The sequence below is a fragment of the Bufo gargarizans genome, unplaced genomic scaffold, assembly GCF_014858855.1.
Source record: "Bufo gargarizans isolate SCDJY-AF-19 unplaced genomic scaffold, ASM1485885v1 original_scaffold_1528_pilon, whole genome shotgun sequence".
NCBI lineage: Eukaryota > Metazoa > Chordata > Amphibia > Anura > Bufonidae > Bufo > Bufo gargarizans.
In genome coordinates, this window is record NW_025334399.1 from 1 (window position 1) to 142,836 (window position 142,836).

The 142,836-nt window shown below is 45.7% G+C and overlaps 2 protein-coding genes and 1 non-coding gene across 6 annotated transcripts; 1 reads left to right on the forward strand and 2 right to left on the reverse strand.

Annotated features, from left to right (window-relative positions):
- Positions 1-10,524: 10,524 nt before the first annotated feature.
- On the reverse strand, positions 10,525-72,882 carry SYNE3 (spectrin repeat containing nuclear envelope family member 3). Of its 4 annotated transcripts, none has more exons than XM_044274171.1 (28): positions 72,795-72,882; positions 56,616-56,772; positions 49,893-50,065; positions 49,415-49,724; positions 47,460-47,618; positions 38,087-38,431; positions 37,103-37,239; positions 34,395-34,572; positions 32,501-32,683; positions 31,603-31,746; positions 31,325-31,459; positions 31,080-31,229; positions 26,392-26,564; positions 26,060-26,140; positions 25,387-25,461; positions 24,905-25,009; positions 24,567-24,680; positions 22,392-22,487; positions 22,222-22,290; positions 21,805-21,909; positions 21,564-21,638; positions 21,332-21,415; positions 17,062-17,142; positions 16,707-16,851; positions 16,412-16,546; positions 13,315-13,470; positions 12,979-13,017; positions 10,525-10,995 (listed from the first exon to the last, which is right to left on the reverse strand). In XM_044274171.1, exons 2-28 carry the CDS (start codon positions 56,757-56,759, stop codon positions 10,801-10,803), a joined length of 3,786 nt encoding a protein of 1,261 aa, XP_044130106.1. In that variant the 5' UTR covers positions 56,760-56,772; positions 72,795-72,882; the 3' UTR covers positions 10,525-10,800. The 4 variants fall into 4 exon arrangements, with proteins under 4 accessions (XP_044130106.1, XP_044130105.1, XP_044130109.1 ...); XM_044274170.1 differs by having other exon boundaries at positions 26,380-26,564; XM_044274174.1 differs by lacking the exon at positions 25,387-25,461.
- A 17,783-nt stretch (positions 72,883-90,665) lies between these two features.
- On the reverse strand, positions 90,666-90,930 carry LOC122923376. Its single transcript, XR_006387278.1, has one exon.
- A 373-nt stretch (positions 90,931-91,303) lies between these two features.
- LOC122923374 (glutaredoxin-related protein 5, mitochondrial-like) lies at positions 91,304-98,886 on the forward strand. The gene is made up of 2 exons (XM_044274169.1): positions 91,304-91,621; positions 96,433-98,886. Exons 1-2 carry the CDS (start codon positions 91,369-91,371, stop codon positions 96,609-96,611), a joined length of 432 nt encoding a protein of 143 aa, XP_044130104.1. The 5' UTR covers positions 91,304-91,368; the 3' UTR covers positions 96,612-98,886.
- The last annotated feature ends 43,950 nt before the right edge of the window (positions 98,887-142,836 follow it).

The window sequence follows — 142,836 nt, forward strand, 5'->3', positions numbered from 1 at the left end:
CTTAAAGGGGTCGTCCCACTTTAGCAAATGGCATTTATCACGTAGAGAAAGTTAATACAAGACACTTACTAATGTATTGTGATTCTCCATGTTGCCTCATTTGCTGGCTGGATTCATTTTTCCATCACGTTATACATTGCTTGTTTCCATGGGTACGACCACCCTGCAATCCAGCACTGGTGGTCGTGTTTTCACACTATAGGAAAAAGTGCAACCATGACCATCGCTGCTGGTCTGCAGGGTGGTCGTAAGTCCTGGATATGAGCAGTCTATAATGTGACCAGCGCGGTCTCGTAGCATGACACAACTCGGCAGAGCTTCTTTATGGCAGCCATATTGGTTGTCACCCAGCTTTTCCAGACACAGAGTAGAGTTTTATCCCTGCCAATGATTATTATCTGCTGGTGAGAATATACTTCGAGAATTTATTAACCGCGTGGACGTCGCCTCGAAATCAGGTGTCTCCCCTCCCCCACTGCACCTGCTAAGGCAATCACTGGGGGCATCAATCTCCCCCCAAGTTACCTAATAGACAATATGGAAAAGTAGTTGTATGTAATGACCGGGGTGATATATACGTACCTAGACGAGGCCGCGCTTCGTTCACACTAGTGACCGGCCAAATTTACAAGGCTCTGGTACCGAAAATGTAAGTTTGTGCCCCCCTGGGGGGGTGAGGTGTGTTTCTAATTTACCATTTACCTGCAGTGCGATATTTTGGGGCAGCACGAGACCTGATTTAAGGAAACGTCATGCCTAATGTCCTTCGCCGCGGGGTCGCTGCGCTCTCAGCCCGCATGATCTACGACTTAGTCATTACACGCAATGTAATAGTGCAGGGCGCGGCGGGCGGGGGTGATTTATCGGTTCAGCGTATGGCGCTGCCTCCTATTCCCTTTACCTTCATGGATTGAAGAAAACAAACCATAAAGAAAAAAAATATCAAGTTTAACGGCGAAGATTTATAATTCGTGGCGCTGTTCAGGGCGACTGCGCTCCGGCTGCAGCGGTCGTCTCCGCGCCAATTAGGAGCAGGAATGAAGGTCATCGCTCTGCTTCCTGTTCTGTGTAACAGCATTGTATGTATAATGAAAAGTTTTCCTACTTCCCAATACCGTTTGCATTTCAACCTTTTACTATTTTTCAAGATCTCTGCTTGCTGTCAGTGAACAGGAGCATCCAGGTCTACATTCAAAGGCTGAAAACCTGTACATGGCCTAAAGCTTGAAGTCTGGACAATCTCATCAGCAGCTCAAATGTGACAGTTGTCTACAATGTATCAGCGCAGGTAACAATATATCCGTCTTCAGTCCGAGCTGATTATCTAGACTGGAGACAACTGTAACAAACCCTCAGGTGTGAGAAGTGTTAGGTCCATGCACTGTTCCAGTTCACTGACAGCAACCAGATGGACTGTCCGGCTTCTGAGAAGAGGATGAAAGGGGCTATTTTATTGTAAATCTTGAGTTTGGACTCTTCTGGCAAGATAAGCGGCTGACAACTAGTGTGACAATCACCACGGCTCTCACTGGGGTTGTCAGCCGGGGTCCGAGAGTCCGGAAATGTGTCTCGTTATTGAGCAAAGATATAAGAAAAGTATAACTGCATTATTAGGATGATCAACAGTATCTATCTCATATCTCTATTATCCATCTATCTATCTATCTATCTATCTCTATCTATCTGTCTGTCTATCTATCTATCTATCTATCTATCTATCTGTCTGTCTGTCTGTCTATCTATCTATCTATCTATCTATCTATCTATCTGTCTATCATCTATCTATCTATCTATCTATATCTATCTCATATCTATCTATCTATCTATCTATCTATCTATCTATCTAATATTTATCTATCTATCTATCTATCTATCTCATATCTATTATATATCTATCTATCTATCTATCTATCTATCTATCTATCTATCTATCTATCTATCATCTCATATCTATCTATCTATCTAATATTTATCTATCTATCTATCTCATATCTATCTATCATCTATCTATCTATCTATCTATCTATCTCATCTCTATCTATCTATCTATCTATCTATCTGGGGGCCATATAGGTTGTCCTCCGGTTTCCTATAGAACTGAGTCATGTAAGAACATTTCGGATTTCACTCTGCAGGGATCACACACCAGGAGACACAGGTTTTCGGTATATTTATTTATACCTTTATCTATTTAGAAAGTCAGTTTACAATAAAAATAGTTGAAGTGATACACAGAGAAGTGCATGGACCAGGAGCTTACTCTCTACATCACAGACATGTGCGTGTATGGAGGGCGGTATATTATAGGGTGTATATGACGCGGCTTACGATAATGGCTGGCAGGTAACGCTGCAGCAAAATGACATCTCCTCATCGTTAACCCATTCTCCTCTCTTGATCTATGGGGAGGGCTCTTTCCAAGGGTCGCATCAACCATATACAGGTCTGACCTTTGCTACTCCCCCTGTCCCTATAGATGCCATACAAGCAATAGGAAGGGATTCTCATTATTCTACATTAAGGATTTGGGTCTGACATTCAATCCAATTACATTTTAAATACCAAAGTTTGGTTAAAATAGAGATGGGGGCGCTGTTACATTGGTGTCTATGTAAAATGATTGCCAAAGACAGTGGTGAAACTGTGGTACTGCAAGTTTAACTCAATCCAATTCTCGACTGTCTCCAATCATCACCCTTCCCAGACAGTGAGCTGTCTCTCTCTGAGGTCCTGAACTCTCTCCAATCTGAACGTCCTTTATCAGCCTTGAATCTCCCAAGCTGTCACCTAATTCCCTCAATCAGATCCAGTGCTGTCTGAATTTCAAGAAGTTCCTGTAATGTCCAAACTGTCTCACGTGTCAGAACCTAACTGTCTCTTGGATGTTCTGTACTATTTTTTCTATCTGTCCCCTCTCCTGACATGTCTATAGTGGTAACTATTTCCATCCTCCATGTAATTACAATTCTGGAGCATTTAATCTGATCATTCCTCTATTATTCCTGCTAGAAGTTATGGATAAATTAGTAGCAGTTTGCAGTGACGATCCAGATGGGTTTTACCAGTTGGGAGTGTGTCCCTGCACAGTCTGACCCTGGCAGCATTGATTGTATAATATCAGACTGTGTAGGGACACACCCCAACCAGTAACAGCCATCTGGACCTTCACTGCAAACTGCTACTAATATACGGTCTCCATAACTTCCAGCAGGAATAATAAAGGAATGGCACAACAAAAAGTCATAAGAACAGATGCTCCAGAATTATTACACGGGGGATGCAAGTCGTTACTAAAACAGCAATGTGAGGAAGGGGACGGGTCCTGCTTAAACTGTCTCTACCATCAGTTCTCTCTCTGTCCTCACTCAGACCGCCTTCTAGCAAGATCATGTCCCATCTCAGACCCCTCAGAACTTCTGCAGTCTCCACCACATCCTGAACTCTCTCAAACATGAGGGCCCCATGGCAGTTTTTTGTGTGGCACATCAAGGGGAAGGGGGGCGGTATTAACTAATTAGCGCTTCCATTGCTAAATTGCTCATTAATACAGTACAGGAGGAACAGGGGGCGGTGACTATGGCACAGTTAGCTCAGGGAGCATTGATTATGGCACGGTTAGCTCAGGGAGCATTGATTATGGCACGGTTAGCTCAAGGAGCATTGATTATGGCACGGTTAGCTCAGGGAGCGGTGAGTATGGCACGGTTAGATCAGGGAGCGGTGAGTATGGCACGGTTAGCTCAGGGAGCGGTGAGTATGGCACGGTTAGATCAGGGAGCGGTGAGTATGGCACGGTTAGCTCAGGGAGCGGTGAGTATGGCACGGTTAGCTCAGGGAGCGGTGAGTATGGCACGGTTAGCTCAGGGAGTGGTGAGTATGGCACGGTTAGCTCAGGGAGCATTGAGTATGGCACGGTTAGCTCAGGGAGCGGTGAGTATGGCACGGTTAGCTCAGGGAGCGGTGAGTATGGCAGTTAGCTCAGGGAGCGGTGAGTATGGCACGGTTAGCTCAGGGTGCGGTGAGTATTGCACGGTTAGCTCAGGGAGTGGTGAGTATGGCATGGTTACCTCAGGGAGCGGTGAGTATGGCACGGTTACCTCAGGGAGCGGTGAGTATAGCACGGTTAGCTCAGGGTGCGGTGAGTATGGCACGGCTAGCTCAGGGAGCGGAGAGTATGGCACAGTTAGCTCAGGGAGCGGTGAGTATGGCACGGTTAGCTCAGGGAGCGGTGAGTATGGCACGGTTAGCTCAGGGAGCGGTGAGTATGGCATGGCTAGCTCTGGGAGCGGTGAGTATGGCAAGTTAGCTCAGGGAGCGGTGAGTATGGCACGGTTAGCTCAGGGAGCGGTGAGTATGGCACGGTTAGCTCAGGGAGTGGTGACTATGGCATGGTTAGCTCAGGGAGCGGTGAGTATGGCACGGTTAGCTTAGGGAGCGGTGAGTATGGCACGGTTAGCTCAGGGAGCGGTGAGTATGGCACGGTTAGCTCAGGGAGCGGTGAGTATGGCACGGTTAGCTCAGGGAGCGGTGAGTATGGCACGGTTAGCTCAGGGAGCGGTGAGTATGGCACAGTTAGTTTAGGGTGCGGTGAGTATGGCACAGTTAGCTCAGGGAGCAGTGAGTATGGCACAGTTAGTTTAGGGTGCGGTGAGTATGGCACAGTTAGCTCAGGGAGCGGTGAGTATGGCACGGTTAGCTCAGGGAGCGGTGAGTATGGCACGGATAGCTCAGGGAGCGGTGAGTATGGCACAGTTAGCTCAGGGAGCAGTGAGTATGGCACGATTAGCTCAGGGAGCGGTGAGTATGGCACAGTTAGTTTAGGGTGCGGTGAGTATGGCACGGTTAGCTCAGGGAGCGGTTAGTATGGCACGGTTAGTTCAGGGAGCGGTGAGTATGGCATGGTTAGCTCAGGGAGCAGTGAGTATGGCAAGGTTAGCTCTGCGCTGACATTACTAACCACTCCCTGATCCTCTTCACCTGGCCCTGCCCTATGTCCTGACTGCCTACAGCTTTCAGGATGTACGTGCAGGGCACACCGTGGCCTGACATTGTGTGACAGGGGTTTGTAGGGGCAGCAGCGGTCTGATTTGGGGTCTGTATACTTTTTGGATCTTATCTGGGGTCTGTAAGAATTTGGGTTCTATAAATTTAGGGTCTGTATACATTTAGAATCTAATCTGTGGTCTGTATGAATCTGGGGTCTGATCTGGGTGTCTATTCAAATTTGGGGTCTGTATGAATTTGAGGGTCTAGTCTGAGAGTCTGTATTCATTTTGCAGTCTTATCTGGGGTCTGCATTAAGGAGAAGTTGTCCAGCGTCATTCCCAGGGGTGGCCGGGTGCGGTGAGTGTGACCCATGTGTGTCGTATCGTATATGCCCGAAAACTGGAAAATCTTTCTGTGTGGCCCATATATCTGGGCAGGTTTGAGACCCCTGCCCTAACCTGTCTCTATTATGTCTTGAATTGTCTCCATCAGCTTCCATGCGGTCTCCAAACTACAATGTCTCTACTCAGACCCATAACTTTCTCTACCAGGTCCAGAACTCTCTCCTCCTTAGCTCTCTCTATCATCTCTTGAACTGTCTCTAACTCCACCAAAATCTTCATCTGTTTCAGATTGTGAATCATCTCCACCTAAGATCCCAAGATGTCACCAAACTACAATGTCCACTCTCCAAAGTACCTTCTTAGTTAGACTGTCTCCTGGAAATCTTGTACTGTTTCTCCAGAACTGTCTCTACCACCAAGTTGTCCTCGCTCAGACTACCAAATCCAAGACTGTTCCAAGTACATTCTGAACTTTCTCCATCAGGTCCCAAACAGTCTCTCTCTCCCTTGGATCTGAACTTAATCTCATCAGATCCCAAGCTGTCTCCACATGAGGCTGTATTCCCTCTGTCTATCAGATATTCATCAGATCATGAACTTTCTCTTACCTTGTGTCTCTATCAGATCTTCAACTGTCTCTCAGGTTCTGAGCTATCTCCAATGATTCTGAACAGTCTCTTACGTTCTAAACAGTCTCCACAAAAGCTCCTGAGCTGTCTCTATCTTCTTCACATCCCTAGCTGTCTGAAAACGACATCCTAACTCACTCCTAACCTGGACTGTCTCTAACGTGATCGGTCTCTGATATTAACCTCTTACATTCCAGTCCTAGTGGAACCGCTCAGAACAGCGTCTGCATCGGGGCAGATTTATTAAAGTAATTTCCTGAATTTCTCATGAATTCCATCCCCCGACCACATGGATCAGTCACGGGAAACGCTAAATTCATCAAGGACACCTCCAAATTCTCTGCCGTAAATCACAGCAGCACCTATCTGCTACCATTTAAAGGGGTTACACCGTCTGATATGTGCTGCTGGATGTAGGTAGATCTCTTATTACTGATTAGGAAGAGGTGTCTGATATTTCTGGGTGACTGTTCAGTCCAAAGATAATGCATTCCAAAGATAGGGATATTGTAGAGAGAGATAGTGGTGGGGGCGCTGTTGCATTGCTGCTTATGGGAAGCTGAAGTGGTGAAACATGGTACTGCACAGTGAAAAGATGGGGTTTTAAGGCAGGTTGATGTCACTCTTCTGTTGCAGGTCATTTTAGGGGAATACGCAGCACTCAGGGAATAAGCCACCAGCTCAAATTAAATTTCCAGAACGCGTCGTGAAAGCAGACTGTCCCCCACCTCGGTAGATACTCGTGTTACCTAAAATAATTAAAGTCAAACTATTTGCCAGGACCGTCCAGCAGTTACTTGTCTTACACAAAGAGCAAACTTTTATCTCGCGTCTCCCCCCAAAACTGCCCTGTAATTATTTATATCGCCGGCGATTAAATACGCTAACGCCGCAATAACCGGCGCATTAAGCTGCAGCTTTGCTTCAGCCAGAGGATTAGGAGGCCTAAAAGCTTCATAAAGAGGTGAAGCAAACGGTAAGAAGAAGCCTTCCCTTCTTTCTGGGTCCTAGAAATTCTAAAATGTGTATCTGAACCTGGGAAAGCTGGGTGACAACCAATATGGCTGCCAATATGGGTTATCCTCCCCCATCCAGAATGGCAGATATATAGCCCAATACAACTGCATGACCAGGATGATCTGCAATTCAGGGGTTTGGGAAAGCTGGGTGACGAGCCCTGTTCTGGTTGCTACTCAGGTTTCTCGGAGACAGATAGACTACAAAATGAATAGAATTGCTGGCAAATTGATGGAGGGTGGGGGGCTGATATTTATTCCTAAAGAGGAGCCGTCCCCTCTCCTGACAGGTCTGTTTTAGTAACTAGTTGCATTTCCCATGGAATAACAATTCCAGAGCATCTCTTCTTAAGTGCCGTTCCTCTATTATTCCTACTGGAAGTATATAAATAAATTGCCAGCAGTCTGCAATAAAAGATCCAGCTGGGTGTGACAAGTTGGGGGTCAGACTGTGCAGGGATACACCGCCAACTAGTCACACCCAGAAGGTCCTTTATTGCAGAGCGCTAGCAATAAATTCAAATAATTGTAATAGGAATAATAGAGGAACATCACAACATAGAGTCATAAGATTAGATGCTCCAGCATTAGTATTACATGGGGAAGGGAATGCAAGTAGTTACTGAAAATCACTTGTCCGGGGAGGTGATAGCATCGGGAAAAGCTGAAATGACGCACAATGTTGCAAAGCTTCATGGTCCAGAATGTCAGGATTATAAAAATGCGGCGGGGTGCCCCGAGTGGCCCCCCCATGCAGAATGGATCCAAGTGCCCATGCATTATGGGTAGAGTAGCAGCAAGCAGAAGTAACTAGGGTTGGGCGAACCCGAACTGCAAAGTTCGGGTTGGTACCGAACTTTGCGAGTTCGGGTACCTGGACCCAAACCTGGACTTCTTCACTGAAGTTGTTCGGGTGATTTTAGTATTTTCCGTTATAACCATAAAATAATAGCATTCTTAAGACAGAATGCTAAATGAAATGGCCATTGAGGGGTTAAAAAAAACAAAAAAAACTCACCTCATCCACTTGATCGCGCAGCCGGTATCCTCTTCTATCTCCATTCAGCAGGACCTGCGGTGCCGTCATCGCAGGTCCTTTTGCAGGTCCTGAAGAAAAGAAGAGGATACCGGCTGCGCGGACAATGGACGAGGTGAGGTTTTTTAAAATTATTTTTAACCCCTCAATGGCCAGTTTATTTAGCATTCAGTCTTAAGAATGCTGATATTTTATGGTTATAACGGAAAATAATAAAGTGAAGCTCGGGTCCCATTGACTGTAATGGGGTCCGGGGTCAAGTTCGAATCCCGAACTTTGACCTGAAGTTCCACGGGTTCGCTCATCCCTAGAAGTAACCCTACAAGCGGATGGGGGTGCACCGTGCTGGAATTTGTAGTGCATGTGAAAAAATATGAATCTAAACGACGGGAGGAGCCAAAGCCCCAGAATCCGTTAAGATTACAGTCCCCACCATTTCTATCACCTGAACGACCAGCAGGTGGCGATCTAAGGGCTCATGCACACAAACTTTATTTTAGTCCGTGTCCGCTTTTTTGTGGCCCTTAGGGCTCATGCAGACGACTGTATGTATTTTGGGTCCGCAAAACACGGATCCACAAAAAAAGCGGATGACGGAACAGCTGGTCCCTAATAGAACAGTCCTATCCTTGTCCGTTATGTGGACAACTATAGGACATGTTCTGTTTATTTGGGGGAAAGGACATGCGGAAACGGAATGCACACTAACTTCTGTTTTTTTTTTTGCAGTCCCATTGAAATAAATAGTGTCGCATACGGTCCGCAAAAAAAATGGAAAGGACACGGAAAGGAAATACGTACATGTGCATGAGTCCTTAAGCGGAACCATTCATTTCAATGGGGCTTAAAAAAACAAAACAAAAAAAAAAAAAACGGAAATGACTCCATGAGCATTCCGTATCCGTATGTTCGCAAGTCCATTCCACAAAAAAATTTAACATATTATATTCTTGTCTGTTGTGGCAATGGAGCCACATAAAATACAGATGTCACACGGATGTCATCCGTATATTTTTTTTTGGGGGAACTGCGTTTTGCAGACCGCAAAATACATACGGTCATGTGCATGAGCCCTAAGGGTGCAGTGAACTATGACAATGGCATAGTTGGCAGTCGATGCTCCCAGGTAATAGGTTCCTGAATACAAAATTACAAATCTTTGCTAGAAAAGGCAACAATGTATTCCCCCCCCTCCTCCTGCCGGCCTATCGGCATAGTCCTGCCAGCGGCATTATTTCCTGCGTCTCTACTATAGAGCGCAAACTGGCTGCAAAAATATCTGCTTCCTAAAAAAAACATACCATATAAAAAAAATATATCCCTTTTTGATCATTTGCATAAGAAGGTGGAGCTATAGTGTTTAACAGACTATCAAGTACTAAGCAGGGGCGGGCCTTAAAATGGCTTAAAGGGAAACACCACCTAAAATATAAACTATACAATTTTTATTATTTTTTATTATTGGCAGTGTGAAAAGACAAGAGAAGATTTAAAGGGGTTGTCCCAAGAAAAATATTCTACAAATTTCAACCCAGCACCTGGATCTGGATACTTTTATAATTGCATGTGTTTAAAAATGTATTATAACTACTGAGTTATTTAGTGAAATCTACCTGTATAGCGCCACCTGCTGTTTGCTCTCTTTCTAAGTTCTCTGTCCTGCTCACTGTCACGGAAGCACATTCTCAGTTCCGTCCTTTAGCTGTCACCAGCTGCAGCAGAAAGGACACGCCCTCTGAACAAGGACACGCCCCTTAAGATGCCAGCTTAAAATAAATCTAGCAGAACAATCGGAGGAATGAATGGGGAGATCTTTGGACCCATATGAGGTACAGGGCTGGTTCTAGTTGTAATAGAAAGAGACTGTCTTGCACTATAGGATGTCTGATTTTTATTTTTTACATTAAAGGGGATGTCTAATCTCAGACAAAGGGGGCCTATCGCTAGGGGGTATGCCTCCATTGTCTGATAGGTGCGAGAACGGAGCTCTGCAAAGTGGTGGCTGGAGGACTCCGGTCCGCCCACCACCACCAAGTGCTCCTATCAGACAATGGGGGCATATCCTAGCAATATGCTCCAATTGTCTCAGATGAGACAACCCCTTTAATCATGGGATAACTCCTTTAATGCAAATCCGCAATGTAGAGTCCATATAAAAAAAATCCCTAATTTCACTTCTACGTTCCGGGTTTTGCTGTGAGAGGTAGGTGGGATTCCCCTTTAAGCTTGTGGTTTGCACTGTCCAGCATATGCACTTCTATGTGAACCTTTAAAGGGGTTGTTCGACATTAGAAAAACATGGCTGCCTTCTGTCAGAAACAGCGCCGCACCTGCCCCCAGGTGGTGTCCGGTATTGCAGCTCCATTAAAGTGAATGGGGCTGGGCTGCAATACCATACATGTCCTGAGGACAGGAGTGGCGCTGTTGTTTGGAAGCAGGCAGCCATGGACAACCTCCTTGTGTCAGCCTTCCCACAGTCATGTGTGATTGTCCATAGCAAAACATAAAAATAATAATAATCAAATATATACATTTACATAAAAAAGAGCGTTTACAGGTCCTAAAAGCCATAAATAGTGCGACAATGTATAAAATATAGAACGCGCTACGCTGTCATTTTATATATATATATCACAGTTATATACAGGGAGTGGTTAACCCTTTCATTGCTGGCAGTGCTAGGGTTTACCGGCCGGTCAGTATTTTTCAGTATGACTATATACAAGATGAAGGTACAGCTGCCATATTAGAGTGATTACAGTATATCCAGGATTCTCGGGGCCGGGGCCTTAGGTGGGAGGGGGCCCGTCGTACTTAAGCATCAGGTTAAAGGAACGTGCAAAGTTGTTGGACAGGGCGCAGTTCTTGGAGTCATAAAGAAGAGGAAGAAGAAACGCCAAGAGGAGGAGGAGGAGCAGCAACAACTGCAGAGGCAGCGCAGCGCAACACACCCGGTGCAGGAAGGAGCAGATCCCTCCCGATCCCTGCAAGAAACCAGGACACGCATTAGTTATACAGAGCAATAATACACAGAACATGGATAGGCTGCATTCTCAGTGATGTCACCGCTGATCTCTAGTGAATGGATAGGCTGTATTCTCAGTGATGTCACCGCTGATCTCTAGTGAATGGATAGGCTGCGTTCTCAGTGATGTCACCGCTGATCTCTAGTGAATGGATAGGCCATTCTCAGTGATGTCACCGCTGATCTCTAGTGAATGGATAGGCTGCATTCTCAGTGATGTCACCGCTGATCTCTAGTGAATGGATAGGCTGCATTCTCAGTGATGTCACCGCTGATCTCTAGTGAATGGATAGACTGCATTCTCAGTGATGTCACCGCTGATCTCTAGTGAATGGATAGGCTGCATTCTCAGTGATGTCACCGCTGATCTCTAGTGAATGGATAGGCTGCATTCTCAGTGATGTCACCGCTGATCTCTAGTGAATGGATAGGCTGCATTCTCAGTGATGTCACCGCTGCTCTAGTGAATGGATAGGCTGCATTCTCAGTGATGCCCCTGATCTCAGAGAATGGATAGGCTGCATTCTCAGTGATGTCACCGCTGCTCTCTAGTGAATGGATAGGCTGCATTCTCAGTGATGTCACCGCTGATCTCTAGTGAATGGATAGGCTGCGTTCTCAGTGATGTCACCGCTGATCTCTAGTGAATGGATAGGCTGCGTTCTCAGTGATGTCACCGCTGATCTCTAGTGAATGGATAGGCTGCGTTCTCAGTGATGTCACCGCTGATCTCTAGTGAACGGATAGGGTGCATTCTCAGTGATATCACCGCTGATCTCTAGTGAACGGATAGGGTGCATTCTCAGTGATGTCACCGCTGATCTCCAGTGAATGGATAGGCTGTATTCTCAGTGATGTCACCGCTGATCTCTAGTGAATGGATAGGCTGCATTCTCAGTGATGTCACCGCTAATGTCTAGTGAATGGATAGGCTGTATTCTCAGTGATGTCACCGCTGATCTCCAGTGAATGGATAGGCTGTATTCTCAGTGATGTCACCGCTGATCTCTAGTGAATGGATAGGCTGCATTCTCAGTGATGTCACCGCTGATCTCTAGTGAATGGATAGGCTGCATTCTCAGTGATGTCACCGCTGATCTCTAGTGAATGGATAGGCTGCATTCTCAGTGATGTCACCGCTGATCTCTAGTGAATGGATAGGCTGCATTCTCAGTGATGTCACCGCTGATCTCTAGTGAATGGATAGGCTGCATTCTCAGTGATGTCACCGCTGATCTCTAGAATGGATAGGCTGCATTCTCAGTGATGTCACCGCTGATCTCTAGTGAATGGATAGGCTGCATTCTCAGTGATGTCACCGCTGATCTCTAGTGAATGGATAGGCTGCATTCTCAGTGATGTCACCGCTGATGTCTAGAAATGGATAGGCTGCATTCTCAGTGATGTCACCGCTGATCTCTAGTGAATGGATAGGCTGCATTCTCAGTGATGTCACCGCTGAGGTCGAGAATGGATAGGGTGCATTCTCAGTGATGTCACCGCTGATCTCTAGTGAATGGATAGGCTGCATTCTCAGTGATGTCACCGCTGATCTCTAGTGAATGGATAGGCTGCATTCTCAGTGATGTCACCGCTGATCTCTAGAATGGATAGGCTGCATTCTCAGTGATGTCACCGCTGATCTCTAGTGAATGGATAGGCTGCATTCTCAGTGATGTCACCGCTGATCTCTAGGAATGGATAGGCTGCATTCTCAGTGATGTCACCGCTGATCTCTAGTGAATGGATAGGCTGCATTCTCAGTGATGTCACCGCTGATCTCTAGTGAATGGATAGGCTGCATTCTCAGTGATGTCACCGCTGCTCTCTAGTGAATGGATAGGCTTCATTCTCAGTGATGTCACCGCTGATCTCTCAATATACCTGGTCTCTAGTTATCTATCTTCCTCCACTGCTTATCTGTTAGATATTAGGCTCTTACCTTGATTACTCCTCTTGGCTCTTCTGATATCTTCAGATTCTGTAAAGAAAATACATTTAATATGAACATCAGCAGAAAGAACATCTGCATGTCCTAATAATGGTCTTCCCCTTGAAGGTATCCATGACAACATTCCATTAAGAATCCAGTACAAACCAGTCCATTCTTCTTTCACTGCAGCTCCACCCATTCACACCTCATTCCTGCCCTTTAGTGGCCAATCGATGCCTAATTTATTGTAGCGTCCCAAAATTGGACACTACAGATCCCAGAATGTCCTCATGAGACACTGACCCCTCGCCTGACCTATCAGCAGAGGACAGTGACAACTCTTACCGTATGTTTCCCAGAATCACGGAGCTTGGATTTGTAGAGCATCCAGAGGTAGCGGAGCTCTTCCAGTTTCAGGTCCTCAGTCACCATCATGGACGATCTGCTGCGCAGGAGGGACTCAAAGAGTTTTTGTCCGTGAGGGACCCGTGACTGCAACTTCTTCAGGAAGAGAAAGTATAATGAATCAGAATGACTTCCACACAGCGTGTCTTTGTACTGTACCCCAAGAATCAGCGTGTCCTTGTACTGTACCCCAAGAATCAGCGTGTCCTTGTACTGTACCCCAAGAATCAGCGTGTCCTTGTACTGTACCCCAAGAGTCAGCATGTCCTTGTACTGTACCCCAAGAATCAGCGTGTCCTTGTACTGTACCCCAAGAATCAGCGTGTCCTTGTACTGTACCCCAAGAATCAGCGTGTCCTTGTACTGTACCCCAAGAATCAGTGTGTCCTTGTACTGTACCCCAAGAATCAGCATGTCCTTGTACTGTACCCCAAGAATCAGCGTGTCCTTGTACTGTAACCCAAGAATCAGCGTGTCCTTGTACTGTACCCCAAGAATCAGCGTGTCCTTGTACTGTACCCCAAGAATCAGCGTGTCCTTGTACTGCACCCCAAGAATCAGCGTGTCCTTGTACTGTACCCCAAGAATCAGCGTGTCCTTGTACTGTACCCCAAGAATCAGCGTGTCCTTGTACTGTAACCCAAGAATCAGCGTGTCCTTGTACTGTACCCCAAGAATCAGCGTGTCCTTGTACTGTAACCCAAGAATCAGCATGTGCTTATACTGTACCCCAAGAATCAGCGTGTCCTTGAACTGTACCCCAAGAGTCAGCATGTCCTTGTACTGCACCCCAAGAATCAGAGTGCGCTTATACTGTACCCCAAGAATCAGCGTGCCCTTATACTGTACCCCAAGAATCAGCGTGTCCTTATACTGTACCCCAAGAATCAGCGTGTCCTTGTACTGTATCCCAAGAATCAGCGTGTCCTTGTACTGTACCCCAAGAATCAGCGTGTCCTTGTACTGTACCCCAAGAATCAGCGTGTCCTTGTACTGTATCCCAAGAATCAGCGTGTCCTTGTACTGTATCCCAAGAATCAGCGTGTCCTTGTACTGTATCCCAAGAAGGAGGGTGTCCTTGTACTGTACCCCAAGAATCAGCGTGTCCTTGTACTGTACCCCAAGAATAAGCGTGTCCTTGTACTGTACCCCAAGAATCAGCGTGTCCTTGTACTGTACCCCAAGAATCAGCGTGTCCTTGTACTGTATCCCAAGAATCAGCGTGTCCTTGTACTGTATCCCAAGAATCAGCGTGTCCTTGTACTATACCCCAAGAATCAGCGTGTCCTTGTACTGTACCCCAAGAATTAGCGTGTCCTTGTACTGTATCCCAAGAATCAGTGTCCTTATACTGTACCCCACAACAGAATTGTGAGTGCAGCTCTGGAGTATTAATAAAGTGGCTGGCGTCCTCAACTCTGCCCATACCCCTGAAGAAGCCAGGTTACTGGCAAAACATGTCGGGGGGCAGATACAGTTTTTAATGTCTGTTTGCTCACCCCATTGGTGTCTGTTAGTTAGCCAGACAGCGTACATTTAATAATAGACAGTGCAATTGAACAATCGCCACAGTATTAGTCAGGCAGCCAAGTGCAGGTAAGAATCAGTCAGCTAGCATAGCGAGTAGCTGTGCATGAGGGTGTTCGCAGTGTGATTGACTCTGAGCGACCGTTAACCTGACAACTACTGACAAAGTGTCAGACAGTATCGGTTACGACTCAGTTCTATATGGTTATCAGTGAATAAACTGTCTCACAAGACAATACTGTAAAGATCACTGCAGTGTGGGAGGAGAGGGTGCACATCTCCACCACTCCTAAGGCAGTCACCTCAACCCTACACTGGAGAGGCAAACTGTGGTTTTTAAACGTGTGTTTAGGCTCAAAGCCGTTTTAATATCAATAAGTGACATTTTAAATTCACTTCAAACCTGGGTCAAGTTAGGTTATCAGCCCTTGAGGCTTTAATAAATAATGCAGCTCTGGAGTATAATACAGGATGTAACTCAGGATCAGTATAGGATAAGTAATGTATGTACACAGTGACTGCACCAGCAGAATAGTGAGTGCAGCTCTGGAGTATAATATAGGATGTAACTCAGGATCAGTATAGGATAAGTAATGTATGTACACAGTGACTGCACCAGCAGAATAGTGAGTGCAGCTCTGGAGTATAATACAGGATGTAACTCAGGATCAGTATAGGATAAGTAATGTATGTACACAGTGACTGCACCAGCAGAATAGTGAGTGCAGCTCTGGAGTATAATACAGGATGTAACTCAGGATCAGTACAGGATAAGTAATGTATGTACACAGTGACTGCACCAGCAGAATAGTGAGTGCAGCTCTGGAGTATAATACAGGATGTAACTCGGGATCAGTACAAGATAATAATGTATGTACACAGTGACTGCACCAGCAGAATAGTGAGTGCAGCTCTGGAGTATAATACAGGATGTAACTGAGGATCAGTACAGAATATGTAATGTATGTACACAGTGACTGCACCAGCAGAATAGTGAGTGCTGCTCTAGAGTATAATACAGGATGTAACTGAGGATCAGTACAGGATAAGTAATGTATGTACACAGTGACTGCACCAGCAGAATAGTGAGTGCAGCTCTGGAGTATAATACAGGATGTAACTCAGGATCAGTACAGGATAAGTAATGTATTGTAGACAGTGACTGCACCAGCAGAATAGTGAGTGCAGCTCTGGAGTATAATACAGGATGTAACTCAGGATCAGTACAGGATAAGTAATGTATGTACACAGTGACTGCACCAGCAGAATAGTGAGTGCAGCTCTGAGTATAATACAGGATGTAACTCAGGATCAGTAAAGGATAAGTAATGTATGTACACAGTGACTGCAGCTCTGGAGTATAATACAGGATGTAACTCAGGATCAGTAAAGGATAAGTAATGTATGTACACAGTGACTGCACCAGCAGAACAGTGAGTGCAGCTCTGGAGTATAATACAGGATGTAACTCAGGATCAGTACAGGATATTAGACATTAGGTACATTATACCTGTAGATGACTCTGCCGTGTTTTTATTTCGCTGTTGCTGGAGATATGGGACGCACACATCCGGTTCAGTTTTGAGCTTTCTGCCTGAAGCCACTGCTCAAACTCCAACAGCAGCTTCATGTGATCGTCATTTGCCTGGAGACAAGAAGACAAAGGTAATCCATGATATGTAAAATATAGGAACCCAGAATTCCAAGTATCAGTGTGTCCTTATACTGTCCCCCAAGCTCAGTGTCATTATCTTATACCCCAAGTGTCAGTGTGGGTCCATTATACATGTTATACGAGTACTTACCTCATTCCCTCCAGGTCTCTGTGCACCAGGAGCATCCACCATGTCCACAGACTCGGCCAGGGTCACAAGCTTCTGGTTCCTCCTGGATGCGCCCGGATTATTGGGGGATTTTCCTGTCCAGTTCATATTCTCTTCTGCAACAAAACTTTCCAGCAGAGAAGAGCATTAATCCTCGACGTATGAGTGATGTAAGGTTGTGTTCACACACGGCAGATTTGTACATTTCTACAACTGTAAATCTGCTCCATACTTGTGGGATTTCTGCAAGCTCAATTTATATTAGTCAGTCGGTCGCATAAATTTCTGCTTCACGTGGATTTACCTCCGCAGGATACAGCGCTGATTCTTTACTTACCCTAAGGTGATCTGTAGGTTTCCCGGAGAAATCCGATATCCAGCTCTGCGGTGAAGATCGCCATCTTGCAGGAGGCTGGTCCTGTGCAAAATATCGGATCAGGACTGCATGCTACTATAGAGGAAGCACTGAATGTGTGCCAGCATGCTATATAGACCATGGATGTCATGTAGACCATTACAGACCAGTATACTATATAGACCATTACAGACCAGTATGCTATATAGACCATGGATGTTATGTAGACCATTACAGACCAGTATACTATATAGACCATTACAGACCAGTATGCTATATAGACCATGGATGTTATGTAGACCATTACAGACCAGTATGCTATATAGACCATTGATGTTATGTAGACCATTACAGACCAGTATACTATATAGACCATTACAGACCAGTATGCTATATAGACCATGGATGTTATGTAGACCATTACAGACCAGTATACTATATAGACCATTACAGACCAGTATGCTATATAGACCATGGATGTTATGTAGACCATTACAGACCAGTATACTATAGACCATTACAGACCAGTATGCTATAGACCATGGTTATGTAGACCATTACAGACCAGTATACTATATAGACCATTACAGACCAGTATGCTATATAGACCATGGATGTTATGTAGACCATTACAGACCAGTATACTATATAGACCATTACAGACCAGTATGCTATATAGACCATGGATGTTATGTAGACCATTACAGACCAGTATACTATATAGACCATTACAGACCAGTATACTGTATGGACCGTGGATGTTATGTAGACCATTACAGACCAGTATACTATATAGACCATTACAGACCAGTATACTGTATAGACCATGGATGTCATGTAGACCATTACAGACCAGTATACTATATAGACCATTACAGGCCAGTATACTGTATAGACCATGGATGTTATGTAGACCATTACAGACCAGTATACTATATAGACCATGGATGTTATGTAGACCATTACAGACCAGTATACTATATAGACCATTACAGACCAGTATACTGTATAGACCATGGATGTCATGCAGACCATTACAGACCAGTATACTATGTAGACCATTACAGACCAGTATACTATATAGACCATGGATGTTATGTAGACCATTACAGACCAGTATACTATATAGACCATTACAGACCAGTATGCTATATAGACCATGGATGTTATGTAGACCATTACAGACCAGTATACTATATAGACCATTACAGATATATAATATGCAGACCAGCATAGGTCAATATACTATGTTGATCAGTATAAACCAGTATACTACCTAGACCATTTGTTACCAGTATACAATACAGACAAGTATAGACCAATATACTCTATAGACCAGTATATTATGTAAACCAGTATAAACCAGTATACTATATACACACACATGGATCAGTTTACTGTATAGACCAGTGTACTTTGTAGACCAGTATACTATGTAGATCAGTTTACTATATGGACCAATAGAAGCAAGTACTATGCAGACCAGTACAATATATAGACCACTATACCATGTAGACCAGTATACTTTGTAGACCAGTATACTATGCAGACCAGTACAATATATAGACCAGTATACCATGTAGACCGGGGTACTGTGTGGACCAGTAGAAGCCAGTATACTATGTAGACCAGTACAATATATAGACCAGTATACCATGTAGACCGGGGTACTGTGTGGACCAGTAGAAGCCAGTATACTATGTAGACCAGTATACTATATATATCAGTCAAGTATAAGTGCAAACGGCAGCGCTCACCTGCGCCTCTGCCGGAGGAGCCCGGATGCCGCACCTCGGAGCGGTGATCTCATGACAAAGAAAGAGGAAAATCCAGCTCCATGTCACAGCAGGAAAAAATTAATTATTCACAGGTAAAATCTTCATGTTCAGGACAATTTGTCAATGCGTTTCAGACCATATAACAATTGCGGTCCTTCCTCATGACATGCAAAACCTTCAAATGACTGCAACGTATAGGTTCCCCACTCAGCAGGCCGTGCAATCAGTCGCACGCACCGCCCGGAAAAACATACAAGGTGCAACCAGTAACAACTGTCACCATCTGAAAAGTTACAAATCGTGCAAGACTAACTGTCACAAAACAGTGGGAAAAAAACCCTAATAATGAGAAAAACATACATAAAGTCTCAATAAAATGCACATAAAAATAGCAAGTCATGAATCCCCTTAGTATTGTGTGTATAAAGCTTCCCTGCTTTCTGGATTTTTCAGTTGGACTCACGTCAACCCATTGGCTTAAACAAAAGGCGCGATCTAATACTACAATACTAAGGGGATTTATGACTTGCTATTTTTATGTGCATTTTATTGAGACTTTATGTATGTTTTTCTCATTATTAGGGTTTTTTCCCCACTGTTTTGTGATAGTTAGTCTTGCACGATTTGTAACTTTTCAGATGGTGACAGTTGTTACTGGTTGCACCTTGTATGTTTTTCCGGGCGGTGCGTGCGACTGATTGCACGGCCTGCTGAGTGGGGAACCTATACGTTGCAGTCATTTGAAGGTTTTGCATGTCATGAGGAAGGACCGCAATTGTTATATGGTCTGAAACGCGTTGACAAATTGTCCTGCACATGAAGATTTTACCCGTGAATAAAGAATTTTTTTCCTGCTGTGACATGGAGCTGGATTTTCCTCTTTCTTTGTTATGATATACAGTGCTGCCCATAATTATTCATACCCCTGGCAAATTTTGACTTAAAGTTACTTTTATTCAACCAGCAAGTCATTTTTTGACGGGAAATGACATCGGTGTCTCCCGAAAGATAATAAGACGATGTACAAGAGACATTATTGTGGGGGAAAAAACATTTCTCAGCTTTTATTTACATTTCAGCAAAAAGTGTCCAGTCCAAAATTATTCAGACCCTTCTCAATAATCAATAGAAAAGCCTTTATTGGCAATCAAACGCTTCCTATAATTGCAGAGCAGCTTTTTCCAGGTCTCCACAGGTATTTTTGCCCATTCATCTTCAGCAATGAGCTCCAGATCTTTCAGGTTGGAGGGTCTTCTTGCCATCACCCTGATCTTTAGCTCCCTCCACAGATTCTCAATTGGATTCCAGTCTGGACTCTGGCTGGGCCACTCCAAAACGTTAATGTTGTTGTCTGCTAACCATTTCTTCACCACTTTTGCTGTGTGTTTTGGGTCATTGTCACGCTGAAATGTCCACTGGTGCCCAAGGCCAAGTTTCTCTGCAGACGCCTGATGTTGTCGGTGAGAATCCTCATGTATTGCTCTTTTTTCATGGTGCCGTTTACTGTGATTAGGTTCTCTGGTCCATTGGCTGAAAAATACCCCCAAAGCATTAGGTTCCCACCACCATGTTTGACAGTGGGGATGGTGTTCTTTGGGTTGAAGGCTTCTCCTTTTTTACGCCAAATGAAGGAAACATCATTGTGACCAAACAATACAATTTTTGTTTCATCTGACCATAACACAGAAGACCAGAAGTCTTCTTCTCTGTCCAGATGAGCTTTTGCAAAGGCCAAGCGAGCTTTTGTGTGCCTTATCTGGAGAAGTGGCGTCCTCCTTGATCTGCATTGTGCAGTATCCGTTGGATTGTCCGCCTTGAGACATTGCCACCAGCAGAGCCCAGGTTCTCCAGGATGGCCTTGGTGGTGATCCTTGGATTCTTTCTCACCTCTCCAACTATCCCTCTGGCCAGCACAGGGGTCACTTTTGGCTTCCGACCACGTCCTCTGAGATTTTCCACAGTGCGGAACATCTTGTATTTTTTGCTCAAATGTAAATAAAAGCTGAGAAATGTTTTTTTTTCCACAATAATGCCTCTTGTACATCGTCTTATTATCTTTTGGGAGACACCTATGTCATTTCCCGTCAAAAAATTACTTGCTGGTTGAATAAAAGTAACTTGAAGTCAAAATTTGCCAGGGGTATGAATAATTATGGGCAGCACTGTATATATCAGTGTACTATGTGGACCAGTACAGACCACTATACCATGTAGACCAGGGTAATGTTTGGACGAGTAGAAGCCAGTATACTAAGTAGACCAGTATACAGAAGTGTACTATGTAGACCAGTATACTATGTAGACCAGTATACTATGTAGACTATTATGTAGACCAGTATACTATGTAGACTATTATTTAGACCAGTATACTATGTAGACCAATGTACTATGTAGATCAGTATACAGAAGTGTACTATGTGGACCAGTATACTATGTGGACCAGTAGAGGCCAGTATGTAGACCAGTGTACTAAACTGGCCGTCAGCCCTCCTCTGGCCACTGCTGGGCTCTTTGTCGGTGGATGAGAAGGACTCGTTCTACGGTCCAGACTGGAAAACCTAAATAAGAGCAGAATGTGAGGGGACGTGTTCCAGTCTAACCATATACATAAAAGAGAAGTCAGTCCAAAAGTTCTCTGAGCCCCATGACCCCAGATCAGATCCCCGGTCACTGGAGACGGGAGTCACAGCGACTGATGCAGCGTACCTCACAGAGACAAAGTTCAGTCCATGTCCTTGAGCGTCGTCTTCCCCAGAATCACCATTCGCTTCTCGGCCACCACTGACATAAAAGATGGATATGAATCAGAACATATAACGTAGGAGCTTTACAGCCACAGCCCGACATTGAGCTCACCGGCCATATCTCTTAAAGGGGAAATCCACCTTATATTCTGAAACTCTATTTTAAAAACTCTTTGCTTTATATAAGAAATGTTAACACTTACGTTCCACGTTTCTCAATCTGTCCAAACTCATGGTCGATGGAAATATTTTTCTTGCCGTTGTCAGTGTTTCCTGTGCTACTGATTGAATGCCCATCAGTGTCATCACTGGAAGACATAGACAACCATATAGACTGACTCATTACTTACCCAAAACACCTCAAACTCACGAATGTGCTGGCTTTATTGGCAGCTGCCTGACACAAGGGCTCTTTGCTTTGATATGTGATATTTCCTGCTCATGGGCCACATGTTAGAGGACATTTTAGGACACTCTTGGCACCAGGGTTGGGCACAATGGAAACTTCTGCACCTCCTATTGTTAGACCTCTACATTTCTACTGATGTGAATGTCTCTGGAGGATCTGAGCTCTGGAGATGGCTGATGTGCAGCAGTGAAAAGCATTTTCTGTGTATTACCTGCCCGGGCTCTCAGATTTTTCATCTTCTTGGTCGATCACTCTGAATTCATAGCTGCTGCGGTCAATGCTGAAGGACACAAGGAAGTTCAAGGTGAAAATGGATATTTGCAGATGTTCTATAGGGTTATTATACCTATATGACTGGTGACTATTACACCCGTCACTGACCTGCACGTCCCATCTTTCCTCTTCTCTGCTGCACTCTTGTTTCTTGAATTCTTAGATCTACCCGGAGAACTGCTTCCATTACCAGAGCCGGAGATCCTGCCAAACACAAAGCATACAAGATTATAGCATATTACATTACAGTATATTGTATTATGTTACAATATATTATATTACTTTACTTATCATTACACAGTATATCCTATTACATTAAATTACCACATTTCCTGTACCATAAGACGCACATAGGTTTTAGAGGAGGGAAATAAGAAAAAAATGTTTTTATCAGATCACAGATTAGACCCCCAATCATTATTAGACCTCAAATCAGATCTACAATCCTCATCAGACCTCAGATCAGAGTCCCTAATCTTCATCAGACCTTAGATAAGACCCCCTGATCTTCATCAGACCTCAGATTAGACCCCCAATCTTCATCAGAGCTCAGATCAGACCCTCAATCTTCATCAGACCTCAGATCAAACCTCCAATCTTTATCAGACCTGCAATCTTCATCAGACCTCAGATCAGACCCGCAATCTTCATTAGACCTCAGATCAGACTCCCAGTCTTCATCAGACCCCCAATCTTCATCAGACCTCAGATCAGACCCCCAATCTTCATCAGACCTCAGATCAGACCTCAGCTCAGACCCCCAGTCTTCATCAGACCTCAGATCAAACCCCAGTCTTCATCAGACCTCAGATCAAACCTCCAATCTTCATCAGACCTCAGATCAGACCTGCAATCTTTATCAGACCTCAGATCAGACTCCCAGTCTTCATCAGACCTCAGATCAAACCTCCAATCTTCATCAGACCTCAGATCAAACCCCCAATCTTCATCAGACCTCAGAAGATCAAACCTCCAATCTTCATCAGACCTCAGATCAGACCCACAATCTTCATCAGACCTCAGATCAGACTCCCAGTCTTCATCAGACCTCAGATCAAACCCCCAATCTTCATCAGACCTCAGATCAAACCTCCAATCTTCATCAGACCTCAGATCAAACCCCCAATCTTCATCAGACCTCAGATCAAACCTCCAATCTTCATCAGCCCTCAGATCAGACCCCCAATCTTCATCAGACCTCAGAACAGACCCGCAATCTTCATTAGACCTCAGATCAGACTCCCAGTCTTCATCAGACCTCAGATCAGACCCCCAATCTTCATCAGACCTCAGATCAGACCTCCAATCTTCATCAGACCTCAGCTCAGACCCCCAGTCTTCATCAGATCCCAGATCAAACCCCCAATCTTCATCAGACCTCAGATCAAACCTCCAATCTTCATCAGACCTCAGATCAGACTCCCAGTCTTCATCAGACCTCAGATCAAACCCGCAATCTTCATCAGACCTCAGATCAAACCTCCAATCTTCATCAGACCTCAGATCAGACCTGCAATCTTCATCAGACCTCAGATCAGACTCCCAGTCTTCATCAGACCTCAGATCAAACCTGCAATCTTCATCAGACCTCAGATCAAACCCCCAATCTTCATCAGACCTCAGATCAAACCTCCAATCTTCATCAGACCTCAGATCAGACCTGCAATCTTCATCAGACCTCAGATCAGACTCCCAGTCTTCATCAGACCTCAGATCAAACCTGCAATCTTCATCAGACCTCAGATCAAACCCCCAATCTTCATCAGACCTCAAATAAATAAATAAACTTGCCTCTCCTGCTCTGGACACATACTTATATTACATGTACAGTATATTACATATTTACCTAACTGAGCTACTTTTGTCCTGAATTCCTAGGGTTGACTCTCTCTTGGAGTCCTCATTAGCACTGATGTTACGAGTATCATAATAAATGCTGTAAATTATATCATTTAGGGTTAGTTAATCCAGTTCTCCAAGATCTATAATAACCTATTACTATAGTGCAGTAGTCTCCACCTGTGGCTGCTGAGAAACTACAATTCCCATCAGAGCATGCCGGCAGTTATACCTTTCCGATAGCGGGTTGCAGACCACAGGTACATGAAAGCTGGGTGACAACCCTATGGCCAATAATACAGCTCCAGTGCAGGTTATTATATGGAGGATAAATTACCCAGCTTTCCCAGGGCCTGATACACGTAAATAAAGGGGAGAATAAACTGGTTCCCTGGGCTTTTTTTCCTCTATAATAGAAGCAGATTTTGGTTAGTGTGGAATTACCTGCGGGAGTTTTCCTTCTGTCCCGACACTTCAGGCGGTTTATTATATTTATTATAACCAGGGTCACCGTCCGCCACTTCTGTAATACTGTTAGTCCTGGCATTAAAGCTGGTCCTAAAAAGAAAAATGTATCATCTTCCGCAAGGCTCCTTTAAATGCCCCCCCCCATGCCCCATATTTATATATCCCCCCCCCACATGATCCTTGAGCAGGTGGTAGCCCCCCATCGTGCTGCCCCTTTTTCCAATTCAGTATTAATAACCATCTCCTTCCAAGAAGATTTTCTTTGGTTACATCTCAGGTTAATCATTAAATACGTAAAAAAAAAAAATTCTTACCCGGACGAGCCCCCAAATTGCTGAAATCCCATGTTCCTCGGGGAGCCATTGACCCGGACGTCATCGAGAGAATTAATGTTAATGACTTGCCCTTCGTGGCTGATACTGTTCAATAAAGTAAAACAAAAGACACTGTATATCAATACATCTGTGCAGGTAAATAGTATATCATGGGGTGGGGAAGACACATAAGACTATTTAAAGGGGTATTCCAGACACTGTAATTCCATAGAGTCCAAATGGAGTGACCACAGCTACAGTCAAGCTCCTTAGAACTATGGCCGCACGGTTTAGGGGGGACATTCTAGATACCCCTGTGGGTCTGCTAGGATTGAGCTATTGTATCACCTATTCAGCTGTATGTGGCTAGAAGACCCCTTTAAGATTTTGACTGATTTAGGAGTCACCCGTCTTTTGTGGTGAAATGACTGCAATTTCTTTTGAGTAAAAACCTTGCAAAAATCAAAATGAAGGTCACGGACCTTGTGCCTGTCCTCTTGGAGGTCGGGGTCTTGTCCCTCTGCAGGAAGTCGTCTGTACCCATATGTGAGACGGGGCTAAGAGAAGACAAAATCTGTTACAGAGGGGGTGGCAAATGGCGTGACTACTGCCAGGCTGCCACTGCTGGTCTCTGTTGTCAGCCCAATCCAACTTCTGTCACCTCTGACTACCCCCATCATGTCACTATCACCCCCAACATTCCCCGGAAATACCCAAATCCGCTGGGGTTGTTAAAGGAGTATTCCCATCTTGGACATCGCAATGTCTGATAGGTGCTAAACTTAAAACGGAGCACGAAAACTGCCGGAGCGCGCACCGCGCATGCGCGGCTGCCCTCCATTAATTTCTATGAGAGCGTTGAAAATAGCCGAGCACTGGTTTGGCTATTTCCGTAAGCCCCATGGAAGTAAATGGAGGGCGGCCGCGCTTGGGCTGTGCGCTCCCCATTAATTTTTGAAAATAGGCAAACATGCCGTTCAGCTATTTTCGGCGCTCCCATAGGAATGAATGGAGCGCAGCTGCGCATGCTCCGTACTGAGTATAGGTGTGGGTCCCAGAGGTGAGACCCGCACCTATCAGACATTGGGAGCACAATGTCCAAGGTGGGGCAACCCCTTTAAGGAAGAAGCTACAGAGAGAGAAAACAGAGTTTACCTGGATGTCCGATTTTTGGTGACGTCCGCCGGGTTCTGCACAGATTTGGGACTAGATTTTCGTGGTTTCTCTTTCACGCCCCTGTGAATTGTGACAAGCACATACTGGTTACCACCAGGATACAGTCTAAGTCAGGACGCTGCAACCTGCGTCTCTCCAGCTGCGGTGAACAATGTACGGTGGGAGTTGTAGTTTCCGGACAGCTGAATAGTCACAGGTTACAGAAGACAGAGCTGAGCAATTATAGACTAAGCTAAGGTTGCGTCGTTTTTCAACCAAGAAAGGGTTTGTGGATGCGGCCACCACGTATGGCCACATACCGGACTCCGCACCTGGAGATCTGCTCACACAGCTGCTGTAAAGATTTCCAGGATTCAATCAGCTGCTTGAGTTCTGCCTGGATGAGTGCGGCGCCTTCTGGCGAGGAGGTGTCCATCACCTTCTGTCCCTGAGCTTCCACCAGGTGGCGCTGTATTTCCTTTTCTGACAATTCAGCCACCAGCGCCTGAGTACAGAAAGCAGAGGAGAAACCTTACACAAGGCAAGACCAGAAAGAATAAGGAAAGCTTATATGCAGCAATTACCAAATGGCAAACCAAGCATTAAGTACTCCAGGGCTGCACTCAGAATTCTGCTGACTGGCATTGGAAATAGTCAAAAAGGTTGTCAACAACACCCCCTAAACTTAACTGACTGTGCACACAGTGCCAGGTGAAAGGACAACCAGAACAGACTCTGTGCAGACAATGATCAAGGAGGGGATGCTGGGAGATATCTGCTCTGAAGCCTACAGAATACAGCTTTGGAGCATAATAGGATAGCTAATTTAATGTACACAAAAACTCTACCAGCAGAATAGTGAGTGCAGCTCTGAATTCTAATACAGGATGTAACTCAGGATCAGTACAGGATAAGTAATGTAATGTATGTACACAGTGACTGCACCAGCAGAATAGTGAGTGCAGCTCTGGAGTATAATGCAGGAGGTAACTCAGGATCAGTACAGGATAAGTAATGTATGTACACAGTGACTGCACCAGCAGAATAGTGAGTACAGCTCTGGAGTATAATGCAGGATGTAACTCAGGATCAGTACAGGATAAGTAATGTATGTACACAGTGACTGCACCAGCAGTATAGTGAGTGCAGCTCTGGAGTATAATACAGGATGTAACTCAGGATCAGTACAGGATAAGTAATGTATGTACACAGTGACTGCACCAGCAGAATAGTGAGTGCAGCTCTGGAGTATAATGCAGGATGTAACTCAGGATCAGTACAGGATAAGTAATGTATGTACACAGTGACTGCACCAGCAGAATAGTGAGTGCAGCTCTGGAGTATAATACAGGATGTAACTCAGGATCAGTACAGGATAAGTAATGTATGTACACAGTGACTCCACCAGCAGAATAGTGAGTGCAGCTCTGGAGTATAATACAGGATGTAACTCAGGATCAGTACAGGATAAGTAATGTATGTACACAGTGACTGCACCAGCAGAATAGTGAGTGCAGCTCTGGAGTATAATGCAGGATGTAACTCAGGATCAGTACAGGATAAGTAATGTATGTACACAGTGACTCCACCAGCAGAATAGTGAGTGCAGTTCTAGAGTATAATACAGGATGTAACTCAGGATCAGTACAGGATAAGTAATGTATGTACACAGTGACTGCACCAGCAGAATAGTGAGTGCAGCTCTGGAGTATAATACAGGATGTAACTCAGGATCAGTACAGGATAAGTAATGTATGTACACAGTGACTGCACCAGCAGTATAGTGAGTGCAGCTCTGGAGTATAATACAGGATGTAACTCAGGATCAGTATAGGATAAGTAATGTGATGTATGTACACAGTGACTGCACCAGCAGAATAGTGAGTGCAGCTCTGGAGTATAATGCAGGATGTAACTCAGGATCAGTACAGGATAAGTAATGTATGTACACTGTGACTCCACCAGCAGAATAGTGAGTGCAGCTCTGGAGTATAATACAGGATGTAACTCAGGATCAGTACAGGATAAGTAATGTATGTACACAGTGACTCCACCAGCAGAATAGTGAGTGCAGCTCTGGAGTATAATACAGGATGTAACTCAAGATAAGTACAGGATAAGTAATGTAATATATATACACAGTGACTCCACCAGCAGAATAGTGAGTGCAGCTCTGGAGGATAATACAGGATGTAACTTAGGAACAGTACAGGATAAGTAATGTATGTACACAGTGACTGCACCAGCAGAATAGTGAGTGCAGCTCTGGAGTATAATACAGGCTGTAACTCAGGATCAGTACAGGATAAGTAATGTATGTACACAGTGACTGCACCAGCAGAATAGTGAGTGCAGCTCTGGAGTATAATGCAGGATGTAACTCAGGAGAAGTACAGGATAAGTAATGTATGTACACAGTGACTGCACCAGCAGAATAGTGAGTGCAGTTCTAGAGTATAATACAGGATGTAACTCAGGATCAGTACAGGATAAGTAATGTAATGTATGTGCACATTGACTCCACCAGCAGAATAGTGAGTGCAGCTCTGGAGTATAATACAGGATGTAACTCAAGATAAGTACAGTATAAGTAATGTAATGTATGTACACAGTGACTGCACCAGCAGAATAGTGAGTGCAGCTCTGGAGTATAATGCAGGATGTAACTCAGGATCAGTACAGGATAAGTAATGTATGTACACAGTGACTGCACCAGCAGTATAGTGAGTGCAGCTCTGGAGTATAATACAGGATGTAACTCAGGATCAGTACAGGATAAGTAATGTATGTACACAGTGACTGCACCAGCAGAATAGTGAGTGCAGCTCTGGAGTATAATACAGGCTGTAACTCAGGATCAGTACAGGATAAGTAATGTATGTACACAGTGACTGCACCAGCAGAATAGTGAGTGCAGCTCTGGAGTATAATGCAGGATGTAACTCAGGAGAAGTACAGGATAAGTAATGTATGTACACAGTGACTGCACCAGCAGAATAGTGAGTGCAGTTCTAGAGTATAATACAGGATGTAACTCAGGATCAGTACAGGATAAGTAATGTAATGTATGTGCACATTGACTCCACCAGCAGAATAGTGAGTGCAGCTCTGGAGTATAATATAAGATGTAACTCAGGATCAGTACAGGATAAGTAATGTAATGTATGTACACAGTGACTGCACCAGCAGAATAGCGAGTGCAGCTCTGGAGTATAATACAGGATGTAACTCAGGATCAGTACAGGATACATAATGTATGTACACAGTGACTGCACCAGCAGAATAGTGAGTGCCGCTCTGGAGTATAATACAGGATGTAACTCAGGATCAGTACAGGATAAGTAATGTATGTACACAGTGACTGCACCAGCAGAATAGCGAGTGCAGCTCTGGGGTATAATACAGGATGTAACTCAGGATCAGTACAGGATAAGTAATGTAATGTATGTGCACAGTGACTCCACCAGCAGAATAGTGAGTACAGCTCTGGAGTATAATACAGGATGTAACTCAGGATCAGTACAGGATAAGTAATGTATGTACACAGTGACTGCACCAGCAGAATAGTGAGTGCCGCTCTGGAGTATAATACAGGGTGTAACTCAGGATCAGTACAGGATAAATAATGTATGTACACAGTGACTGCACCAGCAGAATAGTGAGTGCCGCTCTGGAGTATAATACAGGGTGTAACTCAGGATCAGTACAGGATAAGTAATGTATGTACACGGTGACTGCACCAGCAGAATAGTGAGTGCAGCTCTGGAGTATAATACAGGATGTAACTCAGGATCAGTACAGGATAAGTAATGTATGTACACAGTGGCTGCACCAGCAGAATAGTGAGTGCAGCTCTGGAGTATAATACAGGATGTAACTCAGGATCAGTACAGGATAAGTAATGTATGTACACAGTGACTGCACCAGCAGAATAGCGAGTGCAGCTCTGGGGTATAATACAGGATGTAACTCAGGATCAGTACAGGATAAGTAATGTAATGTATGTGCACAGTGACTCCACCAGCAGAATAGTGAGTACAGCTCTGGAGTATAATACAGGATGTAACTCAGGATCAGTACAGGATAAGTAATGTATGTACACAGTGACTGCACCAGCAGAATAGTGAGTGCCGCTCTGGAGTATAATACAGGGTGTAACTCAGGATCAGTACAGGATAAATAATGTATGTACACAGTGACTGCACCAGCAGAATAGTGAGTGCCGCTCTGGAGTATAATACAGGGTGTAACTCAGGATCAGTACAGGATAAGTAATGTATGTGCACAGTGACTGCACCAGCAGAATAGTGAGTGCAGCTCTGGAGTATAATACAGGATGTAACTCAGGATCAGTACAGGATAAGTAATGTATGTACACAGTGGCTGCACCAGCAGAATAGTGAGTGCAGCTCTGGAGTATAATACAGGATGTAACTCAGGATCAGTACAGGATAAGTAATGTATGTACACAGTGACTGCACCAGCAGAATAGTGAGTGCAGCTCAGAACTGCATGTCAGCTCTCTTAGCTGAGTGGAGCAGGCACAAGCAGGGGCCCGCTCCGCTCAGCTCAGCTAATCCTGGCATAGTACATGGGTACAGGGTACCATTGTGCCATGCCACAAGTTAGTAATCATCCAGGGAGTAGGGGCAGCAATGTGCGCTCCTGCCCGTATTCACAGCGCTGCTGCGGCCCCATGGATAGAATGTACTCCGTACACCGCCGAGCTGTCAGTGCTGCACAGAGAACAGAGTTTCAAGGTCGGAAAAAGTGTCGTAAAAATAGAAAATTCATTAATAAAGTATATTCTAGTTAGTTTTATTAGGGAATTAGGGAGAACATATTAAAAGTTTATATAAAGTTTAGTTACTCTTTAATCATTTAGATTCTATATGTAAAATAAAATCTGACGGTGGACTTGTCATTTACCATAACAGAAGCTACAATAAGATAAGTGATCCCCTCCATCAACCGCCCAAGACCAAAAATCTACCCTACATTATACTGGCACCAGCTGTACCTCAACATCCCTCTCGCCCCAATTCTTGCCACCATTTTGGTAGGATTCCAGCTTCTGGCGGGTGATCATGATCCAGTGCTGGAGATCTCGCAGATTATGGCTGAACAGCCGGTGGTTATTAATATTCTCTTTGCTTTTCCGTATCTTGGTCTAGAAGATGAGTAGCGTTAATAACATCACTTACATAGCTTTATTTATACAGACATATGAACGGAGCAAAAAGATGGGATTAGCGGGACAGGTACCTCCAAAGACCTCTGCAGTGTTAGGTAATCTGAGTGGATCTGCTCGGCTCTGTGTGCGTGGGTCGAGTGTGATCTGGTTGCGGAAATTAACTCTTGGATGGGGGAACTGAGGATCATTAACTCTTCCAGCAGTGTCTGCAAAACACAAGATTACATTATTTCCAGTGACTTTTGCTATGTATGCACAAAATGTATTCCAAAATCACTGCAATATATTGGTCGTACAGCAGGGGGCAACGCTGCACCACGGTTTCTTCTTAGGAGACAATAGAACTGACCTGCAGTCTTTGAATTTGCGCCTCCTTCCCAATAATATCCGGTTGCAGTTCATTTTCTTTCATGCTTTTTACTCGGATGGCAGATATCTTCTGGTGCAAGGCTTTAAATGCAGAATCAAACTCCTTTCTCTGCTCAGCCAAACTCTGATAGAGAAGAAAAAAACACAATTATGTGATAAAAATAAATAAAAGGAAATAGTAATAGAATAGTAATAAAAATAGTAACATTCAATAAAGAAAAAAAAAAAAATTTGATACAAATGTTTGATCTAAAAATATGTTGCTAATATGTTCTTTTGGTCATTCTCCCTTCTCACCACCAGATGGCGCTGTTGCACTGTTCAGACACAATACACACAGCACAGACCCTGCACAAGATGAGTGAATTAATCAAAAGTTCGAATTTTACAAGAAAATAAGCGCATTTCTTTGTAAGTAGTGGGTGCAATGACAGAAAGCGCCAATTGCGCCGCTCCCCGTCATTGTACCCCTCAGATGCCGCGTTCATACACGAATGCGGCATCTGATATAAATAACATTAGTGTAAAACTTTAGCAAAAACAAAACAAAAAATAATCATACTTACTTCACCCATTTGCTCGCGACGGGCTGGCCTCCGCCATCTTGTTTGAAGACCTGTCGCAAAATCTTGCGCGGCCCGTGATGACGTCATAAGTCACCGCACATGGGATTTTGGCCAAGATCTTCAAGCAAGATGGCGGCGGCCGGCCCGTCGCGAGCAAATGGATCAGTCAAGTATTATTATTTTTTGTTTTTTATACTATTTTAGGTTAAATCAATTTTGGCTTTGTGGCGAATCGAATTTATCCAGAAATTTCGGATTGAAGTGCACTTCGTGGAGTTTGATTCGCTCAATGCTAGTCTTGACGTTTGCTACCTGTAAACTGTTCTTCCTTTGCAGGAGATCTTGGTGAAGGGCTTCTCTCTCTTTTTCGGCGGTAGCAATATCTTGCAGGTGCGTCCTGGTTTTCTCCTCGCCGAGGACGAGTAGTATGCGCTCCTTCTTCTTCTCCAGGGCGGCCAGCTTGTCTTTAATTGTGCCGCTTTCCTCAAGTAACTTCTGCATAAAAGAACACGACGTGTGCGGGTTATAGTCACCGTCAAGCAGAAGAGCACAGCAAGCATCTCCGACCTGTAGTCAAACTACAACTCCCAGCATGCCATCAGAGACTACGACATTGAGACACAGGTTGGAGAGCACTGATAGATATATACATACAGTTGCAAGAAAAAGTATGTGAACCCTTTGGAATGATCTGGATTTCTGCACAAATTGGTTATAAAATGTGATCTGATCTTCATCTAAGTCACAACAATAGACAATCACAGTCTGCTTAAACTAATAACACAAAGAATTACATGTCACCATGTTTTTATTGAACACACCATGTAAACATTCACAGTGCAGGTGGAAAAAGTATGTGAACCCTTGGATTTAATAACTGGTTGAACCTCCTTTGGCAGCAATAACTTCACCCAAACGTTTCCTGTAGTTGCAGATCAGACGTGCACAACGGTCAGGAGTAATTCTTGACCATTCCTCTTTACAGAACTGTTTCGGTTCAGCAATATTCTTGGGATGTCTGGTGTGAATCGCTTTCTTGAGGTCATGCCACAGCATCTCCATCGGGTTGAGGTCAGGACTCTGACTGGGCCACTCCAGAAGGCGTATTTTCTTCTGTTTGAGCCATTCTGTTGTTGATTTACGTCTATGCTTTGGGTCGTTGTCCTGTTGCAACATCCATCTTCTGTTGAGCTTCAGCTGGTGGACAGATGGCCTTAAGTTCTCCTGCAAAATGTCTTGATAAACTTGGTAATTCATTTTTCCTTCGATGATAGCAATCCGTCCAGGCCCTGACGCAGCAAAGCAGCCCCAAACCATGATGCCCCCACCACCACACTTCACAGTTGGGATGAGGTTTTGATGTTGGTGTGCTGTGCCTCTTTTTCTCCACACATAGTGTTGTGTGTTTCTTCCAAAGAACTCAACTTTGGTTTCCTCTGTCCACAGAATATTTTGCCAGTACTGCTGTGGAACATCCAGGTGCTCTTGTGCAAACTGTAAACGTGCAGCAATGTTTTTTTGGACAGCAGTGGCTTCCTCTGTGGTATCCTCCCATGAAATCCATTCTTGTTTAGTGTTTTTACGTATCGTAGATTCACTAACAGTGATATTAGCATATGCCAGAGACTTATGTAAGTCTTTAGCTGACACTCTAGGATTCTTCTTCACCTCATTGAGCAGTCTGCGCTGCGCTCTTGCAGTCATCTTTACAGGACGGCCGCTCCTAGGGAGAGTAGCCGCAGTGCTGAACTTTCTCCATTTATAGACAATTTGTCTTACCGTGGACTGATGAACAGCAAGGCTTTTGGAGATACTTTTATAACCCTTTCCAGCTTTATGCAAGTCAACTTTTCTTAACCGTAGGTCTTCTGAGAGCTCTTTTGTGAAAGGCATCATTCACATCAGGCAATGCTTCTTGTGAAAAGCAAACCCAGAACTGGTGTGTGTTTTTTTATCGGGCAGGGCAGCTGTAACCAACACCTCCGATCTCATCTCATTGATTGGACTCCAGTTGGCTGACACCTCACTCCAATTAGCTCTTGGAGATGTCATTAGTCTATTTCTGTGACTTAGTTGAAGATCAGATCACATTTTATGACCAATTTGTGCAGAAATCCATATAATTCAAAAGGGTTCACATACTTTTTCTTACAACTGTATGTAAAGTAACCAGCACCCCAGGACACATCACGCCCCAATAGCTGACCTCAATATTGTCCAGGGCATCGTGATTCATGGCGCCATCATTCATGGGGACTGCGGTGGCGTCCAGGACACTCTCAGCGATCGGTTTCCAGTAGAGAAATTCCCGTAGAGGATTCTGAAACAACTGCCTCAGTTCCGACTCCGTGTCGGTGCTCAGCTTGAAGGCTTTACTTTTTGCTCTAAAGAAAAACACACAACAAAACGTGTAAGAAAGAATAATAATCACCACTGTGCACCCCAAGATGGTCCCTGATACGTAGGAGGCAGTATTATAGCAGTTATATCCTTGTACATAGGAGGCAGTATTATAGTAGTTATATTCTTGTACATAGGAGCAGTATTATAGTAGTTATATTCTTGTACATAAGAGCAGTATTATAGTAGTTATATTCTTGTACATAGGAGGCAGTATTATAGTAGTTATATTCTTGTACATAGGAGCAGTATTATAGTAGATATATTCTTGTACATAGGAGCAGTATTATAGTAGTTATATTCTTGTACATAGGATGCAGTATTATAGTAGTTATATTCTTGTACATAGGAGGCAGTATTAAAGTAGTTATATTCTTGTACATAGGAGGCAGTATTATAGCAGTTATATCCTTGTACATAGGAGGCAGTATTATAGTAGTTATATTCTTGTACATAGGAGCAGTATTATAGTAGTTATATTGTTGTACATAGGAGGCAGTATTATAGCAGTTATATCCTTGTACATAGGAGTAGTATTATAGTAGTTATATTCTTGTACATAGGAGCAGTATTATAGTAGTTATATTCTTGTACATACAGGCAGTATTATAGTAGTTATATTCTTGTACATAGGAGCAGTATTATAGTAGTTATATTCTTGTACATAGGAGCAGTATTATAGCAGTTATATTCTTGTACATAGGAGCAGTATTATAGTAGTTATATTCTTGTACATAGGAGGCAGTATTATAGTAGTTATATTCTTGTACATAGGAGCAGTATTATAGTAGTTATATTTTTGTACATAGGAGCAGTATTATAGTAGTTATATTCTTGTACATAGGAGCAGTATTATAGTAGTTATATTATTGTACATAGGGGCAGTATTATAGTAGTTATATTGTTATACATTGGAGCAGTATTATAGTAGTTATATTCTTGTACATAGGAGGCAGTATTATAGTAGTTATATCCTTGTACATAGGGGGCAGTATTATAGTAGTTATATTCTTGTACATAGGAGGCAGTATTATAGTAGTTATATTCTTATACATAGGACGCAGTATTATAGTAGTTATATTCTTGTACATAGGAGCAGTATTATAGTAGTTATATTCTTGTACATAGGAGCAGTATTATAGTATTATGTACATAGGAGCAGTATTATAGTAGTTATATTCTTGTACATAGGGCAGTATTATAGTAGTTATATTCTTGTACATAGGAGCAGTATTATAGTAGTTATATTCTTGTACATAGGAGCAGTATTATAGTAGTTATATTCTTGTACATAGGAGCAGTATTATAGTAGTTATATTCTTGTACATAGGGCAGTATTATAGTAGTTATATTCTTGTACATAGGAGCAGTATTATAGTAGTATATTCTTGTACATAGGAGCAGTATTATAGTAGTTATATTCTTGTACATAGGAGCAGTATTATAGTAGTTATATTCTTGTACATAGGAGCAGTATTATAGTAGTTATATTCTTGTACATAGGAGGCAGTATTATAGTAGTTATATTCTTTACATAGGAGCAGTATAGTAGTTATATTCTTGTACATAGGAGCAGTATTATAGTAGTTATATTCTTGTACATAGGAGCAGTATTATAGTAGTTATATTCTTGTACATAGGAGGCAGTATTATAGTAGTTATATTCTTGTACATAGGGGCAGTATTATAGTAGTTATATTCTTGTACATAGGAGCAGTATTATAGTAGTTATATTCTTGCACATAGAAGCAGTATTATAGCAGTTATATTCTTGTACATAGGAGCAGTATTATAGTAGTTATATTCTTATACATAGGGGCAGTATTATAGTAGTTATATTCTTATACATAGGAGGCAGTATTATAGTAGGTATATTCTTATACATAGGACGCAGTATTATAGTAGTTATATTCTTGTACATAGGAGCAGTATCATAGTAGTTATATTCTTGTACATAGGAGGCAGTATTATAGTAGTTATATTCTTGTACATAGGAGCAGTATTATAGTAGTTATATTCTTGTACATAGGAGCAGTATTATAGTAGTTATATTCTTGTACATAGGAGCAGTATTATAGTAGTTATATTCTTGTACATAGGAGCAGTATTATAGTAGTTACATTCTTGTACATGGGAGCAGTATTATAGTAGTTATATTCTTGTACATAGGAGCAGTATTATAGTAGTTATATTCTTGTACATAGGAGGCATTATTATAGTAGTTATATTCTTGTACATAGGAGCAGTATTATAGTAGTTATATTCTTGTACATAGGAGCAGTATTATAGTAGTTATATTCTTGTACATAGGGGGGCAGTATTATAGTAGTTATATTCTTGCACATAGAAGCAGTATTATAGCAGTTATATTCTTGTACATAGGAGCAGTATTATAGTAGTTATATTCTTATACATAGGGGCAGTATTATAGTAGTTATATTCTTATACATAGGAGGCAGTAGAATACGTTCATTTCTTTATACATATGTAGAAGAAGCAGAGGGTGATATGTACCTCTGATAGTCACGCATGGCTGAGATGACTCCATCAGACAGAGGCTGAACATCCTTGGAGAACTTGAAGAGATCTCTCAGCTGCACTTTCACCCGTTCTGCTTTGGCTTCTTCTGCTGCGAGTGCAGACTTCGTGGCCTAAATATTTACAATCATATTAGTTTTATAAATTGGACACAGAAGTAAATTCCCCCCAATATTAAAGCCATCCTAACATTTATTTTCATTTTCCCTTTTCTATATACTGCGATATCTCTAAATTTGGACTTCTGGTGGACAGATCATACTAACTATTCAATGATGCTAGCAATGGGGTTGGGCCTGTGACAACCTCTAAGTGTTTCCAGAAGGCAATAGGATTCTAGGACACTTTGAATTTAATATTTGATCTATTGAATGTCATTTATATCCACTCAATCCTAGTTTTTAGGACAGAATCAGTTGCAAGAATGCCCACAGCAGCACAGAGCATTTCAGGTTATATATTTTTATTTTTTTCAGATAAGAGGTTATATGGGTGAGTTCCTCCCAGTCACAGAGTTAGCCATTTAAGCCCCCTCTAAGGAAATAGCATTGCCTTGCTGCTAGTTAAGGACCATGGACACCTTTAGGTCAATTTGTTATGATTGCATTGTACTCATTTTAAGTTAAAAAATACATTTTTTTTTTAATTGGTCTTTATTAAAAATTTTCTGCCTTTTTTGAGGTATAAGATTTAAAAATCAATCTATTTGCAGGTTTTTCCTTCTCAGTCCCATTAGCTGATGGCTCATGTGAAGCCTTATCTCTGACCTCCGGACCTCAAACACTCATTATAGCTCAATACTTATCAAACTAAGATTATAGCCTAAATAAGTCATAATAAATAAACAAATGAGGTCAGGAGATCAGAGATAAGGCTTCACATGAGCCATCAGCTGATGGGACTGAGAAGTGAAACTCTGCAAACAGAGCCTTTACAGACAAATGCACACTTTTCGCTCACATTCAGGGTTTTCCACAGGTTTATGAGGTCGTCTTCGCTCTTCACCCTCTCCCCGGACTCCAGGCTCTCCTCCAGCCTCTGTGTGGCTTTACGGAATTCATTGATGTTGGCCTCGAGCTGCCGCGCCAGCAGAAGGAAGGCGTTCTCTGAGCTGTGCGTCTTCAGCAGAGTGTCCTCCTCTTCATCGTTCATCTGTTTTAACTCCTTCAGGGTTTTGCGCAGTTCTTCCAGTTCCTTGCAGATCTTCTCAGCTCCCATAGGAGACGTGTTCTTAATCACCTGCGCAGACTTCATCTCCAGGACTTCTAACTGTTTATGACCACTTTCCACATCTTTACTGATTTCCTGCAAGAAGAGAGGAGACTTCAAATAAGAGCAGTACCCCCCCCCCCTACCCCGGAGCAAGCAACACAACGAGTGACAACCAATATGGCTGCTATAGTATAGATACAGGATCTGACCATAATATTGTCCAGAATTGTAGACCTGAAGTCCGTGCAAATACAGCCAGGTCCATAAATATTGGGACATCGCCACAATTCTAAAATTTTTGGCTCTATTCGCCACCACAATGGATTTGAAATGCAGCGAACAAGATGTGCTTTACCTGCAGACTGTCAGCTGTAATTTGAGGGTATTTACATCCAAATCAGGTGAACGGTGCAGGAATTACAGCAGTTTGCATCTGTGCCTCCCACTTGTTATGGGACCAAAAGTAATGGGACAGAATAATAATCATAAATCAAACTTTCACTTTTTAATACTTGGTTGCAAATCCTTTGCAGTCAATTACAGCCTGAAGTCTGGAACGCATAGACATCACCAGACGCTGGGTTTCATCCCTGGTGATGCTCTGCCAGGCCTCTACTGCCACTGTCTTCAGTTCCTGCTTGTTCTTGGGGCATTTTCCCTTCAGTTTTGTCTTCAGCAAGTGAAATGCAGCTCAATCGGATTCAGGTCCGGTGATTGACTTGGCCATTGCAGAACATTCCACTTCTTTCCCTTAAACTCTTTGGTTGCTTTTGCAGTATGCTTTGGGTCATTGTCCATCTGCCCTGTGAAGCGCCGTCCAATGAGTTCTGAAGCATTTGGCTGAATATGAGCAGATAATATTGTCCGAAACACTTCAGAATTCATCCTGCTGCTTTTGTCAGCAGTCACATCATCAATAAATACAAGAGAAGCAGTTCCATTGGTAGCCATACATGCCCACGCCATGACGCTACCACCACCATGCTTCACTGATGAGGTGGTATGCTTAGGATCATGAGCAGTTCCTTTCCTTCTCCATACTCTTCTCTTCCCATCACTCTTGTACAAGTTGGTCTTGGTCTCATCTGTCCATAGGATGTTGTTCCAGAACTGTGAAGGCTTTTTTAGATGTCGTTTGGCAAACTCTAATCTGGCCTTCCTGTTTTTGAGGCTCACCAATGGTTTACATCTTGTGGTGAACCCTCTGTATTCACTCTGGTGAAGTCTTCTCCTGATTGTTGACTTTGACACACATGCACCTACCTCCTGGAGAGTGTTCTTGATCTGGCCAACTGTTGTGAAGGGCGTTTTCTTCACCAGGGAAAGAATTCTTCAGTCATCCACCACAGTTGTTTTCCGCGGTCTTCCGGGTCTTTTGGTGGTGCTGAGCTCACCGGTGCGTTCCTTCTTTTTAAGAATGTTCTAAACAGTTGTTTTGGCCAGGCCTGATGTTTTTGCTATATCTCTGATGGGTTTGTTGTGTTTTTTCACCCTAATGATGGCTTCACTGATATTGACAGCTCTTTGGATCTCATCTTGAGAGTTGACAGCAACAGATTCCAAATGCAAATAGCAGACTGGAAATGACCTCTGGACCTTTTATCTGCTCATTGTAATTGGGATAATGAGGGAATAACACACACCGGCCATGGGACAGCCGAGAAGCCAAGTGTCCCATTACTTTTGGTTCCTTAACAAGTGGGAGGCACAGATGCAAACTGCTGTAATTCCTGCATCGTTCACCTGATTTGGATGTAAATACCCTCAAATTAAAGCCGACAGTCTGGAGGTAAATCACATCTTGTTCGTTTCAATTCAAATCCATTGTGGTGGTGTATAGAGCCAAAAATGTTAGAATTGTGTCGATGTCAGGGGGCCGGTACAGGGCGCAGCGGCATGACGTGAAGACGCCGACGTGCCGCGCTCCTCCCTCCCCCCTTCTCCTGTGTGCCATGAACCACGTTGGCTGAAAGACCGCTGGAAGATATACGGCCTGGACCGAGACGCCTTGGAGCCGAGCCAAGGGTTTGAGAGCGGACGCTCCCCCCCCCTCCCCCCCCTCTCCCCCTTCAGGGGTTGGATGCTGCAGACCGGAGTAAGCAGACGGCGGAGGACGTGAAGAGGAGAATCCACAGGTACCCTCTTGTCTCCTGGCGGCCTTTGTGCGTATGTGAGGTCCGGTCCTTCTGGTGCAGAGTGTGGTAATGGACCGGGGTAATGACTTTCTGGAAGACGCAGCTGTAGCGGGATAAGTGCCCCAGCAGCAAACTTCATCTTTTAAGGAGAATGTGGAACGGTCAGGGCAGCCGGTAGCAAGAGGAGGAGGGGGATAAAAGATAAAGATAAAGATAAGCAGCACCGCTGGAATATCTGGGATTCAGACTATTGATTTCTGTGTTGGTGTAAACAACAAGTATAACACCTGAAAACGGAGCTTAAAACTGGGGGGGGGGTAGAGGGTCTCAATATCCGCGGGCCTCTCTGTTGAAAAGCGTTGAAAAGCGTTGAAAACCGCCTATAATCGCCTATAACATTGGGGAGATAAGAAGTGAAATAAAATAAAGCAGCGGAGAAGGGGAACAGAAAAAAAAAAAAAATAATAATAATAATAATAATAGGGGGCACCTTGCAGTACTCATTTGGAAGGTCCCTTGGACTTATGCACTTATGCACATGAGCAATTTAATTCACTCTCATGTAAAGGGACGACTCCAGAAGTACAAGTGTATTTTCCTTTGGTATGTGGACTGGAGAAGACCGGCCGGAGCAAATGTCCATTATATCCATATTGGTCTTGTGACTGGAAAGAGCGGGACAGAACAAGTGGCTTTTTTTTTTTTTTTTGTGTTTTTTGTGTGGTCCTTTTCTGGTGCTGCTGTTTTCCATTTATTGAAATGCATGCATAGTTTTGAGGACATTTTTGGAATGTAACATACTGCATGGTACTTTATTATTTTCTGTTATTATTTTCATTTGTGAAAAGTGTATTTTGTTTACTTTTGTTTATTTTGGGACTGCGCAATGTGCATCGGCCTCCTACTGGATTAGGAACTTGGTAAAGACCTATATATGTTGTACTTTCTCTCAACCCCTTTTTTTCTCTCTGTCAAGTTTTTGGCAAGTTAACCCCTTCCACTTTTCCTTCCCCTGGGGAGATTATAGTTATGCCTCCAAAGGGCGTAAATAGAAAATCTGTGGGTGCTTCCTCGCCGGGTGTAGGCAAGGGTAATATCACTACAACAAGCCTGGAGAAATATCTTAGATCGCCTTCAAAAATGAAGAGCTCACTACGGGGAAACAAGGAAAATCAGAAGGAAACTTGTGAAGTGGTGGCTCCTGAGGAACGTGGTGGAGTGGAAAGGAGGAGGGGCAGTGGGGAGGGGATGGAAGAAAGAATTAATTCTGTAGATATGAGGCTTATGGAAATTCTGGGCGCAGTACAAAAAACCAATCATAGTTTGGAGGAGCTGTCCTCAAAGATTGCTTCGGTGCAGGTTGACCTCTCCTTTATAAAGGAGGACATGAATAAAGTAAGGGAAAAGGTGAAAGAGCTGTAGATTTCCTCCGGAAGTATGAAAAAGGACCTAGAAGGTGTAAAGAAAAAAGTGGAAGGGTTAGATGGTGAGAAAAAAATCTTTCTAGAGAGAATTACTACATTGGAAGATATGTCCAGGAGATCAAATATTAGAATAGTCGGATTCCCTGAGGGAGTGGAAGGAGAGGATACAACTGGGTTTATTCAACAGTGGTTACAGGATAATTTTACAGAGTGTGCTTTATCTCAAGGGTTTGCAGCGGAAAGAGCCCATAGAATACCAGGGAGACCCCCCCCAAAAGGGGCCCCCCCTAGGGCAATTTTAGTCAAAATACAAAGCTCCAGGGACAGAGATGTAATAATGCGATCAAAAAGGAACCTGCAGACAATCGAGTTTAATGGGAATAATATAGAGATATATCCAGATTACTCTAGAGCGACACAGATAAAAAGGCGTGAGTTTAAAGAAGTTAAGAAGAGACTAGCGGATGCTCAGATACAATATGCCTTGTTATATCCCACTAAGCTTCGTATTATATATCGTGATCAGGTTAGCTTTTTTGGTTCTCCAGCGGAGGTAGCGGACTGGCTGGATGCTAAAGGAATTGGAACATGAACGGCATTAGATTGGCGCACAGGGGATAGGGGGTGGGGGTTGGAAGGGGCCGAATGTAAGAGGTGGGGGAAATGTCTATTTCCACCGACCAGATAGAGGGGGGGGGGAGGGGATGGGAAAGGGGGGAGGGGGAGGGGGGGGGGCTTGAGGTGGGAACGGTTGTCTTGGGAGGCTCTGCGGGAACAGGGCAGAGAAGGGAGAAGGAGAAGGATAGATCTAAATGAGTAGAATAATGACATGGAATGTACGGGGCCTTGGAGATAGGATCAAGAGGGTTGCGGTCTTTGATAATGTAATTAGACATCTTCCGGCTATAGTAGGGTTATTGGAGACACATAGTACAAAAGAAAAGATGTATTTACTAAAGAGTAAGTGGGCTCGGTATCAATACCATTCGTGTTTCTCTACTTACTCATGTGGAGTTAGTGTATATATTCATGATAAGGTAGATTATCTCCCAATCGACCAGGCAATTGACGAGAGGGGTAGATATGTATTCCTCCACTGCCAGTGGAATGGTATAGTATGTATCCTTGCCTTTGTGTATATACCTCCCCCTTTTTCTTTAACGGTTATTCATAGATTAATGGAGTATGTAGATTCAAGGGGTAAATGCCCCATAGTAATAATAGGGGATCTCAATAACGTTATGAATAGTGAGTTGGATAGATACTCAGTTACCCCAAGAAATAAACAGGAGCCTGCTCAACAAACATCGCTGTGGAAAATATTGCAGGAACTCTCCCTAATAGATGTATGGAGGTATCTTTATGAAGATAAGCGAGCGTTCTCCTGTTTTAGTCGGGGAAATAAAATAATGTCCAGAATAGACATGGCCTTGATCAGCTCAGAATTGATAGATCAGATCTCAAGTATGAGGTATGAAGCAAATAGTATTTCAGACCACTCTCCTGTCTGTTTGCTGTTCAAAACAAACTCCAGACGAGTTGGTCGAGAATTCCGCCTGAATCCACATTGGTTGAATTTAATCAAGGAAGAACAGGGAATCAGGGCGGATATAGAGGAGTTTTGGAAGTATAACTTGGGCTCTGCAGGTCTAGGGTATGTTTGGGATGCTTTTAAAGCATTTCTGCGCGGTATACTGGTAAGTAAAATTAAGGGATTAAAGAGCAGATTTGCTAAACAGGAGAGAGAGCTGGTAGATAGGATTAAAAAAATAGAAGCAGAACATATGAATAAGAAACTCCCGGAGTTGACAGAACAGCTGGATGAGGCGAAAAGTGCTCTGAAAAATTATTGGATGGACAAGGCACAACATAAAGTGTTTTTTGAGGGGGAACGGTATTTTAGGGAATCTGGAAAGTCTGGGAGATTATTGTCTACTCTTGTACAGAATCAAAGGGGGGGTAACAGGATTGGTGGTGTCGAGAGGAGAGATGGGGGGATGGCATCCAGCCAGGGAGAAATAGAACAGGAATTTATTAAATATTATGGGGACCTCTACTCCTCCGAGGGAGGGGGGGGGATTGAGGAGATTGGACTTTTCTTGGCGGGAGTGCCGACCCCCAGACTCTCGGAGGAAGAGAGGGACCTGCTGAATGGTCCTATTGAAGTGGAGGAATTGCGGGACACACTGAAAACCATTCAGGGTAATACGAGTCCCGGGTTGGATGGCCTGCCCTTTGAGATATATAGAAGATATGGAGATGTTATTCTCCCAGTTTTTGCGCAGGTCTTAAACGATTCAATGGACAGGGGGGAACTTCCTGCCTCCCTTACGGAGGCTGTAATAAGTCTGATAGGAAAAAAGGGGAAGGATGAGAAAAGGGTGGACTCGTATCGCCCCATCTCTCTTCTTAATACAGATTTTAAATTATGTGCCAAGCTACTTGCAAATCGCCTAAAAAGAGTTATTGAGACGTTAATACACCCGGATCAATCAGGGTTTATACCTAGACGTCAGGCCCAGACAAATATTCGACGGACGTTTCTGAATTTGCAGATGGGTGGGGAGGGCGCCCACTCCATTCTGTCATTGGACGCTGAGAAAGCGTTCGACAGGGTGGAGTGGGCGTACCTCTGGAGGATTATGCACGAGTTTAACTTGGGTGAAAAATTTATTGGATGGGTGCAAACGCTATATAAGAAGTCGAAAGCTAGGGTAAAAATAAATGGAGTAATATCAGAGCCCATATCCCTACAGAGGGGAACCCGTCAGGGGTGTCCACTCTCCCCATTATTGTTCGCCATATTTGTGGAGCCGCTGGCATGTAAGGTTCGAGCGGACAACCAAATTAGGGGGTTCGGTGGAAGAAGTGTACTGGATAAGATAGGCCTCTATGCCGATGATATTCTGTTCTTTGTGGAGGGGGGTATACCAATGGTATCATACCTCATAGGAATAGTAAACCAGTTTGGTTCAATCTCAGGCTTTAGGTTGAACTGGACAAAATCGGTATTGCTCCCAATCGGTTATGAAATAGGGCAGGAGGAAATTAATGTAAAAGTTTTGAAATCTACTGAGTCGTTTGATTATCTGGGTATCAAGGTTAGTTCAAGGATACAGGAGTATCCAGAACTAAATATTGACCCTCTTTTAAAAAGGATTAGAGAAAAAATATGTGTCTGGCAAAAACTGTTAATCCGACAGGCGGATCGAATTGCGATAATAAAGATGGTCCTTCTGCCGCAGATTTTGTATGTTATTTCCTCCTGCCCTGTATGGATAGGGGATCACTTCTTTAACTCATTAGAAAGACTGATAAACGATCTCATCTGGGGGAGAAAGAGGGTCAGGCTGAAACAAAAATATTTATGGTTAGATGAGGAAGATGGAGGCCTGTCTGTTCCCTGTTTTCGTGGCTACTATTATGCATCCCAGCTACAGTGGCTAATGATGGAGGATGATGGATTGCGTCGTTATCTGGAGGGGGAAATTGGAGGTCTCCAATATAATATAGTTAGCCTCTTAGAAACTGGTGTTTTAATAAGTAAGGGCAGGAAGTGCCCAATTAGTAAGATGATACACTTAGTTTGGGTTAAGGTTAAAAAATTATTGGGTATAAATCACTCATTAAGGTTTACTCCTATTTGGGGAAATCTTAATTTAAGAGAGTTTTGGAAGTTGGAAGACTATGTATTTTGGGATAGAAAGGGTATTAGGTTTGTGGCTCAGATGGTGGTGGAAGGACAGGTGAAGACGTTAGAGGAAATGGGGGTTAACACAGATATAGATGGTCTCACATGGTTTAGATATGGTAGATTAAAACATGCCTTTGACTTAACAGAAAATAGAGAATATTTTAACACTAAACACTCAGAATTTGCTGAATTTTGTTATCAGGGAGTAGGGAGTAAAGTATCAATCTCACAGATTTATAAAAAAAATAAAGAAGGGGTTAGGAGGGGTGATCAGATTTAATAGTGAAAATAAATGGGCACAAGAGGTGGCACCGTCTATTCTGGATTGGAGAAGTATTTATAAAAATATAAAAAGGAGCACCATTTCTAGTAATTTTCGACTGACGCAGTTCTTTATCCTCCACCGGACTTATATTACTCCTTGGGCATTGAGCAAGATGTATAAAACAGGGGAGGCAAAGTGCTGGAAGTGTAGTAAGGAGGGAGCTGATTTTGACCATCTGATTTGGTACTGTCCCATTGTGCAGGGATATTGGGCGCAAGTATTCCAGGACCTTAGTAGAGCAACGGGGCACGACGCCCCACTGGAGATTAGCATAGCAGTGCTGGGGGACACCAGAAGAATTGGGGTGAACAGAGAAAGTGAAAGGAAATGGGAAAAAGGGTTAATGCTTGCGCGGGTGGTGCTGGCTAGAGGATGGGGAGCGAGCAGCCCGCCAAATGTGGAAGAATGGAAAAATCTATGTGAGAGGGTGCAGAGATATGAATATATCAGTCAGGAGAAAAGGGCGATAACAAGGAGGGGAGAAATAAATAAATAAATAAATAAATAAATAAAAATTAAGAAGGAGGGATACTGGTCTGAAACAGATGCCTGGTAAAAGGGATCATGGAAACAAATTGCCTGCAGGGGCCCCCAGGACAACCAAGAGGGTGGAGGGTTGGGTGGGTTAGGGTGGGGATGAGGGTATGTTTTTCCTTTTTTTGTTTTTGAGGTATTATAATATATTATTGCTGTGAAGCAAAATGAAGTAGATACGGGGAGTATTTGTAGCAAAAGTGAGGCCATTTAGTAACTGTGTAATACATGATGATTTAAACTTAGAAGTCAGTAATTATGAAATATATGAGGATGTAAAGTTTTTGTACTCTGCAATGTACATTCCCCTGGAATTGTTTTTTTTGCCTCTTCTTTGGTCTCGTGTTTTAAACATATGTATGAAAAATGATAAATAAATATAATAAAAAAAAAAAAGAATTGTGTCGATGTCCCAATATTTATGGACCTGACTGTATATGAGCAAATATGGTGGTGGAGACAAAGAATCCCTCAGGGGCGGAGTTAGGAATGTTCCCACCCCTGCTCTCTACACCTCCTTCTCCACCTTTCTCAAAGTCATGCTGGATGGTACCATTCTGTCAATTTTTGGGAGGGGTCACTTATTTCTATAGATTAATCATCCTTTCATCAGAACGTTTTTTTTCAGTTCACTGACACTAAATCAAAAAGGGAAATGTCGACTCAGGTACGATCCACGATGGTCGGGCGTGAGCAGAGTTTACACAACAATCACGTGTGTGAGAAACTGGGTGTGAGAATGTGCAACCTGTCAGAACACATCTGTCACTGCCGAGTGCTAGACTTCTCCTGTGTGGGGTTACATCCATCTATCTATCTATCCCATATCTATCTATCTATCTATTATGTATCTATCTATCTATCTCTCTCTATCTCCTATCTATCTATCTCCTATCTATCTATCTATCTATCTATCTATCTATCTCATATCTATCTATCTATCTCATATCTATCTATCTATCTCTCTATCTATCTCATATCTATCTATCTCTCTATCTATCTCTTATACCTGCAGTATGTCCAGTCTGTTTTCTGTACAATCAGAAGCTGCTCCGACATAAAGCTTCAGTTTTTCGATCACACTGTTCAGCCAGGTTTTGAAGCCTTTGACGTCCCCCTCATAGGCCTCATGATCCTTCCAGATCTTCTCAAGTTGTTCTACCCGCTCCTAAAATCAGAGAAAAACTGTGTTTGTGCGAGTACCGTAAGAAGGGATAAGAGAGTTGTGTTGCCGGTGATGTGATGGGGCTCGGGTATTTCTGCCGGGTTCCCATGGCTTATATCATAATCATCGCTGGGAAGGGTTAACCTCGCCCTCGCCGTGTAGCCTGCGGTTTAGCGGAGGAAGCTGGGACAATGCCCTCAAGCTTCTCATACATTCGCTAAACTAATTCCAAACAGACATGAAAGTGAGCAAACAGCCCTGACAGGAGACTGAACTGGGGCCAAACCCGAGCAGCCGGCTGGCACCGACGCCAACCAGAGGTGTGATCCGGTCCTGAGGTGACACGGGCTCACGCATCACCAAGAAGAGATTCCGCCTGATCGTCTGCATCGGAAAACACAACCAGGAATACAATCTGCTGATGGATCATCCGAGATCTCATTTATTTTTATAGAAAGGTGAAATATCCGCTACAGTCAACTGAGCCCATGTGTAGATCACCAAATAATCAACTATAGGTCACCAGATCACGACCCATAGGTCACCGTATAATCAACTATAGATCACCACCCATAGGTCACGGTACAATAAACTATAGGTCACCAGATCACCTCCCAAATAACGAAGTGTAAATCATCTTATCATCCCCTATAGGTCACTATATAACTATAGATCACCAATAGGTCACCAAAAAATCAACTACAGGTCATCAGATTACTAACTATATCTAATCATATAATCAACTATAACTCACCAGATCACCACCCATAGGTCACCAATTAATCAACTACAGGTCACCAGATCACTAACCATTTATCATCATATAATCAACTGGAGGTCACCATATTATCAACTATAAATCACCAGATCACCACCCATAGGTCACCAGGCCATTATACACTGGTCACCAGATCACTACTATGACGAACCGCCAGTCTCCAGAACATCACCCACAAGTCACCATATTATCATCCATAAGTCATACAATTATTTTTTTATAAATCTTCAAATCATCAAGATCCAAAGATCACCAGATCACCACCCACAGGTTATGAGAAGATCATCTATATTTCACCAGCTAGCCATATTATCATTTTGTTCCAGCGCTGAGTTACATCCTGTCCTATGCTCTAGTTACAGCTAGAGCTGCATATACATTGACCTTGGGTAGCTCAGCTCCTCTGTCAGAAGAGCTTGGATCTTATATGTGTCATCTAGCAGAATTCTGAATGCAGCTCTGAAAGTAACTTGAGAAGAAACCTTGGACATTGGACAGAAAGTGCAAAATGATACAAGAATTTTGTCAGATTTAGGCCTCATGCACACGACCGTTGTTGTGTTCCGTGTCCGTTGTTCCGTTTTCCGTGATTTTCTACGGACCCATTGACTTTCAATGGGTCCATGTAAAATTCGGAAAATGCACCGTTTGTCATCCGCGTCCGTGATCCGTGTTTCCAGTCCGTGAAAAAAATATGACCTGTCCTATTTTTTTCATGGACAACGGTTCACGGACCCATTCAAGTCAATGGGTCAGTGAAAAAACACGGATGCACACAAGATTGTCACCCGCGTCCGTTTTTTTTTCTATCATTTGCAAGACAAACTTGACTTCGATTTTTTTTCACTTTCCTTCATGTCTGGTGATCCTCCAAAAATCAAGGGAGACACACGGAAACAAAAACGGACACGGATCACGGAACAACGGAACCCCGTTTTGCGGACCGTGAAAAAATACTGTCTTGTGCATGAGGCCTTAACAGTGGATTTTCTATTAGAGAGGAATCTGTGCCCCCACAGACCTGAGCCTTCTTCTTTATCCGGATGTACTCGGCCATTATCGCGCTCTGGACGCTCTCATCCACGCTGGGGTCCCCGATCCGGTTGTAGAGAGAGGCGGCTTCCTCCAGCAGTCTGTCCACCAGCAGAGAGTGGTTGAGGACGTCCTTCACGAGGACCCGGGCTTGTTCATATTGCCACAGTTTCTCCTTCCGGCCGAGCTGCAGCTCCACATCCGGCTCCAGGGTCAGGACGATGTTGTGAACCCAAAGCGTGAACTCGTCCCGCGCCCTCAGGTACTCGTTCCAGTGCAGCCAGACCCATTCGATGCGGCTGAGGAAGAACCGAGACATTGATGAGCGCGACCAAATACACTGTAACGAGCCCCGCACCTGTGTGACCAGCCATTGGATGAATGTTCTTACTCACTGACTGCAAGCAGAGGTTTTGGAAATGGAGAGGAATTGATAACTGGTTCATTCACTCCAGCAGATCTCTCACCTGTGACAGTGGATCATGTACGTAGTGGTTTCCTCGAACAAGCCTTTGATTTTCGCCAGCTTCAGGTGGATCTCGTGCGTCTCCTCCTCGCTGCTCTCACCCAGCAGAACCTCGGCTTTCATCAGGACTTTATCGACAAGCATCTTCCCATCAGGTTCCAGGGCGCAGATATTCTGCAGAGAAATAATACAATCTACTGTAATATATTATACTATGATACAATGTAATATGTAGTTTCACATAAGATTTTCACAGCGGCGTTTTTCCTTTCCGGTATTAAGATCCGTCATAGGATCTCAATACCGGAAGAAAACGCTTCAGTTTTCTACCCATTTAGGCTCCATTCACACGTCCGTAGTGCATTGCGGATCCGCAATACACCCGGCCGGCACCCCCATAGAAATGCCTATTCTTGTACGCAATTGCGTACAAGAAAAGGACATGTTCTATTTTTTTCCGGAGCCGCGGATCGGCGCGCTCCGGAAATGCGGGTGCGGAGAGCACATAGTGTGCTCTCCGTATCCATTCCGTCCCCATAGATGATGAATGGGTCCGCACCCATTACGCAATTTGCAGAACGGATGCGGACCCATTCTACGGACGTGTGAATGGAGCCTTTATTGTCAATAGGGACAAAACTGAACTGAACAGTATTAGGCCTCATGCACACGACCGTTGTTGTGTCCCGTGTCCGTTGTTCCGTTTTCCGTGATTTTCTGCGTCCCCATTGACTTTCAATGGGTCTGTGGAAAACTCGACTGATGCACCGTTTGTCATCCGCGTCCGTGATCCATGTTTCCAGTCCATGAAAAAAATATGACCTGTCCTATTTTTTTCACGGGCAACGGTTTGCGGACCCATTCAAGTCAATGGGTCCGTGAAAAAATACGGAGGCACACAAGATTGTCGTCCGCGTCCGTTTTTTTTTCCTATCATGGCAAACTTGACTTCGATTTTTTTTTTACTTTCCTTCATGTCTGGTGATCCTTGGAAGACACACGGAAACAAAAACGGAAACGGATCACGTAACAACGGAATCCCGTTTTGCGGACCGGGTAAAAACAACTGTCGTGTGCATGAGGCCCAAGGAGCGCACCTGAATGCATTCCGTTGCTTTTGGTTGCGTTCCCATGCCGGACGGAAAACCGCTGCAAGCAGCGTTTTTCAGTGCGTCATCGGATGCACAGCGAGACGGATCCGGCATGAAACACAATATAAGTCAGTGGTGCCAGATCCATTTACGTGTCCATAACGGATGCAGCCGGTTGTATTATCCTAACGGAAGCGTTTTTGCCGATCCATGACAGATCCAGCAAAAACGCAGATGTGAAAGTGGCCTCATGCGATACAGTGTAAGGTGCGGTCATTTAACGTAATCTAATCTGATGCAATGTAATGATATACTGTAATCTAGCGGAATGTAGCATACTATAATATCATACCCTGCAATGTTATATAATGCAAACAAAAATATGGAGTGTAATATAATACGATACAGTGCAATGTAATATAATGTAGTATAATATCTGATAAAATGTTATATAATATATGATACAATGTAATGTGATATAATATAGTAAAATATAGTCTGATACAATGTAATATAATATAGTGTAACATGACACAATGTGAACTGCTATAAAGTAATATACTATAATGTGTTATATACTGTAGAATGATACAATATAATCTAATGTAAAATGATACAATGTAATGTAATATAATGTGGTTTTCTATAGTGTGATACACTGCAATGTAGAATGTAATCTAATGTAATACAGTATAGTATAATATGATACAATGTAATGTACAAATGTGTAACAGAGTGTAATATAATGTAATATTAGTATATTCTACAATCATGTGGACAGAGATACACTATAAGGCTACTTTCACGCTAGCGTTTTTCTTTTCCGGCGCTGAGTTTCGTCCTAGGGGCTCAATACCGGAAAAGAACTGATCGGTTTCCTCCCCATGCATTCTGAATGGAGAGCGATCCGTTCAGGATGTCATCAGTTCAGTCACTGAACGGCGTTTTGGACGGTATTCTCTCCATCCAAAATTTCGGATCAGTTGAATGCCGGCATTAATTTACATTGAAATGTATTAGTGCCGGATCCGGTATTAAAAATATCGCAATGCCGGATCCGTTCTTTAAAAATGTGAAAAATTATTTGAAATGGACCCGTTTGTCCGTACGACATCTGGAGAGACGGATCCGTTCTTGCAATGCATTTCCGGATCCGTCTACAAATGCTGTCCGTTTGCATGCAGATCGCCCAATCACTCGGTCGCCAGTGTAGCCTTACCCGTCTTATTTCAGGCCATGGTAGGGGCTGCCTAGTTAGTGCTGCCGCCCTGAGGTCTCATTGTGATATTTGGTGCAATTCCAGGGGCAAAAAGTAAAATGTATATTTCGGACACTACACCATGGGAACGCTTCATTGTCAGCTGCTTTTGAGCAAAGTACGTAGCTGCGCTGTCTTTTGGAGTTTGAGGTCGTCTGAAATCCACCTCCTCAGAGGCTGCTGCTGTCTGTCCCCTATGCTTTACATGGCAGCAAACCTCCTGTCTCATCAGTCTTCCCCATGCTTTCCACTGCGGCTCTGCTTGTTCTGATTGGTTGCTGTGTATAATCACAAGCTCACCAAGAAATCAATATACATTGAGAGGAAGAGGCTCAGAAAAATGGGGGGGGGAGGGGGGGTGAAATCTCATTTATTATAATGTCTACTACTAAAAATTCAGCCAGGAACAGACTGTCCTGATGCTGGGTGAGTATGCCCTTACCTTGGTCCCGGGACGTCTGTGCCCTGGGGTAACTAATGTAACCGATACAACCCCCAAAATGACAAGGGGAAGCGTATTAGGACACTCAGTGACAGGTCGGACAGAGGGAGATCGATCTCCAGCCCGCAGGCGCGGAACGCACTGACGCTGCTCTGATCCTGTGTGACCAGGAATGTGAGGAATCTGCATCCAGCGCAGGAGTCACGGTGGAGGCCGCCGTCCGTCCGAAGGGTGTATTCCAGAGCCCTCAGCTGAGGCTACATTCACACGACTATTCACGGGGCACACAACAGCCAGGGAATGGTGGCCGACAAAACGGGGGACATGTCCTATTTTCACAGTGGGAACGGACCCCTCTGAAGGACTGCTTTTATCGTCCGCTTACTCAGGAGTGCACCTGCCTAACGGCCGCTCAAAACGGCTACATTAGTGAGAAATGGCTTTTTAGGGGTTAAAACAAATAATGACTCCCCTCATCCACGTGCAGCCGCAGGGACAGTCGCTCCTATCTTGATGCAGAAAGAACTGCGCTCCCAGTGTGATGACGTCACCATATGCTGGAAGCGCGGGTCCTTCTGCATCAAGTGAAGGAGAACGGTCTCTGCGCGTGCGAGTGGATGAGGGGAGTAATTCTATTTTTCGCTATAAAAATAAATGAAATACTGCACATTATTACTGCTGGGGGCCACTATGGGGGACATTATTACTGCTGGGGGCCACTATAAGGGACATTATTACTGCTGGGGGCCACTATAAGGGACATTATTACTGCTGGGGGCCACTATAAGGGACATTATTACTGCTGGGGGCCACTATGGGGGACATTATTACTGCTGGGGGCCACTATAAGGGACATTATTACTGCTGGGGGCCACTATGGGGGACATTATTAGTGCTGGGGGCCACTATAAGGGACATTATTACTGCTGGGGGCCACTATGGGGGACATTATTACTGCTGGGGGCCACTATAAGGGACATTATTACTGCTGGGGGCCACTATGGGGGACATTATTAGTGCTGGGGGCCACTATAAGGGACATTATTACTGCTGGGGGCCACTATGGGGGACATTATTACTGCTGGGGGCCACTATAAGGGACATTATTACTGCTGGGGGCCACTATGGGGGACATTATTAGTGCTGGGGGCCACTATAAGGGACATTATTACTGCTGGGGGCCACTATGGGGGACATTATTACTGCTGGGGGCCACTATAGAAGACATTATTACTGCTGGGGGCCACTATAGAAGACATTATTACTGCTGGGGACCACTAGGGGAGACATTTTTACTGCTGGGGGCCACTATGGGGGCATTATTACTGCTGGGGGCCACTATGGGGGACATTATTACTGCTGGGGGCCACTATAGAAGACATTATTACTGCTGGGGACCACTATAGAAGACATTATTACTGCTGGGGGCCACTATAGAAGACATTATTACTGCTGGGGACCACTAGGGGAGACATTTTTACTGCTGGGGGCCACTATGGGGGCATTATTACTGCTGGGGGCCACTATGGGGGACATTATTACTGCTGGGGGCCACTATAAGGGACATTATTACTGCTGGGGGCCACTATGGGAGACATTATTACTGCTGGGGGCCACTATGGGGGGAATTATTACTGCTGGAGGCCACTATGGGGGACATTATTACTGCTGGGGGCCACTATAGAAGACATTATTACTGCTGGGGGCCACTATAGAAGACATTATTACTGCTGGGGACCACTATAGAAGACATTATTACTGCTGGGGGCCACTATAGAAGACATTATTACTGCTGGGGACCACTAGGGGAGACATTTTTACTGCTAGGGGCCACTATGGGGGCATTATTACTGCTGGGGGCCACTATGGGGGACATTATTAATGCTGGGGGCCACTATAGGGGCATTATTACTGCTAGGGGCCACTATGGGGCATTATTACTGCTGGGGGCCACTATGGGGCATTATTACTGCTGGGGGCCACTATAGAAGACATTATTACTGCTGGGGATGAACTATAGAAGACATTATTACTGCTGGGGGCCACTATGGGGGACATTATCAATGCTGGGGGCCACTATGGGGGCATTATTACTGCTGGGGGCCACTATAGAAGACATTATTACTTCTGGGGACCACTATAGAAGACATTATTACTGCTGGGGGCCACTATGGGGGCATTATTGCTGCTGGGGGCCACTATCAAGGACATTTTACATACAGCAGGGGATGGGATTTAAATAAAAAAGAGCCAATGAAAATCATTTTGAACGGCCATGAAGACCTGACCGCGAGTCTGTGTGAATCCAGCCTAAGAGCTCGAGCACACGCAAATTGCGGAACCGCTGAACACGGATACTGGCCAGGAGCTTGACGCTTTTTTTGTTTTCTCCTGCAGAAATGTCCTATCGTTGTCCAAAAAACGGACAAGGATAGGACATGACCTATTTTTGTGGGGCTGCGGATCAGACACGGAGCACACGGTGTGCTGTTTGCATCTGTTGTGGCCCCATTGAGATGAACAGGTCCTCATCCAATCCGGAAAAAATGCGAATCACATGCCGGCCAAATCTACAGCCGTGTGCATGACTTTTTTTGGCGGCCCCATTGAAGTAAATGGTTCCACATACGGGCTGCCCAAAAAAAATGGAATGGACACAGAAAAAAAATACGTCTTTTGTTTCCGGCCGCATCTTTAGGTCCATTCCGCAGCTCTGGATAAAAACAGAACAGGTCCTGCACTTGTCTATATCACGGACAAGGATAGGACAGTTCTATAGAGGGCAGGACGTTCCATTCCGCAAAATATGGAACGCATACGGCCGGTATCCGTGTTTTGCGGACCACAAAAATAGAAACGGCCATGTACATGAGCCCTAGGTCTGCTTCTGGGGAGGGGGGGGGGGTTAATTACTGCAGATCAGCCATTCAGGAGACTGGGAAAGCTGTGTGACAAATGGCACAGACTCCAGGGCAATTATTTATTAACTTTTTTTATTTTTTTATTTAGACATAAACATATTCCACTTAAAGGGGTCGTCTCATTTCAGCAAATGGCATTTATCATGTAGAGAAAGTTAATACGAGGCTGTGGCGCTATTGTTGCAGGAGGGCGCAGCCTACAGAAACTTTAAACGTCACAGCAATAAAAAAAGTTTTGCATGTGACCATCATAGGTGGCAAAAAAAGAGAAAAAAATATTTTACAAAAAACTCAAACTGCAAAGTTGCATGACGGTTCCACACAAAGTATGTCTCACTTCAGCAAATTGCATTGATCATGTAGAGAAAGTTAATACCAGGCACTTACTAATGTATTGTGATTCTCCATATTGCCTCCTTTGCTGGCTGGATACATTTTATCCATCACATTATACACTGCCTGTTTCCATGGTTACATACCACCGAGCAATCCATCAGGTGTGTGCCCGTGCTTGCACACTATAGAAAAAAAGCAGCAGCCTATGTGCCTTTTCCTGTAGTGTGCAAGCACGACCACCTCTGATGGATTGCAGGGTGGTCATAACCATGGAAACAGGCAGTGTATAATGTGATGGAAAAATGAATCCAGCCAGCAAAGGAGGCAACATGGAGAATCACAATACATTAGTAGTGCCTGGTATTAACTTTCTCTACATGATCAATGCAATTTGCTGAAGTGAGACATACTTTGTGTGGAACCGTCATGCAACTTTGTAGTGGCAACAAAATTATATGCTGCATCTGAGTTTTTGTAAAATATTTTTTTCTCTTTTTTGCCACCTATGGTGGTCACATGCAAAACTTTTTTAAAGTGACGCTCAAAGTTTCTGTAGGCTGCGCCCTCCTGCAACAATAGCGCCACAGCCCAAATATAGTGATACAGTGACCTGATCATTAGCCTTCCCTCTCTACCTCTCCTCCATCATGAAGGCTGCCGGTGGCCCTGGCCTCACCTCCGTCTCCCTGAGCCTGGATTCCAGCGCTGACCGGGGGCCCTGGGTGTTGTCATTTTCTTTCAGCCGCTCGTGGATCTCTTTCATCCAGGCTTCAGCCTTTTCCAAGGACGTCTCAAACTCATCATGTGGCAGCTGGTTCATCGCATGAGAGGAGCTGCAAGACAAGGACACAATGAATCCTCATGTCGCGGGACATTTGCACGCCCCATGCGCATTCTGCCGAGGAACGCCCTTTATCGTGCACATTGTCATCGTCCAGTTCACAGGACAGTCCTTAGACAAATTGGACTGTTGGCAAAAATGGGCGTTTCATTCCAAAATGAGGAGCTATGAGGGCTTTCGGCAAGGTTCCACATTTAGAGGGTATGTATACTTTTGCAAACACTCTTTACAAAGGCATCCAAAATTAAAAATAAAAAAAAGTAAAAAATCTCAGTTTTGTGTACGCAGCTTCAATGCAGACTTATGCGTCTCTGTAGTGCAATCTTGCAGTCTCGCTCCACTCTGCTGTCTCTACTACAGGCAGTAGAGGAGGTAGACGACGGAGGAAAGGAACGCATGACTGCAAGATCAGACTACGCGGAGAGTGCTTGTAGTCTGTAACCATGGAGACGTATGGCAGCTGTATTTATAAAATAAAAAAAGTTGAGGATTTTTTTTTTTAATCAACACTATTTGCAAAATGGCTTTTTTTCTTTATTTTAGAAGCATTGCAGCATTAAAATCATTAGTTGCAAAAGTGTACATCCCCCAAAGCCTTTTCGCACTGGAGAGATTGGTTTGCTCCTTTTGGTACAGAAGAGGTTAACCCTTTCCCCTTTAAAGTTTGCAGCCCTCCGGGATGATTCTGCAAGCAGGATTTTTGAGTTCCGTCCAAAAAGAAGCAAAGGGAATTTTTTTTTTTCTGGAGAGTATGCGTCGGGGAAGCCGCCAGTTTGGTAATTAATTTTTGCAGAGGTTGTCGCTGCTCCTTCTTGAGCCAAGAAATTCCCAAGTCTCTGCAGCTGACCCCCCCCCCCCCCCCCCCACTGGCTACTCTGTTAACCTTTAAGAATAGGAAGGTCATACCCGTGGCTGTCCCTGGCACTGGAAGTGTTTTGGAACTAAAAAATCCTGGCAGATGGCGCCCCCTCACTGGGGCTTTGGACTGTAGCTGCCTCCCAGCAGCTTGTACCCTCCTCCGGCCCTTGCGTCTTGTGATTTTACTGTTATTATTTGTACGTTAATAACCTCAATTTTTCCATCTTGTGGTTGAATCGGGAATTTTTTGGGAGCAAAAGAAATGCTGAAGACATTAAAATATTTCTTCCTTTAGTCATAGGGATGTATTCGGGGCACTTTCCTGCAACTGTTTGTGATTGCTACAATGTATCCAATAGAAAAAACAAACAGAAGGAAGTTTATCAATAGTCTTGATTGTGTTCTGCCGTTTTCTGGGGAAATATTTAATCTCTTGGGCGCCATGCCAAGGTCAAACCAATGTACCCGCTCTAGTCCGGAAGGGCAGAACCTCCATGCTTTTAGCAAACGCTGCAAAATACTTTAGGGCTATATAAATAAAGATTAGTAGGGTGTGTATACTTTATCAAACAAATTATTATTGCTCTGATGCGCCTCAGATAAAAAAAATAAAAATGAAGCAACGTTTGCAAATACCCGTGATTATAAATCTATGAAACTCTTCTGTGCCTACGGCTTCTATGTGTCTCCATGGTTACAGACTACAAATAAACCCTGTGTAGTCTGATCCTGCAGTCCTGTATCGCTTTACTCCCTCTGCGGAAGCGGAGTAACACAGAACTGCAGAATCTGACTACGCCTTTCGCGCTCATGCACACGACCTTATTTTCTTACCGTTTAGGTTTTTTTGCAGCCCGTATGCGGAACCATTCACTTCAATGGGTCAGCACGAAAAAGGTAATGACTCCGCGTGCATTCCATTTCTGTCCGTTCCGCCAAAAAATAGAACATGTCCTATTCTTGTCTGTTTTGCAGACAAGGACAGGCATTGTTACAACGGATACGCACAAAAAGAAAAAACGGATGCAACATAGGCGTGTGTTGTGGACCGCAAAATACATACGGACGCGTTGTGCATGAGCCGTTACTTTGTAGTCTATGGAGAAATATAGCTCTGCCTAGGAGCTGTAGGCCCAAAACGGTAGGATAGCTTTAATGAAAAGCGTTTGCAAAGTTGTTTTCTTTTTTTGATATATTGGGGGTAATAAAAAAAGGTCACTGCAAAAGTTTACACCCCTTTTAGGGTACTTTCACACTTGCGTTAGAGGATTCCGTTGCCGGAACTGCCTGGCGGATCCGGGAATCTGTATGCAAATGGTTAGCATTTGTTTCCAGATACGGATGCGGATCCGTCTGACAAATGCATTGAAATTCCGGATCCGTCTCTCCAGTGTCATCTGGAAAAAAACAGATCCAGTATTATTTTTTTTCGCATTTTTAAAGGTCTGCGCATGCGCGGACAGGAAAACCGGATCCGGCATTAATACATTTCAATGGAAATTAATGCCGGATCCGGCATTCCGGCAAGTATTCAGGCCAAAAAACGTAAGAGGGACTGAACTGATGCATCCTGAACGGATTGCTCTCCATTTAGAATGCATTAGGATAAAACTGATCAGTTTTGGGTTAAAATATGCAGCTTCCATGTTTTGTTTTTTTGGGGGGAGAATTTCTCACTTCTACAGGACGCCATGATGCTGCAACGGTTTGCTGTTTTAGGCTCCATTCACACGTCCGCAATTCGCATTTTGCAGAACGGAATTGCGGACCCATTTATTTCTATGGGGCTGCACGATGTGCTGCCCGGATCCGGAAATGCGGACCCTCACTTCTAGGTCCGCAATTCCGATCCCGAAAAAAATAGAACATGTCCTATTCTTGTCTGCAATTGCGGACAAGATTAGGCATTTTCTATTAAGTGCCAGCGAAGTGCGGCCTGCAAAATGCGGAACGCACATTGCCGGTGTCCGTGTTTTGCGGATCAGTGGATCGGCAAAACACACACGGATGTGTGAATGGAGCCTTATAGAGAGTTCTGCAAAATGGCATAATGCACATTTACAATGCACTGGCCATAGACCGGACGGGATGCAATATCGGGATCCGTCAGTATGCACCATGTGACCTTAGCGTGTTCCAATGCGGGTTTTCCATCGGTTAACATGGTAATGTACAGGTACAATGGTGGTGACCTGCCATCGCTCAGCCCATCTACATGCAGCAGTTGCAGGATCAGTTTCCAAAGCATGCTGTCCTCAGAGATAGAGGGGATCCCTCCCTGCCAGGGCCGCTTCCTGTGACTCAGTCGTGCCGCGCGGCAGCGGTTTCCTCTCCTTAGTCACAGGCACCAGGAGGCCGTTATAAATATGTCCATCTGGAGGGAGGAGGAAAACATCTTCTATTCAGAAAGCGCTGTTTACGAGAATTTACACTCCAAAATCAAAAAACGCAGATTAAAGGGCATCTGTCAGCAGTTTTGTCCCTATGACACTGGCTGACCTGTTACATGTGCACTTGGCAGCTGAAGGCATCCGTGTTGGTCCCATGTTCCTAGGACCCCAGCGCTGGTCGCTTTGTGTTCAGTAATTGTCCTTGGACCTGTCGTATAGGTAGGGATTGTCCGAAGTGGAAAACCCCTTTAAATTAGGGGACTTGAACCCGCTGGTGCAGTGCTCCTGTATTGTCATGTATTACACCCCGTATAGGGAATACTGAGATAGCTGGTCCGGAGGCCTTCATTAGAAGAACCACGTGCCTTACCATGACTGCTGATCGGGGAGCCTCCTTGCTGTCGACTTCGAAATCTGAGGTGTTAAAGGGCATCTGTCAGCAGTTTTGTGTCTATGACACTGGCGGACCTGTTCCACGTGCGCTTGGCAGCTGAAGGCATCTGTGTTGGTCCCATGTTCCTATGTGCCCGCATTGCTGAGAAAAATGGTGTATTTTAATATATGCAAATGAGCCTCTAGGAGCAATGGGGGCGTTACCATTACACCTACAGGCTCAGCTGTCTCTGTAACTGCCGCACCCTCTGCACTTTGACAGCACCAGGCAGTGTACACACCATCATACCTGGTCCTGTCAATCAAAGTGCAGACGGCACGGCATATATGAAAACATGATGTTTCTCAGCACTGCGGGCACATATGAACATGGGACCAACACAGATGCCTTCAGCTGCCAAGCACATATGTAACAGGTCAGCCAGTGTCATAGGTACAAAACTGCTGACAGATGCCCTTTAACACCTCAGATTTCGAAGTCGACAGCAAGGAGGCTCCTTCTGCCCCTCGATCAGCAGTCATGGTAAGGCACGTGGTTCTTCTGATTCTGGAAAAGCTGGGTAGCAATCAATATGGCCGTCGCAAGGTTGTAACTCAGCTTTCCCAGAGCCCGGAATGGCAGCACGGTCTACCTATTTCAGTTGTCCAATCAGGGGGACAATTACTGGAGAAGAATCCTAATAAATGAAAGTCTGAGCGCAACACATGGCTGGACAGCTGCAGGGGGGGGGGTCATCTCAGCTGTCGGGGGTCCGGCCTGCAGGATCCCACCATGCAGAAGTGTCACCGAGCAGGACCCAGACTGATGCGCTGCAGCAGCTGCAGACTGCCTGAGGACATATGTTGTCACACGACAGTCACACCCGGAGCAGCCTGTCACATGTGCCACCAGATACTTCCACATTGCACAACAGCCAAATTCTCTGTGGCGGTGCCACCGATGGCAGAGTCCTAGCAAGGCTTCCCTGCACCCCACTCCTGTATCATGGCACACTGGCCATTGGCATCCAGCACCCGGGCCAGAATCCCCACCAGTGCCCTCCTGGCTATAAACTCTCAGGGATAGATCTGGATTATAGAGTGTTTCCATTCACTCACAGCAAGCAGAGACCTGGAAGATGTGAGGAGTTAAAACCCAAAGTAAAAGAGTGGATGGGACCTTTACATTTGTAACCAGGTTCCTAAATGGTCCTTTGATACAAAGCCCCTATAAGATGTCATCCAAACCTCACAGCCTGGAACCCCCCACCGGTCTGGACCACCACAGCCGTGATACACCCCTCACACACACAAAGAGCCTGGACCCACTTTCAATAGTCTACCTACCCTCCCATAGCCTGGAACCCGTTCCTCTCATAGATTGGATCCCCCCTATAGCATGGATCACACCTTTCCATATACCCCCCCCCATAGCCTGGACCACCCCCTTCCATAGGCTAGACCTCCTTGCTCTCATAGCCTGGATCCCCCTCCCATGGCCTGGACCCTCTCGCTTACATAGCCTGCCCCCCACCCTCTCAAAGCCTGGACCCCATCTGTTGCTCACACTATCCAAATATCCAATGCCATGGGTGAAGGGCAATGTGCCCTGTTTGCTCTGCCCGTGGTCTGTGTTGGGTGAAGCTCTCCATCTGCATGTAACAATGTAACGCTGAGATTTGTGGTGTTACATTGTCTCGCTGTACCGGAGACATTTCCTCCACACATTTCCCGCTCCCTCCTCCTCCTCCCACCATTTCTGCGCCATTTCTTATGACAGAATCAATTAAGGTTTTATGATAATCAGGGGGATTACAGCGGCTTTTTCTAGGATGGGGGCGAGACCAGACAGCTCCGGATTGTGAGACAAGTTAACACCGTGCGCGCCGTCCCTGGAGGAAGACGCCTGCATCTGTGTGCACAAAACACGTACAAAACACATTATACAGAACAGATACTGAACAAACACACAACAGAAACAGATACATATCACATACACAAAACACACAACAGAAACACAAAAGACAAGACAGACATAACACATACAGAAAAGACACATCAGATACTCAAGAAATATATCAGGCTACTTTCGCACTTGCGTTTTTGCTGGATCCGGCAGGGTTCAGTAAGAACGGTTCCGTTACTGATAATACAGCCGCCTGGTTCCGTTATGAACGGATCCGGTTGTATTATTTGTAACATAGCCAAGGCGGATCCGTCATGAACTCCATTGTAAGTCAATGGGGGACGGATCCGTTTCTATTGTGTCAGAGAAAACGGATCCGTCCCCATTGACTTACATTCATCTTGCTCCGCATCCCAGGACGGAAAGCAAAATACAACATGTTGCGGTTTGCTCGCCGGTATGGGAGCACAACTAAACGGAACTAAATGCATTTTGGAGCGCTCCGTTCTGTTCAGTTCCGTTTTGTCCCCATTGACAAAGAAATGGGTACAAAACGGAAGCGTTTTCTTGCGGTATTGACCCCCTATGACGGATCTCAATACCGGAAAACGAAAACGCTAGTGTGAAAGTAGCCTAAGACATATAAACGAAATATAGCGCACATAGCATGTACACAACGGATAACGCGCAATAAACAACCGAGACCCGCGATACACAACAGCCGCTCCACTCTGCAATGTGGGTTTTGCACCCCCCAAGCCTTTTCAGTTACATGTGACAGTGATTGGTGTTTACTACCATGGGGTACATGACCTGAGCATACTGGGGGTTGTAGTTTTAGAACATGTCGGTGACACATCAGGGCTGTAAAGGATAAATATTAATGACGGTGACACATATCTGAAATATCTGCAAGGTTAATAAGTGACTACAGACCGTGCAGTCTCCAGGCCGCCGCTCTCACCGGCTGCAGGCAGGAAACGTCTCTGAGGCTGCACAGCACTCTAATGTACACAATCACATGACTCCGGCTGCACAGCACTCTAATGTACACAATCACATGACTCGGACTGCACAGCACTCTAATGTACACAATCACATGACTCCGGCTGCGCAGCACTCTAATGTACACAATCACATGACTCCGGCTGCACAGCACTCTAATGTACACAATCACATGACTCGGGCTGCACAGCACTCTAATGTACACAATCACATGACTCGGGCTGCACAGCACTCTAATGTACACAATCACATGACTCGGGCTGCACAGCACTCTAATGTACACAATCACATGACTCGGGCTGCACAGCACTCTAATGTACACAATCACATGACTCCGGCTGCACAGCACTCTAATGTACACAATCACATGACTCCGGCTGCGCAGCACTCTAATGTACACAATCACATGACTCGGGCTGCACAGCACTCTAATGTACACAATCACATGACTCCGGCTGCACAGCACTCTAATGTACACAATCACATGACTCCGGCTGCACAGCACTCTAATGTACACAATCACATGACTCGGACTGCACAGCACTCTAATGTACACAATCACATGACTCCGGCTGCACAGCACTCTAATGTACACAATCACATGACTCCGGCTGCACAGCACTCTAATGTACACAATCACATGACTCGGGCTGCACAGCACTCTAATGTACACAATCACATGACTCGGGCTGCACAGCACTCTAATGTACACAATCACATGACTCCGGCTGCGCAGCACTCTAATGTACACAATCACATGACTCGGACTGCACAGCACTCTAATGTACACAATCACATGACTCGGGCTGCACAGCACTCTAATGTACACAATCACATGACTCGGGCTGCACAGCACTCTAATGTACACAATCACATGACTCGGGCCGCACAGCACTCTAATGTACACAATCACATGACTCCAGCTGCACAGCACTCTAATGTACACAATCACATGACTCCGGCTGCACAGCACTCTAATGTACACAATCACATGACTCCGGCTGCACAGCACTCTAATGTACACAATCACATGACTCCGGCTGCACAGCACTCTAATGTACACAATCACATGACTCCGGCTGCACAGCACTCTAATGTACACAATCACATGACTCCGGCTGCACAGCACTCTAATGTACACAATCACATGACTCCGGCTGCACAGCACTCTAATGTACACAATCACGACACAAGTCTTTTCTAGATCTCATCAAACGTGCCCGCTGATGTTATGATAATTTGCCCAATCTTTAGGGGACACGGTCTACCAAGGTTGCCGTCTGGCAGCTGTAAGCTTAATCTACCAACCACAGATATCACGTGTAACACCGCGCAGCATGTATCACGTGTAACACCGCGCAGCACGTGCTGGGGGCCCGAGCTCTCTGGCTTCCTACGAACCCGACCACTTCCTGTGCCATTTTTAATTCTGAGTGAAACAAACATTTTTCATCATGGAAACCGATGTAAATATCTGAAGCCGCGGCGGCTCAGACACAACGGAAATGACTTCAGCGAATGTTCGAGATCCATAACACTGGACAAAAATGTAACATTGTTACATTATTTTTCATTCAAAACATTTTTAAAAAAATGTGGAAAAAAGTTACCAAAAAATCAGCATCATAGAAACCTTACAGTACGTCCCCCCCCCCCCCCGCCGCCAACGTGCAAAATACAAGCCACCCATTAGCTTCCCCGCCCCAGCCCTTCTGCCCCCCACGCCCTTGTGTACCCGCAGTCTCACGTTCGTCTCACGTTCGTTCCTCGCCTCAAAAATTTGTTTACATATTTTGTCTGTGTTTGAACAAGGTGTATGCAAATGGTGAGATACGTGTAGAAAGAAGGTGGGGAGGAGAGGGAGGGGCCAGCAGTGTGGGGGGGGGTCCCAAAAATGTGGAAAAACAAGACCGAGCAATTTAAATGGCTCCACAATAAGAACAATGCACACCCGGTCGATGCGCGACTTCCAGGCACGTCCCTTGTAAAATGACTAAAACAAGATTAAAAAAACGTGCAGAGAAAACTCACGGCGAAAATATTTCATGAGCAATTTTTTTTATATTAAAAAAAAAAAATTTTTTTTTTTCTTTCTGCAGAACAATGAAGTGGCTGCAGCCAATAAACCCTCCCCGAGTTCCTGGCACGTCGGGCATCGTAGAGGATGGCAGCGGACGAAATACCAAACCACCCACATTAAAAAGAAAGCCGTCAACAGCCCCAGACAAAAACATCGCAGGCTGCCGGTTTTAAAGGGACAGTACAAAATATTAACTCATACAAACCGATCTGAACCCGCCTTCTGTCCACCAGAAACTAGACGCCAATGTGATGGGAAGGGAAAGGGGGTCCAGGGCTTCACAGTCGGACTCTTTCCATCCCAATGAAATCCTTGTGGGTATGCAATTAACAGATACCGCTAAGCAGCCACTCACAGGTATCCGTGTTAAAAAATCGTATACCGCGCTGCGCACCATATACGTTTTTTTCACAGGATACCTGCAAGCGCTATTACATGCAAATGGAAACCTGGCAGACTAAAGGAAGACCCCCCCATCTGTATAACGGGGGCCTATGGGTCCCTTTCATATGTGCGTTGGGATCTTTCGCGGTGCATCCAGTAAACGCACATAGCCGAGTGTGAGCAGAGCTTATTGGGTACATAATATTGCTATTTTGTTTCCAACCTCCCCCCCCCAATTGTCATTTGGATTCACTAAGGAGGTAGAGCTTAGCGTGCCTGGTTTACTATTGCAGTGGGGAAGGGCTCCTGCTGCAGCCAGTTGCCTTACAGCCAGACCGAGGTCTGAAATGAGGTCTTTACGAATAAAGTAGGGATTTGTAGAGAAGAATTCTTCTAGTTCAGACTTGATACACAGGAGAGAAATTGCTGGAATGTTACTTCTTACAGTTCTTACTTCTTTCATTTTTATTTGGATTATTTGGCTTACCGTGCCTAGGTTACTATTTCGGTGGGGAAGGGCTCCTGCTGCAGCCAGTTGCCTCACAGCCAGACCGAGGTCTGATATTAGGTTTGTAAGAATGAAGAAGCGGAGAAGTAGAAAATAATTCTTAGATTTCTCACTTGACACAGTCAAAGGAAAGGAATTGCTGGAATTTTACTTCTTACGGTTCCTTTAATAACAGGCCGCGTCGCCAGCTTTACAGTGGAATAGATAATCATTTTCCGTCCACTGTTCGCACGCTACAATTATGTGACTCGTGAAAGCAGCTCAGACGGCGCTCGCTATGTTGTGACGGCCTCCGAGAGGTGACAGCTGCTCCCTACATGACTAATTAAACACACAATGAATTATTAATACACCTGCAGCCCGTACGGACACAAGAGGCATGACGAGGACCGCCGCTATCACGCTGATGTGGTGTGACCGGGATGACGGGCGAGAACAGACAGTGTTTTTGGGATCTTAGGTCGACTCCGGCTGAACAGATATAAGGTGATAACGTACACGTGATATGTGCCATATGTTCTCCCCGTGTTTCCTCCCGCACTCCAAAGACAGACTGATCGGGACCTTAGATTATGAGCCCCACTGGGGACAGCGTGATGCTAATGTCTGTAAAGCGCTGCGGAATATAGTAGCGCTATATAAAATGCGTAAAATAAATAAATACTCCAGAGCTGCATTCACTATTCTGCTGCGAAATATACTAGAGCTTTATAAATGCGTAAAATAAATAATAATCATATACAGACAGGGCGGAAGGAGTTATCCGCTTTGGAGTCTTCCATACTCGGGGGGGGGGGCTGGATAGTCGTGGAGTTTTGTTGAAGGGAACCTCCGCCGTGACGCCATCCAACCAGAAATCACTTTTTAACCCCTTCATGATTAGAGGGGATGGGATTTTCCAAGAACTAGAAAACTGGATCTAAATACTTTTGTAATTTCTTATTAAAATTAATTTAAATGTAGTATAGACAGTGAGCTACTCAATAAAATCTCTCTCTATAGCGCCACCTGCTGTTTGATTTTTATTTATCTGTCCACCTCACTGAGGTGGACATACATGCTCAGTTCCATATTTCAACTGCCTCCTGAGCTGTGATAGGCAGAGAGCTACAGCAGAAAGAACATGCCCCCTGAGCTGCAGCAGAAAGGACATGTACCCTGAGCTACAGCAGAAAGGACATGCACCCTGAGCTACAGCAGAAAGGACATGACCCCTGAGCTGCAGCAGAAAGGACATGCCCCCTGAGCTACAGCTGAAAGGACATGTCCCCTGAGCTACAGCAGAAAGGACATGCCCCCTGAGCTACAGCAGAAAGGACATGCCCCCTGAGCTACAGCAGAAAGGATATGCCCCCTGAGCTACAGCCGAAAGGACATGCCCCCTCAGCTACAGCAGAAAGGACATGCCCCCTGAGCTACAGCAGAAAGGACATGCCCCCTGAGCTACAGCACAAAAGGACATGCCCCCTGAGCTACAGCAGAAAGGATATGCCCCCTGAGCTACAGCAGAAAGTACACGCCCCCTGAGCTGCCAGCTTGATATAAATTTAGCAGAGCAATTGGAAGGATAAATGGGGAGATCTCTGGATCCATGTGAGGTCCAGGGCTGGTTCTAGCTTTGTTAGAAAGATACTGTCATGTGCTAAGTGATGTCTGATTTTAATTTTTTTTACATTTATCATGGGACACGCCCTTTAAGGTCAGCACTTGGATCAGCGATGGAGGAGGAGTGGATAATATTAGCCACGTAAGGGTGTCTGGAGGGGCAGGGAGGTCCCACTGAGGACCACTACAGTCAGCCTCGCCTTAGTTTATAATGGCTGATAAAAGGGAACAATAGATCGCATTTACACCTGTACAGCAAATGGAGATCAGTCATGTTGGGTCATTGTTACCAACCCCAGGGGGTGATACCGGGAAGGTTATCCTCCGTCTCAGGTATGCAGCACATCGGAGGTAAGTCAATCAGACCTGCCATGTTCTCCCCCGGAGGGTGGCGCTCCTGCTGCGTGGTGGCTGCAGTCATATGGAGGATACAGCAGGAACCCATCTGCCTGGCGTCCAAAGGGTTAAATATTTCCATCCAGGATCCTTTCCTTAATAAATGGTTATTCCTTTACTTATATAGAATACATTTTATCCAGTGATAATTAGGGAACAAGTGAGATCTCCCCCCCCCCCCCCCCCCATAGCACTAATGGTTCAGTCCAAGGCGTCACTCGCTGTCAGAGATGAAAAGATCTTTGTTTCTGGGAAATCGTGTTCCCTTTTAGTAGAATTCGGTTTCTGTAGCAATTAATATGCAGCCTGGATGAATGGAGCATCTGATCCATGTACCAGAAGCCCCCGGAGCAGGGGGAGAGGCGGCCGATAATAAAAATAAAAAATCCAAACTAGTAGATCGTTAGATAATTATCGCTATTTCAGAGGGATGAGTGAAAAGAAATACCCCAGTGTCATTGCCATCCAGAGCTGAATTCGGAATTCTGCTGGATGCCCTTGGAAACAGACTGCGGTTGTTCCACTCTGTGTAACCCACCTGAGCTCCCACAATGCACGGCTCTGTGGTAGGAGGAAATCGGCAGAATTGTGAATGTAGCTTTGGAGGTGACTAGAGTACAAGTCAAATTGTGACCCATTAAGTAAAGCAAGGCATGTACAACATTACACAGATCATACGTGAACTTTTTTAAGTTTATGGACAGTGTAGGAAGGCGCAAGGGACCGTCGTTGACAGAAGGTATGTGTCAGGTTCCTGGCCTCGGTGGAATAAGAGCCAGTTTTCATGTGTCAGCAGCAGTAGCTGTTTGACACCTTGCTATTTTAGTATGGCTGTATAGCTGATCCGGGACAGCTCTTACTGGGAGTAGTCAAAGTGCTGGGTGGGTGACTACTCCCCACGTTCCAGGCCGGGTCTTGACAGACCTATATATAAAAAAAAAAACAGCCAGCAGTGTCAGCTGGTGGTAATTACCTCAGTCTGACAGTGGAGCTCAGGAGGTGTGTGTGCTGGGATCTGGGGCTTGTGTCGTGCTGGGGAGCGGAGACCCACGTGTTAGGGGAAACGGGCCCCCTAAAAGCCTGCTAGGGACTGCTGGAGGCAGGACTGCCAACAAGGTGATTTTTGTTATGTGAACTAACACCAAGACTGCAAAGTGACGTTTTGTTTTTGCTTTATGTGTGAATAAACACGGAAGTTTGACTTAAGAACTGGTAATTTGCCTCTGTACTGCGTCCGCACACCCTGTCGACCAGAGCGAATCCCCACAACTCACTGCAGGTTATAGACTGTCACAGCAGGTTACACAGTGTGACAGCAGGTTAAGGACTGTTAGAGCGGATTATGGACTGTCACAGCAAGTTATGGACTGTTAGAGCAAGCGGCAGCAAGGTACAGACTGTCACAGCACGTTATGGACTGTCACAGCAGGTACTGAACTGTCACAGCAGGTATTGGACTGTCACAGCACATTATGGACTGTCACAGCAGGTTATGGACTGTCTCAGTAGGTATTGGACTATATCAGCACATTATGGACTCTCACAGCAGGTATTGGACTGTCACAGCAGGTATTGGACTGTCACAGCAGGTATTGGACTGTCACAGCAGGTTATGGACTGTCTCAGTAGGTATTGGACTATATCAGCACATTATGGACTCTCACAGCAGGTTATGGACTGTCACAGCAGGTTATGGACTGTCTCAGTAGGTATTGGACTATATCAGCCCATTATGGACTGTCACAGAAGGTATTGGACTATATCAGCCCATTATGGACTGTCACAGAAGGTATTGGACTGTCACAGCACATTATGGACTGTCACAGCAGGTTATGGACTGTCTCAGCATACAATTAACATAAAATGGCAATGTGTTAAGGTGGATTTACACTTTGCAATAATCGTGCAGAATATTGGGAACAAACATTCCCACGAACGCTCATTCCTGACAATCTGCCCCGTCTAAATGTACGACCGATCCCCGAGGAACGAGCTAAACGCTCGTCTATCGTGTGATCCAGTCGCTCGTGCAGACACATCAATCATCGTTTCTGGGCAGCAGATCGTGTGGTCTAAACAGTGATCTGCTGCCCAGAAACAACGCAGCCGTAGGAGGAGGAGCGATTGCAATAGCGACTGTCCGTCCTCATACTGTGGAGGAGATCGCTGTATGTAAATGCACTGCTTCACCTCCACTGAGAGAGCAGCCGTCTCTTGGGAAGGAACAATCTGCTGCTCATCTGGGTGTGTAAATGCACCTTTAAGCCTGTTTTGGACCTAGCGATAGTCGGGCAGATGATCGCTAGCAAGCGTTTGTAGGCATGCTCGTTAGCGATGATCTGCCAGTGTAATAGTGACGACGATTACCCAATCGCAATTTCTAAGCAGGTTAAAAAATCATTGTTTGCCAGCAGCAGATCGCGCCGTCTAATAACGGTCTGCTGGCGGCAAATAATGATTCTGTACGGGGACGAGCGATGGCATGAGCGATCACTGCTCCCAATACTGTGGAGGAGATCGCTGCATGTAATAGCAGGGCTTCCCTTCACTGATGAGCACGCTTCCTTCCCGAACATTGTCTGTCTCATCTGCAGGTGTAATATCGGCGGCCGTTGACACAGATCAGCAGATTTCATCTATAGACCCCCGCCTCCCCCTCCCCCTCCAACACACAATGGCGGCTGGGAACTGATCGGGTGTTGTGTTATGCAACACAAATTGGTACTGGACACATTTTTACCTAGATCTCCTGTGGAACTACAAGTCTCAGCATGTGTACCCTGGCTGGAACGGATACTAACAGACTACATCCGTTCTAGGTTGCCGGGTCTCTGTGGCATCATCTCACCAGATACTGTGTGCCCGTCTGTAGTTACACTCGCTGCCCTCTCCACAACTCATAAACAACAACAGGAGTACAACTCTCAGTGGACAGGACGCTCAGGAATGCTGACAATTTTGCTTAAAGCAGAATCCCCCCCCCCCCCTTCTATTTAGAGCAAAGGGGGGGTGAGCAGGCGCTGGATTCCTCCACATCACCGCAAAGCCACAACATGCTGCAGCCAGGCTACAACCACACACAGAGTACTCCTGTGCCCCCAGACATGGCGCCCAATACTTCCCCCTGGAAAGTTACAAGACCTGGAACAAGACGATTAAATACTAAGGTGCAATGCACTGCGGATACCAGGGAGATGTAACACGGTAGTACTGGCTTCAGTCCGATGAAGAGGTTCTGCAGCAGCTTCAAATTGTAAAAGTCCCATCTTTTCTCATTGTGAATAAAAGTACACATAGAGTCACTTACTGGACACGGTGTGACACAAAACATCCAGGCCTGTGGCACTGCACACCACATACACCCTACAAATACCTGTACTACAGTCAGCACACCCCATACACCCTACATATACCTGTACTACAGTCAGCACAACCCATACACCCTACATATACCTGTACTACAGTCAGCACAACCCATACACCCTACATATACCTGTACTACAGTCAGCACACCCCATACACCCTATATATACCCTAAAGCCCCAGTACACCACATAGATTACCTCAATTATATTCATTAACACAGTCAGACTACAACATGCTCATTGTATCCAGCACCTCAGGCCCTGTACACCCCATATTTTACAACAGCTCGTGTAAGTATATTGTGAGTCACTGTGTCCTGTACATCACCTCTGTATATTCACCTGTACTGCCCCAGTACACTCTGTATAACACCCCATATATCTAGTACCACATCCAGAGTAATCCCTATACATCACCCCATTTACCCACCAGTACTGCCCCAGTATACTCTGTATTACACCTCATACATCATCCATATACCCACCAATGCTGCCCCAGTATACCCTGTATTACACCTCATACATTACCCCATATACCCACCAGTACTGCCCCAGTATACTCTGTATTACACCTCACGCATCACCCCATATACCCACCAATGCTGCCCCAGTATACCCTGTATTACACCTCATACATCACCCATATACCAAACAATACTGCCCCAGTATACCCAGTATTACACCTCACGCATCACCCCATATACCCACCAATGCTGCCCCAGTATACTCTGTATTACACCTCATACATCACCCATATACCAAACAATACTGCCCCAGTATACCCAGTATTACACCTCACGCATCACCCCATATACCCACCAATGCTGCCCCAGTATACTCTGTATTACACCTCATACATCACCCATATACCAAACAATACTGCCCCAGTATACCCAGTATTACACCTCAAACATCACCCCATATACCCACCAGTACTGCCCCAGTATTACACCTCATACATCACCCATATACCTACCAGTACTGCCCCAGTACAACCCATATAAATTAACTTCTCTATACAGCAAACACTACAGTGCACCCCTTAGCTGACTCCCAGCCCCAGTGCAATCCCAGTCTCCGGTCCAGACCCGCACATTGTCCGCAGCACTGGCCCCCAGTCCTGGGGCCCCCGGGGCTTCACCTACCTGGAGACTCCGGACTTGCAGCAGCGGGGACCGGATTTGAAATGCGGCGCAGACAGGAACCTCCCGTCCTCCTGACACTGAGCGGGGACTGGAGGCGGCGACTGAGAGGCTGCTGTATAAGGGCACGGCGCCAGCGGGCAGAGGAGCAGCGCCGAGGTCACGTGACCCCAGCCGCGCAGATACTGATACAAATGTATCATTTATGTAACGGCTTGAGTCTGGGGGCCGATCTGCGCCTTTATTAGGAGGGGGTCTAGCTGGTATTTGTCGCACTCACAAAAGTCTCCTTATTGTCCCGGCTCATTGCCTGCCCTGCTGTTACAGTTCACTGACAGCAAGCAGAAATCTTGAAAAAGGGGAGGAATTTGAAACGGAAAGGATATTAGAAAGATGCAGAACTTTCCTTTGTCCAGGGACTAGGGTGAGAAATGACTGCTGGGGGGGTAGTGACGTCACCCCTGTGGTCAGGCATACAGCTTCCCATCACACACTGAAAATAAATAAATACATATATTTTTATTTATTTATATATTTTAAGGAAATGTCCACGTGATTGTTCCAGTCCTCTTTTATTTCCTATGTCGGGGGTCACACGGCTCCTAATGTCATTTGACAGGACTATCTGACCTATAGGTGGGCTGTCCTTAGGGGGGAGCCCCACAGGGGGACAGCGCTGCGGAACATGGCAGGGCTAGTAAAAAGAAACAAAATCACAAAGTGGTCGTCATTGTATTTCCGCCCACTGTGTGAGGTGTTGGAGGCAGGGACATTTTCCGCTGGGCCGATGACAAGGGGGTCACTCAAGCTCTCCTGATGGTCACAGGCCAGGTACATAATGATCTGATGCTCAACAGCCACAGGTGCCCTCCTGAACTCAACCGTATTACCGTCCTCATGACAGTGATACAGTTGAATACTGGGGTTGGGGCAGCAGTATTCTCTGCTGCCCTGTGGTGTTTGGTTCTGCTGGGGCGGTATTCTGTGCTGCCCTGTGGTGTTTGGTTCTGCTGGGGCGGTATTCTGTGCTGCCCTGTGGTGTTTGGTTCTGCTGGGGCGGTATATTGTGCTGCCCTGTGGTGTTTGGTTCTGCTGGGGCGGTATTCTGTGCTGCCCTGTGGTGTTTGGTTCTGCTGGGGCGGTATTCTCTGCTGCCCTGTGGTGTTTGGTTCTGCTGGGGCGGTATTCTCTGCTGCCCTGTGGTGTTTGGTTCTGCTGGGGCGGTATTCTGTGCTGCCCTGTGGTGTTTGGTTCTGCTGGGGCGGTATTCTCTGCTGCCCTGTGGTGTTTGGTTCTGCTGGGGCGGTATTCTGTGCTGCCCTGTGGTGTTTGGTTCTGCTGGGGCGGTATTCTCTGCTGCCCTGTGGTGTTTGGTTCTGCTGGGGCGGTATTCTCTGCTGCCCTGTGGTGTTTGGTTCTGCTGGGGCGGTATTCTGTGCTGCCCTGTGGTGTTTGGTTCTGCTGGGGCGGTATTCTCTGCTGCCCTGTGGTGTTTTAGGCCTACTGGTTTTGTCCTGTCGTCTGTCAATTTGGACCCACCTACAACATGGGGCCACTGTTCATTTTTTTTCCAGGGCCAATCCGCCCCTGGTTGGAGGACGGGGCACACCGACCTGACACAACATCATCCCCTGGTTTAGCTTTTTCAATGTAGAAATAGGAAAGGAGCCCCGAAATGTCAGAGTGATACCTGTACTGCTAACCCTAGAGCTGGCAAAGAGGGTGCACTGACTGTGGTGACCCCCAGGCCTTGATGCCAAGCGGGCTGCTCTGTTACATCAGATCTCTAGAAGCATGGCATGGTTGGCAGTCCTGGTGGAGTCTGTCTAGAGACCCAAGTGACTCAAGCTGTAGCCTATGGCAGTAATGACCAGGACAGCAGATACAGGAGCTATAATAAGGCCCAACAAGTGAGGGGGCCCCAATGACTATGGACGGTGGAAGCGTGTTACATTTATATTATCCCTGTACTGTGACATCACTGTGTTTATTATCCTGTACTGTGACATCACTGTGTTTATTATCCTGTACTGTGACATCACTGTGTTTATTATCCCTGTACTGTGACATCACTGTGTGTATTATCTCTGTACTGTGACATCACTGTGTGTATTATCTCTGTACTGTGACATCACTGTGTTTATTATCCCTGTACTGTGACATCACTGTGTTTATTATCCTGTACTGTGACATCACTGTGTGTATTAGCCCTGTACAGTGACATCACTGTGTATTATCCCTGTACTGTGACATCACTGTGTGTATTATCTCTGTACTGTGACATCACTGTGTGTATTACCTCTGTACTGTGACATCACTGTGTGCATTATCCCTGTACTGTGACATCTCTGTGTTTATTACCCTGTACTGTGACATCACTGTGTGTATTATCTCTGTACTGTGACATCACTGTGTATATTATCTCTGTACTGTGACATCACTGTGTGTATTATCTCTGTACTGTGACATCTCTGTGTTTATTACCCTGTACTGTGACATCACTGTGTTTATTATCCCTGCACTGTGACATCACTGTGTGTATTATCCTGTACTGTGACATCACTGTGTTTATTATCTCTGTACTGTGACATCACTGTGTTTATTATCCCTGTACTGTGACATCACTGTGTTTATTATCTCTGTACTGTGACATCACTGTGTGTATTATCTCTGTACTGTGATATCACTGTGTGTATTATCCTGTACTGTGACATCACTGTGTTTATTATCCTGTACTGTGACATCACTGTGTGTATTATCCCTGTACTGTGACATCACTGTGTGTATTATCCCTGTACTGTGACATCACTGTGTGTATTATCTCTGTACTGTGACATCTCAGTGTTTATTACCCTGTACTGTGACATCACTGTATTATCTCTGTACTGTGACATCTCTGTGTTTATTACCCTGTACTGTGACATCACTGTGTTTATTATCCCTGCACTGTGACATCACTGTGTTTATTATCCCTGCACTGTGACATCACTGTGTGTATTATCTCTGTACTGTGACATCTCTGTGTTTATTACCCTGTACTGTGACATCACTGTGTTTATTATCTCTGTACTGTGACATCACTGTGTTTATTATCCCTGCACTGTGACATCACTGTGTTTATTATCTCTGTACTGTGACATCACTGTGTGTATTATCCTGTACTGTGACATCACTGTGTTTATTATCCTGTACTGTGACATCACTGTGTGTATTATCTCTGTACTGTGACATCACTGTGTGTATTATCCTGTACTGTGACATCACTGTGTTTATTATCCTGTACTGTGACATCACTGTGTGTATTATCCCTGCACTGTGACATCACTGTGTGCATTATCCCTGTACTGTGACATCACTGTGTTTATTATCCCTGTACTGTGACATCACTGTGTTTTATTATCCCTGTACTGTGACATCACTGTGTTATTATCTCTTACTGTGAACATCACTGTGTTATTATCCTGTACTGTGACATCACTGTGTTTATTATCCTCTGTACTGGACATCACTGTGTTTATTATCCCTGCACTGTGACATCACTGTGTGTATTATCTCTGTACTGTGACATCACTGTGTTTATTATCCCTGTACTGTGACATCCTGTGGTTTATTATACCTGTACTGTGACATCACTGTGTTTATTATCTCTGTACTGTGACATCACTGTGTTATTATCCCTGTACTGTGACATCACTGTGTGTTATATCTCTGTACTGTGACATCACTGTGTTTATTAGCTCTGTACTGTGACATCACTGTGTGTATTATCCCTGTACTGTGACATCACTGTGTTTATTATCCCTGTACTGTGCCATCACTGTGTTTATATATCTCTGTACTGTGACATCACTGGTGTATTATCCCTGTACTGTGACATCACTGTGTTGTATTATCTCTGTACTGTGACATCCTGTGTTTTATATCTCTGCTACTGTGACATCACTGTGTTTATTATCCCTGTACTGTGACATCACTGTGTTATTATCTCTGTACTGTGACATCACTGTGTTTATTATCCTCTGTACTGTGACATCACGTGTGTATTATCCTGTACTGTGACATCACTGTGTTTATTATCCCTGTACTGTGACATCACTGTGTTTATTATCTCTGTACTGTGACATCACTGTGTTATTATCCCTGTACTGTGACATCACTGTGTGTATTATCCTCTGTACTGTGACATCACTGTGTGTATATCTCTGTACTGTGACATCACTGTGTTATTATCCCTGTACTGTGACATCACTGTGTTATTATCCCTGTACTGTGACATCACTGTGTTTATTATCTCTGTACTGGACATCACTGTGTGTATTATCCCTGACTGTGACATCACGGTGTTGTATTATCCTGTACTGTGACAGCTCACTGTGTTTATTATCCCTGTACTGTGACATCACTGTGTTATTATCCCTGCGAACTGTGACATCACTGGCACTGTGTATTATCCCTGTACTGTGACATCACTGTGTTTATTATCCTGTACTGTGACATCACTGTGTTTATTATCTGTACTGTGACATCACTGTGTATTATCCCTGTACTGTGACATCACTGTATTATCCTGTACTGTGACATCACTGTTTATTATCTCTGTACTGTGACATCACTGTGTTTATTATCCTGTACTGTGACATCACTGTGTTATTATCCCTGACTGTGACATCACTGTGTTTATTATCTGTACTGTGACATCACTGTGTTTATTATCCTGTACTGTGACATCACTGTGTTTATTATCCTGTACTGTGACATCACTGTGTTTATTATCCTGTACTGTGACATCACTGTGTTTATTATCCCTGTACTGTGACATCACTGTGTTTATTATCCCTGTACTGTGACATCACTGTGTTTATCTCTGTACTGTGACATCACTGTGTTTATTATCCTGTACTGTGACATCACTGTGTTTATTATCCCTGCACTGTGACATCACTGTGTTTATTATCTCTGTACTGTGCATCACTGTATTGAATTAGCTCTGTCCCTGGTGACATCACTTATGTATTATCTCCTGTCCTGTGACATCAGCTAGTGTTTATTACTCTGTACTGTGACATCGCTGGTGTTTATATTCTGTACTGTGACATCACCCTTTGGGGGTTTTATATCTCTGTCCTGTGACATCACTGTATGTAATTATCTCTGTCCTGTGACATCACTATTTTTATATTATCTCGTACTGTTACATCGCTGTGGTTTATTATCTCTTGTACTGTGACATCACGGGTTTTATTATCTCTATTCCTGTGACATCACTGTATGTATTAATCTCTGTCCTGTGACATCACCTATGTTTATTATCTCTGTACTGTGACCTCCCTTGTGTGTATTATTTCTGTACTGTGACAATCACTGGGGTGTTTATTATCTCTGTCTCTGTGACATCACTGTTGTTTATTATCCTCTGTACTGGTGACATCACAGTGTTTTGATGTATCTCTGTACTGTGACATCACTGTGTTTATTATCCTGTTACTGTGACATCACTGTGTTTTATCTCTGTACTGTGACATCACTGTGTTTATTATCCTGTACTGTGACATCACTGTGTTTATTATCTGTACTGTGACATCACTGTGTTTTTATCCCTGTACTGTGACATCACTGTGTTATTATCCTGTACTGTGACATCACTGTGTTTATTATCCCTGTACTGTGACATCACTGTGTTTATTACTCTGTACTGTGACATCACTGTGTTATTATCCCTGTACTGTGACATCACTGTGTTTATCTCTGTACTGTGACATCACTGTGTTTATCTCTCTGTACTGTGACATCACTGTGTTTATTATCCTGTACTGTGACATCACTGTGTTTTTATCCCTGTACTGTGACATCACTGTGTTATTATCCCTGTACTGTGACATCACTGTGTTTATTATCCTGTACTGTGACATCACTGTGTATTATCCCTGTACTGTGACATCACTGTGTTTTTATCTCTGTACTGTGACATCACTGTGTTTATTATCTCTGTACTGTGGACATCACTGTGTTTATTATCCCTGCACTGTGACATCACTGTGTTTATTATCCCTGCACTGTGACATCACTGTGTTATTATCTCTGTACTGTGACATCACTGTGTTTATTATCTCTGTACTGTGACATCACTGTGTTTATTATCCCTGCAACTGTGACATCACTGTGTTTATTATCCCTGCACTGTGACATCACTGTGTTTATTATCTCTGTACTGTGACATCACTGTGTTTATTATCTCTGTACTGTGACATCACTGTATGTATTATCTCTGTCCTGTGACATCACTATGTTTATTATCTCTGTACTGTGACATCACTGTGTTTATTATCTCTGTACTGTGACATCACTGTATGTATTATCTCTGTCCTGTGACATCACTATGTTTATTATCTCTGTACTGTGACATCGCTGTGTTTATTATTTCTGTACTGTGACATCACTGTGTTTATTATCTCTGTCCTGTGACATCACTGTATGTATTATCTTCTGTCCCGGTGACATCACTATGTTTATTATCTCTGTACTGTGACATCGCTGTGTTTATTATCTCTGTACTGTGACATCACTGTGTTTATTATCTCTGTCCTGTGACATCACTGTATGTATTATCTCTGTCCTGTGACATCACTATGTTTATTATCTCTGTACTGTGACATCGCTGTGTTTATTATTTCTGTACTGTGACATCACTATGTGTATTATCCCTATACTGTGACATCACTGTGTTTATTATCTCTGTCCTGTGACATCACTGTCTTTATTATCTCTGTCCTGTGACATCACTGGGTGTATTATCTCTGTACTGTAACTTCGGTCTGTGTACTATTATTCTACATTTTGCTATGGGGGCCCCCTGGTTACTTGCGCTATGCCCGGCCAGTGTCACCAATGGTTTCCAGTACTGTATGTGTTGCCCCCTATAAATAACAACGCAGTAAACACAAGCCGCACGCCGGGCTCAGATTAAATGCCCTGATACAAGGCACTTTATATAGAGTCTGCTTTAACCCTTTAAAGGCCAGCAGGGACTACTACAGCACCGCGGCCCGCCCGCCCGCCGCCTGCACCTGTTACATCCCTCCGGCTCCTGCCATATAAAGAAGACTGGAGGCCTCTTCTGGTTTCTTCAAGGTGGCCGTGCAGACTATCTGGGATATCTGTAAGTAAAACTCAGACATCCACGCAAACTGATTTTGGCGCAGCAACGTGGACTTCGGAGACGTGGCAATAGAGGAAAGATGAAAACAGACACAGATTTTATTATAATAATTATCTATGTAGTTCATGATTAATAAGCAGGTCTCCCGGCTCCTCCTCTTTATGGAAGCTCCTCCCCCCACAGACCATTTGCAGAACTTACCGGAATATCGTTTTGGCACCAGTAGCTTAAAGGGAGTTCTGCACTTTGTTTAAACTGATGATCTATCGTCTGGATAGATCATCAGCATCTGATCGGCGGGGGTCCGACACCCGGGACCCCCGCCGATCAGCTGTTTGAGAAGGCAGCGGCGCTGCAGCCTTCTCAATGTTTACCGCTGGCCCAGTGATGTCACGACTAGTGCTGGAGCACCGCTGCCTTCTCAAACAGCTGATCGGCGGGGGTCCCGGGTGTCAGACCCCCACCGATCAGATGCTGATGATCTGTCCAGAGGATAGATCATCAGTTAAAACAAAATGCAGAACCCCTTTAATTTCTTGTAGTTTATAATCTTCTGACCTTAGTGCAAAAGAAACCACCTCTCCAGGTACTGGCTTCCTGCTTAGCCTCTGCTTATATACTGCAGCCAACCTGTGCAAGCAGAGCTGCAGTGTAAAGCAGTGTGAGCCTCAAGTAACAATGGCTGGCAGAGTAAGCTGATCAGTTCTTGCCCCATTACTCCATACGCATTCAGAATTCTCAGAAAGCTGGGTGATGACTTAAAATTTCCAGGGGGTATTATACTTTAAAAAGTTTTCCAGAATTTTTTAACCAATCCTGTGGATAGATCATCAGTATCTGATCGTCGGAGGCCCGACACCCGGGAACCGCCACCGATCAGCTGGCTTGGGAAGGCACTCCTGTAAGCACTGCTGTCTTACCAAGCACAGCGCCACACGTTGTATAGTGGTTGTCCTTGGTATTGTGCTCGCCCCCATTCAAGCTCAGCTGCTCCTAGGTCGGGTGACCGATGAAGGCGGCGCTTAGTTTTGTGTGTCGGACCCCCACCGATCAGATACCGGTGACCTATCCAGAGGACATCAGTATAAAAGTCTCAGAAAACCACCTTTAACCAGAATTTCCGTACAATTGTAGATGGGTATGACGGGCACACTCGCAGACGTTGCTGCACTTAATGAATACAGAGACTGTGATAGTATTTAAATTAGTGTGTTTATTTATATATCTAAATATTAAAAGTTGGTAAAATTGTTGATAGGGGTGGGGAGTCTTCTTTCTTGGATGGCTGTGTTGGGATTTAGGACGGATATTCGGCGGGATGTATGAGAATATAGTGTTTGGTTGTAATTGTATGCCGTATTTATCTTCGCTGAATACATCAAATACATAAAGTGTCAAGTGTTCAATTTAGTGCTGAGTGCATAGATAGGCTGAGTACACAGATGTATAAAGGTAAACTCATGCTGGATACATAGGGCCAGGTTTGGCCGTGTCTGGTGCTTGTTATACTGCCGAGTGATATACTTGTGCCGGATAAAGCTTGGCTGGGTATCAATTGGATACTGAGTATAATTGAACTTCAGTGAGAATGTGTACATGTATAGAAAGAAAGGTTTGACTTCAAATATTTCCTCAGGATGGTTGGCCTGGTAGTAGGTCAGTCTTATGGTGATCAGCAATAATTCAAATGATTTCGAATAAATTTTAACTTGTATGACCCTCGAGTTCTTTGGTAAAAAGGAACGCGAGGGTCATATAAGTTAAATTTATTCAAAATCATTTGAATTGTTGCTTTTCCGAAAGACCAAAGAGCTTAAAGCCAATCACAAAGAGCTAAAAGCGAAAAGCCAATTGCGATCCGACACTCCAATTTAGGGACGAATCGGACCCACCGCCAGGAGTGACGTGTTGCCCCGCCTTGTCACATTAGACGTCACAAAACACCACGTGGGACGCCTGGTAGGTCCTTGCAGGGCAAAGAAAGCGATCGGACAAACGGAACAACACACAGCGAAGCGGTAAAGTACTATTAATTCAACATTCTAACCGACCCAAAGCGGAACCAATTGTATTATTTGCATTTCTATATTTTTTCATCTTTCTACAACTTCTTACCCATGGGATATTTTATATGACTTTTTTTAATGATCACCATAAGACTGACATACGAATTCTACTACCAGGCCAACCACCCTGAGGAAATATTTGAAGTCAAACCTTTCTTTCTATACATGTACACATTCTCACTGAAGTTCAATTATACTCAGTATCCAATTGATACCCAGCCAAGATTTATCCGGCACAAGTATATACAGTTGCAAGAAAAAGCATGTGAACCCTTTGGAATGATATGGATTTCTGCACAAATTGGTCATAAAATGTGATCTGATCTTCATCTAAGTCACAACAATAGACAATCACAGTCTGCTTAAACTAATAACACACAAAGAATTAAATGCTACCATGTTTTTATTGAACACACCATGTAAACATTCACCGTGCAGGTGGGAAAAGTATGTGAACCCTTAGACTAATGACATCTCCAGGAGCTAATTGGAGTGAGGTGTCAGCCAACTGGAGTCCGATCAATGAGATGAGATTGGAGGTGTTGGTTCCAGCTGCCCGATAAAAAACACACACCAGTTCTGGGTTTGCTTTTCACAAGAAGCATTGTCTGATGTGAATGATGCCTCACACAAAAGAGCTCTCAGGAGACCTACAATTAAGAAAAGTTGATTTGCATGAAGCTGGAAAGTGTTATACATGTACATCCAAAAGCCTTGCTGTTCATCAGTCCACGGTAAGACAAATTGTCTATAAATGGAGAAAGTTCAGCACTGCTGCTCCTCTCCCTAGGAGTGGCCGTCCTGTAAAGATGACTGCAAGAGCACAGCGCAGACTGCTCAATGAGGCGAAGAAGAATCCTAGAGTGTCAGCTAAAGACTTACAGAAGTCTCTGGCATATGCTAACATCCCTGTTAGCGAATCTACGATACATAAAACACTAAACAAGAATTGCTGCACGTTTACAGTTTGCACAAGAGCACCTGGATGTTCCACAGCAGTACTGGCAACGTATTCTGTGGACAGATGAAAGCAAAGTTGAGTTGTTTGGAAGAAACACACAGCACTATGTGTGGAGAACAAGAGGCACAGCACACCAACATCCAAACCTCATCCCAACTGTGAAGTATGGTGGTGGGGGCATCATGGTTTGGGGCTGCTTTGTTGCGTCAGGGCCTGGACGGATTGCTATCATCGAAGGAAAAATGAATTCCCAAGTTTATCAAGACATTTTGCAGGAGAACTTAACGCCATCTGTCCACCAGCTGAAGCTCAACAGAAGATGGGTGATGCAACAGGACAACGACCCAAAGCATAGAAGTAAATCAACAACAGAATGGCTTAAACAGAAGAAAATCCGCCTTCTGGAGTGGCCCAGTCAGAGTCCTGACCCCAACCCGATGGAGATGCTGCGGCAGGACCTCAAGAAAGCGATTCACACCAGACATCCCAAGAATATTGCTGAACTGAAACAGTTCTGTAAAGAGGAATGGCCAAGAATTACTCCTGACCGTTGTGCACGTCTGATCTGCAACTACAGGAAACGTTTGGTTGAAGTTATTGCTGCCAAAGGAGGTTCAACCAGTTATTAAATCCAGGGGTTCACATACTTTTTCCACCTGCGCTGTGAATGTTTACATGGTGTGTGCAATACAAACATGGTAACATTTAATTCTTTGTGTGTTATTAGTTTAAAGGGATTCTGTCATCAGATTTAACCCCTCCAGCTGTTGCAAAACTACAACTCCCAGCATGCCTGAACAGCCTACAGCTATCAGCCTACAGCGGGGCATTGTGGGAATTGTAGTTTTACAACAGCTGGAGGGCCGCAGGTTGAGCATGCCTGCTCTAACCTAAACATATGCTCATGTCCAGACTAATAAGAATCCTAAGCTGGCCTTATTGAACCTCACTGTGGCTCTATTTGCCCAAAAAACAGGTTTTTATAACCTGTCAAATCACTTACTTAAGGTGCCCAAGGGGAGGTCCGTTAATACAGGGTGCCCAGCCGCACCCCTCGCCGTTCAGTGCCCAGCGCCACCTTTCCTGTCTTCAGCTCCACCTTCTACAGCTCAGTGCCGCCTCCGCAATCCTCCCCGTCCCTCTGCCATATCCCACGCCTGCGCACTAGGCTCAGCCAATCTGCAGGTCATATCAGGGTTGAGCAAAGTGCGCATCAGGCCGGAGCATGCGCACTTCGCTCAACGAAGCCGCTGCCAGGAGTCCGCAGGGGCGCGTCAGGCTGAGCCTAGTGTGCAGGCGCGGGATCTGTCAGAGGGACGGGGAGGATTGCGGAGGCGGCGCTGGGCACCGGGGGGCACCCTGTATTAACAGACCTAAGTAAGTGATTGACAGGTTATAAAAACCAGTTTTTTGGGTAAATAGAGCCACAGTGAGGTTTAATAAGGCCAGCTTAGGATTCTTTTTAGTCTGGACATGAGCATATGTTTAGGTTAGAGGGGTTAAATCTGATGACAGAATCCCTTTAAGCAGACTGTGATTGTCTATTGTTGCGACTTAGATAAAGATCAGGTCACATTTTATGACCAATTTGTGCAGAAATCCAGATCATTCCAAAGGGTTCACATACTTTTTCTTGCAACTGCATACATCCATATACCCGGCATATTGACGCACTCGGCACTATAACAAGCACCAGACACTTTATTCAGCGTCTACGCGGCCAAACCTGGCCCTATGTATCCAGCATAAGTTTACCTTTATACATCTGAGTACTCAACATATGGCCTCATGCACACGACCGTGGTTTTATTCCAGGACCGTTGTTCGTGATTTTCTGCGGACCCATTGAGTTTCAATGGGTCCGTTGAAAACTCGGCTAATGCACCGTTTGTCATCCGCGTCCGTGATTCCAGCCCGTCAAAAAAATATAACCTGTCCTATTATTTTCGCTGAAAACGGTTCGCGGACCTATGCAAGTCAATGGGACCGCTAAAAAACACGGAGGCACACAAGATTGTCATCCGCGTCCGTTTTTTTCCTATTATTTGCATGACAAACCTGTCTTAGTTTTTTTTTTTACTTTCCTTTATGTCTGGTGGTCCTCGAAAAATAAAGTAAGACACACGGAAACGGATCACAAAACTACGGAACAACGGAACCCCATTTTGCGGAACTGAACACAACAACGGTCGTGTGCATGAGGCCTATCCAGCAATAAAATTAACACTTGACACTTTATGTATTTGATGTATTCAGCGAAGATAAATACGGCATACAATTACAACCAAACACTATATTCTCATACATCCCCGCCGAATATCCGTCCTAAATCCCAACACAGCCATCCAAGAAAGAAGACTCCCCCCCCACCAACAATTTTACCTACTTTTAATATTTAGATATATAAATAAACACACTAATTTAAATACTATCCCCGTCTCTGTATTCATTCCGTGCAGCAACGTCTGCGAGTGTGCCCGTCATACCCATCTACAATTCTTCTCTTACATTTTACGGCCGATGACAGAGCACCTCATTCCATACTAAACTGGTGCGCCACTGTATAACGTATCTATTTTTGACTAATTTCCGTAAAATGTTTCCTATGGATATTACTATAGGGTGGCCGGTGTATATCCGCCTGGTAGACGGAGCGATACCCGACATACGTTCCAGCTTTAAACATTAGAGAGGGAAAGTGACAAGTGTGACAGACGCCAGATGGATCCCGACACATTGTTTATCCTACTGATCCAGCCCTCTAATAATACGAGGAGACGTCCGTATGTCTAATGTGACTCATCCCACCGAACGCTCCCTGGATCAGAGGGGTTTCCTGGTTTTATGTAAATGGTAATTGAAGGGGCATTCCTATCACAAAGTGATGAGAAATCACTAGGATCAGCCATCGCTCCGGGACTCCCACCAATCCTGTAAATGAAGGGGATGCAGTGCAGATGCCCCCTCTGTTCAAGGCGAAAATCTGTGCGGCCACGCCTTAGTTCTCAGGATCAGTGGGGGTCCACGGGCAGACCCCATTGTTCATAATGTGATGTCATAACTCTTTAATCACCGCCTAACGAAATGTTCTACCGCTTTTAAAAGACAGATGCTTGCTGCCATTGAATGGGAACATTCTTCCTGCCCTGCTCACAGTGAAAGGTGAACTCAGAAGGGGCCCATCCAGGAGTAGGTCTGATAGATCTTATTGTCAGGGCCTTCTCAACAGTATTAGACCTCTTGCACACAAACATTTTTTTTTTCCGTTTACATTCCGTTTTTCGCGTTCTGTATACGGAACCATTCATTTCAATGGATCTGGGGGGGAGTTGTTCAAAAAATTGTTGTGGGGCCGTCAGTTCAAGTACCGCCATTGATTGCATCCAATGTAGATAGGCATGTGTGTGCTAAACCCAGCACAAATCTCTCCTGTAATAGTAGTTGCTACAATGTATCAGTCAGAACAGATTCTCCTCAAAGGGGTCGGTGATAAACCCCGAGTACCCAGTGTGAATGGGGTGACAGCGCATACGTGGAAGTATCGCTCCATTGAGGTCTATGGGACAGCCAGTTATGGGCGAGTGCTGTACTTGCACAGACAGTGAATAGTGCGGTCTCACACATGACCCCCTTCCCCATGAGTGATCATACATTTATCATTAATACCCTGGTTCATTGGCCAACCCCTTTAAGAAGCAGATGTTCCCCTTGCACTAAGCTCAGACATCTGTGACCACGTCCATAGCAGATATTGAATCATAATGCATAAGATACCCGACTAATAAACGCAGCGAGACCCAGAGGTCACCGCCATGTGCTCCTTCCTCCACTAATGCTCTTACAGTAGCCACACAGCACCACCTAGTGGTCAACGCACAAATTTGCATTATCTGACCACTGCAATCAGTCACTAGTAGTGCTGAGTAAAGTGGACTCCGATCCGAATTTCATGGAAAATTCGATTCACTGCAAAGCTCATTTTCCTTGCGCTTTGTGGTAACAAATCATTTTTACCTAAATGGTGGCAAGAGACAAAAAAAAATAAAAAATAAAAATCATACTTCCCTCGTCCGTTTGAGCAAGAAGATTGCACACTAAATCCCATGCACGGTGACGTATGAAGTCACCACGCCAGCCGAAGTGATGACGTCATCACTGGCCAAGCTAGATTTCGTTCTAGATTTCCAATCAAGATAGCGGCGACACAAAAGTTTGTGTGGTCTGCAGGTGAGTTCAAGTGTGGTGCTCGGAAGAGTTGTATTCTGGGAAGTGTTTATCTTTACACCAGGCTCCATAGTCATGGAAAGGAGGAAAAGGTAACTGATCCACAAGCTTACTAATTGCTTCCCACAACAACCAGCAGAATAGTGAGTGCAGCTCTGGAGTATAATACAGGATGTAACTCAGGATCTGTACAGGATAAGTAATGTATGTACACAGTGACTGCACCAGCAGAATAGTGAGTGCAGCTCTGGAGTATAATACAGGATGTAACTCAGGATCAATACAGGATAAGTAATGTATGTACACAGTGACTGCACCAGCAGAATAGTGAGTGCAGCTCTGGAGTATAATACAGGATGTAACTCAGGATCAGTGCAGGATAAGTAATGTATGTACACAGTGACTGCACCAGCAGAATAGTGAGTGCAGCTCTGGAGTATAATACAGGATGTAACTCAGGATCAATACAGGATAAGTAATGTATGTACACAGTGACTCCACCAGCAGAATAGTGAGTGCAGCTCTGGAGTATAATACAGGATGTAACTCAGGATCAGTACAGGATAAGTAATGCAATGTGTAGACTAATTTTATAGGAATATTCTCATCTGGGTAATGGGGTCCCCTTTATGCAGCAAAAGTAAACAGAAGACACTTACCAATTACACTGCTTATTTTCATAGATGTGGCCCCCTCTTTATGTACTGCTCATTATTTGGGGGGGTACAACCATGACTGCACTTGTGCACTGTAGTTAACTCCATTCCTGCTGTGGTGGTCGGGGTTGCACGGATTCACACATGTGCTGCAGCTCCTGGCCAACGCTGTGCGGCATAGCAGGTATCCAAAGGACAGGCCGCAGTAGTCCGAGGGCTGTTCTACACAGTTAGGGCCCTTGCTCACAACCGTATACCCTGCAAGATATACGGTCCGCGAGCGGTCCATATGTTCCAGAGCAGCATTAATCGTTCACGCAGGAGCACATAGCATCATCGATTACAATGATTCTGTACACATCAGGCCACCCATGGGGCGATTGTCCCGCACTTATATGATCTTACGAGTGTGGGACAATAGCCCCGCGGGCGGCGCGACGTGCACAGCATCATTGTAATCTATGAAGCTGTGCGCTCCCATGTGCACGATCAATGCAGCTCCGGGACATATGGACCGCATGTCTGAGTATACGGTCGTGAGCAAGGGCCCTTATGCTGAATCCCCGACGATTGGCACAGATGCTGCTAAGGAAAAAGTCTGCCGGCACCACTGGGAACAGGCAAGGGGTGCAATGAGGTCATCACCAGGCCTCTTGCCTGTGCCATCTGTAAAACAGATGGTAATTGCGGTGAATAAGGGAGTAGGACAACCTTTCTAACGACAGTGAAAGACATTACAGTACATCATAGGCAGCTTCGTGTAGAGCATTAGGCTTGCCATCTTATTACTCCTAGTACACCCTATCCATGACAGGGTGTACTAGGAGGTCGGTAAAAATCACTATACCCCGCAATACGAAAATACTGAAGCGTACAGTACAAATGATGAAATTGTTGCATGTGCCGTCAAATGGTACAAATAATACAGCACTACCCACAAAAGACGACTCACAGACGGAAGAAAATAAATAAAAGTTACAGGTGTCAGAATACGACGACACAAACCAAGTTTTCAAAAAAATCGTTTTATTACAAAATTAAACCTAAGACAATACAAATTTCATATCGCCGTTTTTACTGGTGAAAGATCCTCTAAGCACCTCCAGTCAGCTTTACTGTTGCTGCCCATTCCAAAATTATTGGTGCCAAGTGTCAGGATGGTTAGCCAAGTGGGTGGAGTCTGGCAAGCAGTGCTCAAGGGGGGAGTGATCTTCACTGCGCGCTATTGATGTCCAATGCGTGCAAAGACATCAGGGACACGTGGCCCGGCGCAGTGAGATGACGTCACAGTGCCAGCCCGCGCGTCCCCGGACGAGCGCGTCGGGGCCGCTCCACTTGCTAACAGGCGGGAGAAGCCTTTGATCTCCCGCCTGTAGCACTAATCGCGCTGCCGGAATGCGCATAATCGGAGGGGAGGTTTCTCCCTTCCTTCTATCATGCATAATTATCTCCAGCAGCGCTGGAGATAATTAGAACAGAGAACTCAGATTCTGTTGAACCTGAGTTCTTTGTAGCCATCAGGATGACCGGACCTTTGTCCGGTCATTCTGATGCAATCAGCCAGATTGCATCAGTGTGAATGCTTGGGGCACATTCACACTGATGCACCTGGTTTCAGGTAAAGGGGGATATATAGATCTATCTATACACACATATTATATACTTATTTGGGGGCACATATTTTCCACAGGGGCCACAATGAGTCCCTGTTTACCACTAGGGGCACATCATCCTATAATGAGGCTATTAAGTATATATATATATATATATATATATATATATATATATATATATACACACACACACACATACATATATATACATACACACACATACGTCTCAACCCTTCCTCAACAGCGCGCAGTGAAGGTCACTCCCCCCTTGAGTACTGCTTGCCAAGCCCTATAAATTTATACACTTCTAGCTGGCATTATAGAAGGGGACTAAAAACAAAACAAAAAAAATAAACTTAGCGGACAAAATTGGCTTGGTCCTTAAAAGGGTTGTCTCATCTTAGCTAATGGGGGGTATATCACTAGGATATGCCCCCACTGCCTGATATAGATGCGGGTCCAAGCACCTATCGAGAATGGAGCCCAAAAAGTGGTGGAGAGCGCAGCTGTCCTCCATTAATTTTCTATAGGGCAGGCGCTGGCTCGGCCATTTCTACCGGACCAATAGAAGTGAATGGGAGCGATCGCCTATCATGCGCGGTGTGCTCCCAGCCCTCCAGCCACCACTTTGTGGGGCTCCGCTCTCAACATTGCTGGGACCCGCACCTATATGACAATAGGGGCATATTCTAGCACTATGCCCCCCATCGTCCGAGATGAGACAACCCCTTTAATAGGGTATTCCAGTCGTAACTATTTATATCTTATCCACAGGACAGAGGATATCTATTAGATCGGTGGGGGTCATACCGCTGGAACACCCCCCCCAATAACGAGGGCCCCAAAATGAACAGAGCAGCCGGTAGGGCAATGCCACTTAATCTCTGAAGGGAGATCCAGATGCAGCGAACCGCCATTTCCATAAATCCCATAGAGATGAATAGAGCAGCAGTGCCTAAGCCCAACCGGCGGCTCTTTTCATTTTCAGGGTACGGGGGGGTCCTCCTGCTGAGATCTAATAGTTACCTCACATCCTTGTCACCACCAGAATACCCCTTTAAGGGGATGGCTTCCGACGAGGACTTGTTCCCGAGCCTGCGGTTTCTCCTCCGGCTTGTCCTGACGACGCTCCCGGGATCCCTGTAATAGAAGACAGAGTCAGCGGCGCCGTCCACATGGCGATCGCAGTCCGTGCTGGCGATATAGCAGGTCCAGTATTTAGCAGACGACTTCAGTCCGTAAACAATATCTCGCTGCGTTGCTCTATCTGTTGGCGGATAGATAATAACACGGGGAACGCCATTATCTCCGTGGCAACAGAACAAAGTGGTGTGTGAGGAACATAGCACATCCAGCTGCTGGTACTCAGGCAGGGAGGTCTCGGCTTCCTCACATGGATATTCTATGCAGCTCCGAAGACCCCAAGTACCTGCAACCGGGGGCCAGAGAGGAGACTGCAAATACAGGCCTAAGACTTCTCACAGCTGAGGGTTTGTTACAATAGTATCCCATCAGCCGTACAAAGTATCGAGCTTAGATAACTACCCTCTACCAAGATGGCAGCCACAACCTCAGCCATACTCACCACTATCCGTCACCAACATGGCCGCCCAGGCGCCTTCCTCCTTACTAAACGTTCGAGGAAAAAAGCACTAGACAACGTTACGTTAACCCCGCCCTATGGATGACGTTGACGCCGCTCATTGGTCTTCTGGGATAACTGACAAACAGCTTTCACCAATAGCTACGCAACATTCTTTTTCCCGCCCAGTTAAGACTTTCAGCTAATGAGAGCCGCGTGGTGGGCGGGGTATTGATATTACGGAATACGGATGCTCCTCAGGGCCAAGAACGTTCTCAGTAAGGTCGTCGCGTTTGAGTGACGGCAGCGCCTGTCAGTCATGAGCTGGTGCGTGTCCCGTGTGTCCGCCGCTCTCCGGAGCCCGGTTGTCCGCCGTTTGCTCAGCCAGAGCAGCAGTTCCCGGGAGCAGCTGGACGCGCTGGTGAAGAAGGACAAAGTGGTGGTGTTTATAAAGGGGACGCCGGCGCAGCCCCTGTGCGGCTTCAGTAACGCGGTGGTGCAGATCCTGCGGATGCACGGGGTGGACGAGTACGCGGCCTATAACGTGTTGGAGGACCAGGACCTCAGGCATGGTCAGTGCTGGCGGTCACCTGGGGGGTCTGGAGGACTACACCTCCCATCATGCTCTCTGCAGGATAAGCTGTGGGTTGTAGTTTTTCATGGGATGTAGACCCCCCCCCCCAGTCTCTGTGCTGACCCTATATACTGGTGTCTATATGCTGTATACTATAGAGGGGTCTCCCCATAGGAGACCCTCCTCGAATACACACTGGGGTCTGAAAAGATAAGGGGTGACAGGAATATCAGGTGGGGACCCCCTGACCAGGTGTAGTCAAGGGGGTTGGTATTGGGGCCATAAGTACTAAAATGTTATGGTGAGGAGACTTCCACAGGGCGCTAGACAAGTCCTTATGAAGGATTGTGGCCCCTTTAAGGCTCCAAGAACATGGTGGCAACATGTCCAGTGACCAGGGGTGACCCTGGAGTGGGAGAAAGGAGACCCCCGCCAGTACTCCTCATGTGCTGTAACCCCCAATACTGACCCCCAACAGTAATGTAAACCCCCAATACTAACCCCGAGAAGTAATGTAAACCCCCAATACTAACCCCGAGAAGTAATATGTAAACCCCCAATACTAACCCCGAGAAGTAATGTAAACCCCCAATACTAACCCCGAGAAGTAATATGTAAACCCCAATACTAACCCCGAGAAGTAATGTAAACCCCCAATACTAACCCCGAGAAGTAATGTAAACCCCCAATACTAACCCCGAGAAGTAATGTAAACCCCCAATACTAACCCCGAGAAGTAATGTAAACCCCCAATACTAACCCCGAGAAGTAATGTAAACCCCCAATACTAACCCCGAGAAGTAATGTAAACCCCCAATACTAACCCCGAGAAGTAATGTAAACCCCCAATACTAACCCCGAGAAGTAATATGTAAACCCCCAATACTAACCCCGAGAAGTAATATGTAAACCCCCAATACTAACCCCGAGAAGTAATATGTAAACCCCCAATACTAACCCCGAGAAGTAATATGTAAACCCCCAATACTAACCCCGAGAAGTAATATGTAAACCCCCAATACTAACCCCGAGAAGTAATATGTAAACCCCCAATACTAACCCCGAGAAGTAATGTAAACCCCCAATACTAACCCCGAGAAGTAATGTAAACCCCCAATACTAACCCCGAGAAGTAATGTAAACCCCCAATACTAACCCCGAGAAGTAATGTAAACCCCCAATACTAACCCCGAGAAGTAATGTAAACCCCCAATACTAACCCAGAGAAGTAATGTAAACCCCCAATACTAACCCCGAGAAGTAATGTAAACCCCCAATACTAACCCCGAGAAGTAATGTAAACCCCCAATACTAACTCCCAATATTAACCTCTTATACTAACCTCTAACAGTAACATTAACCCTAACTTTTAACTCCTAACTGTTTATACTATCCTCTAGTCTAACCCCTAGCAGTAATAACCCCCAACAGAAATATTAACCCCCAATACAAACACCTTACACCCGATACTAACCCCTAACACAATATATCTGTGCACACTGCGTGTATTATACAGTATAATAGATGTTTATGTACATATATATAGTATATACCGCAGTGTACTGTTATGTGTATACCGCATAAATCAGTACACTGCTGTATATATTATATACACACTGTGTCTCTTGCCACGTGGCGTCGCACCCCCTTCACCCACTCCATTCTAGTTTCTACCGTGTGACCCGGATGCCTCGTGGTGCGGTATTATCTGGCAGGATGCACGGTCCGTGCGTGTTGCTGCTTGCCAGTAGGGCGGTATACGGATATTTTCATATCTGTATTATGACATCGCATCCACCGTTCACCCAACTGTTGCAGCCGATCACTGTCCTTGGTGGTCCCCTGCCGTACATGCAAACCTTACCAGCGATTGGCTACAGAGCTCGCGATGTGTGTGACGTCACCGCGGCAGAAGGAATTGCATAACGATTATTATATTGCGCCATCTACAGCTTTTGGCTTTTTAAAATCCTGACAACCCTGGATGATTATTATTATTATTCCGGCGTCCGGCCTGCAGGTATGTGCCCTCGTTATTCGCTCCTAGGCACTTGCGGTTATTATGACGCTGCGTCAGGTGCCCAGAAATCCAACTCGCATGAAAGTCACGAGTGTCAACGGGTGGAAATGCCTCTGGGGATTATAATAGTGCTGCTGGACGTATGGGACATAATGGGGGGGGGGGGGGGGGCCTGCTCCTCCTGTTCCTAATCTAATAGAGGGCCCTGCAGTCAGCCCCTCTGCAGCCTGAAATGGCTGATAACGGGGAGCAATAGATTGTATTCACCTGTTCTGTATTCACTTGCCTCTCCTGCTTCAGACCGCTCTCTTCCTGCGCTCTCTGATCTTTTGGGCCCGGCACTGATGTCGCCCAGTGCCAGGTCATAGAGCGCGCCTAGGTGTACTGCCTGCTGACACTGTACGCAGGAAGATGATCAGGGAGCGGTGAGTACAGACAGCGCAGTGCTTGCGCACCGCTCCCCCACATACTCCTCTTGCATGCTAATGACCGTCCATAATGGAAGCGTCCATTAGTATTCGCTTTATACGACGCACTGCCATTCTACCCCAACTTTAGGGGGGGGCATCTTGTAGTCTGAAAAATACGGCATATTCACCTGTCCCCGTCCTGAAATGGCTGATAACAGGGAGCAGTAGTTTGTATTCACCAGTCCTACAGTCGGCCTCTCGCCAGCTTTATATGGCTGATAACAGGGAGTGATTCAGGGCTGATCTGTGTCAGCACGTACTGCAGTGTCCGGTATTGATGCAGCAGAGCCGTGTGTGTGACATTGTGCGGTGCGGCCAGCCTGCCAATCTCTCCACATCTCCACACGACTATCACGGTGACTGTGCACTTTTATCACTGACACAGCTGAAACTTCGTCCCTGTATCGTCGGGCAGTGCCAAGAGGCCAAAAGGCAGGTGTCCTCTGTTTCTGGACTGTCGGATGAAGGGATGGTCCCTGTTAATTTCGGAGGCTGTTACCAGTTATAGGATTCTAGTCCCTGCAATCCAGCATGAGTTGGCCTATCTGTAGACTAGATGGCGGCCATGTTTCTGGATTAGCAGACGCGGGGTTAATGGGGATTTTCCGTATTATCAGACTGTCACGCTTTTACATGCACACTGGCGGGCTGCTCTTAAAGGGGCCGTCATAAAAAAAATATCTTTTGAGAATGCGGTACCTTGTGCAGTCAGCTGATCGTCCCCCGATCCTGCCGGCGGAGGTGTGGCCAGACGTTTGCAGGGTTGATGTAGTATTACATAGGTGACCATTCACATGAATGAGAGACACATTCTGGTCCTGAGCAGAGGATGCCCATATAGATGGGGGTTGGCCAAAGAGTTAAAGGGAGTCTGTCACCTCCACATGGCCATATACAGTGCTTACATTGCCCTATAGCACACCTATACATGAAGGTCTATTTCTTTAGACTTGCAGAAGCTGGAAAAACAAACTTTGATTGATATGCAAATGAGCCCTCGCAAGTGCCCAGGGGCAGCGTTCACTGTGTTGGTGCCCTGCCTTTTTTCATTGTTCCCCCGCCCCCGCCCTCCTATTCCCTTGCATCATCCTAAGGTCCAGCCGAGATCCCGTGACTGTGCACTGCCTCGCCGGGCCGGAGCATGCGCACTGCGATGTTGTTGGTACGGCGTCGCTTTAACTACTGCGCATGCTGCGGCGAACGGCTGGTTTTGCGCGGGATCTCGGCCGGACCTTAGGATGATGCAAGGGAATAGGAGGGTGGGCATATGCAGAAGCTGGGGCGGGGGAACATTGAAAAAAAGGCAGGGCAGCCTGGGCACCAACACGGTGAACGCCGCCCCTGGGCACTTGCGAGTGCTCATTTGCATATCAATCAGTTCGTTTTTCCAGCTTCTGCAAGTCTAAAGACAAAGGCCTCATGCACATGACCCTTTTTTGTTTCTGTGTCTGTTATGTTTTTTTTTTTTTCTTTGCGGATAGGATGCGGACCCATTCATTTCAATGGGTCCACAAAATACGCGGACAGCGTCCGCATCAACACCGTGTGCTGTCCGCATCAGTATGTCCCAAAAAATTGTGCATGTCCAATTTTTTTTCTAGTTTGCGGACAAGGATAGGCATTATTACAATGGATCCGCAAAAAAAACTGATGCCATACGGAACGTCATCCGTCTTTTTGGTTGTTTTGCGGACTGCAAAACACATACGGTCGTGTGCATGTAGCCAAAGACAAAGGTACAATAACATTCATGTATAGTTGTGCTATAGGACAATGTAAGCACTGTATATGGCCATATGGAGGTGACAGACTCCCTTTAAACCTATCCCTTATCTACAGGATAACTGACTGATCAGTGAGAATGGGGTCCCCCCCCCCTCGCTTAGGAATGGCGGTCAAGCATGCCCACTACAAGTATCTCCGGAATTCCCCTAGACATTAATGGAGCGCCCGCAAGCATGCGTACACTTCAGGGGGTACGTGGCCCTAGTTCCTGTGATCGGTGGGGGTCCTAGCACTGTGGATAGGGGATCATTTAATGTAACAGGAATACTCCTTTAAGATACCTCAGATATTTTTTTTGCTGTGGTTGCCAGGGCGAAGATGGGGGTCAACAGTCAAGGTCCTCCATTGTCTCTTGTCCATGTATCCTCCCCCTCACAATGTATCAATTCATATGTTGCAATGTAACAACACAAAAGATCCTTAAAGGGGACTGCACCCAAAATCCTCCCTCTAGGAAAACAGGGAAGAATTGGTGTAGCGCCCCTTTAATTTGGGACTTGTCATCTGATTACCTCTTCTTCTTTTGTCTCGCAGGGGTGAAGAATTACTCGAACTGGCCCACCATCCCGCAGGTGTTCCTGAACGGGGAGTTTGTGGGGGGCTGCGACATCCTCCTTCAGATGCACCAAAACGGAGACCTGGTGGAGGAGCTGAAGAAGATGGGCATCCGATCCGCCCTTCTAGACGCAGAGCCGAGCCAAGAGAAGAAGTAACCAGCGCCGGCGGCTCCGCCTGCGCTGTGAACTGTTTCTATCGAAGCCTTACGAACTGTCCTGTCGATCCTGCAGGAAGCAAATGTCTCCTTCCTACTGGGTGGGTTCTTCCTATAGCCGCACGGAGAAGGATTGTACGCCTGTCCGACACTGATCACACTAGAGCAGAAATAAAGTCTAATTCTATAGTAAAATGGCCGCAGCGTCTGTCGCGACTTCTGGAGGAGAAGTTGGCTACTTCACTGTGCAACTACACCTCCCATCATTGCCAGCTCCAGGAAGAGATTCCGTCAAGCCCATCACTGCATGGTTAAGGGAGGATTGACTGCCAGGGAGAGCGTCCAAGTGACTAGGTGACATCCCAAGCCAATATGGCCGACAGTGTTGAGCTTAAGAGAAGCGAGATTTCATTCATGGTTGTCCGGATGTAAAAACAAAAATGCTTTCTTCCAGAAACAGCGCCACACCGGTTTGCTGGTTGTATAAGGTATTGCAGCTCAACCTATTTACTTGAGGCAATACCAGAATAATTCAGGAGGTGGGTAATCTAAAATTTAACATTTATTGATAATGCAAATAAAATATAGAGTAATTCCTAGATAAAGTGTGCAATTGCAAACCTTGGGATAGAACGGGTTGGTATACACTGACATAAGCCTAAGTGTCCATCCCAAATGAAAAATACATATAAACACTTAAATAGTGCACGGCGGCACCAGTAACCAGTTGTCCTACCGGTACCGTGAGACAGGATACGGATCGTTCACCCCCGACAATGCTCCTATGGAGGCTTCATAAATGTTGACAAATGAAAAAGATGGTGTCAGGCAGTGATACACAAGAGTGCAGGGTCCCTGTATAGGCCCTATGGTTGACTAACAATTATTTCCCTAATTCTAAGTATAGGTAGCAGCCTCACCACAGGGCACTCGTCCTTACAAGGACGACCCCGTCCGGAACCTGTCCCTGAAAGATAGTACTAAATTTCCCTAAAGGATCTAGAAAAAAAGCTCCCAGAATACCTGTGGGGGGTCCGCGCTGAATATTTATGCGTAATATCACTAATGAGAGATGAGCCCGGGTGCGAAAGTAACTACAGCTGGCACCAGGCGGATTGTATGAAGTAGGTTGTGGGAAATAGGCCGAGTCCGCAAGCCACTGTAATATGGTGGAGTGGGTGCAGGAGCTGTGTCCTCATTTGGAGGTGTCGGCTGGGACACAAGATAGAGGGTAACTGATCAGCAGGGGTCCAATGGCTGGGCCCCCCGCCGCTCATGAGAACTGGGGCCTATTTGACTGGAGCGCAGTGGTCATGCATATGCTTCCACCGCTCCATTCAACTGTATGTGAAATAGGTGAGTACAAGCGCCCAGAAGTGTATGTGTGTGACGGATGCTCAATTTAAATGGGGGAGGGGGGGGAGAGTGGGCCCCCATTCTTGTGATCTCAGCGTCGATCAGACAAGTTTTTACAAATGCCTGTCCCCGCGTTGTGCGTGCTATTACAGCTCAGTCCCGTTCACTTCAAGGGAGCTGCAATACCGGAGGCGACCCATGGACGGGGCGGCGCTGTTCTGGGATGAAAGCATCGGTGTTCTTGTAATCCTGCACAGGAGGAAAGCTGCGGCAGGGCTGTCCCTAAATGTCCCCTGCAGAAATCGGCGGCGCTCGCAGCCTGGAGCAGTACGGGTCGGATACAAAGTTATTACCATTTTAAGGAACTATTCCTCTACAACAGGGATACCCAGCCTGCAGCTGTTGCAAAACTACAACCCTCAGCATGTCTGGACAGCCTACAGCTATTGGGGCAGGCTGGGAGTTGTAGTTTTGCAACAGCTGGAGGGCCACAGGGAGAGCATCCCTGCGCTACAACAATTCCTTGCAGTTCTGCATGACCAGAGGGGGCACCTGCAGAGACTGTCATCCTGAGCATCTTTGGGCATGAATGGAACACCAGAACTACAGTGAAAACTGACACGGCTTGAGCAGTAGGGGAGAGAGTACGGGGGTATTCTATCAAAGATGCTTTATATTTTATATACTGTTCTTATGGGATGCTGGGTGAAAACTGTAAAGGTCGCTGGTAATGGCTTCTGAAGATGTGCAATTGCGCCCCCTCTTGTATCAAAATAATGTCATTTTTGGTGCTGCAGAGTGAGCGCCGTTAACCTCGTGTCGCCTCCTGATGTGTAATCATCCGGCCGTACTTTTCTATAGCTCAGTGTATGCGCTGAACTGTTTCATTAAAAAGGATCGGGCGTCCACATTGGGCCTAATTCTACTTGGGTTTTCTCAGTAATAACACAAAGTCTTAGGCCTCATGCACACGGACGGTCCGTGCATTGGGTACCGCGATTTGCGGTCCCCAGCCCACAGGCCAACATCCGTGTGGCTGTCGCAAACAGATCCAAACCCCTTCAACTTGAATGGTTCTGTGATCCGTCCGCACTGCAAAAACATAGGCACGGTGAGAAACCCCACAGAAGGACTCTGTAGAGCTTCCATGGGGTTCTGTGCCTCCGTTCCGCACGGAATGGGTCTGCATCCGTGATGCGGTGCACAAACGGCCAGGGCCCGTATGGCACACGGTTTGTGTGTATGAGCCCTTCGTTTTATCTGATGCTGGGAAAGCTGGGTGACGGATCAAATGGGCACCATTAAACCAATAAAAACGTCCTCACCCAGCTTTCCTAGAAGCAGAATTGTTAACAGCTTGACAGAAGAGGACGCCTCCAGGACTTACTGTTAGTAAATTTACTGACCATGAGGAATCCTGGATTTTGTCTCTTCTCCCCCCCTTCCCTCCCGATTCTCACAGGAAATAGTTTATCTTGTCCCCTGCCCTGCACATTGCTGCTCGTCCTACACGCCCTGACTGCCACCAGGAGATAGCGATCCTCCGCCGAGATAACGACAACCCCGAAGAAGACGGTTGTCAGTTACAAAGCTCCCAGAGCAATCTGTTCTTAAAGGGGAATGACACCGGTGTACTGCTTGGCGTGTCGTATGGCCGCATTGGTCAAGGACAATGATGTACTGTAGAGTCCATGAGCCAAACGGAACCCACAAGGGCGATCAAGTAGCGACTCGCCGCGTGATCTAACACAGGGATCGGCAACCTTCAGCACTCCAGCTGTTGTGAAAACTACAACTCTCACCATGCTTCATTCGCTTCCAGGGGAGTTCTGAGAACAGATAGGCAAGTGTGCATATTGGGAATTGTAGTTTCACAACAGCTGGAGGTTGCCGATCCCTGTTTTAGCCCTTCGCAGGGTCCCCAGCAGATGGGCCCCCACTAAACGGCATGTCCTAGTCCTATAGTAAAAGGGTTATCCAACCTCTATAAATACCCCCCAAAATGACCGGGCCCCTCGCACAGGTTATACTTACCTGGCACCCGCGTTGCTTCTGATGCGACATGGGTGTCGGGGAGCACGGTAAGTATAACCTGTTTGGGGGGCATTAGAAGTTGGATAACCCTTTTCCAAGCACCCCTACCCTCATAAAAAATGCTAGAACTCGTGTGTTTTTTGTTTTGTTTTGTTTTGTTATTCCTCCTCTTAAAAAGATTTTATCATGATTGGATTTGTATTTTTATAATTTGGGCAAAGTGGACAAAGGAAATAAAAATCGACGCATCCTGGGGGCTAAAATAGGCCTTGACTTTAAAGGGGTTAAAGGTATGTTTTGTTTTTTAGGTTAGAGTAATGTTTTTTGCAATTGCCAATTCTGTTCTGCATCGCTCTCCCAGTAGGTGGCGCTGTTGTTGCATTAGTGTATGGGAGGGAGTTACCGCTAGCTGAATTAAAATAGCCATGATCTCCAACCTGCAGGTTTCCAGCCTGTGAAACTACAACCCCCAGCCTGCCCTGTCATCGCAAGCTTGGAGTTGTAGTTGTCCAAAGGCTGAGGAGAGGTGCTTGCACACGATGCTGAATTTTCTGCAAGTGAAAATCCATTCTATTCACCTGAATCCAGGTGCTTGCATTGAAATGAATGGAACCGATTTTTCAGTCGTGGAAAATTCTGCAACAAAATCCGCAGCGTGTGAAGGCGCCCTAAACGGTACATACATTGAACGAAGGTGCTTTAAGAAAAGGTGACACTTCTTCTCCTTTAAGACGACGACGATTGTGCCTGTGTGCAGTTCAGGAGTCTGGGAAAGCTGACCCATCTGGCTCCGCAGCACCAGCCTGAGGTCTCCTGCGTGCCTCGGCGCGCCTCGCAGGGATTTACTTAGTGAGACGCTAATGGTAAGAGCGGGGGGATTGATCCGGTGTCTCGCGGGTCCTGCTGGATTGATGGAATTGACTGAAAAATCTGACGGCGGTTTGAATATTTAAAGTGACAGCGTGATGGGAAAAGACAGCGGGAATGATGCAGGGTACATTAACCGCTTCCCTCCCGGCTGTTGACTCTGTATTATTACAGACATTTCTTCTAACACTGAGTAACGAGCACCCCCCGAGTTCTATCTGTTTCTCTGAAAGCTGGGTAGCGCCCCTTGATGCTCTATGACAGGGGTCAGCAACCTTGTGAAACTACAACTCCCAGCAGGCAGACTTGCTCAGCCAGTCTCCGAAATCCCATAGAAGAGAATGGAGAATTCTGGGAGTTGTAGTCTCCCAACAGCTGGAGGTTGCTGACCTTTACTCTGCGAGACCTTGTCAGCGACAAAAAGACGATCAAAAGAACGTCCAACTTACCATGCGTGTACCCATGTCTGCTTGCTGTCAGTGACTAGCAACATTCCTGTTAACATTCAGAGGCTTAAAGGGGTTGTATCGTCTCATACATAGGATATTCCCCCAATGTCTGACAGGTGCAGGTCCCACGCTCTGTCTTTAGAACGGATCCCGTAAAGTGAAGGAGGGTGCGTTGCACATGCGCACCTGCTCTCCAGTCATTTCTACGGGAGTGCCCAAAAAAAGCCAAGCAGAACATTTGGCAGCCCCATTGAAATGAATGGAAGCAGACTGCGCAAGTGCGGCCACCACTCCATTCAGTGGTTGATGGAAATAGCCATGGCAGCGCTGTTATTTTCGTCAGTCCCATAGAAATGAATGGAGGGCAGCTGTGCATGCGCAATGCGCTCTCCTACACTTTACGGGCCCGCACCTATCTGACATTGGGGGGCATAGCCTAGTGATATGACCCCAATGTATGAGATGATACAACCCCTTTAAAACCTCTACAGACCTAATACTTCTCAAAGCTGGAGGTTTGTTACAGTTGTGTCCAGTCTAGACAATCCTCTGTCTGTTTTGGGGCAGGAGGATTTTTTCTTCCATTTAAAATAATAGATCTCAGACGGAACTGACAAAAACGGATGCAAAATGAGACTGAGCATCAGGTCCCCCCCCCCCCCCCCCCCGTTCTGAGAAATCAGAAAAAGGCCTCATTCACACGATGGATGCGGACACCATTCACTTCAATGGGGCCGCAAAAGATGCGAACAGCACTCAGTGTGCTGTCTGCATCCGTTGCTCCGTTCTGTGCCCCCGTTTTACGGACACGATTAGGCATTTCTATTATGGATGGCCCATTCTGTTTCGCAAATTGCGGAATGCACGTGGGCGGCATACGTCTTTTGCGGACCGTGTGCATGTAGCCGAATGGCAAAAAGAAACGTGATGTGAGCCCACCCTTATCCACGCCGATCTCGGTAACTACCAGGAAGGAAGATTTGTGCTGCCGATGTGTTTAGGTCTGTCTGGACTGGATACAATGGTAACAAACCCTCAGCTGCGAGGAGTTTGGGGTCAGGGCGGGTTTCTCAGCCTCATGATGTCAACTAGAATGTCCTCATTTACTCACAGCAAGCAGAGCTCTTGAAAATAGCAAGAACTTGAAGCATAAAGTCTATTAGAAAGCTGAATCATGAAGCTTCATGGACATAAAACCAGAGCTCCGAAGTCCGGAAGGGCCGAGCCGATCCGGGATGACTGATGGAAATGAGCGACAGGATGTAGCCTGCGGCTGACGGTATACACCCGGCCGCCACTGCCGCTAATTGTGCCCCGGTCTTCCCCCGGCTCACGGAATATATTAATTTACTTTGAAACATTTTCTATTCAGCGCTGAGGATTTCCCCGTCACATAGATCCTGGTGATTAACAGAAGCTTCTCGCAATCTCTACGACTCCGTTCCAGCTGTGTGACACATTAGTCGCCACGGCGATCCGTCTTGTCACCGCATTGTCCTTACTTACAATTTATTTACATTGTATCAATGTTTTGTTACTGGAGTGAAAATAATAATAATATTGATACATCGTCATATAGAGAGAGCGGAGCCGCGTGTATGTATTCGGCATAGTGCCGCCTGACCCGTTATTGGAACATTGCACCCCGTGTTTGCCATTGACCAATCTGCATTAGATTTCGTCTTGCTCACATATATAATATATGTTGGTGGGTTTTATTAACATCAGTCAGGGGCGGGCTGGCCATAGACCCTACAGGGAAATTTCCAATGGCCAGGGGGCCACCCAACCCCTTCTCACGGCCGCCGGCTGAGTACATAACGATCTGATGGTCTCAGCATTAAATGTTAGGATCGTCAGATACTGGCCGCTATCCACAGGTGCCCTCCTGAATTCAACTGTATTACCGTCCTCAGGACAATGATACAGTTGAACACTGGGGTGAGGGTGGCAGTATTTTGTTCTGCACTGAGGTCATTGGTACTGCAGGGGCGGTATTTTGTGCTGCACTATGGTATTGCTGGCCCTGTCTACTTCTGTTGGCCCTGCCTACTTGTATTGACCTGCCTTCTGTCAATTTGGGCCCACCAACAACGTGAAGCTACTTTTAGTTTTTTTCCAGGACCACTTTAGATTCCCAGTACCCACCTGACATCAGTTCTGTGCAATGATTTTCTTTATGCACCCGACTGAGCCACACGTTACATACAGTATGATGCCCAAGAAATAGTGCCACCACATACAGTGCCAAGCATTATGCCACCACCATCATAGGGTTTAATACAGCAAAACGGATGCGTCCTGTTTCTGTTATGCTGGGGAGTCCTCTCCTTCATAATGGAAACGGGACGGATCCGTTTTGCAGCTCATAGACTTCCATTATGACGGAATGAATAGCGGAATGCCTCTAAAGGCATTCCGTCACAGAATTGCGTTATGGTCCGTGGTAACGGAATCCATAACGCAATTCACCTTTTACCACCAAACGAAGTGTGAACGAATTTCGTAAGCGGAAATTCGCTCATCTCTAAATATCACCATCACATAGTGCGTGGTAAGAGTGCCATACAGCGCTATAGATGAGAACCGCACTATATTCTGCCTAATGTAACAGGAGCGCTCACAAAAATAGTATTTTCTACCTCCAGCTACTGGGGTGAACACTACATCTTCTGACCCAGACACTGAACCAGCAGGAGCTGCAGTGACATGTGCGATCACACAGCCCTATGAAAATTCAGAAGTGAGCAGAATTCAGAATGAAGCTGTGGATGGGACTAGAGAAGAAGACGTCAAATAACATGGGGACTACTGCTCCATCTGGGGTGACTTCCTGTACCTATGGGCAGCCAGGGCGGCTTGGTCTCCAGTAGCAGGCATGGTCCCAGTCTCTAGATAAATGTGCCGTCTCAAGCGGTCTGATTGCTCCCTCGACAATACCCTAAAAAGTACATAAACAGTTAAGGTTCGGTAATTGGCTCTGTATCGGGGCCCCTATAACTTTATTAGTCTGATTAGGGATGGAGCACAGCACTCGCTTCTACTGAAGCAGTTTGTTCAGCGGCAGAGCACGTATGGCGGTCTGCCACGTGAGTCAAGAAAAAGATCTAACGACGAGACATTTACACAAACTCCCTGTTACTCTGAGCGGGTAGAGCTGAAAATGCTGCTTATTTATAACACACCACGCAAAATTTATTTATTTTTGCACATTTTCCTCTTGGGTTTGGGGCCAGCCGAACCGTGGTTGTGTTATGACTCTGGACCCCATCCTAGTCATTGCTGGGGGTCCCATACACTCCTGGGGTTAGGTAGGAAATATTCTTTGTAGACCCGTCCCTTTTTAAATCATGCAACCTGCGGTATTTTTTGAGCACTATTTTGTATTGTGTATAGCACTATATGGGCGGCACTGTGTGCTCCTGTGATCAGACCCTGCATGGTGATACAGTATTATTCAGGCACCTTGCGGCAGTATTACTCTAGAGTGCACTGTGCGGTATTATTTCTGACAGCATTGTGGTGGAACTACTTGGGTGAGTTACTGATACGAGGTCTCCGTTAACCACAGTTATGAAGGAAGTGGCTCACCTTCTGTACCAATCTGTACCATGGTCCTGAAACCGTGATGGTCCATTTATACTACTGCTGCCCTCTTACGGGGTAGAAAGGCCTATGGGTTTGGCGGTACATCTGAGCGCTTCCTGTAGGGGCAGAGAATAAGGCAGGAAGAAGAAGCTTCCCATCTGTGGGATAGAGAGGTAGGTACATCAGCATAGTACCAGCTGGAAAATGGGAACTGGGGGCAACGGCCAACCATATACCAGTGAGTGGGCACCAAGCCTCTGGGCACACCTCAGGGAGAGGAGATGAGACTTTGCACAGAGGGCATGGGTGCCCCCCAGGGTAACCCTAGGGTCATCGTCCAGCGCTGTGTGGGGTCATGTAATGACAGATCAAGCTCTACATTCTATGGACCCTAAAATGTTGACTGGATGGGGCCCAGACATCTCTAATGGTGGCCCCCGACCAGCCAATGTATGGAGTCCTCCCAGCAGGATGAGGTTCTCATCTGCTCAATTTGGCCTGCTCCCCGTTGCCGTATTGCGGACCACATTTGCGGATCTGCAATACACGGGCGCTGTTCCGTGGCCATTCCGGATCACGGATGCGGACCCATTCGCTTCAATGGGTCTGCAAATCCGGAGATGCAAAATGGTGTGGAACGGAACCCTATGGGAGCACTACGGAGTGCTTCCATAGGGTTTCGTCCCGTACATCCGTTTCACAAAAAGATAAAACATGTCCTATCTTTTTGCGGAACGGCTGGATTGCAGACCCATTAAAGTGAATGGGTCCGCGATCCGCTGCGGCTGCCCAACGGACGGTGTTTGTGCATTGTGACCCACATATTGTGGGCCGCAGCATGACCACGGGGCGCACACGTTCGTGTGCAGGAGGCCTTAAGAGAAGTTTGCGGGGAGCGCGTTCACCTGATGGCCATGGATTTCCCAGAGCTGACAGATCTCTTTAGACAGGAAAGCTTCCCCCGGAAGATGAATAAATGATGAGGATTCCCCTCCTAGGTCTGCAAATGATTGTGTCAGGACTGACCCCAGAAGCCTCTACCAGGAAGGATTCATATTCATTAGTGCAGTCTGTTGGGAGTGATTGTCTGGAAGGAAGGGATTGTCCTGCGGTTGGTGAAGTCAGCAGGGCAGAGTCTGTCGGGGATTGGAAGACATGATGGCGAGGACACCTTCCCTTGCATCTGCGGCAGCGTCATTTAAAGCTGGGACTGCAATGATTGAAAAATGCTCTGCCCCCCCCCCCCATTAATTAAGGTCACCTATCTCCAGCAGGGGTGGGCTGTATCACCATGCAAACCAAGTGAATAATTGGGGCCCCAGAGATCAGGGGGGCCCCTGCTGGCCATAAGTGGTAGGCTGAAAAAAGGACAAAAGGGGTGCATGTGCCACCTGTGCAGCCAAGGGTCCAGGGGAGTAGGGGGTTCTTCTGAGTTGTGGAATAGTAGCAGAAGTACCCGGGATGCATGAGAGTGGGCCAACAAGCGGGGAGCTTAGTGGTGTGATGGGGGCCCCCAGACATGATGTAACATCCAGGATGCACAGCAGAACCCCCCATCTGTAGCCTGTATAAACACCTACAATCCTCCTGCACTGCATCTATAAGGTGCAAGATGGCAGCAGTGACGTAACTCACCCACATCACCACTCTCTGTGCTGTCCCTGGGTGGATAAGTAATATAATGTATGTGACTCGACCAGCAGAATAGTGAGTGCAGCTCTGGAGTATAATACAGGATGTAACTCAGGATCAGTAATGTATGTACACAGTGACTGCATCGGCGGAATAGTGAGTGCAGCTCTGGAGTATAATACAGGATATAATTCAGGATCAGTACAGGATAAGTAATGTAATGTATGTACACAGTGACTGCACCAGCAGAATAGTGAGTGCAGCTCTGGAGTATAATACAGGATGTAATTTTGGATCAGTACAGGATAAGTAATGTATGTACACAGTGACCCCACCAGCAGAATAGTGAGTGCAGCTCTGGAGTATAATACAGGATGTAACTCAGGATCAGTACAGGATAAGTAATGTATGTACACAGTGACCCCACCAGCAGAATAGTGAGTGCAGCTCTGGAGTATAATACAGGATGTAACTCAGGATCAGTAATGTATGTACACAGTGACTCCACCAGCAGAATAGTGAGTGCAGCTCTGGAGTATAATACAGGATATAATTCAGGATCAGTACAGGATAAGTAATGTAATGTATGTACACAGTGACCCCACCAGCAGAATAGTGAGTGCAGCTCTGGAGTATAATACAGGATGTAATTTTGGATCAGTACAGGATAAGTAATGTATGTACACAGTGACCCCACCAGCAGAATAGTGAGTGCAGCTCTGGAGTATAATACAGGATGTAATTTTGGATCAGTACAGGATAAGTAATGTATGAACACAGTGACTCCACCAGCAGAATAGTGAGTGCAGCTCTGGAGTATAATACAGGATGTAACTCAGGATCAGTCCTGGTAACTAATGTAATGTATTTGCGCCATTCAGCTCATAAAAATGGCTGCACATCTACACAGTTTCTCCTTCATGGTTGTGAAGGATTTAGAGGCTTTGTTCAGTTGCTCACATCATATTACTATAGGGGTCTCTTCTTGAAACCTGCAGAACAGAGAAAGAACAAGGAGGCTTTAAGTATGGCCAGAAGTGAAATCACATCAGCTCGATAATGGAGGAGAAGGATGATATCTGCCAGTCCGTAAGAAGAAAATCCTTCTGCGCTGCGAGCAATGAGAACAAAGGAAAGCGAGCGGCCGTCCCAATGGTCTGAATACGGTGTAATACATGGCATCGATGCAGCAACAATAGTGTACAAAGTGTCAACTCCAAATTCCTTCTCCTGCCCCCATGGCCTCCTAGTGCTGGTTCTTACCATTGTGTCCCCCCATTCCTCACCAAAAAGAGCAGGATCCTTAAAGGGCTTTTCTGCTACTTTCTAATATACTTGGTGCTTTAATTTATCCCCCTTCTCAAGATCTTTGATTACTGTCAGTGAATGGGGACAGTCCTGTTTATTTATTGAATTGCTACAACTGTGTCTTCTGCGAGCTTCAAACTGATACATTTTACCTGCGATGATACATTGTAGCAAACAGGAGATGAAAGCAGGAGGAGGATTAGGTCTGTAAGTGCTGGTCAGCCTGTGGATGTAAGCAAGAATCTTTCCATTCACTGACAGCAAGACAAAAATAATATGGAGATGATGTCACGGCTGTTTGAGGGTAACAAGAGTATACACAGTAAAAAGAGCTACTGACCGGACCCAAACTAGGGAAGATAAGGGGTGACCCCTGTCAGACCCTCAAAGCTCTCCCTATGCTGCTAAAGCACATGCCTGGATCCAAATGGTGGAAGGAGGCATGCCCGCGTACCTCAGACTGATGGCCACTGTAACCCCTACAATAGTGGAAGGGGCACGGCCACCGGTGCCCTACTCAGTATATGGAGGGAACCGTGGCCACCTCAGATCCAGTCAGAAAATAATCAGGTAAACAACAATATCTGCACACTTAGCTGAAGGAGATGCAGCCGCAGAAAAGACGGATCCAAGGACAGCTGGCAATATCCGGAGTGCTTGCTGCAGCAGAAACCAGGTCCAGTGAACTGATAGCTTACAAGTGAAGTTACTCAAGCCAGAGCTACAACTGAAATGAGAAATATAATCCACGCCCTGCAACAGGAGGAGGGGTGATTTAAAGGCAGGAAAATCAACTGCAGGAGAAACAGCTGAGAGTAAAGACCTCATCACAGGGGCGGAGAAACAGAACAGTGAGAACACCTCCAAGCTCTAAGTGACATCATCGCAGGGGTGGAGACACAGAGCTGTGAGAACTTCTCAAAGCTCTGGTAGTGACAGTACCCCCCCCCCCCCTCTACGGGTGGACTCCGGACACCCAGGACTCACCTTCCCAGGATGAGCCCTATGAAATGCCCTGATGAGGCGAGTGGCTTTAATGTCCGACACCGGAACCCACATCCTCTCCTCAGGACCATAACCCTTCCAATGAACGAGGTACTGAAGAGAACCGCGGACAATGCGAGAGTCCACAATTCTGGAAACCTCAAACTCCAGATTGCCATCAACCAAAATCGGAGGAGGAGGCAAAGAGGAGGGTACCGGGGGCTGGACATATGGTTTTAAGAGAGATCTGTGAAATACATTATGTATCTTCCAAACCCGTGGAAGATCAAGACGGAAGGCAACCGGATTGATGACTGACAAAATTTTATAAGGCCCAATAAACTTGGGACCCAATTTCCAGGAGGGAACCTTCAGTTTAATATTTTTAGTAGACAACCACACCAGATCACCCACATTCAGGTCCGGACCAGGCACACGTCTCTTATCAGCCACACGCTTATACTTCTCACTCATCTTTCTAAGATTACTCTGAATCTTTTGCCAAATGGTAGACAAAGACGAGGAAAATCTCTCCTCCTCAGGTAAACCCGAAAGAGCCCCTCCCGAGAATGTCCCAAACTGCGGATGGAACCCATATGCACCAAAGAATGGTGACTTATCAGAAGATTCCTGACGACGGTTGTTCAAAGCAAACTCAGCAAGAGGGAGAAAAGAACACCAATCCTCCTGGTTCTCTGCCACAAAACAGCGCAAATATGTCTCCAGATTCTGATTGAGGCGCTCAGTCTGACCATTCGACTGCGGGTGAAAAGCAGAAGAGAAGGACAGCCGAACCCCCAGGCGAGAACAGAAAGCCTTCCAGAACCTGGACACAAACTGCGAGCCTCTATCGGAAACAATATCAGAGGGAATGCCATGCAATTTAACAATATGGTCGATAAAAGCTTGCGCCAACGTTTTAGCATTGGGTAAACCAGGGAAAGGAACGAAATGAGCCATCTTGCTAAAACGGTCCACGACCACCAGGATCACCGACTTCCCCGAGGAACGAGGAAGATCCGTGATAAAGTCCATGGACAGGTGTGTCCAAGGACGGGAAGGTATGGGTAACGGGAGAAGGGAACCTGAAGGTCGTGAACGAGGGACCTTAGCGCGAGCGCACGTCTCACAAGCAGCCACAAAACCCTCCACCGACTTACGAAGAGCCGGCCACCAAAATCTCCGAGCAATGAGATCAACCGTGGCTCTACTCCCGGGGTGACCAGCAAGAACCGTATCATGATGCTCCTTAAAGAGTTTGTGACGTAGCTCAGGAGGCACAAACAACTTCCCGGAAGGACAACGGGCAGGTGCCTCAGTCTGGGCAGCCTGGACCTCGGCCTCCAAATCGGAATAAAGAGCAGAAACAACTACCCCCTCCGCCAAAATGGGACCCGGGTCCTCGGAGTTTCCTCCTCCCGGAAAACAGCGAGAGAGAGCATCAGCCTTCACATTTTTGATCCCAGGGCGGAATGTAACGACAAAATTGAATCTGGAGAAGAACAGAGACCATCTGGCCTGTCTCGGATTCATACGCCTGGCCGACTCCAAGTATGCCAGATTCTTATGGTCGGTAAAAACGGTGACAGGGTGCCTGGCCCCCTCCAACCAATGACGCCATTCCTCGAAAGCCAACTTGATGGCCAACAACTCCCTATCTCCCACATCATAGTTTCTCTCTGCCGGGGAGAGTTTTTTAGAGAAAAAGGCACAGGGTCGCCATTTGGCAGGAGAAGGGCCCTGGGACAAAACTGCACCCACACCCACCTCGGAAGCATCCACCTCAACAATAAAAGGTAAGGAAACATCGGGATGCACCAAGATGGGAGCAGACGCAAAACTCTCTTTAATCTTAGAAAAGGCTGCAAGCGCCTCCTCCGACCAAGAGGAAAAATCCGCCCCCTTTTTTGTCATGTCAGTAAGGGGTTTGACAACAGAGGAATAATTCAAAATGAACTTTCTGTAGTAGTTAGCAAAACCCAGAAAGCGCATCAATGCCTTCTGATTCTCAGGAAGCTCCCACTCAAGTACAGCACGGACCTTCTCAGGATCCATGCGAAAACCAGAAGCAGAGAGGAGAAAACCAAGAAATTGAATCTCCGATACCATAAAAAGACATTTCTCTAGCTTGGCATACAGTTTATTCTCCCGCAGTATCTGCAGAACCTGAAAAAGATGATCCTGATGGGTCTGAACATCAGGGGAAAAAATAAAAATATCGTCCAGATACACCAAAACAAATTTCCCCATTAAGTGGTAGAAAATACTATTAACAAAATGCTGAAAGACGGCCGGAGCATTCATCAGGCCGAAAGGCATAACGAGATTCTCGAAATGCCCGTTAGGGGTATTAAAGGCCGTTTTCCATTCATCCCTCTCTCTGACCCTGACCAGGTTGTACGCGCCTCTCAGATCCAATTTGGAAAACACCTTGGCTCCAACAATTTGGTTGAAAAGGTCCGGGATCAGAGGAAGGGGATAGGGATCGCGAATCGTGATACGGTTCAGCTCCCTAAAATCTAAGCAAGGTCTCAGAGAGCCATCTTTTTTTTTAACAAAAAAAAAACCCGCGGCAACAGGTGACTTTGAGGGACGAATATGCCCCTTCTCGAGACTCTCGGAGATATAGGTTCGCATTGCGATTCTTTCCGGTTGTGAGAGATTGTAGAGGCGTGCTTTTTGCAGCTTGGCGCCGGGAATGAGGTTAATGGGACAGTCAAACTCCCGGTGAGGAGGTAGCTCCTGAACACCGCTCTCGGAAAACACGTCCGAGAAATCAGAGAGAAATGATGGCACAGTTTTAGTAGACACCTCTGCAAAAGTCGCTGTGAGACAATTCTCTCTACAAAAGTCACTCCACTCATTTATTTGCCTTCCTTGCCAATCAATGGTGGGGTTATGTCTAGTGAGCCAGGGTAACCCCAAAACTAGAGGAGAAGGCAATCCGTTAAGGACAAAACAAGATATCTCCTCCACATGAGTGTCACCTACAGCTAGCCGGATATTGTGAACAATGCCTTTCAGAGATCTCTGCGAGAGTGGAGCAGAGTCAATGGCAAAAACAGGTATATCCTTTTCCAATGTGCAAACCTGAAAACCATGCATGGCTACAAATTGAGTGTCAATAAGATTGACGGCCGCTCCACTATCGACAAAAATCTCACAAGAAATGACTTTGCTCTCTAGCGCCACCCTGGCAGACAGGAGAAAACGGGAACTGCAGGTCAGAGGAAAAGCATCAATTCCCACATCAAGTTTGCCCAAAGTAGCAGATGAAGTAGAACTTGATGATCTACCTCTTGAGGTTTTTCTCTTATTATCGCTCTTAGTACAGTTCAGGAATCTCCTAGACGGACAAACATTTGCCAAATGACCTATGCCCCCACAACAAAAACACACCATATTCTGAGGACTAAATCCTCTTTTATCAGGGGCAAGTCGGCCTAGCTGCATGGGCTCCTCCTCAGAGGGGAGCGAGACAGGATGAGGCCCCTGCACACTGAATGAGTCCGCACCATTGCCCCAAGACTGACAATGGCTGGACAGAGAGGTCTTGTTTCTTTCTCTTAGACGTCTGTCAAGGCGTACCGCCAATGACATGGCAGACTCTAAGGATGTTGGTCTCTCATGGAAAGCAAACGCATCTTTCAATCTCTCTGAGAGACCATGACAGAACTGACTCCGGAGTGCAGCATCATTCCAACCTGAATCAGCTGCCCATCTCCGAAATTCAGAACAATAAAGCTCCGCAGACAGTTTGTTCTGGCATAAAGCACGTAAGTTCGATTCGGCCAGAGCAACACGATCCGGGTCATCATATATTTGCCCCAGGGCCACAAAAAATCTTTCCACGGATCGAAGGGAGGGATCCCCTGATGGCAGCGAAAAAGCCCAAGTCTGAGCATTGCCCCTGAGCAGGGAGATGACAATCCTCACCCTCTGTTCCTCATTACCAGAGGAAAGGGGACACAAGCAAAAATGGAGTTTGCATGCCTCTCTGAAGCGAACAAAATTCTCACTGCCCCCGGAGAACGTCTCCGGAAGTGAGACCTTTGGCTCGCAACAGACTCCATGAGCCGGAGCAGAGCCTAATGCTTGTAACTGAGTCATAGATTGACGGAGATCCGCTACTTCCAAAGAAAGACCCTGCATGCGGTCAACCAGGCCAGAAAGCGGATCCATGTCAAAAAAGGACGGTTTTGGTGGATTATAATGTCACGGCTGTTTGAGGGTAACAAGAGTATACACAGTAAAAAGAGCTACTGACCGGACCCAAACTAGGGAAGATAAGGGGTGACCCCTGTCAGACCCTCAAAGCTCTCCCTATGCTGCTAAAGCACATGCCTGGATCCAAATGGTGGAAGGAGGCATGCCCGCGTACCTCAGACTGATGGCCACTGTAACCCCTACAATAGTGGAAGGGGCACGGCCACCGGTGCCCTACTCAGTATATGGAGGGAACCGTGGCCACCTCAGATCCAGTCAGAAAATAATCAGGTAAACAACAATATCTGCACACTTAGCTGAAGGAGATGCAGCCGCAGAGAAGACTGATCCAAGGACAGCTGGCAATATCCGGAGTGCTTGCTGCAGCAGAAACCAGGTCCAGTGAACTGATAGCTTACAAGTGAAGTTACTCAAGCCAGAGCTACAACTGAAATGAGAAATATAATCCACGCCCTGCAACAGGAGGAGGGGTGATTTAAAGGCAGGAAAATCAACTGCAGGAGAAACAGCTGAGAGTAAAGACCTCATCACAGGGGCGGAGAAACAGAACAGTGAGAACACCTCCAAGCTCTAAGTGACATCATCGCAGGGGTGGAGACACAGAGCTGTGAGAACTTCTCAAAGCTCTGGTAGTGACAGATGAATTATTGAGCACTTGAGAATTTATTTATTTTTTTTAAGAACTTTTCCTTATTTGTTCACCATCCATGACCACAGGAACAGGAGTATACTATGTGAGACCCCCCCAGGACCCTCAGCATGGCATGAGATGAGGTCTGATCTCAATGCATACACCGAAAAAAGCCGCCGCCGCTTATCTCTCCGCATCTTAGAGGATAGCTGACAATATAACACATATGGCTCTTACATAACATTCACTGTGTCGTGAAATATGATATAATATATATATATATATATACCGCTTTGATGCTGCTTCGGTATATTCCCCCCTCCCAATATCTCCCTTGTATTTTCCAGTGTCTTGTTTCTGGAAGCTTCTGCTGTCAGTGAATCAGATATCAGAATAATTACGAGTCCGCACGTTCAGCGATTGCTTTTGTCATTATCAGGCAGATGAATGCCTTGCGCTCGGATTTGACAGAATTTAGAATTGGGGGGGGGGGGGGGGGGGTTGAGATCCAAATGAAGCATCCAGCGAGCGGCTGCCAGCTCCATCCTGCAGAGGGAACCGAAATAGTTCTTACCTGCAGCAACAATGTTCTATTTCAGCTCTGCTCTGAGGGAAAGGGAAATGCCTGAGGGGTGACCCGGGGGGTCTCACTAAGTGTCAGTGACATGCAATGGAGAGGTATTGTGTCTCATGGTGCATAGAATAGAAATATAGCGCACATAGGATGGGGGGGGGGGGACCATGGCAGGGAAGCGGTTAAGTATCATATTAGGCTACATGCACACGACCATGCTTTGTTTTCTGGTTCCGCAAAACATGGATGCAATTTGCGGAACGGAATGGGGCGCTCATAATAGAAATGCCTATTTTTGTCCTCAAAACAGACAAGAATAGGACATGTTCTACATTATTATTATTTTTTGCAGGGCCGCGGAACGGAGCAACAGATGCGGACAGCATACAGAGTGCTGTCCGCATGCTTTGCGACCCCATTGAAGTGAATGGGTCCGCAGCCCGGAGGCGGACGCGAACAGCGGTCATGTCCATGAGGCCATAAAGTGTTGATTTGTATCATTTTGTATCCATCCAGTCTGTTATCACTGACAATTTGGTCCCTATGAATGTAATCAAGAAGAGATATTATTCTGGTGGGGGGGGGGGGGGGGCTGACACCCTTTAAAAAAAAGGAAATACCTAAATCCCATTCGTTTTGTCTTCCGACCTTATCACAAACCTTAGATCTCATTATCCAGTGGCTGGTAGGCAGCTTGCTGCAGGAAAAACCTAAGCCTGCAGCAGGGCATGCTAAGCCACGCCCTTTTAAGACAAACCCCACCCCCTTATTCACTCCCCTGCAGATCTAGTGGAGGAGGAGGAGAGGGACCCCCGTTTTCTCTGCCAGATTCCACAATCTTTTTTACTTCAGGAACTTGTCTTTACTCCAGACTCTTCAGTCAGGTGTAGTCTTTGCCTACCTTTTATCTGTCCTATTTTACACAGGAATGGATTGTAAAATAAGTTCCTCAGGGGCGGGGCTTAGGCTAATGCAGTCTATAGTGGAGATTTCTGAGACATTTTGCGAGTGGTCCTTGAATGATTGGGCATGGCTTAAAACATCCGGATCATTGTGATGAGAGATCTGTCAGGTTTAGGGCGCATGTGTCTGTCATTCACTGTCACATAAATTCTTTCAGCATCCCCTGCTTGTTCAGTGCCTGCACAAAGCCTGCTCTGCTGATTTGTATTCACTCCAAGCACTGTACAGTCATCTGATGTATTCAAAGTAAAATCCCCCATACACATTAGACAGTAGGATCGGCTGACAATCTAATGCATATGGGGGGCTCCCGACTGTCCTCCGACAGATGATGTCAGGGGAGAGAGGAATCAGGCGCATTGAATTTTAACACCTGATCCAGATTACCCATCATCAGGGTGTATGGACACCCTGTCTTATAGGAGCTCAGCTGTTAGGAGTGTGTCTTATCGCAGAATTGTGAATGCAGCTCTGGAGCATATACTCAGCTCAATACAATGCCTTCTGCTGGTGAGGCCATCACTGCATGCAAGGTAAGTGTCCACTTGCTCGTGTTATAGATTTTGTGATCTCAGTTGCCTGTGACCTGTGGATGGGCATCAGGATAACCCTCTGCTACTCACCATACAAAGTGCACAGTGCTCATTGCAAAATCCACACCTCGGCCCATCACCAATTACGCCACCCGATACGGGATTCCTATATTCTTTATTGAAAGATGACATCATTGCACATTGTAGAATCAGACCCGTCATCTCGTATGGGGCCCATGGAGAGCATTTGGTTGGTCCTACCCCATTTGCTGCTAGTACCTAGAATCTGTACAGGAACCCCTTCTATGGGGTTGGGAATTTGGCCCAAGGTTTGGTGCACATTTTCTTTGCTGTAGGAAAACCACACTTTCATGAATGCCAATGTGGGTGCCACCACCAGATCTCAACACCTTCATTCTCCAGCAGAACATATTGCTGATCACGGCAGTGAGGAACCCCCCCCCCTTGTCTATGACTCCAGTGTATAATAGGGGGGAGGTAGAGCTCCTATACATGACAGCACAATTCTGGTCATGGGCACCTAATAATTGTGCCAGGGAGGCATGTCTTGCAGCTGCACTAGATGTCAGCCCTGCATGCTCCAGATGACAAGCACTTGACGGCCACTTGTTAAATCAATATGAAGGAGAACGCTATGGGATCTGAGGCTACAATGTAGCAGTGGGTCATAGCGGTGCGCTCATCCCGCTGACACCGCAGGGAATAAGCGGGAGGTGATACCTGGGGGGGGAGGGGGGGGGGGCCATATTCTGGTTGTATCAATGAATTAGTGTACATGGATACAATTTGTTATAATGTATCAGGTTAGAACTATTGTATTATGTTCCTGTGTATTCAGCTCTCACCTGCAGGGATACATTGCAAGGGCTCATTCACACGGCCGTAGGTGGGCCGTTCCGTGCAATTTGCAGTCCCCAATGCACGGGCAACCTCCATACAGCCGCCGGGATGAATCCAGACCTATTCAAGTTGAATGGGTCTGCATTCGTCCGTTCCGCAAAAAGATAGAGCAAACGGAAGTACGGAACAGAAACCCGCGGAAGCACTCCGTAGTGTTCGGTTACGGGATGCCGTTTCCGCACCGTCAAGCGAATGGGTCCGCCTCCGTGATGCGGAATGCACACGGAACAGTGCCGGTGTATTGCGGATCCGCAAATGCGGCCCGCAATACGGCAACGGGCGCAGCACACGTTCGTGTGCATGAGCCCTAACATTGCAAATACACTTGCTCCATGTGCAAGACTAGATCTCCATGGACTCCAGTAAAGGAGAAAGTTCCCACTCGCTGACAGCAAACAGAGATCTTGAAAGTGGCAAGCAATTGAAACACAAAGTACATTGAAAGTTGCAGAACTTTCTATGATAGGATGAATACATTAGGGACTATAGAGATCACAGAGGGGACGCCCTGGTTGGGGGGAGCCGCTCTGTACAAGAAGTTCCCGTTAGGGCTCATTCAGACGGCCGTATGCTATCCGTAAAAATGCAAAACCGTTTTATTGCGGATTAGATGCTGACCTATTCACTTCTATGGGGCCCTTTTCTATTCCACGGTTACGCAAAACAAATAAAACATGTCCTATACTTGTCCGTAAAAAAACAGGACATGGCCCCATTGAAGTCTATGGGTCCGCAAAAATACTGAATGCTATCCGCTTTTTTGCGGATCCATTTTTTTGCGGATCCGCGAAAAAACGGATAGCATTCAGTATTTTTGCGGACAGCCAACGGCCGTCTGAATGAGCCTTTATGGTGAACTGAAGATATCGAACCATCTGGCAGGATAGGGGATAAGTGTCTGATTGGCGGAGATCCCACTAATACCAATCAATGGAGGCTCTGTGTTCCTGCCCCTCAATTCAAATCTATGGGACTGCCGTAGATAGGTAAGCGATTGTACTAGGCCAGGGATCAGCAGCCTCCGGCATGCCAGCTGTGGTGAGGCTACAGCTCCCAGCATGCTCCATTAACTTCTATGGGGCAAGCAAGTGTGCACGCTGGGAGTCGTAGTTTCACAACACTTGGAGTGCCAAAAGGTTGCTGATCCCTGTACTAGGCTATCCCCCATAGAACTGACCGCCACTCCATTCAAATGGGGAAATGCGTTATGATCGGCAGATAGAGGATACGTTTTTGTCATGGGACAACCCCTTTAAACATAAGACGGGTTTGGCTCCTGCTCACATCTCATCGTTCACCGGTCAGGATGGATGACCACTGTCAGGGGCCCAGCTATAGGGGAAGCAGCTGCTTTGGGGCCTGAATTGAGAAGGGGCCACACAGGACTAAAGGATTTTATTGTCAGGGCCCCCTCCACAGTATTATAATATGACATTATGGATGGAGCGGCTGCCGGGCCTCGTCTGAGAGATCCATCTTGACTAGTCGCAGGAGTGGGGGTTGCACGGGAGGAGGGGGTTGCGAGGAAGTTTTTAGGCGGGGGGGGGGCCCGTTTAAAAATTTGCTGTGGGGTCCAGTCATTTCTAGTTACGTCACTGTCCATTGTGTAATGTTTCCAGATGCAGCAGAGCTGAATTTGTCATTCAGTGCATTCCTTAGTGCCACATGAACTTCTATGGAAAAATCTATGATTTAGGCTCCATTCACACATCCGCATTTTGCGGAACGGAATTGCGGACCCATTCATTTCCGTTCCCGAAAAAAATAGAACATGCCCTATTCTTGTCCGCAATTGCGGACAAGAACAGGCATATTCTATTAGTGCCGGCAATGTATGGTCCGCAAAATGCGTAACGCACATTGCCGGTGTCCGTGTTTTGCGGATCCGTGGATCCGCGAAACACTCACAGATGTGTGAATGGAGCCTAAAGGTTATGGATGAGTTAAGTAGCATTCTCAGCTCTGCTGCATCTAGGTACTCCATCCTTTTAGTCTTGGAAGCAGTCAGCCAGGTTGCAGGCTCCTAGTATTTGGCCGCACGCATGTGTCGGCAGTGTGTTGCTGACGCCGGTTGTAGCGTGATCTCTTTGAATCACTATGTCTCCTGGACGCCCGTTATAGGCCCGGACTGCTTTTCAGGCAGAATTACGAGCGTTGCCTCCGTGTGTTATCATTGTCTGTCTGAAGCGATTCATAGAAAAGTCAGGAAGGATTCACACCGCGGTGGAAACACGCAAACGCCGCGGCGACTTGTGCTAAAAACAGAAACCGTCGGTGGGTGATTCATACATGGCCCATGTCATTGAGCGGTGGCCCAAATAATGCGACAAGACTGCGCTCATTCCAAGACCGACCAGCCATGAAGACCCCCGCCTGATCCCCGTGGTGTCTAAAGAGTTAAAGAGCAGCTCCCATAGCTATAGTCTGCACATGGGGTTGAATACTTTTGCAAGTCCTACACAGATCTTCAGTCACATCCTGTCTCCAGATGCACTCAGAATACGGCCTCTAGCCCTCGCTGGTTCACCAGAGGCTCCTCCGGTGGGAACCTTAATAAAGCAGGGCCCTTAAAGGGGTTGTCTCATCACAGACGATGCGGGCATATTGTTAGGATAGGTGCGGGTCCCGAAAGTGGTGGAGAGCGCACTGCCCTCTATTCATTTTCTATGGGGCCGCCGAAACTAGCCAATCTAAAAGTGAATGGGAGCGGAGGCCGGTCATGCGCAGTGGGAGAGCGCTTGGTGGTGGCCGGACCGGGGTCCTCCGGCCACACCCTTACGGGGCTCCGTTCCCAGCGGTGGGACCCGCACCTATAAGACAATGGGGGCATATCCTAGCGATATGACCCCATCATCTGAGATGAGACAACCCCTTTAAAGTCCTATTTATACACAGAGGATGGTCCCTCCAAATCATTTCCCCTGGGGGGGCCCAAGGGACTTCAGTCCGACGCTGGTTCACTGCCATTATACTCTGCTGCAATGCACAGTGGGAGATGTAGGGTTAACACCGGACAACTCCCACAATGTACTGCCAAACAATGCATTCCATTGTGGGATTTCAGCTAACGTCACAAGATTTGTCAGTCCACGAACTGCTGAAAATTCCATGTAGGAATGAGCAGAATTTTGAATGCAGCTCCGGATGTGACAGGAGCATTGGGGATCATTTAGAGGCAGGGCACAGATCCATTAAATGGGTCCGACAATCACTTTTCTTAGCAAATGTGCTGCTGCCCATTCTCCTCTCCTCTTGGCAGATTATACAGATTGAATTAGCCAGCAGGGGGCGACACCAAGCACGGGAGAAAGTTTATCCCAATTTCTTTCCAGTTTCCGGTGCGAACCTAGCATAACCGTGCAGCAAACTGCGCAGCATCCACTGAGACGACACTACAGCTGTGCATCCGGGGGGTATACCACCGATTGAATTGGAATGTTGTAAACATATACGTTACATTGTAACAACCCGTTTCCTTTGTTGCTCAGCAGCAATCTTCTTCCCTTCCTCCCTTCGAGTCTTCATCAGATTTCGAGGGGGGATTAAATCCACCAAATTGCGTTCAGCGGGGCCCATCAGATAATAATAATAATCACAGCGAGATGATATCTGCAGTCAGAGGGAAGACGCAGAGCACAAGGCAATACCAGACTAATTGCTTTTTAAAAAAAATAATTAGCGCTCGAGCGTTGTGCAGGAAGATAAAAGTTTATTAAAACCGGGGGTCAATGATAAATCAAAATCAAGATGAATAGGCCGCTAATCATACGGTTACAGAGCGAAAACGTACAAGTCTGAACACTGTGGAAGAACTTTTGTATGGTCAAGAGAGTGGACGCTAAGCGACCCCCAATAAATAGGCACCCAAATCTGAACATCAGCGTGCTTCCCCATGGCTCCACTAGATGGCGCTGTGTCAATGTTCCGACTTAGACCTCATGCACACGACCGCATCAGATGGGGCTGCAAAAAATGCGGTATCATCCATGTGCTGTCCGCATTCATGAGGCCGTTCCACAAATTACAGAACATGTCCGATTCTTGTTCTTTTTGAGGACAAGAATAGGTATTTTTATAATGGGGACCAAGGAAAGTGTGGGATGCACACGGCTCGGGATTTTGCAGGTCCTTGGTTTGTGGATCACAAAATGGCAACGGCCGTGCACATGAGGCCTTACTGGCGTGGATCCATGGAGGAAATCCTGGTGGACGTGGAAGAAAGGCAGCACCATACATACAACAGTCTTGGTTTTTGGAGGGCGTGTCCTGTGAGCTGGACCACCGAAGGGGCTGGGTGTATTCATGTTTGCACTAAAAGGGCATTCATGGCGGTTTTTGGGGGTAGAACAGGGATTACGGATTGGAAAGATGGTAACAAGTACGCACTATGTAAGTCAATATCCTTAGGCTGGAGGGTACACGACTTGTTTCTATCTCTAATATACAGGACGGCCAGTTCTATTTTTCCCCACCATGGATAGGTTCCCATTCCCCCTCCAAGAACTTCATACCAGCTTCTAAGTCTTCTTATAACTTAAAGGGGTTATCCCGCCATTAAACATACTCTCCAAATCAAAGAAGTGGCAGGTGTCGCTAAGATCTGCAGATGATGAAATTTTCAAGCACCTAGCTCCAATCTGTGGCACGTGGGAGGAGCATAAAAGCCAGATTGAAAGCAAAGTTATTTAACCACCTCAAAAATGTGGGATGTCTCCTCCTGTTCTTTGTTGTGTCAGATATCGCCACTTGTCACACGAATCCTTGAGCTGAGAGGCCTTGGTTCATCACTCTTAGGCCAAGATGTCAGCAATGCTCAATGCTGTGTGTCCCAGAGGTTGGGAGAACAACGAGGAACTGAAATGAGAGCAAGAGGTGCAGAGAGGAGAACCTCTGCACAGAAGGATCGTCTGATGAGAAGAATGGCGCATAGTGATCCATTCTGTACTGCAAGTGAAAGTCAACGTCAGATCCCATGCCTAGGGCGGCAAACAGCGTCTACACAAACCATCAGGAGTAGTCGGCATGACATTGTTCTACGAGCTCACATCACTGCTGTCAAAGGCTATCATGGTCTACAGCAAGACGGCAATGGAGGCTGGAATGGAGATCTGTTTTTTTCAGCGATGAGTGCCTCTTTCTGATATAATATAGTATTGTGCCACCTAGTTTCTAATGTTGGGCGCAAATATTCGAATCGCGAATTTTAATTGCGAATATCGCCACTTCGAGAATTCGCGCAGATTTAGAATATAGTGCTATATATTCGTATTCATGAATATTCTAGATTTTTTTAAATCTGAACCCAGGATCACTCCCTGCTTCTAGCTTGTGGGCCAATGAGAAGGCTGCAATGTCTTAGCAACATCCCTAGCAACCAATAGGAACGTTGCCTACCCCTTACTATATAAGAACCTCCCCAGCAGCCACTTTCTGCTGTTTTTTGCAGTTCTGAGAGAGAGAGAGAGAGAGCAGTGTCATTGCTGTGCTCTGCTGTGTCATTACATTAGATAGTTAGTGGGAGATAGTCAGTGTAGGTTAGTTAGTGATATAGTGGAGCTGTTACAGTGCAGGGTGTTAGGTAGTGTGATAGGGATTACTGTTTCTCTGCTGTCCATACATACATGCTACAGACACAGTGCTGTGATGTCACAGCAATACTTAGTGCACCAATCAGTAATATCTACTCAGACCTGCTCAAATGTGAAGTTGCTCATATTGCGCAAAAATAGGCGCATCATTAATTGCCAATTTGCTCAATCGCAAATATATTGGAGCGCTCTATCTGCGTATAAAGCTGTTGTAATGTTCTGCCGTGCCGACCATTTTCTCCGGTCTCAGGAAACTTCTAGCAGCTTGAAAAATGTAGCAACATTGACCCACGCCTGTATTGCGCGCGCAATACGTTCAGATTACATTGCTAATTTTCGCAATCATGAAAACAATGGCGAATTCTCAAATTTGCTAATTTATGATGAATATTCGCCCAAATATTCGTGAAATACTGCGAATTCTAATTTTGCCCTTGCCGCTTGTCACTACTAGTTTCCATTTACTTAAATAGCATGGTGCCACCTAGTGTTCATTTACATACATAGCATGGTGCCACCTGGTGTCCATTTACTTACACAGCATGGTGTCCATTTACTTACACAGCATGGTGTCCATTTACTTACACAGCATGGTGCCACCTGGTGTCCATTTACTTACACAGCAACGGGGCCCCGTTGGGTGAAGCCTATTATCATGTCAGGGTCTAGGCCACTAATGGGTCCTGCTGTCCACCCTGTCCTCCATGCACATATACTACTGTGTGCATCGTTGAGAGTCTCTCTGACGGTGGCCCCTCTCTTCTACCCGCCATTGATGGAGAGCTGAGGGATCTTTCCGTGAATTTCTTCCAGCTCCGGACTCAGCCATCCGTGTGGCCGGAATAATGCAGCCGCTGGGGACGTTGTCTGCTGACATTTCTCCGTGCGTTCCTCTGCGTCGGTGGGGAGCAGCTCTTCTGTTGCAGGACATTTCACATCCTGCGGATAATGTGGGTGATGGAGCCACAGACAATACATCATGCTGACTGTCTCCACTGTCTTTTCTCTCTCAGTTTTGCTTGGCTCATAATTTTCTTTTGCTTCGCTGTAGATTTTCAGGCTGAATTCACGAGATTTCCTTCTTCTAGAGATGTGTTCATAACTTAGAGGACATGATGAGTGAGCGGATACTTCTAGAACATTTACATAGTGGCCTACTGGTTACTGGTATAGCCACCTTCTATAAGGCTAATTCTGAAAAACGATCTATCTATCTATCTACAGTGCTGCCCATAATTATTCATACCCCTGGCAAATTTTGACTTAAAGTTACTTTTATTCAACCAGCAAGTAATTTTTTGACGGGAAATGACATAGGTGTCTCCCAAAAGATAATAAGACGATGTACAAGAGGCATTATTGTGGAAAAAAAACTTTCTTCAGCTTTAATTTACATTTGGGCAAAAAGTGTCCAGTCCAGAATTATTCCTACCCTTCTCAATAATCAATAGAAAAGCCTTTATTGGCTATTACAGCGATCAAACGCTTCCTATAATCGCAGACCAGCTTTTTCCAGGTCTCCACAGGTATTTTTGCCCATTCATCTTCAGCAATGAGCTCCAAATCTTTCAGGTTGGAGGGTCTTCTTGCCATCACCCTGATCTTTAGCTCCCTTCACAGATTCTCAATTGGATTCAAGTCTGGACTCTGGCTGGGCCTCTCCAAAACGTTAATGTTGTTGTCTGCCAACCATTTCTTCACCACTTTTGCTGTGTGTTTTGGGTCATTGTCCTGCTGAAATGTCCACTGGTGCCCAAGGCCAAGTTTCTCTGCAGACTGCCTGATGTTGTCGGTGAGAATCCTCATGTATCGCTCTTTTTTCATGGTGCCGTTTACTGTGATTAGGTTCTCTGGTCCATTGGCTGAAAAACACCCCCAAAGCATTAGGTTCCCACCACCATGTGTGACAGTGGGGATGGTGTTCTTTGGGTTGAAGGCTTCTCCTTTTTTACTCCAAATGAAGGAAACATCATTGTGATCAAACAATTCAAGTTTTGTTTCATCTGACCATAACACAGAAGACCAGAAGTCTTCTTCTTTGTCCAGATGAGCTTTTGCAAAGGCTAAGCGAGCTTTTGTGTGACTTAGGCCTCATGTACCGACCGTTTTTGTGTTCCGTTCCGCAAAACGGGGTTCCGTTGTTCCGTGATCCGTTTCCGTTTTTGTTTCCGTGTGTCTTCCTTTATTTTTGGAGGATCACCAGACATAAAGGAAAGTAAAGGTTTGCCATGCAAATGATAGGAAAAAAGCAGACGCGCGGACGCGGATGACAATCTTGTGTGCCTCCGTGTTTTTTAGTGGTCACATTGACTTGAATGGGTCCGCAAAACGTTTTCCGTGAAAATAATAGGACAGGGGATATTTTTTTGGCGGACTGAAACCACGGATCACGGACGTGGATGGCAAGCGGTGCATTAGCCGAGTTTTCAACGGACCCATTGAAAATCAATGGGTCCGCAGAAAATTCCGAAACACGGTGCAACGGACACGGAATAAAACGGTCGTGTGCATAAGGCCTTATCTGGAGAAGTGGCGTCCTCCTTGGCCTGCATTGTGCAGTGTCCGTTGGATTGTCTGCCGTGAGACATTGCCACCAGCAGAGCCCAGATTCACCAGGATGGCCTTGGTGGTGATCCTTGGATTCTTTTTCACCTCTCTAACTATCCTCCTGCCAGCACAGGTGTCACTTTTGGCTTCCGACCACGTCCTCTGAGATTTTCTACAGTGCGGAACATCTTGTATTTTTTTTATAATAATGCACTGTAGCCACTGGAACTTGAAAACATTTAGAAATGGCCTTGTAGCCCTTTCCTGACTTGTGAGCAGCCACAATGCGCAGCCGCAGGTCCTCACTGAGCTCCTTTGTCTTTAGCCATGACTGTCCAGAAACCAACTGCAGAGAGCTGCTGTTTTTCACCTGTTGAGTTGAGTCCCAATTAATCAGGGTAATTAGGATGCTTTAGAACAGCTTGGACTATTTGGAATGGTATAGAACTTTTGATTTTCCCACAGACTGTGACTTTCTTTCGATCTATCAAATTCAAATCAGCTATTGGCAGGACTAATTACATTTTAGTATTGCCAAAGCAAGTGGGAAAAAATTGGGTAGGGTTGGGGGATGGGGACATATACAGGGTGGGGGTCTAGGAGTCCATGGTATATCAGGCTCCTCTCAGTCTTTGGCAGGCAGTAATATATTGTGCTGCTGTGGCCGCTGTGTTCTCCTCTTCCCCCAGCAGTATGGAGAGTCTCTCTTCCTCCTCCATGGAGATGAAGTCTGGGCAGAGATCAGACAGTCTCCTGAAGTGAGAATCCGTCACTGCTGAGTATTTGAGGCACAGAAGCCTCATCCTCCACAGTCTCCTGGTCGCACTGCTGGTCTCATATCTATCTATCTACACATCTATCTATCTATTTCTTATCTATCTATCTACACATCTATCTATCTATCTATCTATCTCACATCTATTTATCTCATATCTATCTCTCTATCTATCTCTCTATCCATCCATCTCAGTCCAGGAGGCAGAGAACACAATTATGAAGTCTTAATTGTGTGTAGCTCTTCCAGGCTAATCAGTAACCCCCTCGCGGAGCTCCCAGGGCGTCCATGAGTCGGGAAGGTCGGAGTCAGCATATTGTAAATGAATTCTGCCTGTTCTCTTAGTCCCAGGGTTCAGGTAAAATTAGAAGGATTGACTCTATTTCCATCATTAACCTTCGAAATGCTTAATAGAAGGAAAAGCCGGGAGTCGCCAGTCGATAGCCACTTACTGCTCCGACCGAAGTGGACGCCAAATCCCCGGCTCCTCGGTCTTATTCCTCCAGTGTTTGCCAATGTGAGAAAACATCAGTGCCTCAGACATCCCAAGATGAAGAGCTCCTAATCCATCCTCATCTTTTCCCTGATCCCCCCCCCCCAGTAACTTGGGTCTGGTGCATGTGATGCCGGACCTCAGATACTCCATGCAGGAGACTGGGAAAGCTGGGAGATAATTGCATGAAGCGGTAATGTAGACTGTCTCCAATAAATAGATAGAACCTCTCAAGGACTTATCTTTAAACCTCATGGGGTATCCCCTAAATCTTTCTGCAGAACCCCATCCAAACTTCATTGTACAGTTTCTATCTTTATGAGCTCCAACTGCAGCACATCCTTCTCCACCTCCATTGTTTTCTTTGCAGCACATCTTCCCCTCCATTGCAGCATATCCATTGCCCCTATTGCAGAACATCCTTCCCTCCATTGCAGCATATCCATTACCCCTATCGCAGAACATCTTCCCTTCCATTGCAGCATATCCATTGCCCCACTGCAACACATCTTCCCCTCCATTGCAGCATATCCATCGCCCCATTGCAGCACATCTTTTCCTCCATTGCAGCATACCCATTGCCCCAATGCAGCACATCTTCCTCTCTATTGCAGCATATCAATTTCCCCTATTGCAAAACATCCTTCCCTCCATTGCAGCATATCCATTACCCCACTGCAGCACATCTTGCTCTCTATTGCAGCATATCCATTGCCCCTATTCCAGCACATCTTCCCCTCTATTGCAGCATATCCATTGTCCCATTGCAGCACATCTTCCCCTCCATTGCAGCATATCCATTACCCCATTGCAGCACATCTTTTCCTCCATTGTAGTGTATCCATTGCCCCTATTGCAGCACATCTTCTCTTCCATTGCAGCATACCCATTGCCCCCAATGCAGCACATCTTCCTCTCTATTGCAGCATATCCATTGCCCCTATTGCAGAACATTCTTCCCTCCATTGAAGCATAAACATTACCCCACTGCAGCACATCTTCCTCTCTATTGCAGCATATCCATTACCCCACTGCAGCACATCTTCCTCTCTATTGCAGCATATCCATTGCCCCTATTGCAGAACATCCTTCCCTTCATTGCAGCATATCCATTACCCCATTGCAGCACATCTTTTTCTCCATATCCATTGCCCCTATTGCAGCACATCTTCCCCCTCCATTGCAGCATATCTATTACCCCACTGAGGCACATCTTCCCCTCTATTGCAGCATATCCATTACCCCGTTGCAGCACATCTTCCCCTCCATTGCAGCATATCCATTACCCCATTGCAGCACATCTTTTTCTCCATATCCATTGCCCCTATTGCAGCACATCTTCCCCCTCCATTGCAGCATATCTATTACCCCACTGAGGCACATCTTCCCCTCTATTGCAGCATTTCCATTACCCCGTTGCAGCACATCTTCCCCTCCATTGCAGCATATCCATTGCCCCACTGCAGCACATCTTCCCCTCCTTTGCAGAATCTATATCTTTTACTGCCCCTTTGCAGCACATCATTCCCTGTTTCCTTCCTTCCCTTTTGCATAATGCGCCCCCCCCCATTTTAGCGCATACTTCTCCCTTCTTTCCCATTCTATGCAGCACACCCCATTCCTCCTTTTGCAGCAAATCTCCCTCTCCCCTATGATTTTGCCCCTCACATACCCTCATGGTCACTGCTCCCACATATTCCATGTTATGGAGCTGTTGACACTTTGGACATTGTAGCCTCTATTATTCTGGGGTTCGGCAGTGGATCAGCTTTTCTTATGCAGACCCCAGAACATGCACCTAGTGCCGCCGCTGGTGTGCTATGAGGACAGTGACATGACTGATATATGTATCTGTCACTAATGATTCGGTGTAATTGTTCCCTCTGATTGCAGCATCTCAATTAAGCAATTTGTGAATGGGAAGGGAACAGCAATAGAGCAATTAGTGCAGGGATGATATGGGAGACTGGGTGCAGGGCGCCGATCACAGGCCACGTATAATCCCTGCAGAACAATGCTGTATAAGAGCCTGGGAGATGTGAATGGTCACTACTGGAAAAGCTCTAATTACACTGGGAACCATAAAGCTGTTATTAATTGTAACCGGAGGGGATCTGCACAGGCGGAGGACACGCCACCAAACTGCTGTCCCTCCTCTGGAGACTGAATCCCTATAATTCACCAGACTCCAATGTAACTTATTATTTTTCACAATAATATTTTGATTCAATCTTTAGATACATATAAAACATAATATAAAGGTTTGATTTGGGGGGGGGGGGGGGGTGTAAATCTGAAAATCGGTGGTCCCAAGTTTTATATTGGCAAAGGGGGAGGGGGGGACACATGAAAGCACTTAATATCTGCGATCACTCAGGGACATAATGTAATGTATGTACACAGTGACTGCACCAGCAGAATAGTGAGGGCAGCTCTGGAGTATAATACAGGATGTAACTCAGGATCAGTACAGGATAAGTAATGTATGTACACAGTGACTGCACCAGCAGAATAGTGAGTGCAGCTCTGGAGTATAATACAGGATGTAACTCAGGATCAGTACAGGATAAGTAATGTATGTACACAGTGACTGCACCAGCAGAATAGTGAGTGCAGCTCTGGAGTATAATACAGGATGTAACTCAGGATCAGTAAGGATAAGTAATGTATGTACCCAGTGACTGCACCAGCAGAATATGAGTGCAGCTCTGGAGTATAGCTCTGGAGTATAATACAGGATGTAACTCAGGATCAGTACAGGATAAGTAATGTATGTACACAGTGACTGCACCAGCAGAATAGTGAGTGCAGCTCTGGGGTATAATACAGGATGTAACTCAGGATCAGTACAGGATAAGTAATGTATGTACACAGTGACTGCACCAGCAGAATAGTGAGGGCAGCTCTGGAGTATAATACAGGATGTAACTCAGGATCAGTACAGGATAAGTAATGTATGTACACAGTGACTGCACCAGCAGAATAGTGAGTGCAGCTCTGGAGTATAATACAGGATGTAACTCAGGATCAGTACAGGATAAGTAATGTAATGTACACAGTGACTGCACCAGCAGAATAGTGAGTGCAGCTCTGGAGTATAATACAGGATGTAACTTAGGATCAGTACAGGATAAGTAATGTAATGTACACAGTGACTCCACCAGCAGAATAGTGAGTGCAGCTCTGGAGTATAATGCAGGATGTAACTCAGGATCAGTACAGGATAAATGTAATGTATGTACACAGTGACTGCATCAGCAGAATAGTGAGTGCAGCTCTGGAGTATAATACAGAATGTAACTCAGGATCAGTACAGGATAAGTAATGTATGTACAGAGTGACTGCTCCAGCAGAATAGCGAGTGCAGCTCTGGAGTATAATACAGAATGTAACTCAGGATCAGTACAGGATAAGTAATGTATGTACAGAGTGACTGCTCCAGCAGAATAGTGAGGGCAGCTCTGGAGTATAATACAGGATAAGTAATGTATGTACACAGTTTCTCTTCTCGTTCTGTGGATTATAGCTATTTGTATACTGCAATATAATTTTTAGATTGACAAACTATAAGAGGGGAAATTTCCATTGCAAGAAATATGTTTTTTTCATTTGTTGAGTTGTAATTTTCAGAAGAATTTCCCGCTCTGGGGCTGATTATATTGCAGTTTCTCACCTGGCAAAACAATTTTAACTTTATTACTTTTTGTGAATTCTTAACAGAACTACCTGAAGAACTGAGCTTAACAAGTGGATTCTGTCACGATTTCACTCACATTATAGATTCTCCTATTACATCCCCTCCTGCAGTCTCTAGGTGTATTGCGCTGCTGAGCCTAAGGGCCCCTGCACCCCGTGGTCGTGCTGCGGCCTGCAAAATGCAGGCCGCAATGCACAAGCACAGTCCGTGGTGCAGCCGCAGCGGATCGCGGACCCATTCACTTTAAAGGGTCTGCGATCTGGCCATTCCGCAAAAAGATAGGACATGTTCTATCTTTTTGCGGAACGGAAGTACGGGATGAAACCCCACAGAAGCACTCCGCAGTGCTTCCTTAGGGTTCCGTTCCGCTCCATTTCGCATCTCCGGATTTGCCGACCCATTCAAGTGAATGGGTCCGCATCCGTGATGCGGAATGCCCACGGAACGGCACCCGTGTATTGCGGATCCGCATGTGGCTGAGCTGATGTATCTAAGCCTCTTATGTGTGATACCCTCTGCTGAGCTTGTGTATCTAAGCCTCTCATGTTGGATACAGTCTCACACAGCGTTCCATGTGGCTGAGCTGGTGTATCTAAGCCTCTCATGTGTGATACAGTCTCACACAGCGTTCCATGTGGCTGAGCTGGTGTATCTAAGCCTCTCATGTGTGATACAGTCTCACACAGCGTTCCATGTGGCTGAGCTGGTGTATCTAAGCCTCTCATGTGTGATACAGTCTCACACGGCGTTCCATGTGGCTGAGCTGGTAATTATCTCCGTGGTGTCCTAGATTCCGGAGTCTGGACTGGTAATTATATGGCTGCTTATTAACGATCACATCTGCTGGAATTTCTGCAGTAAATTAGTGGAAGTTCTCATCAGGGCGGACGCCGGAGGACCCCCCCCCCCCCCCAGGCCTCCTCTGATACAAGGACATGGGTGTCCTCTCATGTTCCACGAATATTCTGGGGCTTCATACACTGCCCCCTACTGGCCCATATAGACCATGATATAGATGGGGGTGTATTTGGGGCCTTACCCCTCTTCAGTACATGAAACATTATTGGAGCCGCTGTGTACCAACAGCCCCCACCCCAGCGGAGACCCTAATGTGTCTCGGAGCCCCAGTACAGTACCAGTATGGCCACCTTCTGTTTTCCAGCCTGCTGTCAGGCTGAAACAAAGAGCTCATACGTCTCACAGCTGTAAGTTTGTTACAATGTGTCAGTATTGGTTACTGCAGTACTGACAGCCCCTCTCTACACTCTAAAAAGACAATCCTTGAAAAATAAGTATTTTTTCTTTACGCCTGAAGAAGCAGTCTCTGGTACAGCAGAGCTTCCTGTGCCCACCCCAGTAGATGAAGCTACACGTAGCCCCCTGGTAGTCACCCAGACAGGAAGTAAGTGGTTGCCAGGCAAAATACCTTAAGGGAAGAGACATGAACATTGATCCAGGAAAGGTCTGACATTGTAACAATAACGAAATAACAATGTAACAATTTACAGAAAATCTCTTTTGGTTTTGACCGTCCAATCAGAGGAGAGGTCTCGCGCCTCCCGCCGTTCCCCGAGCGCTCATTAAATTTCCTCTCTCAACAACTGAGGCCTTTCGGGTGATTTTCATCCCTCGTCACGTCCCGGCGGGAGGAATCCTATAATTAATGTTGACAGATTTCTCTCTTTTGGAGAATTTGAAATTCTTCCGACGGCTCTGACTTCTCTTTGACACATTTTCTGGAATTGCCGGAGAGGAGTTGTCGGCTTTTGACCAGTTTAACAAACTTCAGGATAAGATGTGGGGTGAAGAGGTCACCGAGGAGCCTTCCTGTTCCTTATTGCTGGAGCTATAGGGATGTTAGGAGTCGGACATCGGTAAGAAGGACCCTTGAGGAACCCCCAACCTTTCTGCTGCAGCTCAGGGGACTTGCCCTTTCTGCTGCAGCTCAGGGGACTTGCCCTTTCTGCTGCAGCTCAGGGGACGTATCCTTTCTGCTGCAGCTCAGGGGACGTGTCCTTTCTGCTGCAGCTCAGGGGACGTGTCCTTTCTGCTGCAGCTCAGGGGACGTGTCCTTTCTGCTGCAGCTCAGGGGACGTGCCCTTTCTGCTGCAGCTCAGGGGACGTGTCCCTTCTGCTGCAGCTCTCTATCACAGCTCAGGAGGCAGCTGAAGGATGAAACTGAACAGGTGCGGCCATCTCAGTGAGCTGGACAAAAAATTAAGAGACAGAACAAACAGCAGGTAGCGCTATACAGATGCATTTTATTGAATAACTCAGCGGCTATGCTAAATTTTTAATTACATGCAATTATAAAAGTATTCAGATCCAGGCGCTGGTTTGAAAACTGTACAATGCCCATAGCTGTCATTATCTGGCCTTCCACTCACCCAAAGTGACACTTATAATACTAATTTAAAGGGCCGTCCTATAATTAATGTAAAAAATGATAATGAAAAAATAGTACATGACGATCTTTTTTGAACAAATCTAGAACCAGCCCTGTACCTGACATGGACCCATAGATAGATCGATTCATTCCTTTGCTAGATTTATATTAAGCTGGCAGCTAAGGGGTGTGTCCCTTCTGCTCCGGCTCAGGGGGTGTGCACTCTCTGCTGCAGCTCTCTCCCTATATCAGCTCAGGGTGTGTGCCCTCTCTGCTGCATCTCTCTCCCTATATCAGCTCAGGGGGGTGTGCCCTCTCTGCTGCAGCTCTCTCCCTATATCAGCTCAGAGGGGTGTGCCCTCTCTGCTGCAGCTCTCTCCCTATATCAGCTCAGAGGGGTGTGCCCTCTCTGCTGCAGCTCTGTCTCTATATCAGCTCAGGGTGTGTGCCCTCTCCTGCAGCTCTCTCCCTATATCAGCTCAGGGGTGTGTGTCCTCTCTGCTGCAGCTCTCTCCCTATATCAGCTCAGGGGTGTGTGTCCTCTCTGCTGCAGCTCTCTCCCTATATCAGCTCAGGGGGCGTTTCCATTCTGCGGCAGCTCAGGGGGTGTGTCCTCTCTGCTGTAGCTCTCTCCCTATCACAGCTCAGGAGGCAGTTGAAGGATGATACCGAGGGGCGTGCAATCATCGGACAAAGAAATAATAATAAAAGCAAACAGCAGGTGGCGGTATACAGATACATTTATTGAATAACTCATCGGCTATGCAAAATTTTTAATTACATGCAATTACAAAAGTGTTCAGATCCAGGTGCTGGTTTGAATAATGTAGAATATTTTTTGTGCGTGGGACAGACCCCATAATGCACCGATACATTTTCTCACCCTTTTTTCTATTCTTCTGCTTGTGGGTCAGTCTTAACTGTAGCTCTGGCATTATATTCATGACCTTAAAAAGATCAGAGCTATAGTTCCCATCTATGTAGTAGAATACTGCAGCCTATGGCTTTGTGGGAAGGCGTAAGCAACACTAACTCTATCCCCATAGTCTCCCTTCTTGTCGTTGTTCACACTCCATGTACGGATCAGGCCGGATTAGGTGGAAAACAAATAAAAGTGCATTTTACAAGACCCTGGTGTGACACTTGGAAACCACTGACCTTTCACAAATCCCTTCCCTCCATCCCATAATCCCTGTGTTATCGGTCCTGACCGGAGCCAGATCAGCAAGAAAACGTCCTCGAGGGACTATAAACCCAACTCAACAAAAAAAAACATCTAATTTCTTTAGATTTTTCTACCCGTGCTGAGCTATAATACGCGGATTCCGTGGCGCATAATAGATCATATTCACCAGTTTTCTGTACATGAAGCCAAAAACTGAATTGTAAATGGACCTTAAAGGGTAACTCCACCCTATAAAATAGGATTCCATTTTGGATACAGTTATACAAAATCTCTTACCACTAAAAATGTTGCCCATGTGGGAGCCGTGGTATTGGAGATGTGGGGGTGTAAAGTGAAGGAAGCGCTCTTGCAGTTATGGAGTTAATTGAAAGATGGGGCGGAGTTTATTGTGACAACTCCGCTCTTTATTGAGGATCTGCATGTTACTGGTGGCTTCTTCTCTAGTAGTTTATCATCGTCTTGTCCTCACTGAAATGGAAATTATCTCCTGTAGACAGTCCTCCTGCTGGTCTTGTGCTTATACACAGCAGCTAATCTGAACAAGCAGAGCTGTAGTGTAAAGTATGGTGGATATTTTGAGGACTTGATACAGAAGGTGGATTTCAGATTACCACATGACAGAGGGACAGAGGTGTAGCCCGAGCCACCGGTGACACGACAGGTGGATTTCACACTGTAACAGGCAATACAGCCACACTGGAGTCACTGATCATAGCTTTGCCCTAGTAGAGCAGAGCTGTAGTGTAAAGTATAAGAAGGTACAGAGCAGTAGTCTGAGCCACTGATGAGACAGGAGGTGGGTTTCAGACTCTAACAGACGATGCATCTAAGCTAGAGCCACTGTTTATAACTGTGTCCTAATGGAGCAAAGCTGTAGTGTAAAGTACAAGGAGGTACAGAGCAGTAGTCTGAGCCACTGATGAGACAGGAGGTGGGTTTTGGAATCAAACAGATGATGCAGCTAAGCTCAAGCCACTGATCATACCTGTGTCCCAATGGAGCAGAGCTGTAGTGTAAAGCATGAAGAAGGACACAGTAGTAGTCTGAGCTAATAATGAGACAATAGGTGGGTTTCAGACCACCATAGACTCTAACATGATGCATCAAAGCTTGGGAGACTGATCATACCTGTGCTCTCATGAAGCAGAGCTGCAGTGTAAAGCATAAAGAAGAACAGAGCAGTAGCTTGAGCAGTTGATCATACCTGTGTCCTAATGGAGCAGAGCTGCAGTATAAAGCATGAAGAGGGACAGGAGCAGTAGCTTGAGCCACTGATCCTACCTTTGCACTCATGGAGCAGAGCTGCAGTGTCAAGCACAAGGATGGACAGAGCAGTAGCCTAAGCCACTGATAAGTCAGGAGGTGGATTTCAGACTACCTTAGACTCTAACAGACGATGCATCTAAGCTTGAGCCACTGTTTATAACTGTGCCCTCATGGAGCAGAGCTGCAGTGTAAAGCACAAGGATGGACAGAGCAGTAGCCTGAGCCACTGATAAGTCAGGAGGTGGATTTCAGACTACTTTAGACTCTAACAGACGATGCATCTAAGCTTTATCCACTGATCACCCTTTGTCCTAATGTAGCAGAGCTGACAATGCAGTTAACAAACTTCCTGCAATTTGTTACAAATTGCCTATTTTATAGATTTTTCTATAGATACATAAGTATCATCCTCCTGTAAGCGTCCGTGACCCGTGGGGGCTGCCACTGGGTGAACTGTCAGGGTGACACAATGTAACAAGAGGAGCGGACGCATTTTGTATATTTCTCAATTCTTCCTTACAGATGTGCCCTGGAGGAGCCGGAGGAACGTGCGAGACAGTCCCACTTGTCAGGTACCCGATCCCCTAATGTCTTCTGTCAGTGACAGAAGTGATTTGGTAGAAGGCTTTGCTTGTGGGCAGTTGTTTGCGCAGCGCATAGAAAGCCACGCCGCCACGTGCCCATGTGAACAATGGCTTTCATTACCTGACAGCACAAGGTGCAGAGGAGCCGCGCTTCACCCAACGACAAATCTCATTATCTCCGCCGGCATGGGCTTCGAAGACGGAGGCGATACTAAGGAAATGGATTTTATACGAATGTAAAATTGCACTTCATTTACACCAATTATAAGAAGAGAATGGGATTTGTTCGGGGGGGGGGGGGGGGGGAGGTGAATTTTTTGTTTATTCCCCATTCTGAGCGCGTCTGCTTCCGTCCTGGGTATTAGCAGTTAATCTCTGCCTAATTGCTTTCTCTCCCGGCTTAGCGGCACAATTCACACTACATTAAATGGCACTTTCTTGTTTGACTTTATTAAGTAAGCAAACATCGAGGCGACTTGAGAGACCCGCTCGTTTTAATGAGATCTAAGGAGGCGCGGAGCGCCTTAACTGTTTGGTTACCTTATTTCTTCGGAAGGCGCCTGATAACGCTCCAAAAGGCTCTGCGCCCATCGGCTGCTCCTCAGTAATATGCATACATGCATGCTCAGCTCAGCAGACCTGCATGTCTTACCAGTGCCGAGACCAGACCTCTGGGGCACAGGCTTGATTCTTCTGTCTGTGGCGCCCCAGCCCCCCCCCCCACCAGGGTTGGACTGGGATTCCTTGGGCCCACCGGAGGAAATTATTCTCATCAATAAAGTCTGATAGACCCTAGATGCCAGTTATTGGATTCAAATACATTTTTCTCCTCGACCTTTGGGGCCCACTATGGTATCAGAGCTGGGGCCCCCCGGAGGATCCTCTGCTGCTCTGGGGGGTCATTCTGACACTGACCCGCACACTGACCCCCATACACTGACCCCGCACACACAAGATCCTTTCCCAGTTTTGACAAAATCAGCCGTTCAGATATTTTACTATTATGTGTATAGAAGCCTTGAGAATAGAGCGATGGCCCAGGATATTCCTGGGAGGAGACGTTAGCTACTACCTCCCTCATCATTGAACCATATCTCCCATCATCTCCTCATTATCTATCAAATAAAAAAAGCTTTATTGGCAGGTCTAAAATTATACATTAGTATTGCCAAAGCATGTGGGAAATAGGGGGTTGAGAAATGGGGACACACCCGGGGTCGGTGTATAGGAGTCCGTGGCGTATCATCATCTATCTATCTCCAAGACTGCAGGCTATAGGTCAACGAATGAGTCAAAATAGAAATATAAGGCAGCACTCCGAAATAGGTGAAAGGGAGGGAAATCTGCTTTATTCACCCCACCCACACTTCCATCTATCTATCTATCTATCTATCTATCTATCTCTCTATCTATCTATCTATCTATCTATCGCTTTATAAATAGTATACAATGCTTTACAATTTATAGGCAGACATTTCAACAATTAGGAGGATGGGAGGAGATGGGTTTTCTCACTGTGCTTGAAAAAGGATAGAGGAGAAGTGTCTGGATGTCCATGTCACGGGGAATTATCTCCTTGAGGGCTAATATGGCTGACCATGGTAGGAGCTACTCTCTGTCCCTGGAGAATTGTGGAGCACAAACAGCTGAGCACAACACAAGTTGGCCAAATATTCTCCCACATGAACACCCTTCAAGTTTCAGAATGGCCAACCAGAGTACCACTGCCTACTAAGGCAGTGCGCTTTGTCACCGCATTGTCGCTGCGCCTCTTTGTCAGAGTAGGTCCCACTCAAAGAGGCGACCTTGGCGTGGTGAGGGGGCTTATGCCTTTTGATCAAAATGTACACTAATGCCTCTTGTACAGCATGAAGTATGGAGGGCTGTACACTTCAATATGGCGCTGAGAAGCGAGTTGAATTAGATCAAAGCATAGCATTGTGGATGGGCGATCCAGTTCTGTTTTCTCCCACTGATAAGAGTACCAGAGGATATTCCTCTCGGGCTTAAGGCTCCAGCAGATGACAACCCCAATTGGAGTTGACTTTGGAACCAATCACTAAACCAGACAGAGAATTTTTCAGTCGGTCCGACGGCCATAGGACCACCAAGTCTCCCTCACTGCCGCTAGAGGGGTCATTATTAGAGGAAGTCCAGGCAGCATGCTGAAGGTAGGACTAGCTTGGCGTTGTTGCCCACATCTCACCTCCCAAGTCCCCTGCTACATTTCCATTTTAGAGACAATTGGACGAGGGCGACAGAACGTGGCTGCTATTAATGGCCACCACAGAGGGGCAGCTTCTGGGGTGGTTTTCTGTGCTGCACTATTGTATTGCTGACCCCACCATCTTGTATTGGCCCCATCTATTTGTGTTGCCCCACTGTCTGTCAATTTGGACCCACCTACAATATTAGGGCCACTTTTAACTTTTTTTTCCCCAGGTCAATTTAAGTTCCCAGTCCACCCCTACTTGTGCACTTGTTCCATATAGATAGAGAGTGGGCCTTCAGGACCAGCTTCTCTGGAGGGCCCAAGGAACTTTAGTAAAACCCTAAACCATTCTATCTTATAAAGGTTGGGAATGTGTGAACAATAGCAAAGGTCTCTTGTCCTGGCAATGGGGACATGTGGCAGGCAGCCCCAGGAAGGGCTCTAAACTAAGGTTGTCCTCAATACTATCCTACATGAGGGTTTTCCTCTCCTCCACAAACATCATAAGCCTCACCCCACCCATCATCTCCTTGGGCTTCTGGGTTCCTCTACATTTCCTTCTAAAAAAATCTTTTTATTGCCCTCTTTGCTAACTTAACAGCTGCATCTGTCTAGGAGGATCTGGAATTTCTTTAATTTCTGTTTACTCTCCTTGGCAGCTCATTTATCATTTATAAGTTTGGTCTTGTCTTTAATAACCCTATATATGCGATTTGTCAACTTTTAGGTCATCACTGTTCACTTCTACTTACATTTGCTTTTTTCCCAATGGACCGATGCTGCCCGAGTCTGAAATACATCATTGAGAAGTCCCATCTAGTCAGGAGGATGCCCATGAACCTGATATATATCAGAAGCACCAGCAAACCAGTACTCAAAAGATTGATTCTGGGAGTAACAGGTTAGATGGACATCCTTGGTCCATCACTATGTTTTTGTTCAGTGAAGCCAGTACTGGAGATGTTTGAGATGCTCAGGTGAGTTGGATGTCCATGGGAGATATCCTAACAAGATTGTGGTTTTACTCTATACAGTGAAGAGATGAACATTTGTTCTGTTGGCCAACATTTGTCTTTAGATGTCCATGGTCGGATTTATGTTTTTCATGTACACTTGTTGACCTTCTGGGTTGTCTTGAGGCTCTTCTTTACAGGACCAACTTGGAGATAACCTCACAGTGCTGACCATAGATGGTGGCCAAAAGACCATCCAAGCTGCCATAAAAGGTTTCAAATTTTGGGGCACACCATGTTATTTGTGCATTAGGCTACATTCAAAGGCGTAGCTATAGGGGGTGCAGAGGTAGCAGTCGTTACCGGGCCCAGGAGCCTGAAGGGGCCCAAAGACCCTTGTGCCACATAAAAAGGACACTGGCATTATTCCCTGGCAAGTGCATGCTGGTCAAGTTACCCCTCTGGCTGTAGGGAAGGGGTTAGGCCAAGAATTTGGCATGGCAGGGGTGCAGTTTTTGCCTAAGGCAGCACGAAGGCTATGTGCTTCCCTGCCCCTGATCACAAAGCACTGAGGGAAAGGGGGGCCCAAGCTGAACTCTAGCACCAGGGCCCATGAGCCCATAGCTACGCCCCTGGCTACATTCACACGAACATGGTGTTTTGCAGATCCGCAAATTGTGGAGCCGCAAAACACGGATACCGACCCATGTGCATTCCGCAATTTGCGGACCGCACATGCCACGGCTATCATAGAAAATGCCTATTCTTGTCGGACAAGAAAAGGACATGTTCTATTTTTTTTGCAGGGCCGCGGCACGGAGCAACGGATGCGGACAGCACACAAAAGACCATCCAACCTGCCATAAAATGTTTCAAATTTTGGGGCACACCATGTTATTTGTGCATTAGGCTACATTCAAAGGCGTAGCTATAGGGGGTGCAGAGGTAGCAGTCGTTACCGGGCCCAGGAGCCTGAAGGGGCCCAAAGACCATTGTGCCACATTACAGCAACTCAAGTGTACCCCTCACGATAAATCCCCGCCAATGGGGTGGCTTATCTGGCACATTGATGAAATATCATTAGGAGATGCCATCAATGTCAGATTGCTATTGGTTCCTTCTTTTGGACCCACTCCGATCTCTAGAGCGGGGCTCCCAAGGTTAGGGAGAGCAGCTGCGCATGCGCGGCATGCTCTTCATTCATTGCCATGGGAGTTCCGAAACACGCACATGCACTCGGCTGTTTTCAAAAGTCCTACAGTGCAGCCACCCCTCCATTCACCGGTATGGGACGTCTGTATTTTTCGGAGCTCCATAGCGGTAAACGGAAGGTGGCTTTGCATGCACAGTGGCTCGCTGTGCACTTCATGGGCCTCATTCTGTAGATAGGAGCGGTTTCCAGACATTTTTAACAGTAGCAATATGCCATCAATGTCTCAGATGGGCCAACCCCTTTAAGATTGTCCATAAACCTAGACCAGTCAAGCAGAAACTGCGCCAAATGTATCACACTGGTGTACACTGTTTGATAAATTTGCTCAATACAGTTGTGTTCAAAATAATAGCAGTGTGTTTAAAAAAAGTGAATAAAGCTCAAAATCCTTCTAATAGCTTGTATTTCCAGACACACAGATGCATTGGGAACACTACACATTCTATTCCAAATAACATGAAGAAAAATATATAAAATTTGTGTTGTTCCTTAATTTTTTTTTAAGAAAAGTGAATATTAGACTGTTCAAAAAAAAGCAGTGTTTGTCTTCTTCTTTACAAACTCAAACACTCACTATATAAACTGAAGAATGTTTGTAGATTTTGCTTTCCTCTGAATCCCTTCACTAATATTTAGTTGTATAACCGCTGTGTCTGAGAACTGCTGGACGTCTGTGCTGCTCGGAGTCACCACCTTCTGCCCCTGTGACCAGGTTCTCCAGCCCAGGATGATTGGACCACATTCCACTGTTCTTCTCTATTTCTTGGTTTTGCCTCAGAAACTGCATTTTTGATGTCATCCCACAAGTTTTCTATTGGATGAAGATCCGGGGATCGGGCCGGCCGCTCCATAACGTCAATCTTGTTGGTCTGGAGCCAAGATGTTGCACGTTTACTGGTGTGTTTGGGGTCGCTGTCTTGTTGGAACACCCATCTCAAGGGCATTTCCTCTTCAGCATAAGGCAGCAGGACCTCTTCCAGTATTCTGATGTATTCACACTGATCCACGATCCCTGGTCTGCGATAAATAGGCCCAGCACCGTAGTATGAGAACCATCCCCATATCATGATGCTTGTCCACCATGCTTCACTGTCTTCACAGTGCACTGGGGCTGATTTCAGTGTTTGGGGGTCGTCTGACGATTTGTCTCCGGCCACTAGACCCAAAAAGCACAATCTTACTTTCATCAGTCCACACAATGTCTCTTTAGGCCGTCAATGTGCAATTGTAACCTCTTCAGCACATGTCTTTTTCCAGCAGTGGGACTTTGCGGGGGCTTCTTGCAGATAACTTGGCTTCACATAGGCGTCTTCTAATTGTAACAGGACTCACAGGGAACTTTACACCTTCTGTAATCTTCCTGGAGCTGATTGTTGGCCGAGTCCTTGCCAGTTTGCCTATTCTTCTATCCATTCGAATGGTAGTTTTTCGATTTCTTCCACGTCTTTCAGGTTTTGGTCGCCATTTTAAAGCATTTGCGATCATTTTAGGTGAGCAGCCTATCATTTTCTGCACTTCTTTATATGTTTTCCCCTCTCCAATCAACTTTTTGATCAAGGTACGCTGTTCTTCTGAACAATGTCTGGAACGACCCATTTTCCTCAGAATTACTGTAACCGGCATGTACAACATTTGCTGCCTTCCTTTCTTTAAATAAGGGCAATAATTGCCACCTGTTTTTCAAAGAATGAATGACCTCACTCATGAACTCCACACTGCTATATTTGAACATGCCCCTTTCAATAAGTGATTCAATTACAGAGAATCAGCAGCATGCATGTCATGACTGATGGGTCTGTTGGGTTTTTATTACTCTACTACACCTGCTAGTAAATTATTTGCCATGTAGAAATATCATTTCTACCAAAACAGTGATTGATCAGGTTAGTGATGTATGACTGCTATTATTTTGAACAGAACTGTACATAGGATACCTTCTCTGTCTTATGACATCCCTTCCCCATTGTCTGGGACATCATCACATGGCATGAGCGGCGCAACATTTCCGATGGACAAGCCAAGATGGATGACGACTTCAGACATGTGATGTGTACAGCCAGCCAGTCCTTGGCACACAACTTGCATCAATTCTATGTAAAATCCAAGACAACCCATCACGATCAGTGACAGACAACCATCTCAGCACTGCTACATCTATATCTAAAGCAAGGTTATCTTTTTTTGCAATCTCCTTTACCTTACAGAGGAGGACGTTGACCCGATCAAATGTGGTCACCTTGAGGGCTCCGCTAAAAAAGCCGGCAGCTCATAAATATTCCATGTATATTCAAAGGTAGAGAATGTGACTCACGAGTCCGAGTGCCGTATAAGGTGCCAAAAAGATAATGGAAAACCTTCAAGATTAACTTTCCCAATTCTTATTCTTGAATTTCAATCACTCCATGTGTCCATGTCCGTGGCCGGAGGAGCTGCAGTTATAGTGCGGGACACATCTGCATAGGTGGGGGAAGAGGCGGACATCATGTTCGACTCACATCTAAACCCATAGACGCTGTGACTGGATCTCTCTGAGAATTAAAAGGCACATGGGGTCGGTTACTTAAAGGGTTGTTCACAATGAAATAAAGATGGCTGACTACCTCTAAAAAGTGCCACTCGTGTTCACAGGTTGTATCTGGTATTTTATCTCATCAAAATGAATGAGGATAAGCTGTAATACCCCACAGGAAGTAATGTATGTACAGTGACTGCCCAGCAGAATAGTGAGTGCAGCTCTGGAGTATAATACAGGATGTAACTCAGGATCAGTACAGGATAAGTAATGTATGTACACAGTGACTGCACCAGCAGAATAGTGAGTGCAGCTCTGGAGTATAATACAGGATGTAACTCAGGATCAGTACAGGATAAGTAATGCATGTACACAGTGACTGCACCAGCAGAATAGTGAGTGCAGCTCTGGAGTATAATACAGATGTAACTAGAATCAGTAAGGATAAGTAATATGTACACAGTGACGCAGCAGAATAGTCAGTGCAGCTCTGGAGTATAATACAGGATGTAAGGATCAGTACAGGATAAGTAATGTAGTACACAGTGACTGCACCAGCAGAACAGTGAGTGCAGCTGCGGAGTATAATACAGGATGTAACTCAGGATCAGTACAGGATACGTAAGTAATGTATGTACACAGTGACTGCACCAGCAGAACAGTGAGTGCAGCTCTGGAGTATAATACAGGATGTAACTCAGGATCAGTACAGGATAAGTAATGTATGTACACAGTGACTCCACCAGC

Bases quoted from the DNA above. Each gene is read 5' to 3' on its own strand.
- SYNE3 (XM_044274170.1), bottom strand. From the start codon at position 56,759: ATGAACCAGCTGCCACATGATGAGTTTGAGACGTCCTTGGAAAAGGCT. The intron at 21,910-22,221 runs GTAATACACAGA...TATGTCTTCCAG, and splicing joins AAATCTGAGAGCCCGGGCAG to TGATGACACTGATGGGCATT. The intron at 16,547-16,706 runs GTAAGTACTCGT...TCTTGTCTCCAG, and splicing joins AGAGACCTGGAGGGAATGAG to GCAAATGACGATCACATGAA.
- LOC122923374 (XM_044274169.1), top strand. From the start codon at position 91,369: ATGAGCTGGTGCGTGTCCCGTGTGTCCGCCGCTCTCCGGAGCCCGGTT. The intron at 91,622-96,432 runs GTCAGTGCTGGC...TTTGTCTCGCAG, and splicing joins GGACCAGGACCTCAGGCATG to GGGTGAAGAATTACTCGAAC.